The 128,006-nt window shown below is 39.5% G+C and overlaps 5 protein-coding genes and 2 long non-coding RNA genes across 13 annotated transcripts; 4 read left to right on the forward strand and 3 right to left on the reverse strand.

Annotated features, from left to right (window-relative positions):
• Positions 1-2,967: 2,967 nt before the first annotated feature.
• Positions 2,968-6,879, reverse strand: LOC111235830. Its single transcript, XR_002665701.1, has 6 exons — positions 6,721-6,879; positions 5,347-5,364; positions 5,028-5,057; positions 4,581-4,628; positions 4,294-4,350; positions 2,968-3,619 (listed from the first exon to the last, which is right to left on the reverse strand). It is a non-coding gene; the product is annotated as an uncharacterized LOC111235830 (long non-coding RNA).
• LOC111235831 lies at positions 6,213-8,180 on the forward strand. The gene is made up of 3 exons (XR_002665702.1): positions 6,213-6,425; positions 7,856-7,903; positions 8,115-8,180. It is a non-coding gene; the product is annotated as an uncharacterized LOC111235831 (long non-coding RNA).
• A 401-nt stretch (positions 8,181-8,581) lies between these two features.
• On the reverse strand, positions 8,582-15,144 carry dhdds (dehydrodolichyl diphosphate synthase subunit). Of its 5 annotated transcripts, none has more exons than XM_022764305.1 (9): positions 15,066-15,144; positions 14,599-14,679; positions 13,170-13,286; positions 12,924-13,066; positions 11,504-11,620; positions 11,267-11,368; positions 11,053-11,167; positions 10,124-10,231; positions 8,582-9,341 (listed from the first exon to the last, which is right to left on the reverse strand). In XM_022764305.1, exons 2-9 carry the CDS (start codon positions 14,659-14,661, stop codon positions 9,099-9,101), a joined length of 1,008 nt encoding a protein of 335 aa, XP_022620026.1. In that variant the 5' UTR covers positions 14,662-14,679; positions 15,066-15,144; the 3' UTR covers positions 8,582-9,098. The 5 variants fall into 5 exon arrangements, with proteins under 5 accessions (XP_022620026.1, XP_022620027.1, XP_022620029.1 ...); XM_022764306.1 differs by having other exon boundaries at positions 15,054-15,094; XM_022764308.1 differs by lacking the exon at positions 15,066-15,144 and adding an exon at positions 14,944-14,991.
• Positions 15,145-19,086: 3,942 nt separating this feature from the next.
• On the forward strand, positions 19,087-38,308 carry LOC111235734 (protein argonaute-1). The gene is made up of 19 exons (XM_022764250.1): positions 19,087-19,225; positions 22,969-23,155; positions 25,907-26,027; positions 26,651-26,832; positions 27,462-27,598; positions 27,949-28,083; positions 28,380-28,467; positions 29,547-29,694; positions 29,878-29,997; positions 30,138-30,260; positions 30,407-30,540; positions 30,859-31,043; positions 31,428-31,587; positions 32,094-32,184; positions 34,584-34,778; positions 34,912-35,046; positions 35,145-35,246; positions 35,464-35,663; positions 35,954-38,308. Exons 1-19 carry the CDS (start codon positions 19,201-19,203, stop codon positions 36,060-36,062), a joined length of 2,577 nt encoding a protein of 858 aa, XP_022619971.1. The 5' UTR covers positions 19,087-19,200; the 3' UTR covers positions 36,063-38,308.
• A 1,380-nt stretch (positions 38,309-39,688) lies between these two features.
• On the forward strand, positions 39,689-79,184 carry LOC111235733 (protein argonaute-3). Of its 2 annotated transcripts, none has more exons than XM_022764248.1 (19): positions 39,689-40,524; positions 54,345-54,516; positions 54,786-54,906; positions 55,160-55,368; positions 56,286-56,422; positions 60,875-61,009; positions 61,198-61,285; positions 61,680-61,827; positions 62,083-62,202; positions 64,672-64,815; positions 65,755-65,888; positions 67,394-67,578; positions 68,107-68,266; positions 68,523-68,613; positions 68,787-68,981; positions 69,198-69,332; positions 69,918-70,019; positions 70,923-71,122; positions 71,289-79,184. In XM_022764248.1, the coding sequence occupies exons 1-19, from the start codon at positions 40,506-40,508 to the stop codon at positions 71,395-71,397; spliced, it is 2,604 nt and encodes an 867-aa protein (XP_022619969.1). In that variant the 5' UTR covers positions 39,689-40,505; the 3' UTR covers positions 71,398-79,184. The 2 variants fall into 2 exon arrangements, with proteins under 2 accessions (XP_022619969.1, XP_022619970.1); XM_022764249.1 differs by having other exon boundaries at positions 64,672-64,794.
• Positions 79,185-91,119: 11,935 nt separating this feature from the next.
• On the reverse strand, positions 91,120-97,252 carry LOC111235797. 2 transcript variants are annotated; one of them, XM_022764351.1, is made up of 6 exons: positions 96,984-97,252; positions 96,426-96,482; positions 94,540-94,905; positions 93,147-93,386; positions 91,506-91,602; positions 91,120-91,189 (listed from the first exon to the last, which is right to left on the reverse strand). In XM_022764351.1, exons 2-6 carry the CDS (start codon positions 96,475-96,477, stop codon positions 91,129-91,131), a joined length of 816 nt encoding a protein of 271 aa, XP_022620072.1. In that variant the 5' UTR covers positions 96,478-96,482; positions 96,984-97,252; the 3' UTR covers positions 91,120-91,128. The 2 variants fall into 2 exon arrangements, with proteins under 2 accessions (XP_022620072.1, XP_022620071.1); XM_022764350.1 differs by having other exon boundaries at positions 96,426-96,485.
• Positions 97,253-99,302: 2,050 nt separating this feature from the next.
• LOC111235758 lies at positions 99,303-111,435 on the forward strand. The gene is made up of 9 exons (XM_022764285.1): positions 99,303-99,372; positions 99,612-99,669; positions 102,753-103,106; positions 104,230-104,496; positions 105,871-106,158; positions 106,574-106,687; positions 106,877-106,929; positions 107,092-108,987; positions 109,406-111,435. The coding sequence occupies exons 2-9, from the start codon at positions 99,630-99,632 to the stop codon at positions 109,433-109,435; spliced, it is 3,042 nt and encodes a 1,013-aa protein (XP_022620006.1). The 5' UTR covers positions 99,303-99,372; positions 99,612-99,629; the 3' UTR covers positions 109,436-111,435.
• Positions 111,436-128,006: the final 16,571 nt, after the last annotated feature.

Genomic DNA, 128,006 nt, shown 5'->3' on the forward strand with positions numbered 1-128,006 from the left:
GCCAAAAAAACAAGCTTCTACTTGAGAGTATATACTTAAACTCAACACTTAACAAAGGATGTTCCCTAAATCACCTTGGTCAGCCTCCTGCTCGTTTGCTTTTTGTCGTGCAGACATAGTATTGAAAGAAGATTTACTGGGACTCTATAAATGAGAAATCATCACTTATCATCAGAAGCAGAAACAAACAGGTTATGAACCAAATCTGGATTTGAATTTAACAGGAAAACATGTAAACGCCACTGTGACGGACCCCTGTTCCGTCATCAGCTTTCAGGCTGTGTTTTTGTGTTCTCATCCTGATTGTCAATTTGTTTGCAGGTCAATTGTGGGCGGAGTTTCCAACCTGTAGTTGAAGGCACCTGGGCCCGGTGCCGCCCACTACTATAAAGCCCCGGCTTCATTCAACCAGAGCGCTCTCTCTGACCCCATTCATTTCCCCAGCGTTGCTGTCTTTGGTTTTTCGACATCCAACACTTTCACACACACACATTGCCTTTCACTCACACACTCACGTACACTCACCGCAGATTTACTGATACTCACATCCCATCGTCTTTTGCGTTGCTCATGTGTTGATTTTGTCTTTTGTTAAATAAATTTATTCTTGTTTTCATCTCGGTCTGCGTTTCCCTCCTTGTGTGTCACGGCCTTAGAGCCGGGTCGTGACAGCCACAGATAAATGACCTATAGAGGTGGAACACCCTCCATCCTGTTAGCTGGGGTCAGTGGGTTCACATGTTCCTAAGCTGGGAGAGAAAGAATGGCGGTGAAGGATCACACACACACCTCAGAGTAGACACAAGCTTCAGGCAGTTAACTTGTCTTCCATGTCACATGTGGTAAAAAAAGAGAAAGGTGATACCAGGAGAAGGACTTCAGATTCATGATGGCTTATTTCTTTCCGTTTCAGTAACTTTTAAGGAAGATACGCGTGGATACACTGGCTGCACCTTGAAGTGGGATTATGTTTGTCATCTAAATCTGAATCAATGTGACTTTTAAAATTGTGCAGTTTGAGTAAATACACCTGTGTTTCTTTGTGTCACTGGTTTACTTCGGTTTAATATCAGTCTAGTGCATTAAGTCTGAGGTATTCAGCCTTTTTCTTGACTTGTATGGTGTAAGCTAAGTGTGTTGCAGCTCACACTCCTCTCTATGCCACCCCTGACATATTTCTTCTGGTATCACCTTTCTCCGCGGCATTACCACATGTGAAGTAACATAACAGTTAACCGATTTATAATATGTGTTTACTCTATAGTATGTATAGGATATCATACTTTCTCTTCTAGTTCAGGAATGCATATGAGCCCAATGAACCTGAGCATGATGGAGGGTGTTCCTACAGTCACCTTGACGGGTAATTCATCCACACACATACTTGCTTCTTGTTTGGCTCAAATATTCTGATATGTTCTGATGTTGTGATTTTGCTGATCTCTCACCCACAGTCCCAGTAAATCTTATGCAGTCATTGGTCATTATATAAATTTAGAGAAAGAAAGAAATTTAACCAGAAATATATTCAAGTTATTTAGATATTTTTGTTTATTCTCAAGTACTACCACAGTTTCCTGCATTGTACCTCAACATGTAGGTGCCCTTTACTCACCATGTATTGTCTGTTTATTTAAGAAAGAAAGAAAGAAAGAAAAGAAAAGTTACATTTGACCCATATTTGAACACTACTGTCACTACTGAATCCTTACCGGAGATCACAGGAAATTAAACACATCAATTAACTATAAAGAAAAAAGAAAGCATCAGCTTCAAATCAAAATATGACGCGTTTCAAAACAAAACGCGTCATATTTGACCAAGTTTCTCAGGCTGTCCAAGTTAAAGCAGAGGGAGACCCCAGCTGGAATAAACTCAAGTATTTCATCTGTCTGCGGTGATGTGGTACTGCCCTCTAGTGGTGTTATACTGTAAAGACACTGAGGGTTTTCCAAAGGTAGGAACCACTCTCAGCTTAGTGTTGCTTTTTTTTTTTTTTTGAGAATATTTAGTTTTTGTACAAACTTTATATATCCATGTCAATATTCCAGATAAAAATATTGTACTTCTCTGCCACTGCTTCTGTTTTGGCAAAAGATTTTACACTGAAAAGCAGTGATTGGGTAACTGCAAAGGAACTGGCAGGATAAAATGTAGTGGAGCAAAGTACAATACCCCCCCCCTGTGTATACCCTAGTATACCTATAAAGCAGCTTGTAATTAAAATATTCAAGTATCACTTCCTTAGAATGTACTTGAGTACACATACTTCACATAAAATATGATGTACTGATTATTAAACTGCCCAAAATTGAACCAAATGCAATATTAAAATTCTTCTCAATGCATCAGTAATATCAGACTGAAGACCTTTCATCATGGGTACCTTTAAATACATTTATTTTTGTAGTTATCAATCTGGAGATTGCTGGAGTTACTTTGTCGATTAACATTTTACACACAGCAGACGTCTTCGTTTTACTAAGTAATTATTGAGTACTAGATATTATTTTCTTAAGACGAGTGAACAAAAAATTCTATATGCCATAATCTGCAACATTAAGGTGGCATTTTTTAAAGTAATGATCACTTATAACAAGCACTTTCATTTTTAATAGTGTATTTTGCCATCTGTACTTCCTGCAGGTCTTATACTTTATTTGGAGTCTTTTCAAACTGCAGAACTGGTACTTTTACCTGAGTAAGGGAAACTTCTTCCACTCCTAATTTTGTGGTTTTCTTCCACTGCTGTTTTTGTTCCAAGTCAGCCAAAGTTTAGTCATGTACAGTTATGGGGATTCATACAGGAGAGGAGCTGATGTTGTCAAAAATACACATCAGCTGTTTGAAAGACAGGCATATGGGAAAAAAAAAACTAAAATTAATGTGGCCCCTCAAGATAAAACCAATCTGCTTCCCTTTCCCGTCTCTTTAAGGTTTTCATCCCACGACAAAGTCACAGAAAAATGACATTTTGAAAATTTTTATTCAAGAACATTTAGATCAACCATGAAGTCAGAAAAGCTTCCTTTCCCCGAACAGAAACATAACTTAACAGAACTTTATATCAGATGATCAGGTTCACATCATACATGTTTTTGGGATGTATCAAACTTTTGACCTAATAACAGTATTTTTCTGTGGCATTTTCACTGACTACATCTAATGTCGACATACAGTGTTTCAAAACATTTGGTAAGCAAATCTTGTCATTAGTTAAACATTAAAATACAAGGGATAAAAGGTAAAATTCCTATTCTCCCTCAAATTTTAACAATATTCTTTAGCTGCCTTATGTTTAAAATTAGATTTAAAATCCAACTTGTTGGAAAATATCTATTACTCAGCAGTTTAAAATAAAAAAACAGGATTAGACAAACTAAAAATGCCACTTCTACAAGATATGGACGGTATCGTTTTTAAATCGATATAAAATGGATATGAATGTGACGACAAAGTTTTGTTACATCAAGTGCAAGCCCAAAACAAACCTATAAATGACATTTGTAATATAAAACTTGGTAAAAAATACTTATTTAAAACTGTACAATCACCAAGTACACAGAGTGAGCACATCGACCGTTATTCATTTGGCTTCAGTGGCTTCGGCCTTTGGCTCCTAGGGACAGAAAATAAAACTGTGTTACATGCAGTGCTTGTTTTGGCATGACAGTACATTACCCTCAACTGTGACTGCCATGCTGCTATATCCTATGTTTCATCTTATTTAGTGTATTGCAGGGTGCTTGCAAGTTTGATGAAGTCAGAGACAGATCCTTTTAATACCAAATAAAATGGGAGGGGGTAAAAAAAAATGTATTGACACAAGGTAAGTGCACCAAGAAACAACAACTTCTGATGTCTGAAACTTTATTCAAGATGCATAAATGGTAATAGTCCAAATTTGTTTGTGAATTTTCAGACATTTCCAGAACTTGCAGAGAGTCTATTGAGTTTGATTGGCAGTGTGTTTTTGAGTAAGTAATTTTGTATGCTTAAATTAACATTAAGCACCAAGTGCATGTGACAGGTCAGCAGCTGTGTTTTAGTATTGAAGAGTCTGCAAATAAAGAATCAATTCCCTCACACTAATATTAGTATCTTACATTCAGTGTGTTATTTCTGTGTACCCTCAACACTCCTCACATATGAAGAAAAAGCAATAAACAGCTCAATGTTATATTTGACTACTGTTTAAGGGAAACTTGAAACTTATAAAAACATGTTAATAATATTACAGAGTGGTGGATTATGGTAATTTGCCAACATGAATCATGTCCTACAGACACAAACCTCAGCCTTGGTGCTCCCGTTCTCAGCTGGTTTGGCCTTCTTTGCTTTGGGTCCCTTCTGAAAATAACATGACAATTGATTAATAACAAATTACAGCTCCCCTGCTCGTATACAATTATCACATGCTTAAGAAAAATGAACAAAAACAAGTGTACCAAAACATCTAAAACGTTTCTCAAAGGCTTTTGCCCTGAACTTATTGTCCTTTCCAGGGCCATGGATCTGTTTCACATGTGACACAGACAGAGGTGTTCTGCTGAGATCAGTGTTATCAATCAGTTTCATACTTTTGCTGCAGCTTTTTTCTTAGTCTCCACTGGTGCTGCTTTAGGTTTCTGCAAAACAAGAAGAAGGATATTTCAAATTGTATGTAACAATAGATAACACAATAGAAGTGCATGGGTGAAAAAACAATGGCTTGTGACACTAAGCATATTATTAGTTAATAATCCATGCTTTTTACTCTAACCACAAAACACTGATAATAGGGTCTGTTACTTCCTCTTGTACCTTACAAAAAGAAAAATAATTAAAAACTGATTTAATAAATTGATATAAAAATGGAACTTATGTGCAATTCAAATAACACAGGTGATGAGTTTATCAATTTTAATGCTTCCTCTAAGTTATTCCTTGGAGGAAGCTGTTATCTCAAATCAACTATCTTGTGGATGAGAAATAAGAATTGCAATCGTTCATAATTAATTGCTTAAGAGTGTTTCTCAGGAGCTTACCAAGGCAAGCCGTGGCGAACATCTTCTTTGCTATAGAGATATCAGGAAGAAAAACTTTTGTGATAAATGCAGATGTAGTTGCCTTATTTTTAATACATGACTTTAATTAAATACTTAGAGGCCCAAAGTGGCCATTGGACAGCTTGTCCAGTCAAAATGACTTTAAACAGAAACATTACATTTAGGCGGGATTTAACCACAAATCTAGATATACTGAAAAATTCAAATACAATCTGAATTACTTTCTGAAAAAAGAGCATCAATGTAATATGAGTAATATAAACAAATACAAATATAAACAATTTTTTTTTATACAAACCTCAGGGGGCACAATTTGCTGAAAAGACAAGAAACAGAAAAGCAGAATATTACAATTAAAATACCATCTTTATGACAAACTCATAACAACTCAAACATCACAATAATATTAAAAAAAAAAATCACAGGGTGTCTCTCTGCAGACACGATCATGTACCGGCAGAAAAATAAAACACACAAGACCTAAAGACAAATTAAGAAAATTTCCCCACTGCTGCCGATTCTCAAATTCACAAAGAACTTCCCGCGCATATTTGAATTCAAATTTGGGCTGTCCTGTCACCAGTACACCGCCTTGGCGCCCTGACAGCTTCCTTTGTTTTGTATCAGTGCGCGCCGACACACAGCTGTTGGGAAACTGATAAGATTACTACTTCACTAATCTGTACCTACCGCGATACGGTAAATGCAACCCATACGTAAGGCTGCAGAGGTTGCGTAAAAATCAACATTACATTTGAGCTGAGATTTTAATTTACCCGAGTCATATTTATTTGTTAATATCTAATTTTTAAATGTTAAATTTGTATTTTTTAAGAGCACACGACGTTGCTACAGGATCGTGTAACCACTAATTACACGCAAAATTAACATAATCCTGGTGTACCATTATTGGGATATATCATAAATGTTTTTACAACTCTACATTTGTGCATTTACTGATACGCACTGGTGCACATAAACATCAGCGGATTTCGATATTTCAAAGCTATGGTTGATTAAATAAAAACTGGCTAATGAAGTATAAAAACAGCTTTGAATCAACATACACGAACACGCCTGACTTTTCTGATTCAAAACAGTGGAGAAAAAAAAAAAAAAAAAAACTCCCCTCCCCCCGCTCTTTCCTCAAATTTGCAGGTTATGTTTGAACTTATTTTGATCATTTCATTTGTTGACCATTTGTTCATTTCAAATCAACAGTTATGCATTCGTGTTAATGTTTTAGCTATGCATTTGCAGCGTGAATCGAAAGTTTATTGTTGCGTTTTAACCTGTCAAGATTCCCCCCCAAAACGAAGAGGGAAAACACAGACGGTACCAAGAATTTAACACAGCCCAATGACAACGATTGCACTAGTAAGAGCTTTGACGCAGACATGAAATTATCACCGTGTATTTTATAAAACTGTTTTTTTTTAATCTGATTCGAAGATATTTTACATGACTAGCAACAATATAAACTTTTATTTTTTCGACAAATGGGAGGATGCCTGAACAGGTCTCCTGTCAGACCGCCATTGCTGTAACGTTTGTTGGGGATGATGACGTTCCTCTGATGCAGAAATGTCAAACGCTGCCTAACGTTAACCCCAAGTTAACAACACGAGCCTAATGCGCAGAGTTAAAATAAAATAAAAATACGAAATCTTACCTTCGTTTTGCCCATGTTGCTGGCAGGAAATGAACGGAAAGCTCAGAAAAATTTTACGTAAAATTTGGCTTTTCGCGGAGAGATGACACACAACAACCAACCAGTCGCTGTGTAAAATGGCGAATGTATAATGCAAACGAATGTTTTTGTAGTTTATACACTGAAATATAAGAACGAAACCGGTTTGAACCAGTTTTGTATTTCGAAGTCTGTCATTGGATGTAGATATGTCACATGTTTACAGGTACCACCCATTTGTTAAAGAGGCAGGAGGCAGCCTGAAAAATACTTATTAGTGCCGCAGGGAGGCGCTGTATTCAAAGTTTCTCAGGGTATCTGCAGGAAAAGTTTTTAAAAAAGCACTGATTTTAGTTTCTTCAAAAAGTCCCTCAAAGGTATGAGATGAAATTTACAAAGGTCCTAAATATTTTCTCTGGCCTGATATTAGCAGGTATTCTAATTGTAATATTCTGCAAATTCTGCAGTTTGTAAAAGTAAATTAGATTGTATTTCACCTTTTCAGTATATTGATGCTTGAGATTCGTGATTAACTGCTGCCTTTAATGTAATTTTTCAGTTTGACTGGATAATCTGTCCAGCACCCACCTTAGGCCTGTAAATATTTAGTTAAAGTCCTGCATTAAATATAAGGTAACTCCATCTGCAATTATCACAGAAGTTTTTCTTCCTAATATCGCTATAGCAAAGATGTTCCCTATGGCGGGCCTTGATAAGGTCCTGAGAAACACACTTAAGAAATTGATTATGAACGATTACTATTTTGGTTTGTGATTATACTTGGTCCTCCTCCACAAGGCGGTTGTTTCCTGAGAACAGCTTCATCTCCAAGGAATAACTTCAGCCTTTAAAAATGAATAAACTCATCTTATTTGAATTGCACATACATGTTCCATTTTATATCCTGTTATTAAAATCTCATTTTTAATTATTATTTTTTGTGACAAGAAGAGGTAACAAACCCTATTATCAGTGTTTTGCAGTTAGAGTAAAAAGCAGGGATTATTAGCTAATAATATGCTTAGTGTCACAAGCCATTGTTTTTTCACTCGTGCACTTCTATTGTGTTATCTATTGTTACATACAATTTCAAAATTTCCTTCTTCTTGTTTTGCAGAAACCTAATGCGACACCAGTGGAGACTAAGAAAAAAGCTGCAGCAAAAGTATGAAACTGATTGATAACACTAGCTGATCTCAACAGAACACCTCTGTCTGTGTCACATGTGAAACAGATTCATTGCCCTGGAAGGGACATTAAGTTTGACCAAGTTCAAGGCAAAAGCCTTTGAGAAACGTTTTAGATGCTCGGTAAATTAGTCTTAAGCATGTGATAATGTAATCTGTTTGTAATCAATTGTTATGCTTTTTTTGTAGAAGGGAACCAAAGTAATGGTCAAACCTGCCGAGAATGGGAGCAGCAAGGCTGAGGTTGGCTTCTTTAGGAGAGAGAGCGCTTCCTCTGTAATTGCTACACAATATATTTTTTCTTATAATATAAAAATACTCAGTTATAAATAAAAGTCCTGAAATGAAATTGTTATTTAAGTAAAACTACAGAAGTCTTATCAGTATATTACTTTATGTATCAAAAGTAAAAGTATTCAACGCAGGAAAATAGTGGGTGTATATTATTATACGATTATTATTACTGTTGCATCTTGATGTGTACGCAGCATTTTACTGCTGTAGTTGGTTGACGTTTGTTTAATAATGTCTTAAGTATAGGTTAAGATATTAGATACCAGTACACTGACAGATTGATGTAAGAACTGGGGTAACTGTTAATAGACAGTCAACAGTGACGTGTGCTACACAAGTACAAAGGTATGAGTCATACATCATTCAATCATAACTGACATACAGTAATCACTTTATTCTGTTAAGAAAGCTGGTCAAAATTTAGTTACTAGTTCATCAACATCACACTCAAGAGACAACACTTTCTTTGGGCCTCAACAAATATTAAAACAGCAATGGTTTAGATTAATCCGGGTTACTGCTTTGGAAGCATTTCCAAAACAAAGGATCTCTGGGTTTCACTCGTAGAATCAGATCTTCCAAGCAACAGCATGCATCTGACACATAACTCACACAATTATTTAACTATATCTTGACCAGACATTTCCATGTATTAGACTTCTTTTCTTTTCTTTTTTTAAATCTACAATCATAAATATCACAATTATTCTACAGCCCCATAGGGGTAAAATTGCCCTCTCATATCATACAAATAAGCAACAAAATGAAACTGTTCCCAGTTACTGTTCACTCTTCTCTTTTCCACAGAAGCCCTTTTGGGAAGAGGACGAGACAGATTTCATCCCCATTCCACCAACTGCTTTCGTCTTCGGAGTCTTCCTAGGCTAAGACACCTTCAGTGCATAAGTCATTAAAGAAAGAGTCTCTCTTGTGCTTCAGTGCTTCTAGGAAATCATGAACTCGTTCTTCCCGGCAGGCGGTGTGGTGCAGCAGTGCCTCTTGTCTTCTCTGGGCGTCGGCAGGTTTTCCATTCCCATGATGCTGCAGGTGCTCTGCTACACAGGCACGATCTGCCTCTAGCTGCAGTAAGGCCTGGTGATCTCGATGGAGGTCTCTAGCTTTCTAAAATACAATACACATTGAGTTTTAATTAGACCTACATAAGCAGGAATTGTTTTAATTACTGATTAAAGACATGTCCTTTTTATTTTGGTGACATTAACAGATGTATGTTTTTGCAAGTAATAGGCCAGTATTACTTGCAAAAACAGTAAAAGATATTCCTTTGTCTGTGAAAGAAGTGGCTGTGATAAACTGACCCATTCAGGTTTTGATATTTGGCCAACAGAGCTGAAGCCATTAAGACGAGGCAATAAGGTTATCAGTCTTAGCTGTTTTGCAACAAAACATGCAATTCTTTTAAATTTAATTTCTGTGATTTGGCCCCAAATAACTGATGTGCATATAACAATGTTTGGCATTTGTTGAGATTGTCCGAGTTGCTGAATCATTTCTGATGCAATACTTTCATATAGCAAATATCCTTAATTTTGATGAATATGTTGATAACCAGTTATTTTTAAACTTGCCGACAAAGTTTCTCCTGCATTTGGAATATATTCCTTTGCGTTTTGATGTTTCTCACCTGGCTACATTACATCAGTTTGTGAGTGTTTTAAAGTCATATTAGATACACTCAGTTGGCAGTCAATATTAGATACACCTGGCTGAAACTAATGCAATAATACAACAGTCCTGCAGTAAATATATTGTGTTATACGCACACGTGCTTCTATTATTTTGTCCACCCCATTTATATCAATAAAGGTAGGCTAAATATAACTGAAACATTTAATACAATTTAATACAATGAAAAACAAATGGTGTCACAATAAAAGTCTTACCTGAATAGATTTGTGATTTAACTGATACTGGAGAATGGCTTCACACAAGTTCCAGAAAGAGTACTCTGGCCACAGAACGGACTGAAACACTAGACAGGAGTGGGAAGTCTGTGGGATAGAAGATAAAAGTGAATCAATACAAATGTCAGAGGTGAAGCTGCGAAGTGTTTGATAAAGTGTGATTTTGCAGGTCAAATTATTACTTGGTTAATACTGTCTGTCATGGACTCAACCCCTAATTTGGTGGATAATACTTTATAGGCATGAAAGCAGTTATAGCAAAAATGTTATGTGAAAAACAGAGCGCTTTTCTTAGAGAAGTCCGATGATAAACATGTAAAGAATTCAAGAAAAATGACAAAGCCCCAAAAATCCACTGTAAGGCAATCGAGTCTGTTATAGCTGACATGAACATGCTGTTTAAGACTGATGGCTTTATAAGATAACCCTTCAGTAAAAATCAATTTAAATTTTTAAAGTCCTATGGAATGCAATTGCATAATAACACATAATGTCACTCCAACCAGTTTTAGGGGAAAAACAAAAAACACACTTGTATCATGTCTGTATCATGTATCATGACATGCATTCACAGGTCTTGCAGATATTTTTTTGTCGACATCAAAGACACAGTAGTTGCAATGTCCACATAAACTGAAAGCCTTATTCAAAGTTATGGTTGGAGCAGAATAACCTGACATACAAGTCTAACTACCAAGGACTACAGCAACTGTAATTTCAAAAAATTTAATCGTTACTGCTAATTTGCAGTGATCAACAAACACTAAATCAAGCTTGGAAATTCATATCTTCAATCTTACTTTAATGTTGTCAAAGTTTAAGTGAGATCTCTCAGGGGACAAATTAAAAGACAACAACTCTCATCTTCAATTGGTGTCATCTTCCCACACAGTCATTCTCATCCTCACCTGCCAAAGAAGGAAGTCGCTGAGGCGCACCTCTCCAGAGGTGCGGATGAGCAGATCAGGATTGGGAGAGTTATTGCTGTACAGACACTCACTTAGCAGCGCTTCTGAAACATCACTGAGCACCACATAAAACACAAAACAGCTCATTAAAGAAACAGCTCCCCTGATTAAGATATAGACAGTTTAACTCAGTACTGTCTTGCCCATTGTTTACCTCGCTTTGATCAAGCCCTGCTCCACTCCCCAGGCCATTTCCCTGACTGCATTTGTGATTTCATATCTTGACGTGTAGGCGAAACACACATTCAGGAAACATCTGCAAAACAAGCGTTTGTATAATTGAGGTGATTCATAATGTATAATCTGTTTATGTCAGGTGCGTCTTAAAGTGATAACACTGAGTTACTAATGATGAGGGTCATAGAGGGAGACGCTAAATTAATAAACATACTTATTGTGAGCCTTGGTTGTGATCACAGCTTTGGCAATCAGCTGCTGAAGGTCGAGTGGCAGCATGTCTAAGTCACCCAGCACCCGGATACACACACCATGCTTCTCCAGATTGTCCCTAAAGAAGGAGAGAGGAGCATGAAGAACAGGGAGAACAGCATGACTACACAGCTGCTTAAAACGTGTCTGTCTGCATTTCCCATCCAGGATTGCACAAAGTGTTAGTATTCCGTGAGTACAGTTTGACACAGTCTGAAGTCCAGTGTCTTGTGTATGGGTAGTTAGTCACATGTTGGTGTTCAACACAGTAACACTAATCAGCCTCCATCATAAACCATCGTCTTGGTGGCATCAGCCTTGTAAACATTAAAAAAATGGTTGCAAGATATCTTGATCCACATACTGAAAATACCCAGTGCCACAACAATCAAGATCAAAGATATTTCACAACTGCAGAGCCACAACAAATTCTAGACGCGCATTATATTTTGAGTTGATTGTGCTCATCAACTTCAGGGAATTGAGACATTTTCCAAAGAATGACGTGTTTCTTAAGAAAGGAGGAACAAAGTAAACATAAGCAGTGAAGCCAACATGCCACTTGACATCTTGGCCAAGGCAGAAGAAATTAGTCATGAGTAAAATATTCCTCTTTGTCTAAAAACATGAGGGTAGCTCTGGCAATCCAATAGCAGAGCTCTTTCTCTCTCTCTCTCTCTCTCAGCATCTAGTGGCTATTTCTGGAACTGTGGATTAACACACCTCTCTATTGGCTTCAAAATCCAACCATGGCAGATGTCAGTTAGATAAGTGTTTTTTTTCGACATCTATATTTGCACAGTTATAACAAAATCCATGGGTGTAAACTAGACATCATGGCATATTGCATGTGAAAGAGACAGTATCAGTCAAAGTTGCAACAGAAATAATTGATATTGTGCACTCCTATTTATAAAGCAGCCTTTCTTCCCTTTGGCCACCCTGGCATCAGTCCACAGTAACTTACTCTGTGGGCAACACAGTGTTTCTGTGTCGGTGTTGTTGACTAATGTTGTGATAAATTACAAGAAAAAAAAATCCAATGTTTCTTCCCAGAGTCCTGTCGATGTCAACGTTATTGAGTTTAAAACATCAACAGTGAGCTTTGATAGGGCACAAAAACATCTGTGGCCCCATTAGCTGGCAACATTTAACAGGTGGTTTGATTCAATTTGGCAAAGCCTGAAAATGAAATATGCAAGTTTCAGCCCTGCAAAGACACTTACTTTAACTACACAGCAGTGCTCCAGCACTGCATCTGGTTCCTCTAAACTTTACTTTGAGTGTCTTATGATGTGTAAAATGTGACTAAGATGTCCCACAATCAACAGCAAAGTGAAAACCTATTTTAAAATGTTTAGAATCCCGAACTTGAAACTCACCGTTCCTCCAACAGCCTTTCAAATTTCTGCTTGGCCAGCTCCATCAGCCCATCCACTTCATCTTTAGTGCGTTTGAAGTTCTCAATGCTGAAGGCGTACACTGTCACCTCGGGGATGTTGAGATGCTTACACCAACGTAGTGTCTGGTGGGGAAGGGACAATGGATTACACATACATGAACAACCTATTTTATCCCCATACTACATGTTTTTGCAAAGACAAGCTTTAAACCCAGTGCAGCCTCACCTCTGCCAGCTTGTTGAAGCCCTGCATATGCCCTTCCTGCCGCTCCATGTTTTTCTTACGTGCAAAGCGACGGTTGCCATCCATGATGAAGGCCACATGTTTAGGCATGGGTCCAGCCTGGGAGACACAACACAGAGCAGGACAATCAAAGGAGATGTGGGGTGTACTGTTAATATTACAGCGATACAGAGCTGAAAGGATCTGTCAATCAAAAGAGAGGAAATAAAAAAAAACAATTGTGATAATCAATCAATCATTTAGTCATAGGTGATGTAAAATTCTGTCTTCTGTGACAGTAAACTCAAACATTTCACAGTATTCATTAGCAGATGGCATATGAGCAACTTCCATCAGCTGACAAAGATCATGAGATACAGTTTAAAGCATGGAAAAAGTGGTTGCTTTTTCAAAACAAATATCTTGCTAAAAGCATTTTGCACTATTTACTGGCATTTCATAGACTTATGATTAATACAATTAATTAAGAATATTATTTGCAGATTACTTGATAAGAATTGTTAGTTGCAGCCCTACAGTGGTAGCTGATTGCTTCTGGGTGATAGAAACTAGTTATAGTTTCTGTCAGTTCTCATGTATGGAATTTACATTCAAGTCACATAACTAAGCCTCAGTATTTTCAAAAAAGACAGATATATGCAAAAGAGACTTACCGAGTACTAACTTAACATGGTGAACATTTGCGAATGTCACAATTAATCAGTTTATTATTTCTCTATTTCCTAAGTTTATAGAGTAAAAAGTGACAGTATATTAACATTTGAAGAAAAGGTGTTTTTTATATGTTTGCTGCAGGGGTAGTTTTTACTTCTATTCATTTCAAAAATCAATAAAAAATGTAATTTGCCCTAAATAACCTTAGCCTAAATATAAATTGACAAACAACACATAACCCCGTTCTTAATATATTTCTCTTTTACCCATTTGGATGATAACAATTTATGACTGCTGTGCAATAAAAAACTTTTTTTTTTCTCAATTTCCTTTCCAAGTTGCCAGAAAAATGACATCTCCTTGCTCATTTCATAAAAAGTAAAAATAAAAAATAATATGAATATATGTTTTTTGTAAGGAAATATACAATGCAATGTAACACAAATATATACAAATTTAACTGATACTAAAACATAGTTTATTTTGTTCAAGGCATCTTGGCACAACTTGAGAAACAAGTGAAAAATCTTTTTTATTGTGCAATGAAGCTAATGTTTCTTCATCTAGATGGTTTGAAGAGTCTCTGAGGATTCTGCAAATGCCTCCAGAAGTGGGGTAAGTGTTGTTTAATGACCTTGTGGTTTTTTTTTCCAGAAATAAATTATGCTTAGCTGTGTGGCTCAAATGTATTGGCAGCACATGAGAGGCACTAACTGGAGCTAGACAAAGAGGTATAAGAGTACAGATTTAGGCTTACCTTTAGGACATTGGCTGAAATCTTTTCAAGCAGGTTTAATTCACCTTCCCGTATCCACGACATTTTCAGGCTTTAAACGGTCTGAAAATAGGCGATTAATGGTTTTATAAATATTTGTGAACGTTAACCTCATAAGCCAGCCTACTCTTGACGTTAAAAAAAAATCAAGTTACTATTTAAACGACAGAATAATTATTCGAGTGTCTTATAATCGTCTCATTTTAAAAAATATTTCATTTTACATGCAGCCAATGAGGGATTCATCCGTTAACTGACAGCCTGTCTCACAAGACATGCAATGAACTTAACTGCTATGAGGCTTAAAAAGCTCAAACCTAGACTCACATGGTCCAGAAAACACCTACTCTTAATGGCAACTGCTCAGTTCATTCAGACTATTGAAGCACACGCTGTTCTTCTTTCAAATTACTCTCATTTTATCACATTTCACAGACCTTCCAACTCACAGCTTTTACGATGACGACCTCTTCCGCACTGAAGTCAAGTGACGTTCCCACACGATGACGACTTCCTGTCACATGCTAGTAGATTTCAGAGTAAATGGATGGACTGCTTTATTTTTTTTCTCTGAGATGGGCCTTGTCCTGCCCCTAATTGGCTACTGCTCCGTTAGGTTTTGGAATGAAAAGTGATGATTGGGTAGAGTTAGACTAATGTTTCAGAGTAAAAACCAAACAGAGGCAGGGTAGAGGCGGGTCTTCGCCCTCTTCGGGTCTGTAAAAAAGTAATGTGGATGCGTCTGCAGCCATAGGCGGAGCGAGGAGGGTGGCTTATGGGAATCCAACCCCAGATGTTTTCCCAAAAGCCCCGAATCTTATATGAAGTTTATAATAACATTATTTATATTTATATCTTAAACTTGGTGTCATTTCCTCTCAGTCTCTTTAACTGGACAAATCAATGGAGCTCTATTAGTACTGTACTGGGGAAATAGCCATATACAGGTCACCGGACAACTTGTGGAGCATTTAGGCTTTACTCAAAACACTTGATGGAAGCATCAGTAGGAATAGGAGTAGAGATGATGAGGGGAGTCGGAAGTGAGTGAAAAGCTGAAGTTAAGAGAAGAAGAGAGGAGAAAAATATGTGATGAAGAACCAGGAGGAGAGGGGATGAGAACCGTTTGGACCGCAGACTGTTCTCTGAGCCAGGCATGGACTCACTGAGGCCTTCCTGCTTTTTGTCTTCCGTATTTAAAGCAAAGTTGGCACGTTTTGGCCCAATGCCCGTATGCTCGCAGTCCATTAAAGCAGACAGATGCGCGCACCTTTGGTTTTTTCCTGCACGCCCTGTTTCCTGTTCATCCGATTTCCGAAACTGTTCACAGGTGAAAAGTTTCAGTGTTTGTTTGTTCCCCAGTTCACTTTTCTTATGCTGTTATTCAAATTATTCTGGCAAAGACTCGACCAGGTCTGGGCCCAGAGATCCGGCTGAAGTGCGGTCTGCCTGGTTTTCTGAGTCCAACAACCCACAACCAGGCACAAAGCACGCCACACGTGCCAGACGGCCATTACTGTTCTGGCGGTGGGCCTGAACGGCATTTGTTAATTTCTTGCTAGTTTCCTCATACCAGCCCTTCCCTTAGATGAAGGATGGAATCAGATTACATAACATGCTGTTTTATTAAAAGACATATTTACACACAGAGTAAACCAGCATGAAGTCCACACGCAGCAGCAAAAATCAATAAGCTGCAGCTGTAAGTGAAGTTAAACTACAAGTATAAGTCCAACAGCAGCTGTGCACGAAGTTCAAGTAACTAATAAATAAGAATCACAACGTTCATAAACATACAGTTCATTAATTTGAAAGCAATTCTGCCTAAATGAAAGGCTTAAATGTCACATGAGTTACTCCTGGACTCAGGGGCAGTTAAGTCTGTATTATCTGTCCTAAAGCTTTTAATTGAACCCCCCACATTAAGAGCAATTGAGTGCAAATCATGAATTAATACGGCAGAAGAACAGACTCTGGACACATAGACCTGCAAATGTCATTCTAAAAAAGTCAAAGGCTTGTTTTCATCAGTCAGGCTATTGAAGTTATATAGCTGAAATTACTTTGAGCCACTAAATTACCTCACTAAACCCATAATCTACAGTAGCCGTGTAATGTACCCCCTAACAGGTCTCATCCAGATTTTGGATATGAAAATAACAATCAAAGCAACCTTTTTATGGGAAGAAAGAGCAAACAAAAGCGGGAAAGATTTTTACCTTTCTGTTTCATCCAACTAATCAGCTGTATGAGAGACACATACAGTTCAGGCAGTGGCCATCAGATATGTTTGTACATTCAGTTACCTTGTAAAAACTGGTAATTAAGACATGTATCAAAGCTGACACATACTTTCAGTTGGTATTTATTTTGATTAGAACCAGATGTGTTGTCACATTGGTAATTATGATTAAGAGTTGGCTGCTTAAATTACTGTTGCATCAATATTTGAATTTGGAATATTATATAATGTGGCAAGCGAGAGATTCTCAGACTAACATGTCAGATCCTCACCAACACTGACGGACTTTTAAAGGGACACCTGCTGATCACTTCAACAAACTGCAGCCTCAGCAATGATTGAAATATGACTAAAAATAATGATCCCTGTCCCAAAACAGCAGCAGGGCTGCTTCGTGACAGTGGTTGTAACTTGTTCATGTCAAAATGTTTTAACAAGTTGTCAAAAATCTGCCAAAGAGGCTGTGAGAGCAGACGAACTGACCAAACTGAACCAATTATTTGCTGGCATTTTACTTGATATGTGGTCTGGATTTAAATGTAGATTTGTCATCTAAACATTAAATCTGTGAACTCTACTCCAGCATAATGTACAAAAATAGGTGTCAAGATTAGTGATGCTGTTCATGCCAAATTCACTCCCCACCTAAATTCAAAATAGCAACATCAGACAATTTTTGCCTCTTTTTATGTGGCAGTAATGAATATTAGTCATGATTTTTTTTCTTGGGCAACGATCATGTTTTTCTCAAATGATGTACAAATGGCTTGATACAGTAAATTGTGCATGTAGCTGCTGTGAATGGGGAAAAAATTCCCTGGGGGAGCATGTTCCCCTAAATATTGACTTAAGTTGAGGCTAAGCCCCAAATGTTTACATTTTTGCTAGTAAAATGGCAATCTTTGGGTTTTGTACATTTGGTCATACAAAACAAGCAATTTGAAGACGTTAGGAATTGTGAAATTTTTCATTCTTTCTGACATTTTATAGACAACAATCGATCAATAAAGAAAATAATCTGCTGAATAATTAATAATTGAATTTACTATTGCATTTATTTCACAGTATCATTTTCCCCAATGAGAGTTTGTTGAATGTGATTTCACAAATAAGACCATACATGCCCTGATGAGGAGTATGAAGAGAGGTGTGGTCCAAATAACTTCAAATTTACTCTGATTTAGCTGAAGAAAGTTGTGTTAGTTTGCTGTTATGATTACATCCTAGGGGACGAATACTCTGAGTGTTGTCAGTATAACAACAGAAACAGAGGTTTTGCTTCATGTGACCTAATGGGAACATTTAGATGGTGAAAAGAATGGGACCAAGTGTATAACTCTGAGGAATGTCACAGGAGATAAAGGCAGAGGATAAGGATGAGTTGCCAGTACAGACAGGGAAGGATCTGTTGGATAAATATGAGGACTGGTTTATCAGTTATGGTTTATGTATTTATTTGAAGTACTTGAGTATTTTCTTTTCATGCCACTTCTACTCCACTATTCGCGCCACCTCAGCCAACTACAACAGTAAAATGCTGCTTACACACTGATGTATCAGTAATATTAATCTAATGATATAATACAGTATAGCAGAACAGTCACTGGGGCCATTTTTTTGTACTGAGCCTACTGAGGTAAATATCAGGGGTACCTGAGTTTTTTTTTTTGCTTGTTTTTTTTTACAGTCCATTAATACTACTTTAACTTAACTGAAGGATTTAAATACTTTTAACACCACTATGTCATAATCACAGATTCATAACATTGATTCTGCCCTGACACTTACCCCTATTTCACATTTGCATATCTGCAGTGCAGTTCCCCCTTCAACCTCTGGGGTGTGACAGCAAGTTCATCAACAGTTCCTTTGCACTTTTTTAATGGCAAAGAAGAAGTTTCAGATTTTGGGGGGTGAGGGGCTGGCCTTTTTTGTTCCGCTGGAGAATCCTGCTTGAACGGTGAGCAGGAGCACAACAGACCGACAAGAAATCACAACGCCGCGGATAATCGGCTAAATCACGGCGCCGGGAGGGACCACACTGCCCCGCGAAGGAAGAGTGGGTGGATTTAAGACGGTATCGCCCTCCAGCTCTACCGTTACTAGCTCCAGGGTCAACGGGCAGGCAAGCAGCTGGCAGCTATCGTCGTTAGCCTCAACTCCTCTGCGGGTCTGGGGGGTTCTGGTAGGGGCAGGGGGCGGGGGTACACCGAGAAGGGAGAAGACTACACGCCGAGAGGAGGGGGCTGGAAGTCTGAGACGCTTCCAGCCTGAAGGGGCCGGCGGTTTGGCCACAGCACCCCGGACTAGCTAGCTTGTACCCGCGCGGCTAAGTGAATGGGATGGAGCCGGGACCGTCTGGCGCTGGTAGGTTTATTTTTTACTTTAATGGTTTAACGTGGGATCAATCAGGATACCCGAGTTATGGCTGCAGACACAGACTGCAGCTGCAAAAACGAGGCAACCGTAGCCTGGCCTTAGCGTCAGGGGGATGTACAAGGAGGTTTGGTGACAACCCCGTCTGTTGCACCGCAACGTTTAGAGAGGAGAGTGGGAGATGGAGGGGGCTCTCTTGCAGTCTGCATGCACAACACCTTGTAGGAAACGATATTATTTATCCAGATTTATAGCTGTAGACAAGCCTTTTGGAGCGCTGACAATATCCCCAGCCATGCGCGGGGGCAGGGAGGTCGTGGGAATCTCGGTGAGGAGGGACGAGATGAAGCCCGCCTTCAAGAAGCAGCAGCAGCAGCAGCGGCAGCACAGCAGCAGCTGGCTGCACCCCGCACACCACACCAGCCTCCCTTTTCAGTGACAGGTTATGGTTGCTCACACTGTTCAGGTTGGCTAAATAGTGTTTAATATCTGTACCTTACATGCGCACACTAGAGTCACAAGCATAGGCCTAACATCTGCGGAGACAGATGAATTATTTATTTATGTGAAACCAAAAATAATCTTAATTGTGATATGTGCACATCTGCTGTTGGAGTTGACAGAACCTGTTTTTAGACTTGGAAAGACTGAGAAGCATGTGTACTGCATTTGTATGTGGGGTTTTTCTCTGCATGCTTCACTTTAAGATTTACAGCTAGTGCTTATCACTGCCAGTGATTAACTTTTTTTGGCAGTTTTCTTGGATGACACAGAGGTGCGGAATCAACCAATTCAAACACAAACTGACTTTATACCCAGTTCTGAAGTCCACCTACAGAGGAAACTCTTGGACTCTTGCATTCATAAAACAGCTTTGAATCTGTCTTGAACTTTTGGAGGGCAGGGTTTATATATTGAATGCTATGTTTTTGCATACACAGGTAGTGATTTGAACTCTGAATCGTCTATGGATATGTTGTAAGCCTGGTATTGAAATGACATTGTCATCCTCGATACTGAACTTTGAATTCAGTTGAATAGGCTTGTTTTTATTTTTTGAAGATGGGGGAAGGGTACCCGGGGGCCCCTCATCTCAAAGTCTGCTTTTGTATTTGAAGTGCGATGATTCAATGTGCTATTTTCCAACATTGAGCTGATTGCCATGTTTAGTTCATGTTCAACAGCCAATTATTCAGAGAGCCAACTAGTTTTGCCAAAACAATTGATGCATAATTGGCTGTTCCTTCTCATTCATGTACTGTGGTGTCCTGAGATGGGACGGGGTCTCCTAGTAAACTTACGCTTTTGCTCTGTATTTGTAGGATTTAAAGGGTGTTTTCATCCAGCCATCCATTAGCTTATCGCTTATCCTTTGAGGGTTGCCTGGGGGGGCTTGAGGGGTCTTTTCATTGTGATAATTTTTTTTTTCAATTTCAATTTGTTTTTGCATTGAAGCTCAGCATTAGCTACACGGGAGATCTGCTAATGTCAAAACTGAATTATTTACAAGCTACATCGCAACTCAGAATGTAAAAAAAGATGTAATGTCTATTTTGAAAATGTGCTGAACCGTTGTTGTACTGCAAAGCTGACCAAAGGATCCTGAAACAGGCATTCGCCAGTTGGCCGTAAATGAACCAAACTTCAATGCACAAAAAACATTCATGATCCCCCAGATGAAATGTTAAAGTAGTCATTCCCATGTGACATGGGTTTATTATGTGTTATGTCACTGTAAAGACAGTAAATGGTGAGTGTCTTCACGTTATGATGCATCACCGAAACTCTGCCTTTAAGTCTTACCGCCCGGGAAAGACTGCTATTGTCTCGTGATATGTGAGAGTGCTGGCTCCGCTTCTCACCATCTGCCTTCACTGGCACGGGGGTGAAGTGTGTGTCATTGTGTGTGAGTGTGCGACGATTACAACGCACTCTAGACACTCGCATATTCACACACATACATGCTTTCTTGCACATAGAGTATGTGTGGTGAACACATGCCTAGTGTCTGTATTTATTGCGTTTTGTAAGATGTGTTGTGGTGATGTGTGATTCTACACATAGATACAGCATATTTATATGTTTTATAGCTAATGTTACTCTTCCTGCCAGTTTGGCATTTTCTGAAGGCTTAGTGAACATGTGCTTGAGTAGTGTGTTTGACCCAAGGATTTCCATAGCAGCTATTTAAAGCAGGGCTTGTCCAGTTTGGGATACCCAGGCACGTTGGCCTGATGTGGGAACATGCTCAGCACAGGACCAAAGAGGCCAAGGTCTCTTCAGCATGACCACAGTGGCACCCTGCCTCCTCCCATCTCCTCCAACAGCCCTACACACACACACAGGTCCCCTGATATCCATGACAATAATGTGTTGCCGTGGTGTCTCCATGGTGAGGCTGGGAATGTAGAGGGGGGCCCCCTGTGTTTGTGTGTATCAGTGTGTGTTCGCCGTAGCAGGGGCGCTCCCTCTGTCATACACCCGTATTTGTGTGTGTGAGTGTGAGACAGAGGAGCAGGGCAGCTGGGGTCTTTGTTGTTGTGGTGGAGGAGGGCTGTTCTCTAGGGACCCAGAGGTTAAGGCACTGGGGCCCTCTCAGGCAGGAGTCACAGCTAGCCTCACATCTAGCACCCAGTCTAGGACCCCCTCTGTATTAGACCTCCTGACTGGCTCAGACTTGTTTTTAAGACATGATGCTAGTATGAACACTGAAGTCGCTGATCAGACAGAGAGAGAAATCTCATAGGTATATAGAATGTTGAAAAAAATAGTTGAACATGCCATGGTATGTTCCCCGGGCGCTCTGTGATGCCCTGAACATGATTGTTTTTGTCAGATCAGTTCAAATCGCAAGTACAATCGATTTACAACAGAAAAAAAGCAGAAAATCCTGATCCTTGATAATCTATCCTTGATATCCTTGATATTTCAATGATTATTAATTATCAAAATATTTGTTGACCTGTTTGTCAGGCACCACAAAACAGAAGTTTGTGTATTAAAAGAGCGGCAGTTGAATTACCAATATCCTCAAAAATCACATTTAAGCTTCAGACTGACATGAAATAACCAGATGGAACAAAATTGTCTTTTTAAACTTTTAACCACTTTGTGTAGAATTTCCATAAATGAATATCTGTTAATGAATGTAAAGATGCGTTTTTCTAATGTCTTGTTTTTCTTTCCCTTGCCATCATTTCTCCTTCTGTTTTCATCCCCCTCTCTTTCTTGTCCATCCTCATTTGACCTAATCTGGTTGTTCCCCCTCCTTCACTTTATGGCTTGTCAATATTCTCCTCCATCACTCTTTATCTTACTCCCTCTGTATCAAACTTCTCTCTCCCTCTCCCTGCACCCAAATACACAATTTGCTGCTTAACTTTTTCCTTCACATTGTTTTTCTTCTTTCCTATCACTCCCCTCCCTCTTCTTTCCGTTACTACCATTCGCTCTTGTGTCCACCTGTCATGTCCTCGTGGCCCCTGCCTACGCTTCCTTCCTTCCTGGCTTTTGGCCACATTTCTTGTCCTCTTTGCCCTGCCTCCGCTGTTCACAACCACTTCCTTTGCCACCTCCTTACTTAACTGGCCATGCCTGTCCTCCACTTTGACTTGTTCTTTTTCTGTACTTGCTGTTGCTCTGTTCACACCCACTTTCCTCACCGTCATTGCTCCGAACCTCTTCCGCTCTGTTACCTGTCCTTGTCGATGGCTCGCTATCCCCTCTCTGTGCAGTGCCCATGGGGGTCTTCCCCCCACCCCTGCAGCAGGTGTTCCATGCCCCCCGCCGGCCAGGCATGGGTACCGTGGGCAAGCCCATCAAGCTGCTGGCCAACTATTTTGAGGTGGAGATCCCAAAGATGGACGTCTACCACTATGAGGTGGACATTAAGCCCGACAAGTGCCCACGACGAGTCAACAGGTAACGGCACATCCCAGTCATGGTATTTCCTGTATTTTCTGTGATGTCCCGCATTAAACTGAAAGATCAGTACTTGTCAGTTGTCATTTGTCATGAGTGGTTATTAACTTGTGGCAACAAAGCATGCATTTGAAGAAGTCAACAAGAGGCTGAAATGTCTGCTGTGTTTGAAATTGGATAATGAAAGCCCAACAGCCACTTGTAATCACTGTGTTGTCAGTCTTTCACAAGGCAGCCGTACCAGCTGCTTTCAACATGAACAAATCAATTGTAATTCTTTGTAATAGCTATTTATTTATTTTTACAGGTTGATTATCATATTTTATGTGGGGGAAATAATGAAAAGACTGTTGCAGCCAAAGCAAAGCTCTCCAGCACTCAAGCATGCTTTACCTAGACTGGTCTCAGTCATTTATGAAGGAGAACAAATATTGAATAGGGGTGCAGTATCAGTGGATATCCAATCATAAATTGCTCAAATCAGAGGAAAATAACCTGAACCTTGTGACCTGCTTCAGATATTTTAAGCCATTGAAACTTATTTTCCAAGCTTTATATTGTGTTATGTACTGTGCTTATTATGGAATGTTTATCTTCTGTGAAGACCAATGTGAAACCAATGTGAAAGAACTCCGAGTATCTGTGCAGAATAAGGCAAAAATTAAACACCAAGTATGCATGGGTTTCAGATCATATTGAGCAGCAGGAAGCCTTCTCTTCCTGCAGTAGCTGTGCCCAAGTGACAGGACTGGACAGATGGTGGAGTCACAAGTGAATCTGACTTAACTGACCCTTTCATCTCTGCTGGTGTTTACGCTGCGGAGTGTGCCTGAAGAAGCACTTGTTTGTGTGGCCTAATCGTTTGCTGTCTGGTGTAGGTTCAGTCAAAATGGTAGTTTCAAAATCTATATGAAGTCACTGATTTGAGAAGGGTTTTGAAGATGTTATTGGATATCAATAACATCCTGTAAGTGGCTTTCCAATCGATGTCAGGATATGATGCAGGAGCAAGTGAAGCATGTTGCAGTTTACAAAAATTAGGATGGAACAGATTTATTGCAAACGTAATTCAAAGGAATTCTGTTTACTGTGAAAAGGGGATCTTTTTTTTTTTTTTTTAGTTTGTCTAACTATTCAGGTTAACATGAATTGCTATGTTAGTTGCTACATGCTCGTAAGCTTCAGTATTAGCTGTTTTTTCATGAAACTAATAAATAGTTCCATCCATTTTTTTTTTCAGCTGTAACAAATGAAAAACAAAAAAGAGCTGCCATGTTCATGATTTGTCACATTTATTACTATTACTTTAATCCAGGCAATAAACAGTACATAAACATAAATTACGAAATTCAGGAGGGAATTGTGCTGTATGCTGTGCTGACTTTCGACTCTCCGAAGAGTCAATTCCTCTACAAAAAAAAAAGAGACTGTCTTGCCTTTGAGGGAAAAGGGCAAGACGCCACAAAATACATGTTTCATCATGTTTGATTCAGGAGAATTCATCCTTTCATGAAGGAATGATTGTCATTTTGCCTTTTACTCAGTTTTCTCTGCTCTTGATTCCAGATTGAAATTGTAGTGTCATGCTTGTGACTGTGAGGTGGTTTTCAATGAGATATGATTGGCTATCATGTCCCACCATTGCCTTGTGTGTGGTGTTATGTTATCAGGGGCAGGCTAGGAGCTGGAATATGATATATATAGGCTAACTTTGTTTTTGTCAATGTCTTGACACTAACCTAATCCTCAAGTTTAATATCCCAGTGTGCCTTACTAATGGCCTCAGGCTATTGGATAATCCTTCATAATCATTTAAGATGGAGAAAAATAGCATGGAAAAAGGAGAGTATCTGTCCTTTAATCTTGAAAACCTTTATAGACATTTAGCACAAAGTTACATTTGTGAGAATGGCATCTGGATGTTTGAAGCCAGATGTTCATATAAGAACATGGTGTGGCCGTTACTGTTGACCATATCATTTAGACTTGTGCAGCTTTAATCAATTAAATGTGTAATCTGTTTTTGCATGTTTCTTGAAGAGAAATTTATAGCTCATCTCAAGAAGAAACAACTTGACATAATTTATTTCTGTCAACTAAAACAGCCTTGACTCTGTACTTGTGTCCTTGTGTAACCTCCTGTTTTTGATTAAATAAACAATCTTTTGTTGAAATCCTTGAAGATCTCAGCAGTGGTTGTTGAGAGAGTCCTCCAGGAGAGTCCTTGAGCCCTCCTGTCTCCCTCATTATCAAGGTTGTGAACAGCAACAGGAACAAATGAAGCACATCATTATGCTCCTATTTTTAATTAAACTGAGAAAACTTAAAATTCTAAAGAAGAATCAGTGAAAATTGCATGTGCTAGCACCATTTTCTCTAACATTCAGAGAGGGTCTTCAAGCTTCAGTCTCTTCTGGCTTTAATGTTTGAGACAAAGCGTCCAAGAAGGCATGCAGAGGTCAAGCCCTTTGACCTTTCCTTTTTCAGAACGACTCTTCATCCCCCCACACTTATATGAAGGCCAAGGCACTGTGCATTGAAAGGTGGAGGCCCCACGCCCACACCCTCTCTCTTTTTGTCCTTGCCTTCCCCTCCGTGACCATGAGATATTGCACCCACCAGCTGTATCCCGCTCGATCAATATTCCGTCATCTTGCAAACTGCCGCCCCCCCGAACACAATAAGGGCATCTTGATCAGGCGATGGGTTTAATTGACAGAGTGTTATGTTTTTATGTGTCGCTTCCTACAGGGAGGTGGTGGAGTACATGGTGCAACACTTCAAGCCCCAGCTCTTTGGTGACAGGAAACCAGTGTATGATGGCAAGAAGAACATCTACACGGTGCTAGCACTTCCTATTGGGAGTGAGAAGGTAAATGTTTGCAGTGGCTTTGTTTTACACTGTTACACCACACCCTAATCCTCTACTAATTTCTCCTCAGCGTTCAATAAGGTGTATTATTAATTAAAGAGTTTCTCTAGCGGAGGAGGGGTCATTTCAACCACACTGAATAGCATGCACTATTTAGTATTTTTAATTTCCTGTAGAGCCCATATGTCTATCCCCATATAAAAAATTATTACCAACACCTACTGTTTTAAGGAAGCACTCTTACTTACTGGTTAGAGACTAATAGTTTTAAGGTTTAAGTTAAGTAAATCTGTCCAGAAAATATAAGGCTGCAGTCAGTTAGCTTAGCATAAATACTGGAAACGGGGAAACATCTTGCTTGGCTCTGTCCAGAAGAGTCCCTGAGACAGGCTAGCTCTTGCCCTGTTTCTGGTTTTTATGCTAAGCCAAGCTAAGCTAACGGGGTTCCAGGTGTAGCTTCATATTTACAGACTTGAGACTGGTAGTGATTTTCTCATCCAACAGGAAAATGAATCAGTAGCCCCTTTTTATATGGCCAGGTCAAGGCAGGAATGTTGTGTCTTTATTTCGCCTCAGTCTTGTTCTTTACCTCTTCTCTCTGTTTCTGTCCTCTATCACTCCAGGTGGATTTTGAGGTAACCATCCCAGGCGAGGGTAAGGACAGAATCTTCAAGGTGTCCATCCGTTGGCTGGCCAAGGTTTCATGGCGCCTGCTACAGGAGACTCTGGTCAGCGGCCGCCTGCAGGTCCCCCTCGACTCGGTTCAAGCCCTGGACGTGGCCATGCGCCACCTGGCCTCTATGAGGTACACCGCAGGAACCCTTTCTCTCTTAGTTACACCAGCACAGACACCAACACACACACAGAAGGACTCTTACTCAAAAAGAGTTATATGCATGCCTGTCTTAAAAGCAGATTGGAAAATCATGTTTTTGCAGAGTTCATTTTTGCTGACATCTTAACCATGCAGCCAAGCAAGGTTAACTTGATTCTTCCATTCGCTTGCATCAGACCACCATAGCTTCAGGCGTCAGAGTCACTAAACAAAAGATGCTTGTTAGCTGAGACGTGTGTGAAAGTGTCCACTGAACAATGCTGAGCAGTGGAATAATGATAACTGGCTTGAGGACTTGACCTGAAAATGGTCAAAAAGGAAGTCCTCAAGCCACAAAAGTAATTTCAAAGATAATGTTTCCTCTTTTTTGTCCGTTTCTGAAAAAGACTTTTGTGGTTAATAGGGAACTGTTCCTTTGTCCAATATTGACCAATATCAGTGTTTTTGCACGGAGGTTTACTAATGGTTATTATGAACTGACTTATTCTGAAACCCCTTACATGACACATGAGCTCACACTGAAGTTATACTCTGAATTCAGTCAAGTCATTCTGAACGTTCATGATTTTCATTTTCGCAACCACATCTCCTCTGATTAGGTACACTCCAGTGGGCCGTTCATTTTTCTCCCCACCTGAAGGATACTACCACCCACTGGGTGGGGGGAGGGAAGTCTGGTTTGGCTTCCACCAGTCTGTGCGCCCCGCCATGTGGAAGATGATGCTTAACATTGATGGTGAGTCACTGGAGACGAGCTCACCAGAGTGTGTAGTCAGTAGGTGATCTCAGTGTGCTTTTCCTGACATTGCATGACTGGGCCGAAACAATGGGACAGAAATTATGAAAAGTAAAATGTAATCTGGGACCAAAGATGATGTGTGAAGTGAAACATCTGTTTTGATTTATATTTATGATCTCATAAACATAGGCTGCTTTCTATTGGCTGCTTGTAACATTAATTTGGCGCTGATGAATGCCTTACATTTTTAGGTAAATACTGACTAAAGGTTTGGACATCCACGCACCTTATGTTGAGTTCATCCTCTGACTTTTCTGGACCTGTTGCTGCTCTCTGTCTCCCTCTAGTGTCTGCCACGGCCTTCTACAAAGCCCAGCCTGTAATTGAGTTCATGTGTGAGGTTTTGGACATCCGCAACATCGACGAGCAGCCCAAGACTCTCACCGACTCACAAAGGGTCCGCTTCACAAAGGAGATTAAAGGTGGGCTACTGGACAGTGTGAAAGTCGCAGGCTGACATCACATAAAGAAATAATTTTTCACCTGCATGCCCCCATCCAAAGCATATTTGCTTATTTTACACTTGGCAAATGCATTGCAGAACTGTTTCATATAGATTATACATTCAGACACTGTACATTTCTAATTCCCTTTTAACTTTGTGATTCTGGTGCTTTGTTATTTCACAAGAAGCTCTTTTAATTACTTTGCTTCAAGTGATCTTGTCTTTCTGTGTCATTGTGCGTTAATTTGTGTGTAACCCGTTTGTTGCTGGCAGGTTTGAAGGTGGAGGTGACCCACTGTGGCCAAATGAAGAGAAAGTATCGCGTATGCAATGTCACCAGACGTCCTGCCAGCCACCAGACGTAAGCACACAGACACCGTTAAATCAAATTATATTACATTCATTTGACAGACACTTGATATACACAATATATCAACCACATGCATAACTGCTATGTACATTAGATCAAGTATACCTACTGGTTATCCTAATGCTTACATCTACATTATAAGGATAGTAGGAAGGATTATAAGGATACCCCCAAATTATCTGTATATGTTTTCATAGTCTACGTAAATGTATAAATAACTCAGTTCCCCAGAAACCTGCAAACCTGCATGTTATCACCCAATGGTTAATGTGGCAAGTTTGTTAGGAAATGGTTTCCTCATCCAGTAGATATGGAGCAGCATTAGCATTCATTTGCAGTTTTGTTTGTGTCCACCTGATGGGTTCCGTATCTTAAGCCTAAGCTGCTAAATGCTCCACTATTTCCAGTCACGTAATTCTGTCTGTATGCTGTTTGGTTTATCAGAGCTTTTGGCTGAAAACAGCTGCTGGCTGCAGCTGGAAACAGGGTTGATGTGGACAGCGAGAGTGAATCAAAACAGTGAATTTGTGTGGCGGAAAAGCCAAAACATTGATCGATAAAGACACTGAAACGCTCCATAGAGCCAAGGAAAACTGCAGAGCTGGGTGATAATGCTCTGTGGGGTGATCACTTTGAGCTGATCCTCTCACATATATGTTGACATTTGATCCTTGTTAATATCAAAATACTGATTATAGCAGCTTTAATGTGTACGTCAACACCTTTTCATCAGTATTTAATCCAAAATGATTCACGTTTAGAGCTGAAATGATTATTTGGGAAGTTGTTTGACAGATGAGAAGTTTGGACTAAACAGGCAATTTTAATACATTACAGTCTGACAATGTGTGTATATTTCCTTACTTTTTACATTTTGTTAATCAAATGATTAATTATATAATTAAAAATATTTTTTTGACAATGGACTGTTGGGCACAATCTTCAATAAAACCCTTGCTGAACCTGTAAGTCGGGAGTCTGAAGACGTGTCACTCAAAAGCTTTTGTAAACCACTACCAGAACATATGGTCATTCATGTTTCTCATCCTTTTTTTTTTTTTTGTTGCCAGGTTTCCCCTCCAGCTCGAAAGTGGGCAGACAGTAGAATGTACAGTGGCCCAGTACTTCAAGCAGAAGTACAACCTGCAGCTAAAATACCCCCACCTGCCCTGTCTACAGGTGGGCCAGGAGCAGAAGCACACCTACCTGCCCCTGGAGGTGAGAAATGGACCTATGATACAATAACTGCGGTCATCATTTAAACATTTAACCAACCCGAAAGTGATCATCTGTGATTGGGATTATTTGTACAACACCGTGAACGCTGTCTTTTAAAATTATTTTGGGCATTTTAAGGAACTAACGTTTACACCCTAACGAATTTGAATTTACTTGTTCCAGGTGTGTAACATTGTAGCAGGTCAACGATGCATCAAGAAGCTGACAGATAATCAGACCTCCACTATGATCAAAGCCACAGCTCGTTCTGCACCCGACAGACAAGAGGAGATCAGCAGGCTGGTGAGTTGTAGAGAGAACTGGTGGGTGGAGGCCACACAACTAATGTAGAAACACTGTATAGAAAATGTACTTCTCAGTGATTTTATAGCGTGTAAGTAACAAAGGCAGTGAGATATGATGGTGATCTTCTCTCGCCACAGATGAAGAACGCTAATTTCAACCTGGACCCGTACATCCAGGAGTTTGGGATCAAGGTCAAAGATGACATGGCTGAGGTGACGGGCAGAGTGCTCCCGGCCCCTATCCTGCAGTATGGAGGACGGGTAAAAAAAAATGATTAATTTATCAGCTCAAAGAAATCAGCTTTTGAGTTAAAAGAAATTAATTAAAATTGTAGTATGCACCATTTAGTTGTAGATGTGACCTGATTTGGTTTAATCTTTCTCTCCTCTGGTCCTCTCACACACAGAATCGTGCCATTGCTACCCCCAACCAGGGAGTGTGGGACATGAGAGGGAAGCAGTTTTATAATGGCATCGAGATCAAAGTGTGGGCGATTGCCTGCTTTGCCCCCCAGAAACAGTGCAGAGAAGAGGTGCTCAAGTAAGGACTAATGAGTGGGAGCAGTGGGAATTCATTTTTTGAAGCAGGATTAAATATATTCTCGATTAACATGTTTGGATGTCTTACATTTGATTGTAGTAAATCATTAGATCCTCTTTTAATTTAGCTTCTTTCATAGGAAAAACAATGTTCACCCTTAATGCTGTATATTAAGCATCTTGAAGAAAGTAATTTCTGTCCTCACAAAGTACATTTCTTTTTAAAAACACTTCTGAGGACTTTGGGGCGGAGACATAACATCATGGTACATGATCATACCTTGCTAAATTTGCCCCAACTGCTCTGGTTTCCTCTCAGGAACTTCACAGACCAGCTGCGTAAGATCTCTAAGGATGCTGGGATGCCAATTCAGGGCCAGCCATGCTTCTGTAAATACGCCCAGGGAGCGGACAGTGTGGAGCCCATGTTCAGACACCTGAAGAACACCTACTCTGGACTTCAGCTCATCATCGTCATCCTGCCAGGAAAAACTCCTGTCTATGGTATGTTATTGTATGACTTTATTGTTGTTTGTATGTACAGCATGTATGAATGTGTCACCGGCGTGCCACAGTACAGTTGTGATACACATTGTGTTAGTGTATCATCGTAGGTTGTAGCTGTATGCAGCGCTACTGCTTAAGACAAATTTCCCTATGGGACAATAAAGTGTAATGTAGTTATCTCATCTTATTAGATACACACTCTGTCTGTTTTCATTTCACACAGACAAATAATGAAGTAATTAAAAAAGAAAGTGTCTAAAATAGTCATCAAACCACAGAACCATCTAAAAGACATACTGTGCTGTGAAAGCAAACACATCAGGAAGCTGAACTTGACAAAACGCATCTTCATATCCCATTTCTGAACTGTGCCTTTTTTAGCGGAGGTAAAGCGTGTGGGAGACACCCTCTTGGGCATGGCCACACAGTGTGTTCAGGTGAAGAACGTGGTGAAGACGTCACCTCAGACCCTCTCCAACCTCTGCCTCAAGATCAACGTGAAGCTGGGAGGCATCAACAACATCCTGGTGCCCCACCAACGGTGAGCTCTTGAATGAATAGCACCCATTTATGGCAGGAGAACAACAGTGAGGATTTTAATAATACTACTGTTGCATATAAATAGTTGTGTAGCCTATGTGTGACCCAGTGATGCTAGACTGCTGCCAAAGGTCTTTGCTATTCACACCTGGGGTGCAACTTTTCCATATATGTTCCTGTTAAACAAAAGAATTATACCATTCATCATACCATTCACACTGAAAACAAAGTTATTATATTTATAAGTTAGGGATTTTCAGTCAGTGAGAAGTGGCTTAAGTAAATTTTGTACTTTCTTTTGGTTTTGGTCTACACCAAACAGCTACATTTTACAATTTAAGTCAAAGCCCACAAAGTGAAACTGGATGAACTAAATTGACCCATCTCAGCATTTGAGCCTGTGATGATGACATATCCATGTTGATAATATATCCTCAAAAGCAACCCCACACTGTCTTTATGAGCAAGTGTAAATTGCATCTCTTCCTCCTCCATTCGCACTCTCAGGTCAGCAGTGTTTCAGCAGCCGGTTATCTTCCTGGGAGCAGATGTCACGCACCCCCCTGCTGGAGATGGCAAGAAGCCCTCCATCACTGCTGTAAGTCTCAGAAATAACGCCTTCATTAAGCCACACTAGTTGACCTTGGACACGATCTCAGGAAGAGGAAGGGAACAAACTGTGGTGTGTCACACAAACTCAGGCCACTTGTCAAATCTGGGCGTGCATGTTCAGCCCTCGGTCGGGGGCGGCAGTGGGCGGTGAGGTGCTTTTGGCTCTGGTAACAATTGAAAAGAATTTCTCATCACTCCTTCCTACTTAACGACTAAATGATTACTTGAGTAATCAAAAGAAAATGCAGGTCATTTGATAATGGAAATAACTGTTAGTTGCAACAATAGATTGTGTGATCGGCTGTAGAAAGACTAGAAATTTCTATCCATCTATCTATCTATCTATCTATCTATCTATCTATCTATCTATCTATCTATCTATCTATCTATCTATCTATCTATCTATCTATCTATCTATCTGGTTTTGAAGAAATGTTTGAAAGACTGGGTTTTAGTTTGCTGTTTATCACCATCTTTGTCAGTTACTGGATTTGGTCTAAGTGAGCTTTTAAAAATAATGTTATGTTTTAGTACAACTCTAAATTTGGCACCAAGATATTTACAAGAAGATAATACTTTATTTTCTAGTCCAAGAGAAACATTTTTCTTCAGCTTCTATACAGTCAATTTTTTAACAACAACATTTGGCATATGGCTGCCACTTTGTGTAGATAAACCAACAAGTCAAAGTAATGCATTTATATGCTTCATAGAATTCATCAGCATGAATGTCATGCAGGTTCTATCCTCTGCTTCTGTTGGACACAGCAACACCGAATACAGCCGTTCTGCGTCTGCTGTGACACACACAAATAGCTACAACATGATGAAAACCTACAGAACATCTGGTGAATACTTGCCTTTAAGGTCAATGGATGGTTGCCAACAGAGGGATTTGAACCTCAGTCTCTCTTTTTCAATCCACTTCAAAGCCATAAAAACTTTTTTGTATCTATTTTTAAGGATATAGTTTTGTAAAGTGAAGTGAAGTGAAATCATAGTGTAGTGTGGCTTCTCTGATTGCAGCCCAGACGCTAAGATGGGGGGGGCACTCCTTTTTATAGGCAAATCAGAAAACATCAAGGGCATGTAAATAATGCAAATGACCTCAGGATGTCAGAGAAAAACAAACGCACATGGTTGAGGTTGCTTGGTGACAGTGGCACTGGGTGGCCATGACGCACAGCAGCGGTGGTAAGAAAAGAATCCCACAGCCATAAATAATATGTTGGAGACAGAAGAGCTTTAATCTCTAATAATGTTCAGCTCATATATAAATATCATCATATCATAAATATTATCCACTATTAGTTTGACTGTTAACATGAACATACAATAGAAATAAATAGGTGAATACTATTATGTTTTTGGACTGAGAAGCATTCATCACCTTGGGCTCTGGTAACTTGGGATGGGCAGTGGTAATTAATTTTGGCATTTTAATTGAAACCATCATTAGTTGTAGCCCTAATTTACAGCTTTATCAAGTATTGTGTACTCTCAGGCTGTTAATAACACTTACCAAGCAAGTTAGCCTGTAGAACTGTAGAAGTGTTTTTGCTGATCGGAACATTTCAAAACACCAACTTACTCCTTTTCTGAGGCATCAAATTAGAGGTAAATGCCAAAGGGCACTCTACTTTGAAAGTCAAATTCATAAGAAATGTCTGTAGATAATTTGACTTTTGTTTAAACTCGGATACACAGTAAATGAGTCTGAACAAAGAAAAAAGTATCGAACGACTAGTTAGTGAGCTCATCACTGACTCACCGTTCAAAAAGGAAATGACGTCAACCCTCGTCTGCCCTTGACCTCAGCTCAGCTGTGGTTGGCTGCATTGTTGCCTAGAAATCATGACAAACGCTTGAGTCACAGAGAGAGAGAGAGAGAGAGAGAGAGAGAGGGCGGAAAAAGGGCAAAGGAGAGTGGGTTTGCCTTGATCCTCCGGACTGGGGAGGAAACTTGTCGTGCAGTGGAAGGATTTGAGGGAGGAAAAATGAAAGGTTCACGTTGAGCCTCTCACACTTCCCAATCGCAGCCTCTAGGGGATGCCAGCATACAAAAGTACATATTGGGACAAACGACTGGCAACCGTAACAGGACAATGAGACCGTGGCAGCATGAATACTATTAATAGATGTTTTTATATTTTTTCTCTGCAGCATATTTTGTTGTTTCTACTGCTTCTTTTTTTTATTATGTTTTAATTTGTGTGACAGTGGCTAGTTAGTCCACTAACATGATTTTTTTTTTTGTTTCTCCATCATACATTTGACAGATGCCTTTATGCAAACCCCTTTTTTTTTTTTTGCCTATGTGTTACCAGTGTGACTCAAATCAATAACGCTGACAGTGCCACGTTCAACTCTATCCCTCTCTCTCAGGTGGTAGGCAGTATGGATGCTCATCCCAGCAGATACTGTGCCACAGTGCGAGTCCAGAGACCCAGGCAGGAGATCATTGAAGATTTGTCTTACATGGTGCGTGAGCTGCTTATTCAGTTCTACAAGTCGACTCGCTTCAAGCCCACCAGAATCATTTTCTACAGAGATGGCGTTCCTGAGGGACAGTTGCCGCAGGTAAGGGTTTGATATACTAGATGCCATTAGATTTCCCATTATTTTATTTGCATAGTAATGGTAGCAAAGTGCATTTTTCTATAAAATTAACAATATAAGTTTAAGTGCTGATGAAGAATACTCTTGTGTGTAGATTCTCCATTACGAGCTCCTGGCCATCAGAGACGCATGCATCAAGCTGGAGAAAGACTATCAGCCTGGCATCACCTACATTGTGGTGCAGAAACGCCACCACACACGCCTCTTCTGTGCTGACAAGTCTGAAAGAGTGAGATTTTTATTATCTAACACAATTTGTGCTCATTTCAGAAGACATGCCTGTTTTCATATGTTTAATAACCATCACCTTGTGTCTTCTTTTGATAGATTGGGAAGAGTGGGAATATTCCTGCAGGGACTACAGTGGACACCAGCATCACTCATCCCTTTGAGTTTGACTTCTACCTGTGCAGCCATGCAGGCATACAGGTAACAAAATGCTCTTGTGCTCTTCAAATCGAAGCAAATTTATTTATAAATCACGATTAAAAACAGCAAACAGCTGACCAAAGTGCTGTACAACAAACTCTTGGGTAATTAAGTTTTTAAATTCCCTGAATGCCCCAGACTCCAATCCCACATATGGTTGTTTAGTTTTTAGCGCATATTTTTCATCTAATTTTCATTGCCTTCTCTCTGCCTCTAGGGTACCAGCCGGCCGTCTCATTACTACGTCCTTTGGGACGACAATCGTTTCACGGCTGATGAGTTACAGATTCTAACCTACCAGTTGTGCCACACTTACGTGCGTTGTACCCGCTCAGTCTCCATCCCTGCTCCAGCCTACTATGCTCGTCTTGTGGCCTTCCGTGCCCGCTATCATCTGGTGGACAAAGAACATGACAGGTTGGCGTGGTTATTAAAGAAACAACATAGGGTTTATGAAACTTTGACAGCCGGTGACCCCATTTTTGGTTCCCAAAAATTCTTACAACCCACAAAAATTGGAGAGTTTTCATGTTACAATGTGAATATTTAATATTTGATATGCAACACTTTCTGCCTATGAAATGACTCCATGTGGTGTTTGAACCCCAACTTTGAGAGACAGTGCGATTGGTTACTTTATCCCAATAATCACATATGAAGCGTCACTAATCTTTGTTCTCCATCTTCTCTCCCTGTCATGTCTGCAGTGGAGAGGGGAGCCACGTGTCTGGTCAGAGTAACGGTCGGGACCCACAGGCGCTGGCCAAAGCTGTTCAGATTCACCACGACACCCTGAGGACCATGTACTTCGCCTGAGCTACACAAACCATCACCACCATTGACCCCTCCCACCTCATTTCTACCTGAGTGGGCAGACGGCCCACCACCACCACCTCATCCCCATCCCTTATTCCCAATGACTGCCCACTACACATACTCCACAGACCTGCCAGTCAATCACCCAAATCCAAGAAACATAAGGCCCTTCACCTGTAAAACACAGGCAGACTCTACAGCCTCATGCACTCAAAAGGTTATGAATATTATTATTGTCATTTTTGTTGTTTTTACTTTACCAGGACTATTGCTCTTTTTATGTTGGATTTTTAAAACGTGGGTATTATTATGTAATTGTATTGTACGCTACCTTCACACTCCTATGTATGTAAGTATGCAATACGGATGGGAGGAAAATAGGCGATAAAAAGAAAAAAATCCTGAAAACTTTTTTAACTGCCACCACGATGCTGCCTCTTTACCCATCCGAGCGCCGGATGCCAGTGTTCCAAGCCCCTTAGTATGGGGATCCTCCAGAGGGGTGGTACTGGGCACGCACACTTACATGTATCATTTTAACGTTGTCATGAACTACATTCATGTTTTTAATGTTTTTTGAATAATGTTATTTTTTTAAAACAGCCTTGAGGAGTCTGAGGTATGGTACATTAGCACTTAGTGTTAGCATGTAGGTGCCACCAGTCCTGCACATAAGAGTTTGTTAGTACATGTGAGGCTAGCCCTCTGGTCTTTATATTAGCAGAGACAGAAAGAGCAGGTGTAGCATATCGTAGATACAGGAGAGAAATCCTGCCGCACTCTCTGTGCTGGTTAGCCAGTCCCTTAGAGATTTAGCCTATAGAGGCAAGCTTAGCATAACAATAGAGGGACCATTTGCATAGAGTGTATCAAATATACTTGCACCCCATGCACCTAAACCAGCATTATTAACCAGCCAAAAGTGATGCCAACCAATGGAAAAGGGGCACTTAAACAGGAAGATAATCTTTTATTTCTGTATGCATTGCTCTTTTAGGATATATGAGGCACTTTTTTTATTTACTTATTGATTTATTTTACTTCGAAATGGTGAGACTTGTCTGTCCTGAGGCTTGACACACAGACTGCTTTTGAAGTTTTCACACCGACACTCCCATAGCTTTCAGAACAAAGAGGTAACTAAGGCAATAGGCAAGGTCAACACTCCTCTGTAGATTTGAATACAGGCAAATACAAAGTCTGTGATCACTTAAGTGCTGCAAAGCTGAACTCACATTCAGCAATTGACCTTGTTCCATTCATTCTGCACATTCCAACATGTATCGGTGGAGATGACGCCAACGTCCACCCATGCGCTTCTTTCAGTACCTGTACACACCATTCTGCACCTGTCCCACAAAGCTCTTCCCTCTGCAGCCATTTACAACTCATAGCCTGAATAGCAGAAGCACACACAACTCTGCCCTCTCAGTCTCTTTCGAAGCATGTAGAGACTTACCTCTTCAAATGCACTTGTCCCCTTATTTCCTTCTAAACCAAACTGTCACCCTCTCCATTATCACCCTCTATCCTTGCTGTCTATTTTCACTTTTAACCTGCAGCATCCCCTGCCCCAGTCCCCTAGCTTGTGTTAGCCAATCCCCATTGGTGCTCTGTGTGCATGGGCGGCACAGATAGGGGATTGTTACAATGGACAGGGTGGGCTACTATTACTACTACTTAATATGCCCTGCCTTTACATCTAGTCACTTTCTGGATTAATGAAAAAAATGCATGTAATTATTTTAACGACTGGATATTCTGAGCCACCTTATTTTGGTTTTCGTAGAGGTAGGAGCCAAGTGCTCACCACTGCCTGTCAGTCGTTTTGCCTCGATTGTGTAATGGTTATAAAGACTGCTTTTTCCTTTTGTCATTATTATGAATATTGTGACTGGTGTCAGAGTGTATCCTCAAGAGGGCACTGTGGAGATGGTCTCAAAATTCCACCTCAGTTGCCGTTTAAGCGCCTCAAATCTTGTCTGATGGTCAGAGCCCCTTTGAGATGAAAGGGATCAAAAGATAAGAGATCAGATGAGTTTGATTTTTAAATCATGTTTATGAACTTGCATAATCAAAATGCCTTTGTACACCGTTTTACTGATCCTTCATTGTGTCCAAGGTGATTTGTATATATAAATATATAATATTAACCTGTTATGTATTTTGGCTCACCAGTTGCCGGGCCTTTCACAGTTGGGGCCAGTATTCTACCCCTCATTCTGTGCTAAAAAAAAAAAAAAAATCAGTATGGGGGCATTTCCCAGCACCACTGAAACCAGATGCAGTTCTTCACTCACTGAAGCCACAAAGCACCTTGCAAAGGGGGGAGACGAAATGGCAGTCACCCTGGAAATGCATCATGTGGACATCGGAGAGTCCACTCCTCTCCACACAGCCTCACTGTCTGACTAAGCAATATTGAAGCCACTGATCAAGACCAGTCCTTGTCATAGCACTTCCCAGTAGATTTGAATGAAAGGACGAAGCATATTATTTTGGCTCTGTATGTGATAGTATGGGAACTCTGTTGGGGAGGGTTATTTTTTAAAGAAAATAAAATTGTTTTTTATTACTCCTGTTTTTGTTTTTTAATTCCTTATTACTTGAGCTAATTCACTTGTTCACCTTCACCTACGGACCCCCACTACATACTGTATGTCCGTTTCATTATTTCAGGCTCTCCAGCTCCTGCTTCCATCAGAAATCCAGAGCTGAAATGATTAGTTGACTGACAGAAAATTAATGGAGAGCGGTAGCAATAAAGGTAAAGGTAATAAAGGTAGCAATTTTGATAATAGATTAGAATTATTTTAGTCATTTTTTAAAAGCAAAAACACCAAATTTAACTGGTACCAGCTTCTCAAATGTGAATATTTTCTAGTTTTTGTAGGTTTCTCTGAAATTAAACTCAACGTCTTTATGGTTTTTGACTGTTGCTCAGACAAAGAAAAGATAATGGGCATTTTTCTCTATATTCTGACATTTTATAGACTAAACAAATATAAATAATGGTTGGATGTTCTGATTAAAATAATTGGGGTTTGCAACCCTAAAGTACTTCTATGATGGAATAATACTACTTTGCCTAAAGTTTTCTCTGTTAATTAAAATACAGAAAAAATGAAGCAGTTTGATAAAACTTTACAACAAATGAGCTCTGTATAAAATAATGCAAATTAGCTAGACTAGATTTTGACACAGTCCCTCTACAAGACATGGCCGCATGTAGTACAAATTTGTAGCACAAATTAATCATTTGCGATTAATCATTATTTAGACGGGAATGACATGGAGTAAACTTGTTACTTTTGGGGCCCGTTAGGAATGGGGGCCCCTGGGCAGTCTCCCACTTTGCCAAGTATATAGTCCAGCAATTCTTTACTTGGATTTTAGTTTAATCTACACTCTCCAAAACTAATACTGAAGTCAGAACACAAAATAAAAAGGGATTCAGCAAGGTTTACACATTTTACATTACAACAGAGAAGTGCCCTAAACTTCCAGTCTTCAAACAAAACTAGCTATTTACAGATTCTGATGTATTATGGGCTTTTAAAATCCAGAAATGTATTCATAGTATTGTAAACGTAGGGTTACCTTTGGGTGAAGGCGGAGTTGATCGTTCTGACGTCTGGTGACACAGAGCCCACCTCTTCCTGTCGGTGTCAGAAGGCAACTTCACCATATTTAGCTGGCTTGCCGAAGCCCTGCAGAGTTGATCTGTCAACCAGACTGAAAATCTTGACACTTATCGGTGGATACAGCCCGGTGTTGACAGCTTTATTTTGACACTGAGGTACAAACTACAGAAGACGACGTCGTTGGGATACGCTGCTTGAGGAGCGGGGCCGTGTCAGCGGCTCTTTTTAACGCGACAGAAGTAGCCGTCGTCTGTCAGAATTCCAACTATCCGACAGCCGAGCTAGCCAGCTAGCTAATTAGTGTAGCTACCCCGACGCTCGCTGTACCGTAGATACGGATTTATGTGGTTTCTGTTAACCTTCATCTATCGATAGGAATTCATCTGGACTCAGAGAACCCGCTGTGATGATATCCTGACAGCTGCTCTCCCCCGTTCCAACCACTTTCCTAAGCCTGGCTAGCGAGCTAACTTGGCTAACTAGCAGGTTTTCACTGGCACTACGTTGCGTCGAGGAACTAGTAGCTTTCGCCGTGGCAGTGAAATCCGATTGGATACGTTGACAGTGTGCGAACGGCGGTGTGCGGGGACGCCGAAAACCCCCGGCCGGCGAAACGATCGTACCAAAGGGCCCCTTTTGACGGTTCACAGGGAGGGGTGCTAGCAGAGACCAGGGTAGTCGGCCACTCAGTGCTGCAGAGGCGGCGCACAGCCGAAGGAGACACCGGATTGAACGGAGGAAGAGTCCCAAACGTTTGACAACTGTGATCCGGGAAGTGAACCGGGCAGGGACCTCATGAATGGAAATCGGAACTACAGGTAAATTAATCCATAACGTCTCTTCACTAAGTTGTTGACTGTTGTACAGTAAATTTGTTGCTGTGTTAAATGTGTTACTTGCTACTGAAATGAAACACCGGGATGGATGGGTTGTTTCTGTGCTTGACAGCCAAGGGTGAAGTTCGAAGGTGTTAAACTGTAACTAGGGACTTTCTCATCCTCTGCTGTAAATTTGCCCAAACGTGAGTCACAATTGAAATGTTTTCACCGAACGACTCCCAGTCTTACGAGACTGAATTCAACTTATTCTTTGAATAAAAAAAGTAAAACATTTGGCTGCTATTATCAGTTTATAAGTCATTCTTCCGTAGGCGGTTAGTTCTGTCTCACACAGCTTACAACCATGGTGTTTGGTCTTCATTTAACGGGTGCTGAGGTCTATGCCTGGTATTCCCCTTCAGTATCCCGCACTATTAAGCTACTTCATGGTTTTAATGCTCATGTTGCAGAATAAGATGTTCAGTCCAAAACTAGCATGGCTAGTCACCTGAGAACTTGTGACTGAGGTTGAACTCTCTGTCCTTTTGTAGGCCCCCAGGCCGTGGTCACCCACTGACCCCACACTGACCTCAACATATTTAGCAGTAGTAGAGTGTAGGTCTCTTTGAGATTTAGCCTATTTTACTTTGAGCACATAACATTTAGCTAATACTACTTTCTAATTCTGAAATGGTGAGCAGGTAGGCAGCGGTTTTCTTAAGAACATTGACAGGATCTTTGGTTGTTCCTGGAGTCAAGTTAAGCCTGTGAGGTTTAGCTTACATATTCGCTTGAGTGTAAGAACCAGAAAACCTTGTTGTTGAAAATGTTTATTTGCTGCAGTGACCTCATGTAACCTTGCAAATTCCTGTCTAGTCCTGGTGATATTGCCAGCCTAGCCCATGGCTAATTAACATGTTTCTTTCTTGGTCGTAGTGGCAGTTAAACAACTGCCTGTCTTTGTCTCAGCTGTAACAGAAGCTGTCCTCTTATGTGACCATAAGCGAATACCAGGTAGTCTTGATCAGCCAGTGACACATGACACAGCAGTTGGCCCTTAACCCACCCCTCCTTCTCAAGAGGAGATCCATCTCTGCTGCCTACTGTCTCATTAGTATCTCAATCATCTCAATTCTCAGTTGGGACACTTCCCAGTGTTGGTAGCATAAGGGACCTTGAGGTGTTTTCCCAGTAACCGAGCACCTACATTAATGTCAAACAGACTGTAACTGCTATTTGTCAGTGTTGGGGTAGGTGTGCGAGTTAACAGTATACAGTATACTAACTAATGATGAACCAGATTTAGTTAGTATTCTTTGATTAATTTCAACCTATTCTTTGATTTTACTCCTATTACTACAGTATTGTAGTTTGTGCTATTTCTATTTTAACTAATCCACCTTAATTCTCAAGCTCCTCAGCATGGAGTCCATTAAAAAACAGACCTGGGGATTGGACAGGAGTGCTTTGGTGTTTGCTTGCAGCTCACTATTCTACAGCAGTCTGGGAAAAACATCAAATGCAATTTCATGTGGAGTACGCTGCTAGCCAGCCTTACGTTAAGTGTGTTAAGGAGTGCGGTTGATGCTTTCACTTTGGAAGATGTTAATACATTGATACAGTCAGACAGACACACATTTTACCATACAGTTTTGTGGCTTCTCCTTCTAAGTCGCTGTGGTTCTTGATATTGTGTATGTTGGTGTTGGTTCGTAATCTCATATCACAGGCCAACCAGTGACCCCTATGTCTGGATGAATGATTAAAAGGAGGCCCTCCATCAGTCAGCCAGTGGCCCAGAGAGTGGCGTGAGAAAATGCAAATTGAATGCACAGCCTGCTTAGAAACTGACAGTTACTCTTCTCCCCAGTAGTAGTCTAAGCAGCAGCACATGTGGCATGGAAACCATAGCTCTGGAGAGCTTAGCACCAGGGATATAATGAGTGCAAGGCCTTTGAGCCTTAAGCAAATCAAATCCATTTTGATGTGCTAACCCTGTGGTATGCCCACAAACAGTTAGTCATTTGATCTTGATATGATGTTACATTATGGTTGAGTTGCAAAGCAAGAACTGGTCAGAGATTTCAAATTATGGGCTTAGCATTGTTAACATTTCTGGAGGCCTCATAGTTGACCATAATCTTAAAAGGAAAGATAGATATTTTATTACACATCATTCCTAGCTTACATGCAGAATGCAGTTATTGATTTCAGTGGCAGACCATCATTTAAACGGATTATTGTCATTTTAGAAAATATATGTTAATTCACCATCTTGCTGAGAGTTAGATGAGTTAGTTGAGACGAGACGAGTTAGTTTAATAAGCTCCAGCCAGCAGCCGGTTTGCTTATTTAAGCAGAAAGACTGGAAACAGCGAAAAAACAGCCTGCCTGGCTCTGTCCAAAGGTAACAAAACCTGGACATCAGGAACTCTAATGTCCACTAATTAACATTTTTCTTTTTCTTTAATTTTAATGTACAAAAAACCAACAGATAAACCAGTTTTAAAACATCAGGTTGTGGTTTATGGGGATTTATGTAATTAACTATTTCTTGGCAGGGCGTTTTAACTTCTAGCAACCTCAAAGTAGCGATAAACAAGATACCACATGTTAATTAGTGAGGTTTGGAGTAGCTGGGTGGCAGATTTTGTTACCTCAAGAGAGAGCAAGGCTAGCTGTTTCCCCTTTTCTAGTCTTTATTTTAAGCTAAGCTAACCATCTGCTAGCTGTAGCTTCATACTTGCCTTACAGACATGAGAGTGGTATCGATCTTCTCATCTAACTCTCAACCAGAAAGGGAAAAAGCATATTTCCCAAAATGTCAAACAATTCTTTTAATCACTTTGTTGCTCATATTGAGGCCAGCTGAGCAGAATACATGGTCAATCCACGAACATCAACTGTACAAGACCCTAGGTTTTTCTTATTATCACACAAACCTATTACCGTGGAGACGACACCATAAATGTACATGACATATACAGGGATGCAGTTTACTGGAAGACAATGAGATGGCAGATACAGCAGGGGGGGGCTCCCCCACCCTCCACCTGTCACACCACACTTTGTAACCAGGTGGGATTTGAGTTGGCTGGAGATGACTCAGCTTGGTGTGAAAGGCTGTCCTGGTGGAGGTGGGTTTTGCTGTCCATGAATACAACTCTTAAGCAGAATGGTATTATTCATGAAGAACGTCTCTGGGGTATTTTTTTGAGGACATCTGAAATTAGCATACTTTCTTCTTGTTTGTCATGTTGATGTCATAGTCTTGTTCTTCTGCCAGTCTCTCTCTCCATTTCGTACCCCCCTTCTTTCTTTCTCTCACTTCTGTGTTTCCCGCTCTTTTTTTGATTCACAGACAGTTACCACCCCCCCCTTCTTCCCTTCCTTGGTAACTGCTTCTATTTCCCTCTCTGTGCCTCAGTGGGAAACTGCCTTCCCTGTCACTCTCCTTGTATGCTCGTTCTCTGTGGATTTTGTACAGACAGTGGGGTCGGCTTTGAGGGAGGGCTTACTACTTGATTTGCAGTCTCTCCCCATAATACTTAGTTCATTCAAGCAGCCCATTGACAATAGACTACCCCCGTCCACAACCCCAGCCACCCATAAGGCTAACCATTGGCATATTGTTGTAGGTTTCTATGGAAGATGCAGTTTGCCGTTGCTCTTTAGGCTTATTGTGTCACAGAGAGATTTATCTTTGGTTTTATTTGACTAAAGAAAATTAAAAACCCTTTTANCACCCATAAGGCTAACCATTGGCATATTGTTGTAGGTTTCTATGGAAGATGCAGTTTGCCGTTGCTCTTTAGGCTTATTGTGTCACAGAGAGATTTATCTTTGGTTTTATTTGACTAAAGAAAATTAAAAACCCTTTTAAATTTTTTCATGTCTCTTTATTTTTTAATCATATGCTATAATTGGCATTAGGTCTGGCCAGTGTTAGCAATAATATTCTATCAATCAAAATAAGTACTAGGGACCAGAATCTGCCAGGAGCTGCTGAAATGATACTCAGCTCTCAATTTTGAGTATTGACATTTGGTCATATCTTACAATTTTTCTTTTGTAAATTTTGGTTACTTTATCACTTTTCTTTAAACAATTGATTAATGCTGTCAGTTTTTTTCAGTAATATAAGTTAAACAATAAAGGCAGCGTGCTCTCTATTGTGTATATTTTTGAGTATATTCAAAATATAAGCTCGACATGACAGTAGTCAGAAAGAGCTTAGATAATGAAGCTCAGGTTTGTCTTTTTTAACTGTGGAATTCAAAATGGTGCCAGAGTTAGATTCAGGCAGGTGCTGTTAGATGTTCAGTCTCCACTGATGTATCATCATTCCCCATGTTTTTTTTTCTGTTTTCTGAACTATATATACATGTCCCTGTTTAATAGAGAGAAAAAAATGCTGTTTCAGCCCAGCACGGCTGGGCTGCTGTTTCATCCGTGTAGTTTTACCTATTGGAACAAAGTAAATACCAACAAGTACATGCTCCAAACATACTGTGATTTTTCTGTATCATATTGTGAATCCCACGGCCCTGTGTGGAATATATCTTTCTCATGTTCACTGAAAAGTCTTATTCATGTGTCTGTGTCTGTGTAGTAGACTTATGAATAGCTCTGCCAGAGCTCTGACACATGCTGTTGTCAGAGTGTGGAGCTGACAGCAAACTCCTGCAAGTGGGCTGAGTAGACAGAGGGAAAAGTCAAGGGATCGTGCGTGCGTGCGTGTGTGCGTGCATGTGTGCGTGCGTGTGTGCGCAGAGGAGTGTGAGTCGGAGAGAGGGAAAGGCTGAATGTTGTGATGTGTCACAGAGATTAGAAGCCAGAGCAGCCAGACCATGCTTCTTTTCCACCCCCTCCTCCCTCTGCTTTTGCTTTTCCCCTTCCTGAGATCTGTTTTTTGGGGGAGCTGAAAGGGGCTCATTTTAGGGGGAGGATATGGACAGGAAGAGAGGGAATTGGATGGAGAAGTCTGTGTGTTTTGTTGGGGGGCTCACTGCTGGACAGACAGAAATCCGTCTGTTGATCAGTGGCTCAGAGACAGATTTGTGCAAATATTTCTCGTCAGTATTCCCTATATAGGCTGAAATTATGATCTAAAAGATTTTGAGTTGTACTTGTAAAGTGATGTTCACAAATATTTCCAGAGTTTTTTGTTGTAAGTCAATCTTTGTAAACCTGTAAACGAAATCTGTGTGAGAAATTCAAATTAACCAAAATGTTCCCACACTGCTGACTTGGATGTCTTGAGCTAATTAACCAAGCCTAACTTTTAGGTTTGATCAGTTAATCATGATTACACCAAAATAGTCATTTGACACACACAATTGGAAGACAATAATTTGTAGTATTACCAAATATACCGCTTGCCCTAACCTTAAATAGGATAGTGATTTCATTAATTACGTGTTATAGTGTTAACTGTGAAATAAAAAAATTATTTTTTAAGATTCGAAAGAGCTCAACAGGCTGCTATGGTTGTCGGCTGGGGGGAGGGGGCTCCATCTTCTTGTATCACGATACGAGATTGGAGACGTTTGTATTCTGATTTAGTGAAAGAAGAAGTGCTTTTGGGAACAGTGTGTACAGATACAAAGCAGAAAACTGCATGTAAAACTCAGGCTCAACCCAGGTGGGTTGCACAAAACATTCAGTGTTTACCATTATTTTCTACTGCATCATCAAATATAATTAAACCCTCCTGGATCATGGAAGAACACACGCTGTCTCCCATCTGTCATCCATCTTGAAAATGTACTACACCTTTCAGGACCTGCAACAGAGATGAAGGTAACAGAAACACATACTTTCTGATTGGACTCTATGAGTGGACTGTCATTGTCCAGTCAGATTCAGGGTCAAATTGTACTTGTAACTTTAGTGTCACACACAGTGTGGGAACTTTGAGTGCTGAGTATTACATGCAGTTTTGTAACCTCACCACTGATATCATACAAATCTTTTCTACACATATACAAACATGAATTTCAGGTTTACAAAGGTTGATTTAAATGCTTCCCTGCTGATTGTAATTAAAATTTAGACATGGTTTTACTTGTTTGTACTTTGGATACAAAATTATCTCAGGGCATTTTTCATATAGAGCAGGTCTAGACAGTACTCTTCATATGATTTACAGAGAACCAACAGTTCCCACCATGAGCAAGCACTTGACAGTGGCGAGGAAAACCTTCAATTGAGACACGATGAGTGAATGTCACTTTGCCAAAAAAACAAGTGCACTTTACCCGCATTAAGAGCACTACTGGATTATGTGAATAGCATCAAATTATAAGACAGAGAATAAGTTGCTTTCATACTTCTGTGAAGTTCTGTTGCTTGTTTCTTCTCCATTCTGATTGTTGGAGCTTTTGCGTATGCTTATAATAAATAAAATTCAGTGTGTCAGAAAAACTGTGAAGATCAGCAGCCAGGGATGAGGACTGTCCAAAGAAACAGGGACATTGTCTCTGGAAAGACATGCTGATGCTCATTTTAAGTGTTATGAGCATAGCAAGTAATTTGGAAAAACTGGCTTTTTAATGAAGACGCTGACATGACACTTGCAATAATCTTAATCGTAAACTATAATATTGCTTTGGTTCTAATTAATTTATAAGGGCGCATGTAAACTGTCAGAGTAACAGAGCAGCTGTCATGCCCAGGTCAACATAGAAAGTCAACAACCCCTGGCCCCTGTCCACTGTTCCACTCAGGCTGCACCAGCAAGACTGTGAGGACAGAAGGCTCCATTTAACCTGCTCGAGCAGAATCTCCTGGTCAGTTTAACAGAGCTGGTGCTTTGTGTGTGAAAATGTGTGTAGTTTTTCAATTTGATTACACATTGATTTCCATTTAAATCTAATTACATGAACAAGGTTATAAAATAACCCGTGGACAGTGCAGCTTCCTCAGGTTTTACTAAGTTTGTGTCAAATTCAACATGGCAAAGAAATGTAATATTAAAAAAATAAATGAATGGAATCTCACTTATGAAGCATGTACTGACTTTTTGCAGTACATTAATGTGGACCTTTTCAGTTGTAGCATTAAAATGCAGAATTTAACTGCACAACAGCTGCTAGCAAAGACAACAAGGTCAGCAATGCTTGTAATTCGTTATCCACGTTGCATTCACCACTGTTAGTCGTGACCCAATCAGGGAGTGTATGTGGCTGTCTGTGTCATCGTTTCCAAAAGCCTCAGTTTTTGCCTGTTTACACTACAACGCCACCCAGGAGTTTTCACACTAAAACGGGTCCAGCAGTGTCTCCAAAGTCTCCATTTTAGGGGCTGGAAAACTCGAAGAAGTAGTAGTAGCAGTAGACGCCAGGCGTAAACTTAGAAAAAGCCATATGTTTTAAAACTATAATGAATTAGTGTGGCTGTAGCCTGTGTGTAGCCATCTATCACCTAACTGTGTCAATAAGACTGACCATAATGCCATTGATGCCCCCCCCCCCCCAACCACCCGCTTCACTCCATCTCCACTGAAAATATTTCCCTGTCATGTACACGCCTTCACTCTCACTCAGCCTCAGGTTTGTCCTGAGGGTGATGTCAACATTTTTGCATGTTGTTGTGACTGACCAGACCTTCGTCGGCTTGTCAGTATGTGGCTGCCTGCTGGTGTTTATCTGTGGCATCGACTCCCATAGGTGCCAGGTGCAACACTCTTGAGGTTGATGAGGGGACTAGGAGGGAGGAGTCTGACTGTGTGTTATGTGCATCAAACCTTCCTCGCCAGCTATCTGTGTGTGTGTGTGTGTGTGTGTGTGTGTGTGTGTGTGTGTGTGTGTGTGTGTGTGTAGTTTCTGCCTGCTGTGACTGACGCCATTGTGCCTCGCCACTGAGCACTCGCCCTGTTCCCACAGCTCAGGCCTCTCTGGATTAGAAACACAACAGCTGTATTGTGTGTGTATGTGTGCGTTGGTGTGTGGGCCTGTATGTGTGTGGACATGTGCACTCGTTAGCAGCGTGGCGTTTGTGTAGTGGGGGGAAGGGGGGTGGCTGAGGGGGTTAGCAGGGACTGGATGTCAGCCTAGCTTCTCACTATCCAGTTATTCTGGATCCCAGCCCACTATGTACAGTGTGTCTGTGTTGTGTTGCAAAGCAGCGGAGTGGAACGAGTTCACATTGCTGAGATGTTTCTGCAAAAATATTCATTGCTAAGAAACAGATCACATTTTTTGTTGTGTTTATATAATGTTTATTTTATATGCTTATTCCATGCGCACCATTGCATTGTAGCACTGGTGACTCTCTGGCTGGGTGGTATCACTCAGCTTTGTTTATAGTTAATTAACCAATGTCAACCCTTGTGCTCACTACACATTTTCCACTGATGCAAAGAATGCATGTAATACTACTGCCTGCTTAGACGATGGATTTGCATTTTGATCTGTTTGGTCCTGATGTGACAGCTGAAGAATGGACAAATCTTGAAGAAGAGAATGAAACTTGTAACATCAGTGTTACCAGTTACTCATTACTGTTAATGCATGATTTTGCCAGAGCTGACAATAAACTTTAATAAGCTGCCAGACACAAGTTACATTCAGGCACAATGGCACAGAAAACTCATTTCTAACCTTGATTAGTGTGTTGTATATCTGTATGTTGTTCGATTGAGGTTTGGCTAAACTGTAAAAGGTGCCTGCAGCTCTTCACCTAGCCAGTTGACTTCTGTAAAACTGATCTGCCAACAAAAAGTATGTCCAAATGTAGGGTTGCCAGCTAACCACACAAGCGGCGCACAAGATGAACTCAGTGCACAAGCAGAAAACTGAGGCTGTGTGTTCAGCGAAGTTTTGGCAGTGTGTGGAGAATATTGGGCATGATGAAGGACGGCGGAAAAGTGGATTATGTTGCGGGACTCGTAGGAGTAGTTATCATACTGTATTTCTGCCATGAAACCATGTTACTGTTGGAGTACAGTGTAAGTGACATAAATTCAAGCTGACCACAGCGGCTGTTCTCTGAAACAGGAAACTACCGACATTTAAGCGCTATCTCTCAAGCCTGCAGGGTGTAAGCATATTAAGTTATAGATATGGGTTGCCATTTCACTTATATATTGACTGAAGGAATAATAATATTCATGAACTTGGTTTCATTGAAATTAACAGGAAATTATTTTACCTGTGACTGTGCCTCCCTCATATTAATTGATAATTCCAGTTTTTCAGAGGCAGCAAATGGATAGAAATGAATGTTTGATTTGAAGAAAGAACTTTCTCATTGCAGCCTGTTGCTGATAGGATCTTAAAAGGTTGTGTATCTTCAATAAACAACAGCCTTTGTAATGATAAACCAACACTAGACCTATATTATAGAATGAATGATTTGCTTCACACTAAAGAGTAACAGAAAAAAGCTACTCTTGCAATAGGCTCAGGAATTGGGTGGCAATTTCCACACTTATCACAGAGTTTCATTTTCACCAAAATACGCCAATAGTTCATTTTATTCATGGTCAAGAATGGCTTTCCCACCTTTGTCATCTCTTACTATCTGAATGTACAGGCTCAGGAAATGAGAAACATACTTATAGACAGGGGGAGGAATAAATCTTCTCTCCTCTGTTTGTTAAAGCATGTCCTTCCTGTAATTATCTGAAAGTGCACGCACAAACATGCAGTGCGGCATTTTTCATCTCCACAAGGGGAGGTTTCCTTGAACCCTTACACTCACTCGTACAGAGAGTCAATAAGCCTTTGATGTGTCTGTGTAGATTTGTGTTTGAGTTTTCACTTTGTCATAGCTGAGGGCAACATGTCATCTACCAGCAGAAGAGGGCACCGTATCCCTGACAAGTTCTTGATCAGTTTTCTGTGTTTAGTCTTGCAGTAAGTGGATGTTCCTGTAAACTGATGCAAGCATCTTTTTGTGTAAAGGGTTGTACAGCTTCCCACGAGCCCAGAGAGTGGCCGTTTTGACAGTCAATGTCTCAGCCGTCACATAAAAATAACAATATGTCTTGAACATTTAGTTTTTTTGTTCTACCTGCATGTTGATTTGAACAGACACCCCACCCCACCTATCTTGACGGTTAAACCTCCCTCTCTGACCCTCTCGCTCCTGCTTCTTTGGACAGGCACATTTGTTATGTCTGTCTGTGGAGGGAACAGAGACGCGCAGTTTCCAAGAAGTACAGATAGGAAGGAGGTATTTGATGTGTTGCTGAATGATCAGGGTCGGGTTAGCTATTCAGAAAATGCTGCAAAACACATCTGTGTGACATGCCTGTGAGATTGTCAACATCTCAGCATGTTGCCTGCCATGTGCGTGATGTTGATGATCAGATGAGCCCATCTGTGTCGATTTGCGAAGCCAAAGTCCATTTTCTTAAGCTGCTGGTTGAATGGCTTCTATATTCTGGTTTCAAAAAGAAGATCAAACTTCATTAAAGAAAAAAATCCTCCAGTGTAAAGAAGTACTTTTTAAAATTTTTAACCTGTAACATTTCACCAGAGGGAGAGACATTTGTCCTTGGACAGATATGAATAGTATCTTTGTAACCACCATTGCAATGGGAACCTAAATATACCAACTGTCAGGCCTGTCATAATCAGTAGGATTTGCAGGAAGCCAAAAAATGCAGATGCAGGCTTGCCAAATATCACGGTGATGGGGCCATGATGTTTTGATTAGACCCACACAGCTTGTTTTTTTTAATGTCTGTTTGCATCTTGTCAGAATGCCACCAGACTGCGGGTGGTAGGTTAGTTACCTTTTTTTTTTTTTTTTTGAAGGGCTGACCTTGGGGATTGTGCTGTGTCAGGAGTAATTTGCTTGTCTGAGTGTAAAAATTTGCAGCAGTTTGTCAACGTGTATGCATCTCTTTTGAAAAAACGTCATGGAGCTCGTGCTGTGTTGCCAAAATGCCAAATGTCGCAACTCTGTGTAATGTGGGAAGCATAAGCTCATTCTTTCGGTGTGTCTGTGCACAATACCACAGCTACAAATTACTGTATGTCTCTGTGTGTGGGTTTCATACAAAAACACAACCAAGTGGGTGGAATACCAAAACTTATCCCTGGGTTCTGTGTTTTTTTTTTGTTTTTTTTTTTGCTTTAGGTTTTCTTTTTTCTCACTGTAAGACCCGGTCATTGCAGCTGTAATTCCTCCGTCATTTAGTCCAGAAGCAGGATGCTCCACTGTGTGTTTCTTGGTGGCTCTGTGACTCATACTGAGCGGAAGCCAGTACCGAGAGGCAGATGAAAGCTGGAAAACACCAACCCTGCCCACTCTGTAAACCAGCCACTCCCTCATATTCTCCTCCTACTTGCCAAGTTCACCAGAACCACCACATCACCGAAAAAAGTAACGGAAGACCCTCTTGAAGTTTGCATTAGGGACTTCTTGAGTGTGTTCTGTCCTGTCCTGGCTTGAATTAGGACAAGTCCCACTCCATTGTAGACAGCCTTATTTCTGTAGCCTTAATGAAGACTTACCAGAATATCTGTCTTCCTTCTTTTCGTTGCTCTTGTCTGTGTGAAATTGGGCTTACCTCACAAGTTTCACCGAGGGCCCCAAAGGAATTACCATGACAAAAGTTTGTGTGCACATAGTTTTGTGTGAGTGGGACAGCCTCGGTAGGAATTCCAGACTTTCCTCTCTTTTTCATCATTTTATCCCAGCAGGCTATTTCAAACACGAGGCATTCACCCTCCATCAACCCTGTTAGCCTCCACTCCTCAGCCCACCAGAGGAGACACAGAAAAAAAAAAGGGAGCAGGGCAGAAAATGCATACATCCAAAACATCCCCAGTGTAAACAAACAGGGTTGCTCATGTTGTCCGCTGTTACCTCACAGAAGGTTTCTGTTCTGTTTAGGGGAGGGTTTTTTGAACTTCCCCTCAGCAGGGCCCTCAACACCACCATCACCCACACATGTGAGCCTATGAGTCAAATCAGTGATGAATCACACTCGACCATGACTCTCATTTATCAATGACACATTTGGGGCAGTTTTTTTTTTTGGTGGAGACTGGAGAGCACCAGGCCTACGGCTGTGGAGACAGAATGAGACAGTTGAATAAAACAGAGGAAAAAAAAAAGGCCTCTGGGGCTAGAGGAGGGGGGGCATAAAGAAAGCAACACTTGCCAGGCGAATGGATGTGTCTCATTTTGAGGTTTTGTGTAAAGATGGCTGTTACATAACAAAAGCAAAAAGGCACGATAGCATCATGAGTTTAATCCAGACATTGTATTGGCACGTCAGCAGAGCCATTTGTTCTCTCAAGTGTGATGTGGAGGGCAAGCCTCAGCAGACCCAAAAATAGCACTGACATGAGTGTGGCACATTAAGTTGAACAGAACTCACTGTTTCTGGATCAAAGTGACTCATTTCTAAGACATCTCATGTTTCGTTAGTGTGGTGGGTGTGTGTTGTGTGTGGTGTGTGTGTGTGTGTGTGTGTGTGTGTGTGTGTGTGTGTGTGTGTGTGTGTGTGTGTGTGTGTGTGTGTGATACCATATTTTAGAGGAAATGTGAGAACTGGGTAACTATAAGCAGATTGCCAAACACATGTTCTGTTGTAAGCACCGCTACACAATTAACAGTAATTAATATCACACTGTATTGTCTATATACAATGTCTATTGTAGAACAATTCTTGGAGACGATGTGTGAGCAAAGTTTGTTTTTTTTGTTGACTCGTTATTATACATCGACTTTTGCTTTCTGGTCCTCAATCAAATCAGAAAACCCTGTCATGAATAGTGACCAAGATAATTGTCCTCCCAGTGTTAGATGTTGATGAAATGTGACTGGAATGTCATTTTTCAGTCATTTCACGTCAGTCATCTTAGAGGGGCTGATTTTTTTTATTTCCACCACAGTGAAATTAAATGGCTTTAGTGTAAACCCTGTATAACAGTCACATTATTCAGCTGTTGTGTTGTTTTTTTTTTTTTTTTAGCAACAGTGACAATGTTTATGGCATGATTTGAAAGGCAGAACTGTATCTTGCATCATACTTTTCTTTTTATTTCTATCCAGAATGCTTCATTTATCGAACCATGCACTTCCTGTTTCAGATACTGCACATATGGTCAATGAATTGGAGTAGCGCGTGTGTGTATTTTCAGGGTACATCTTGGTCCATGTGTGACGTGCAGTTGTTTGCTTTAGAGTTGGTGCACCATGGAACACTCATGCACGTGTCAGGGTGTTTACAGTCGTGGCTGTGTTTTTTTTCAACATGGGCGTGTATTGTTCATTTTGAAACTGGTTTTATTCCCCTGATACTTTTATAGCATCTCTGTGCTTTTCTCATTCTATCAGATCAAATCTGAAGTGACATATGTTTGTGTCATAAAATGTTTAAAATGTCAAAGTCAGTGTTTATTCCTGGTGTTTCCCCTATACAGCACCTTATCTTGACATTTGGAATTTCACTGTTTATTTTTTTCCACCATCAAGCACCTTGTTACAGTGTCTAACAAACTACTGACAGGGTAGTTTTAAGACAGAGAAATAGTTAATAATAAAATCATTCAGTTTTAACTTTGTATAGCATAGTTAAGTACTTCATAGCAAGGACACCTCAAATTTGGCTATTTAATTGTAACCAAGCTATCTACTCAGGGAGGACATTATAACTTAAAATGTAAATTTAAACTGTTTAAAAAGTAATTTATCAAATATACAAACATGTATGTCTTTGATAAACCAGTATCTGTCAGTAATGTCAGGTCGTTTAATACAACATGACCTTCGCACATCCTCTCCCTGAATTACCTGTATCAGATCCACACTAAGTTTTATTTTCATCTACCCTCTCCTCCTTGTTGTCCTCTCAGGAGCCGTTGGGGCCCAGTCCCTATTCTCCATGCCTCGGCGGCCTGGCTATGGCACCATGGGGAAGCCCATCAAGCTGCTGGCCAACTGCTTCCAGGTGGAGATCCCCAAGATGGATGTCTACCTCTACGAGGTGGATATCAAGCCTGACAAGTGTCCACGGCGAGTCAACAGGTAAGATGGACCTTCTGCTATCTTAAAAACCTCTCTTACACCCTTCTCTGATACAGTATTTACATTCAGAAATAAGTATTTAGCTAATATCTAATATAGAGCAGCTTGCAGTGAGTGAGCTCACGAGGTTGTAGTATCTTGCCAAAGGTGAAATGGCGGTTGATGGATGCCTGAGATAGTATTTGGGTGGGTTTTTATGATACTTACATTAATGATAAGACTTACACATGTAGGTACAGTATAACTGAAAGTCTGTGTGTGTTGTGCAGGGAGGTGGTTGACTCTATGGTGCAGCACTTCAAGGTGACAATCTTTGGGGATCGCAGGCCGGTCTACGATGGAAAGAAGAGCCTGTATACGGCCAACCCACTGCCTGTGGCACCTACTGGGGTGAGCTGGAAAAAAGAAAAGGACTCATACAAGTGCAAACACAATCATACTGCTTCTCCTCAGCGCCACCTGTGCATGCACACCATGTGTGATGTCTACATACACACAAACAGCAACATGGTGGAGTTTAACATGGTCTACACTTGCACACTACATAAAACCTTAATAACCACCACTTGAAACCTCCCTTCATTTAGTGATCTAACAGTCTCTTTGCTGTCCCGCCTTGCCTTTTTCTTTTCCCCCCACACAGGTGGACCTGGATGTCACTCTACCAGGTGAGGGAGGGAAAGATCGTCCCTTCAAGGTTTCCATCAAATTCGTGTCTCTGGTCAGCTGGCACATGCTCCACGAGGTGCTGACTGGCCGCAGCATGCCCGAGCCTCTGGAGCTGGATAAGCCCATCAGCACCAACCCTGTACACGCAGTGGATGTAGTCCTGCGACACCTGCCCTCAATGAAGTGAGCTGCTGATGTTTTTATTCAGCCTTTTTTTTTTTTTTTTCATAAAGACTCAGAAGCCTGTGTTCACTCTTTTAATGTCAGTAATGTTAAAGAGAGATCTTTGAATAGTTGAACATGTCAAAGAACCTTCCTATTTATCCTCACCTGCGTGCTGCGTCTTCAGTCACCAAAACTTAAAGTCAAAAGATGAAAAATCAAACACCTTGTTAAAAATGATCCCTCTGATACTCATAGCAAAATATTTGTTTTGTCGTAGTGGCACAAGTATCAGCACTCTGATCTCAACGGAAATCAAACACTGCTTATATTGACTCTCACGAAGCGCCGTACTTGACCTCATATCATCTTCTACTCGATATCACTTTCCTCAGCCCCAGCAAGAGCACAGTTGAATGTAATATCACCAGCACTTTAATGAAAATCTTTTTCAGAGCATTATTAAAAAGTGGTTTTATCGACACCTTTCATTTAGCTCTGCTCGCAGGTGCCGGGAGCCCAGTATTACATTGGCATCTTGACACATTGTCAATGCAGGATTCACTGAGAAAAATGTAGCCCCTGTACAATTATTAATGTGTCTCCTGGGCAGAGTAATAAGAGGCTGATGGATCCAGGCAGTGTCACCACCCTCTTATTTCACTGATCTAGTTTCAGGCCATATTGAGGAGCAGCTGAATGTGAGACTATATAGCACATATTAACCCAGATTCTTGGTTCAGGATGTGTCAACTAAGCGTACATGTCCTGTCATCTCCCTGCACCCTTTCCTATTTGCCCCATGTTCTCCCCCTTTTCTTTATGTCTTCATTTCATGACTTTGATCGTTTTCACCTCCCTGTTGTCTTTTATCTCTTCACTCTCTTTGCTCTTTTTTTTTTTTTTTTTTTAAATAATTGCTACTTTTCTCCATCAAGGTACACTCCGGTGGGTCGGTCCTTCTTCTCAGCTCCAGAGGGCTATGACCATCCTCTGGGAGGTGGGAGGGAGGTTTGGTTTGGCTTCCATCAGTCTGTGCGGCCCGCTATGTGGAAGATGATGCTTAACATTGATGGTGAGAACCAAATATCATTGTTTGCCTTGCTTTGATTTCGCTGTGATTGTGGTAGCTCATCCGAGGTTCAATATGGCCTCACAGCTTTAACAAGATGAATACAACAGTTGTTTCTATTGCTTACAGTCTGGCACACAATAAGAACTATGTTTGGTAATAACAGGAGTCCATACTTCAAAATATGCAGATCTGTACTAGTTTCACACTATACCAGTTTTCTTTGTGATTCAGAAAAAATAAAAATAAAACTGTCTTCTCCTGTACAGTCATGCAGAAATTGTTTGCTCTGTTCCTATGTCACAGCTGGGGAAATGAGATTTTAATAATTAAACAGATAGATTAGAATGACATGGAGCCTCCATGATACAAGCTATTTTTAGAGGTGCGTGCATGAGCAATTTACTTTCAGTGATGTTACGTTTGGGGAAATTGAATAGCTTTGTTTAACATAAATTTAATGTGACCGTGTCATACTCATGAGAAGGTTATTTCAATGGAACTGAATGAAGTTTGCAGGATGCTATATGAAGCAGCAGATATATTTACTTTTCATTTTGGTCTTTTTTTTTTTTTTTCTTATCAAATCAAACTTGAAACTTTACATTCTTTAGTTTTACTTGGTGATGATGTTTCTTCTCCTCTGGCATCACAGGTTATTTAGTTATCCACCAACAGATTGAATTTTTCACAATGGTGCCAGTTCTGCTGGATGAGAACCAGTTTATCGGATACAAATTGAATGGTTCTAGATCTAGTTTGATAATTGGCTCCAGTCAGTTGTCTCCTTGTCAGCAGAAAAAACTCAGTTTGATGACCTGGAATACTGAGCTAAAATTTCAATCTGTTATTATTTGTGTAAAATATGTTACTGAAAGGGTGGTAGAGAATGTGTTTTGCCATATGCACACTGTAGGAGGGTGTGTGTGTGTGTGTGTGTGTGTGTGTGTGTGTGTGTGTGAGAGATAGAGGAGCTTGGAGGAAGGTAGGCTCTTGGCTGGATGGGAACTGACTGGTTGCTGTGGAGACAGAGGGTAGCTTGTGTGAGTGTGTTGTTGAGCCTGCATGAGTTAGACGGGTGGGTGTTGCTGGGGTCAGGAGGGTAGATGTGTGGAGCATTTCCTTGAGACAGCTTTTGTTTTGCTTCAAGTGCTTGAAGCCTTTCTATTTGAGTGTTTCCCTCTCTACACGCTGATACTCTCTTTGTCTCATTTTCCCGCCCTCTCATCCTTGGAAATCAATTGGTCACCTCAAGTCTCTTGTCTACTCTGCAACAGCAAACTAGAATGGCCGGTGTTTGCAAAGCATTTGTTTTCTGACTCTTCAGCATGGCATCGTGTACTGCAAATGCAACAAACTCTGCTCCCCGCAGTAATTTTCACAGAGATCAAAGGCGCATATACCAAATAATTGTAATTACAGAGAAACAAGTGCTTTCTATTTTACACTTACATGACTGACTCAGAGACACTTCCACACACAGAGAAGTGGAAACACAATGCGTGGGCAGGATAATTAGAAGTGACGCCACTTCCTGTCAGTGTGTACGATGCAGTCATCTGCCTCCTTGTCAGGATGTGCGCTTGCAGTGCTTTCGTCAAACATATTGTCAGAGGAGGGCTTCTTACATCACAGCAGCTGAGCCAGGTTATTTGTTAACAACTTCCTCAACCTCAACACCAGACTCTCTTCATCCTTATATGCCCATTTTTGAGTTTATTTGGATCTTCTTTGTTCTGTCTGCAGTCTCACCTGTCATATTTTAATTTTTTCTGTGCTTCACTCTTTCCATTTATTGAGATAAAGCATTATATCAGAACAGAGGAAACCTTACTACATCTGACAGTGCGAGAATCTCCACAGACCACAGACTTTGCATGGCATGAATTGCACTTTCTGTGTTCAGTCAGTGTTCCCACTACATTTATTTTGCATTGTGGGCTGACTAGACAAACATAATGTGAAAAGCCTTTATAAGAGATTCATAATAGCTACATTGTATTCCATCCCTGTGTTACAGTTCATCTGGTATTCAGATTGCTTTTGTTACTTGAAGGTCGGCATCATTTTGTTGCGTGAGTATTTCAAAGTAGCCGCCAGTTTGAACATATGGACTTATGGAGGAATTTTAAACTGCTGAAAAGTGTTAAAGAACCTTTTTGTGGTTGTAAACAATGATGCCGTGTTTTGTGGGTGGAGCCAAACTGGTGGTAGAAAGTGACAGTTAGCGGCGTCAGGTGTCCATTTACACTATAGGGACATCATTACACTAATAAGAAAACCCTTAGCAATGGCTGCAATGGCTGCTTTTTAAGGTTGAGCTGTTTGTCAGAATGGGAAGGACAGATACAGCAAACATATCAGAGCCCTGCGTGTCGAAAGACATGTCCAAGAGAGAGGTCAAGCCAGCACCCATGAGTCAGATCAATTTCAGCAAGCCGGAGAGAACAGCCAGCCAGCTCAAAGACATTCCTAGGAAAAGTGACGAGCTTCTTGTGAAAGGCTTGAACATGAATTGATTTCAGTATTATGAAGTTCATATTCAGTCATATTTATCATCAGCGAAAAATGTACAGCTAATTGTTTTGCTTTTAAAACACTACAAGGGCATTTATCTGGACATGAAGTGATTGTTGAGGAGAGGTCTTAAATGTGCAGTTTCAAATGAAACATATAAGACATACAGTATAACTAATGATCTAAGGGAGCTGAGAGGCCTTGCACTTACTGCAGCTATTCTCACCAGTTACGGACCTCGGTGACACAAATTCTGCATCTGAATCAGACACAAACAAACCTACCAGTGCCACTTAGATCTGTTTACAACAAACAGCTAAACGGCCTCGCAGCTCATGTTCTAAAGGAGAAGTCTTGAGATGTTTCAGAGACTTAGAAAGAAGCTTACTTCAGATCATTGTGAAACCCTTGAGCTTACCACCAGGGAACAATCAAAACGCAGGGCCTGGCACACGCACAGAGAGAGCAGAATTACAGGCATAAACTTCTACCATTTGTGTACAGCTGGAGAGCCTATAGGCATTGACATTAAAAACATCATGCATTATGATAAGACAGAAGATCTCCGAGCACCAGTTGTACTCTGGGGGAGAGAAATGGAAGTTACAGCAAAAAAATACTAATTCCTTTGCTGGACTCTCTAGTCTTGTTCACCCAGACCACTTACGTCTCTGTGCAGCACCTGATGGGATTGTGGATTGCTATTTATGTTGGGGGAAGGGAACACTAGAGATTAAGTGCACATATAAATACAGAAAGAACCTGACCAGATGTAATGAAGACCCACAGCTGTGCCTTGACAGATGTGCAGCCGAAGAGGAACCACTCCCACTGTTACCAAGTCCAGGTGCAGATTTTTGTGTGTGATGTCCACTTCAGTGACTTTGTAGTCAATTCATCATCAGTTGTATTGTGAGAGATGAAGACTCACTCCTGAGAGCCATGTCCAAGGCTGAACAACTCTTCATCATCTATCTTCTGCCAGAGCTGTTTTGGCATTTCTCCTGAGATTAGCATTTCCTGTTTCCTATGGTTTGGAGCCAGTTTCTTAAAATATTGGAGATGACAGTATCTGTTACATTAAACCTAAAGGCAACGTCCTTATTGTTTACGGCCAAATACAGTTTCAGTAACACAACTAACAGATGGTCTTCCCGGCTCAAAGTTCCTCGTATCACGACTACTGTCTCTCAGTTTTGATAGCAACCATTCAAGAAGGTTACCTGTTTATTTATTTGGAGCTTTCATACACAGACTCTGCCTTGAATAAGTGAACAATGTGAGAACAAAGTCTGGACCCCCTGAATCCATGGAGGTCTCCCCCCGTAAAACATCCTCAGTCATTACATTGTGACACCAGTGATATTGTGTGGTGAAGTTTGTGCTCACTCATAGTGTAAAGCAAATATCACGGATTCAGATTCATTCATCAAATGCTTGTTTATATACTGAGTGATGTTATAACTAAACTGTCTATGAACAATTCGGTTTGTTTACATGCTACTTCTGCTTTCAAGCTAATGTTGCTAACATTGTTCAATGGTGTTTACTGTTATGAAACAGCCTACGAAGAATGTCAGCTTTGTGATTCTTGCTGTTACTAATTTATTGTTACTTACTGCGTTGTTGACTTTTCTCCGCTGTTTTTTCTGCCACCACAATGTGCGCACAATTCCAGTGACGAAACTGTGACGTCTCCAAATTCTTCTAATGGAATCGCCAGAACCGTCTTTGATTTTCCCTCACAGTCTGAGTCTTGTGTAATGCCAAAACAAAGTGCCCAGTAACCTATGTCATGCTACCAAAATATTTAGCTTAGATGTAACTGCAGCCAGTGCTGTAACATTGTTAGATTACAGAATCAAGTTGTTGTTGTCATTGTTTTTTTTGTTTTTTTTGTGTGTGTTAAATGACTCTCGTCTTTGCTTTATCTTGCAGTGTCTGCCACCGCTTTCTACAAGGCCCAGCCTGTCATCCAGTTCATGTGTGAAGTGCTGGACATCCACAACATAGACGAGCAGCCTCGCCCTCTCACAGACTCACACCGGGTCAAATTCACCAAAGAAATCAAAGGTGAAGCCGGGGGGCGGGGGGTCAAGTGTACCTGCATGCGAGATAGATAGTTAAAACAGATAAATAAAAAAATAAAAATGCATCATGTGTGCTGGAAGAGGAACAAGGAAAAGGGAAAGCATATGTCGTATCAAGTCACATAGAAACACACTCTTAATGCTAATCCAACACTTCATGTTATTCACCAGGTTTGAAGGTGGAGGTGACGCACTGTGGAACCATGCGGAGGAAGTACCGCGTCTGCAACGTGACCCGTCGGCCTGCCAGCCATCAAACGTGAGTCAGCCTTCTGGGTGGGAGAGGGAACAGGAGACTCTGGGCGGAGTGTGTGGATAGGTTGGGGGCAGGGAGCACAGACCACAGAGGATGTGATCACCAGTTCACCACCACCAAACAAACCAGATAATGGTTGACTCATCTGACAACCATGCGGTCAAAATTAGTCATTTATTAGTGAAGTATTGTGGCTGTTGATCTTCCTTGCTGATATTCCTTTTAAATCACGATACAGACATCAAAAGGAATGGTCCCTATCTGTGGCAATGTCCCATGTAGTTGTTAGAATGCATTGGGTAATGATATTTAATGATATTTATTTAGTGATTGTGAGCTTTGAAGGTAGGTGACTACAAGACTGGGTATTCACATTGAATATGTTTTCTCTTTGTAGGTTCCCTCTACAGTTGGAAAATGGCCAGACTGTAGAGCGTACTGTAGCCCAGTACTTCAGGGAGAAGTACAACCTGCAGCTTAAGTACCCACATTTGCCCTGTCTACAGGTGGGCCAGGAGCAAAAACACACCTACCTGCCCCTGGAGGTGAGATAAACCACTTCTCAGTTATTTCTCTTTGTTATTAGGTCTTATATTAAACATAACTCCAAACTTGATGAAATCTGCAGTGTACTGGGCAGCTCCCAGGTGTGCCTGTATTTCAATTCTATAAATATTAAGCAGGGCGGCTGAAGAAAAAGCTTTTCCCAGAGAAATCTTTTGCTGGTTAAATAACAACTGAAATTATTAAAAATGCATGTCCCAAGCTTGGTTCAAACTTTTGCCTTTGTTTCCTTGCAGGTGTGTAACATTGTAGCTGGTCAACGATGCATCAAGAAGCTGACAGATAATCAGACCTCCACTATGATCAAAGCCACAGCTCGCTCTGCGCCAGACAGGCAGGAGGAGATCAGCAGGCTGGTGAGTTGTAGAGAGAACTGCTGAATCAAGGTCTCTTCTATCACTGTCACAGACAACATGTATAAATACTCAAATGACATTAAGTGATATTGGTCACACTTTATCTTACAGGTCTGTTATTTGCTAATGATTTCTTGAACGTTTCCTGCAAAGACCTAGTCTCTAATCACAGGAAAGGTAGACACAAAGTTCTGAGATTGTTATTTTAGTTAGTTCAATTAGTTGTGCTAGGTTTATTATTGACTTCCAGATGAATTTCCATGAAAGAATTTGCTCAATTTAAACCAGAGTGATTATTTATCATTCATCCATTTATTATTGGAAACTTTATGATTCATTCATGCTGACCTGCTGTTTTTGGACACATCTCACATTTTGCATGTTTAGCTCACCTGCTGTCCTTTGAATAAAAATCTCAAGGTTATGCTAGCTTCACATTTCTAAATAACTGGAAGTGTAATCAATCTCTATTTTTACCTGTAGTTAGTACCAAATAATATGGTTCTTTCTTGGGAACTTCTTAGGCAATTACTCGGAAATAAATTGGAATTTACAGACCCATGAAATAAAGCATTACTGGTGGTATTTGTTGATTAATAGCCTGTCTTTCAATACTAATAAGTCGCTGATTATTCCTTCAGCATCAACATACTATAAATTTAAATTGAATTTGTAAAACATATTCTTTGTTGTTTTGCTTTTGAATGAAAATGCTTTTGAAAATCCATTAAGTATTATACTTATAAATGGTCATATTAAGTATTTTTTCACAGATGTTAAAATATAGCAAGTTGCAGAAAACAAAAAAAGCAATACCATTTGTGAACCTGCTTTTTCAAGTGAAATTTGCTTATCAAGCAGAGCGTCATTTAATGCTGTGGGTTTCGATTAGGTTTCGATTACATTTGAAGAGTACATCACAATGGTTTTATGAAGGGCTTGTGTTGCTGGGCTTGTCAACAGCTGGTTGCCATGCGGCTCATCATAATATCAAATTGCTTGTTTTGTAATCACCTCATCCAGATTCCCATTTTATATCATTAACAGAGGCATGTCTGTGTGCTTGTCCATCGCATTTGACAATTACAAGGCAGGTCTACGTAGGGTCAACAAAACGGGTCTTAACGACATTAACGTGTGTGAGGCTGCCGCAGTGTCGGCGAGACTGATGGACTGTACACTGACTGTCTCCGCCATCAGATTAGCAATGCACATTTAGTACCTGTTGTTACTGTATTACCACGTCTCCCTATCTCTTCACCCAGGGGTAAAATGACTGGACTTGCTCACAGGAAATCATTGTAGACATCACTGTGGTGGTGTTTTCATTTAGATGCACTGTTGCTTGAAACTGACAAGGCAGTGTGGGTGGAATAGCAGAGGCTGGGAGGCAGCAAAGGATAAAACACGCAGATAAGCTGTGTCTGTCAGAACTACATAATGAATTCTATAATGTATTTGGATATCTAGCCAGCTGGGCTAATCATGTACCCTGTGCTTGCAGTCATGTTGGATTAGGGTGCAGACACCTGACATTCTGTGTCATGTCACCAATTTGTCATTACATTTTTCCTATCCAGCAACATACTAGACAATCGTGAAAACAATAAAAATGGTGACTGCAAAAGAGAATCCGGATAAAAAGAATATATAAAAAGGAAACTAATAACCATACGTAGACCAGAGAGTACAGAAAAACAATGGCTCATTAGGATAATAAGCAAAGGCTGAAAAAACCATGACAGCATAAGAACTTGGCACAGCAGCAAGCATTGTAGAGATCACATTTTCTAATATAATGCTCACTGAACTACTGCTGCACTTTGGCCCCATTCTCAAGAGAAATCAGAGCTGCGTCACCGAATACAAATTTTGTCCTACTCTGCAAAATCTGAGAAATAATTGTTTACACTGGTAATTCACAACAGCTCAATAAAATGTAGCTGTTGTAAAGGAACAGTTGACTTTTGTTGACCTTTATATACTGTGTACTATCTTAGTTTAGCAAGACTGGAAACAGGGAGGAACAGCTAGCCTGCCATGTTTTTACACTTTGTTTTTTGTATGGATTAATCAAATGAGATATATTAATTGGTGTGCCTTAGAGGCGCTTGTAGTAAGATTTTGTTAACTACAGACTGAGCCAAGCTAACTGTTTCCCCTTGTTTCCAGTCTTTGTGCTAAGCAAAGCTAACCAGCTGCTGGCTGTAACCTGATACTAACGAACAGATATGAGAGTGTTCCCATCTAACTCTGGGCAAGAAAGCAATTAAGCTTTTTTCCAATGATGTCGAACTCTTCCTGTAACTAAAACAAACCACAATGAGAGTGATCAGGTAAAGGAGACTCCAGCAGAGCACATGACTCTGTACTAAAACCTTTCAGCACTGCAGTGGTCTTTACTCATGGCTGTTATTAACAATGGTAGCCTGACGCTGTGTCCATTTTTCTCTCCGTGCTTTCTTGCAGGTGCGTAGTGCCAACTACGAGGCAGACCCATTTGTGCAGGAATTCCAGTTCAAGGTGCGCGACGAGATGGCCCACGTGACGGGGCGAGTGCTACCCGCCCCCATGCTGCAGTACGGCGGCAGGGTGAGCACAGAGCACTTTATGGTACCCTTCCTTTAAATCACGCCCATTCTCTCTGTTTGTCTGACACGCTCTCCCCTTCGTCAGCCTTTACTCCACTGTCTCTAAGGGGAACTAACTCACTGGCTTCTGTTTGAACTTCATGGTGTCAGTCTTTTCAGCTTATTTTTTGTGGTTAAGTCTCAATAGTGCAAATTTGGATTCCACCTTAAAAATGAAAATAAAGGCAATTCCTTAATCAGTTTCAAACAGGGCAGGAAAATCTTTATCGATCTGCAACAAGGGTTATTTTGAAAAAAAAATCATATAGGTCATCAATAGCTTCTGAACTAACTTTGCCTAATGTTAATCTTCATCTTTGAACTTAATAAGAGGTGGCTTTAAGAAGTTTCCAAAAGAAGCAGCTTATTGAGACTGAACCACAGTGTTTATTAACATCTGTCTGTTTATCCTCTCTGAGGAGACACGCCTTTATTATTGTACATTTCATGTGTGTATTACACAGAACTATGATGCCATTATGCAGACTACGCTGACCATGACACACATCTTACATACCACAGAGTCCATCACAAGTGCGTTACACTAGCTTCACAATAACATTCAAGGTTCACATCAAAACCACCTGATGATATTTTGTTATTTGTCTTGAAAGTTAAATGTTTCTCTGGTGAGAACTGAGCCTTTTCGCAAATGCATGTGTCTTCGAGTGATTTTTTTTTTTTTTTCCAGAGTGAATTTGTGTTTTAAAAGAAAAAAAAAAAAGTGTTAATATATTCTGGTGTGGATGAAGACTGTGTGTGATTCCGGTGGGTTTTCAGAAAAATAAAAGTGTGTATGTGAGTATGAGCACACTAGTTTGTGCCTACTCAAGTGTGAGGTCTGTACGAACGGTATGAATGTGAATGAATGTTTGCCCACATGATCATGAGAACATGTGGTGAGACTGCGATGTTGTTTCAGAACCGCACTGTAGCGACGCCCAGCCACGGGGTGTGGGACATGAGAGGGAAGCAGTTCCACACCGGGGTGGAGATCAAGATGTGGGCCATTGCCTGCTTCGCCACACAGAGGCAGTGTCGGGAAGAAATCCTAAAGTATGATCATTTGCTTATGTGTTTTTTTTTTCCTGTGATGTTTTCCAGCAGTCCTCTGAGATTCTGTTATCACTGTGCATGCAGTGACGAGTGTATTCGTGACAGTTTAAAGGACATATATCATGTTACTATTCAAACCACTTACCAGTTTTGCCTTTCTCACTGTAGAGATGTTGGAGATGATATTGTATGTGTATTTTTGTCTCCATAACTAATCTGGTTTGTATTGACTATTTCAGTTTCAAATTATAACTAAAAAAGGTAGTATCTATTATCTCAGCAGATTGCAGATGGCTGTGGTGTTTCTGCAGCCAGCATTATGATTTTATTTTGTAAAATATATTTAAAAAATTCATCCTAAAACCTAGCATTGTTATTTTATAAGCAAAAGGAAGATTTTTAACACATACATGGGAAAATGCAATACCTGTACAACAACTCAAGCTGCAATTTCAAGCACTCAGGCAAGATTTCTAAACTGCAGGGGTTATGTGATATGATGTTAATATGGATGTCAACATAGTAAATACTAAACATTATTTAGATTTTTGGCATTTTTGGATGATAAATATGGGTAAATAGTTAAATAGATATATTAAAAAATTGAAAACTTTCATAATTTAACCTGTTGTAGAGTATTTATACTGTTTGCTCATTTTCCAATCCAATTTAATTTATAAAGCACTTTTTAAAAACAACACTGTTGACCAAAGTGCTGTACAATAACAACGAAATACAAAAAAGACATAAACACAAGCAAAAAATCTCACATTAAAAGTACAAAAAAGACATAAAACATGTAAAAACAACAACAGTTAATACAATAAAAAGGAAACATCCCAGACTGTGTCAAAAGCCGAGGAAAAGATGTGCGTTTTAAGAAGAGATTTAAAAACAGGCAGTGGAGGAGGCCTGCCTAACGTGTAAAGGCAATTCCTTCCAGAGTTTGGGAGCTGCGACTGCATATGTCCGATCTCCTCTGAGTTTCAGAGTCTCACCTGGTTTTCGGGGGCCACTAAGAGCAACTGATCAGCAGCCCTGAGAGACCGCGAAGGTACATGCGGTTGAAGCAGGTCAGAGAGATAGGATGGAGCAAGACCATTCAGGGATTTATAGGCGAACAGAAGAATTTGTAAATTGATTCTGAAGCGCACAGGGAGCCAATGGAGCGAGGCTAGAATGGGGGAAATGTTTTCTCGCTTTTGTGCTCCAATTAAAAGGCGAGCAGCAGCATTTTGAATCAACTGCAAACGTGAAAGGGAAGCCTGGCTAACCCCAACATAAAGAGCATTGCTGTAGTCCAAACAAGTTGTAATAAAGGCACGTTTCACCTTTTCAAAGTCCTGCCTTGACAGAACAAACTTAACCTTGAATAACTGCCTCAATTGAAAAGAGCTTTTACAACAGAGCTGATCTGATTTTGCATTTACCAAGCTGGATCACAGAAGGCATGAGCGTCTCCCGCATCATTCTCCTGACTGTTTAACCTTTCCTTCCTCATGTAGGGGTTTCACAGACCAGCTACGTAAAATCTCTAAGGATGCTGGGATGCCCATCCAAGGCCAGCCATGTTTCTGTAAATACGCCCAGGGAGCAGACAGTGTGGAGCCCATGTTCAGACACCTGAAAAACACCTACGCCGGACTACAGCTCATCATCGTCATTCTGCCGGGAAAGACTCCTGTCTACGGTTAGAAAAAGGCTTAAAAATAAATATTATATTAGGGTCCAGAGATATGCTTGTGGTCAAGATTGTGTGGAAACACTAATGCTATTCTGGGACTGAGTGCTGGTGCAGTATTCTCTCCTCCTCAGCTTCCCAAATGTATTGTCAGTGAGTGTGCTGCACACTCTATTAAAAAAGTATTCTTTCCTTTGTATTATATATTTTTAATGTTTTGTATGTTTTTTCTCAGACTGTGAGTCTGAGAAAGTCCCAAATCTCAAAGTGTTTGCATGTATGACTTCTCTGTTGTATCTTTTATACTTAACAATGTTTGAATTTCTTTCACACTTGTGTCTTGTAAAGCTTTGAATTGGATTACTGAGCATGAGGTGAATAGTATTCCACTGCTTTCCCAAATCTCCATTTTGAGGGCTAGATTTTGAAAAGGGACATAATGTGTGTGTACTGCATTTACAAGGATGACATATTTTAAAATTTTAAATATATCTTTTTTTTTTTTTTTTGACGCTCACTTTTTTCAAACACCCATAGCGGAGGTAAAGCGTGTGGGAGACACCCTCTTGGGCATGGCCACACAGTGTGTTCAGGTGAAGAACGTGGTGAAGACGTCACCTCAGACCCTCTCCAACCTCTGCCTCAAGATCAACGTGAAGCTGGGAGGCATCAACAACATCCTGGTGCCTCATCAGCGGTCAGTCATGCTCTCCCTCTCCTCATGAATGGCAATGCCCTCGTAATGCTTGTTAAAAATGGCTTCTAACCATTTAAAAAAAAAAAAAAAAAAAATCAGTTTTGTGTTATTATATAAATATCTGTTACATACAAACAGAATTTGTCCTGGTGATATTTGCACGGATGCCATAGTAATACATAAGCTACCAAGAAAGAAGACACAGTTTATTTTATCAGTATAATTAAAGTCTTTGCTGTCTTTCCTCAATCAATAGACCCTCAGTGTTTCAGCAGCCAGTTATCTTCTTGGGAGCAGATGTCACACATCCACCTGCTGGAGATGGAAAGAAGCCTTCAATTGCAGCAGTGAGTTTTTTTCTTCATTTTCCACCTGACATTTTCTCCTGATTGGCATTTCTATCTGAGTTCTCATCTCTCTTACTCCTTCATGCACTCCTCCACCACCCCCTGCAATCTATCACAGCCACCCCCTCGCTCATGCTACTTGTGGCCCTCTCCTCTCTCTCCCTGTCTTTCAGGTGGTAGGCAGTATGGACGCCCACCCCAGCAGGTACTGTGCCACTGTGCGGGTCCAGAGGCCCAGGCAGGAGGTCATCCAGGACCTGGCGTCCATGGTGCGGGAGTTGCTCATCCAGTTCTACAAGTCAACCCGCTACAAGCCCACCAGGATCATTTTCTACAGGGATGGAGTTTCGGAAGGCCAGTTCAGACAGGTCAGTTCTTACTTTATTTAGGTCTTTCACCAAAAAGATTGGTCGGAGTCAGAAGGAGGAAGCTGGAGGCAAAATTCTCTTTACTCTGTTTTTGAGTCATAATCCATATGTTTTAGATATGTCAGTATGTTTGGGTAATGTTTTTCTCTCTGTAGCTGATGGATACCGGTGAGGATGTGTGTGTGAGGCTGTGAATCTTTTTTTCGGCTTCCTCAGGTGCTGTATTATGAGCTGCTGGCCATTCGTGAGGCCTGTATCAGCCTGGAGAAGGAGTACCAGCCAGGCATCACCTACATTGTTGTGCAAAAACGCCACCATACACGCCTCTTCTGTGCTGACCGCAACGAAAGAGTGAGTCCCCACCACACGCAAACGCACACACTTTTATTATGACACAGCAGCGGTGCACATTAAAGTCAGTACAGTGTGTTATGTTTGAGTCCATATACTTTATTATGCTCTGCCAGCATGTTAAGTACTTGAAATGGGCCTCCTTAATTACCTTGTGTTGTCAATTGGACTATTCACCCTCCTAACCCCTGTAATTACATTCGATTAAAGAATTAGGGCCCAGTGCAAACCGAGAGCTCTGGAGTGGCACTCAAGGCCCCTAGAGTAAGACTGCGCTAGTAACAACCTTATTTTCAGTGCACGCACTCTCATACGGAGCATTATGCTCCCCGGGCCATTAAGCTTTTAATTGGTTGGTTGGGAGCACTTGGTAAACCTTTGCCTGGGTCACTCCATCAACTAGTTGTTTTTTCAACAATTAGAATTTTTACTTCCTGGCCTCATTTTTATGCTTTAAAAGCTTTGTTTTCCCTTGTTCTTTTCCTGCATATTCCAATTTCTCTACTAGTTGTTTTTATTTTGATGGTGCAACAGAAAAACAGGGCATTAGTAGGGACTAACTGACCTTAACTTTGCTTTCGTCAGGTTGGACGTAGTGGAAACATTCCTGCTGGTACTACCGTGGATACGGACATCACACATCCCTACGAATTTGACTTTTACCTCTGCAGTCACGCTGGAATACAGGTCAGACCAACCTCTTGTCTTCTCTACCCAGCCTGCGACCTTTTACAGCAGTGTTTCATCACACTCTCCTCTGCTAAAATCTTAACGTCTGGAGACCGTGTGCTTTTTGCGGATCCGTGCATTTTTTCAAATAGATAGTGAACAGAATTCAGAAATAAAATAGACACAAGAGAAAATAAGTAATATCCCACTAAAGATCCTTAGGAACTGGAGATTTCCCCCTGCCAAAATTGATCTGTGAACCATTTTGATTATTTTCAGGTGTCTTACAAAGACTTTTCTTTTCAAGACAAGTTTTCTAGATCATGGGAAGGTATGATGCAGTTTTATCAAGCTGGTATCGAGAGCACCTTCACCTCCGCAGTGACTGTGTGAAATAGCAACACGTCAATACTGAACAGGGGCAAAGTGTTGCAAACTATAACCAAAATCACATGTCAGAATCCCTTACAGAAATTTGCAACATTAAACAACACAACATTAAACTGTAGAAAAAGGGAGCTGAGCTTCTACAAGGCTCCTCTCACCCTGTCAGCCATCTTTTTTAGCTTCCTTCAGAAAAGTATTACAACTAGAACAGCCAAGTTCTGTAACAGCACATTTCCGCCTGTTTGCATCCTTAACTCCTTTTTCACCAAGGTGCTGTCATTGTTCTCGTCCATAAGACACTGTAATGCGTTATGTGCTCATGTTATTTACACATGAAGGTTTAATTGTTTGACTGTTGTCATTTTATTTTTATACACTTGTCTCAGTGTATTTGCGTGATGTGTTTATTTTTTGTTTTATGTGAGCTCACCAAAGTAGATTGCTATCAATTGTATTAAAATGGAAATGAAGCACTGAATCTTGAATCTGAGTCCAATAATAATATAATTGCATCATTTAATTGTTTTCTTCCAGGGCACCAGTCGACCCTCCCACTACCATGTACTGTGGGACGACAATTGTTTTACCGCTGATGAGTTCCAGCTGCTCACCTACCAGTTGTGCCACACATACGTGCGCTGTACCCGCTCAGTCTCCATCCCTGCGCCAGCCTACTACGCCCACCTGGTGGCTTTCCGCGCCCGCTACCATCTGGTGGACAAAGAACATGACAGGTAAGGAGATCAGAGTGTCAGTGTCTTCTTTTTTAGACTCTGGATGAAAAGGTCCTGAACTACAGCAGCTGTGTCTCGTATTACCGACTGCGCCACGTTTTTCTTGCACACCTGCCATTAATGTTCGTCATCCATCATAACGGCTTCTCTCCTGTCCACCCTGCAGCGCTGAGGGCAGCCATGTGTCTGGTCAGAGTAACGGTCGGGACCCACAGGCGCTGGCCAAAGCTGTTCAGATTCACCACGACACCCTGAGGACCATGTACTTCGCCTGAGCAACACCAACCCTCCCCAATCATTGCCACCCTTAACACACACAAACACATAAACACACACAGACGCAACCATGCACGCCTGGCTTGCCAGTCAAGGAGTCCTCATAGGTGCAAGTCCCGCCCCCCCACACGCCTAGTCAATCCGGACCTGACACTGTGCAGAGGAAAGCAGGGAGGAGGGAGGGGAGGAGGCACCCCCACACTGGACTGAGGATGCAAACGCTGCTTTAAAAACAAACAAGAGAGAAACTCAGCACTATTATGCAATATTAAACCAGCCAACTAGTTTATTTTCACCCTCATCAGGCCCCTTAGTCATTGCCCCTCCTATCTGTTTCCTCCTGTTTGTCTCCTTTACTCGTGGCTTAGTGGGTGTTGTTCTTGTTTGTTTTTTACTTTTCCCCTCCTTTGGCACAGTCTTTCTTTATGATCCACTAATCTGCTCCTTTGCCATCTACAGTACCTCAAGTCAGTTTGAGCAGCAGCACTTTTACATTCTGTCGGTTTTACTGTAGTTTGTTGTCGATTCTCCCCAGTGTTTGAAACGAAGGAGCAGAGAAGGAAGGGTCAGACTCTGGAGTCGGTCAGTGGTGTTTGATTTCCTTTGGAATATAGTTGTTTCATTGGACCAGAGGTCCTCTGAGTTGCCACTTTTATTTTTCTCCTTTCCTCTTGTTTCCTCGTCTCCTCCGTTCTGTCACTTTTCACTAGTGTATGAAATCACCAGTTACATGTATGGAGCAACATGTTCCTTTGAGCACACTGCCACCTGTTGGCAACGAGGTATAAATGCCCCCTTAAAGTCACAACAAGTTGATGTTGTTGTCTTGTAAGGTTTCAGATCAGTTTTGATTTATCTTTAGCAGTCAGCTGTCACATTTAAGCGGGGGCAGTTTATATTGGCTGATATATCAATTGCTCAATTGCAGCCATCTATGAATTTTATTTAAAGTATAACACTGTTATTTGATTCTGGTTGTTTTTTTTCCTTCTACATTATGTGAAATATTTTATGACTAACTTTTTTTTAATCACTTAAACATGTAATCTTATGTTTTTAATCTTAGTAGTTGTCATGCATTCATTTCCCTCAGTGCTTTATCTCACATTTCCCTCTCTTGAGTTTGAGATGGTGGTTAAACAGAGATCACGTCGACGGTTTCCTCTAGTGCAATAATCAGTTGAACGAAGGGAAGAGGATTTTAGGGGACTTGTACAACCCAAAAGAACAGCTACACATTTCATTTGAAAGTAAGGGTCCTCGGTAGGAGAAAAGTTTGCCACTTGCAAGGCACTTTCATGTGTTCCTCCTCTTGCAAGATGATTGATTCAGTATGTTTTATGAGTTTGCCCTTGCTGTTGGGCAACAATGGTGCAACGGCAGTTTTGGTGATTTTTCATGTTTTTACTTGAATTGAAGGATTTTATGCGTCTCTGTGGTTTGAGAAAATTTTATCATCAATGGGCATAATTTCAGAATTCCTGATTATCAGTTTGCTAATGAGGCTGATTTTCTTAATTCCTTAAAATTACTCATTTTGGAGAACAAAGCTTTTCATTTGACAGCAGCAAAGTGGAGTCTAAAGGCCATAAAGAGGTAGTATTCAAGTGCCTGGTGGAAGTTTAAGCGTTAAATGGTCAAAAGCTGCATAACCTATTATAGGGATCCTGTTTCAGTGGGTAAAAGAATCAAAAAGCATATTCCAACCAATGGACAGCATAAGATAGTTTGAAGCAAGGAAGTTTCACCTGATGCCTCTTATTCTTCTCAACAACTGTCTACTGACTTTTCTATACATCTCATTCAAATCATCCTAAGATCAATATATTTATTATGTTTGCCTATACAGCAGTGTTAGCTGTTGGCTTTGCTTCGGAGCAGCATTCAAGCAAAGCAGGCCAAGTTGTCTTGCTTAATACTCACCAGATATGGATCCAGCTGCTACAGTGTGTTTGTACCTAATGGGCAGGGTTCATGGGCACGGAGTCGGCCTCGTAATAAACTAATTCTTTCAATAAACTCTTTCTTTCGGTAGACATCCAAGTCCAGGACTAGGTTTGATTCCTGTCCATGTAACCGGCCCAAAGCTGGGACTGGCTTCAGGGCAGAGCCGAGGAGTCGAGTGGATGACCGTCACTCGCAGCAGAAGTACAACTGCCTGTCGATTTTGAATCGTGTATCTGGATTACAGTCACCACTTAGCTCCTCTGTGCCGCTGATGACCTGAAGCTCGTCGGGGGGGGAGGGGGGTGTTTTTAAAAGTTATCTGCACTAAAAGAAGCATGTGTTTCGGGACTGAACACAGGCGTGGTGCTACTCATTCTGAATTAGAATCTGAAGCTGAACCTCTTTACGAGACTGTATATGAGCAGGTGGGTAGGGTAGAAAACAGTAAACCTCACTCACTGAAGGACAGGAGAAGGTCCCACTGCTACGGTTGGCGCGCGGGGAGCTCAGTTGTTATGGTCAGGGTTGAGAACCTGTAAATGGTACATTGACGGACGTTCCCGAGGACAGTGAGGTATAATGTAGGGTCCTACATCCGCTGTTGCATTTGACTGCCTCTCATAGGCCAGCCTTCCAGTGTGGAAGCCAGTGGGTTTGAGCCTTCATGATATCACTAGTGTCTGAAAGCCTTTTTAAAAAGCCAGATCGAAAGTATATTTGTACATTTTGAATTATGTAATGCACACCACTTATTTTTGCTAACAGAAAAAAATGTAGTCTAATTATTAATCTTAGTAATAAATGTATCATAAGTAATGGTTAAAAAGTTATAATAACAAAGTTTTATTATTGCAATAGACTGTTGACTTGTTCTTGTGTCACTGTATAACGTATAGTGTATGTGTGAACAGTGGTGGGGTTGTTAAAACTAGTGATGTGTGTTTGGACTGTCATACTGTTATTGATAGGGATGTGGACTTAAAACGCCTCTTGCTTTGATGTTTGGAAAAAAAAAGCAGCAAGATGTTGAATGCTTATTTCTCTCCTTTTCTTTCTTTTTTTTTTGGATTCTTTGTATTAAGACATTACATCCTTATTGTGACGACAAACAGTAGAATAGAAGAAGAGACAGTTGATGTATTGAGCATCTGCTCTTGAATGTTCCCTGGTTTACTTCAACTGGTGCTGACGCCTGCTCCTTATCAAGAGGGAGAGTGAAAAAGGAATGGGCAAGTGGTTTTTGAAAGTGTTGTCGATCCATTTCGATGACACGTGATCAAAGAATAACCTAACAAGGGGTAGTAGTTCTCCATTCCTTTGTGTTAAAGCCTCCAGGGGATTTACGTTGGATTGCAACCTCTGTTGCTTCCCTCAGACTCCTCTCCTTACCCGAGCCTCTTCATGCGCTCACAAATACAAAGAGTTGGCCTCCCAGTAAATCTGTGGTGTGACAAAGCCTGTAATCTTATTGTTGCTCTCTTTCCCCTTTGCTCCCAAACATTTACACCCCAGTGCCAGAGGACTACATTCCACGGCCGTACAATCCCATCCGATTCCCCTGGGAGGCGTAAAAAAGATTAGAGCTAAAGGACAATGTAGTGGGATATTGTGGGTTCTGTGATTAATTCAAGTATGTGTGTGTTTGGAAGGAATCAAAGCTGATCAGTGATAGCTTTGTCAGTATTTGGCAGGTTATGTTGGAAGTTGAACAAGTCTGAAGGTTGATGATGAGAATTAGAATCCATTTATAACTCGCTATCTCTGCTGTCTGTAATGGATGTTCAGTTTGTGTATAAACTACACTCTTGAGGGCAGTTGAACACATGTTTACATAGCAGATGTGTTTGCCTCGCTTACAACTGAAATGTCATCAGCTCTGCTTTGCAGATATTAGCTAGTAGAGAAGTGACCTAACACGAGCAAAACCATTTGGGGTCTGTGGAAGTGAACGCTTGAAGGGATACGAAGACATTTATTTATTCGGCCAATTTTTTTCTCAACAGACATCTGTGTCACATAGCAAGGGGAAAGTCTTGTTTGTCCTTCCAGTTCTATTAAAATGAGTTGTGAGATTGGATTGAAATAAAAGGGTACACTCAGCTCACAGCTTGCAGCTAGCTGTGGCCTTTAGCTCTCAATTAGGATCATTAACAATATAGACAAGTCTTTTTATGGAAGCTGGAGAGCAAACATCTTACCCACGAAGTGATAACTGTCTGGTGGAGAAAAATAACAAAATTAAGTTGAAAAGGTCAATGTGTCCTTCTTTAAATGGAAGTAAAGGTGTATTCCATTTTGAGTAATCAATCAATATCCCTGATTTTGGTTGCTCTCTGTTTGCAGTGGAAGGTAGCAATGGAGTGAGAAAAAAAGTCCACAGAAAGTGCCTTTCCTCTTGATGGTGCTGTAAATTGAAAGATGAAAATGTAAAATCAAAGAAATAGAATCTCCTTTTCAAGAACACATTGTGATGCAGGAGTGGCTGCATTTTACACACACTGACTGTACAAGTTTATTCTATAGAGATGGCAATGCAAACTTGTGTATCTAGACATTAAGCCTACATAGAAACAGAATATTATGCCAAGTATATGGTTGTGGTTGAGCTTTCGCTTCCTAGTGCATTTAGTGTCTTGGACCAATGGTGTCGTTGGTACAGTAGAATGTGGGTGGGGTGGGTGAGGGTCATAGCTGACACTAGCGTGGTGTGACACAGCCCAGCCCACGAATGACAAACATAGCACAGCACTTTAGAGACTGCCACTCTCACTTAGACACATAGCCAAGAGGTTTCGATCTCTGTCCCTCCAGTCCCCTTCTTCCTCCTGTTCAGGAGGAGGACGAGAGGATCCAGACCTCAGCGTAAACGAGGAGTCAAAGAGATGTGTGTTACCAAACGAAGCAGTTGGTCATTAAAAGTGTGCCTCATGCTCTCGTGACTTTGTTGTTGGCTCGGTTGAGTCAGCCTGCTCTCGGGTGGCGGTTGTCCCTCTGGAACAGCCACTCGACACTTTGTTACAGTTAGGGCTGGGTGTCAAAACGTGATATCAGTACCTCCCAGATTTTTTGGCATCACCATTTTAAAGCATCCCCAAGTTTAAAAAAAAAAGCAGTCCAGAACTTTTTACAATAGTAGATTTTTGCACTGAGGAATCAAGGTTTTCTTCTTGAAGGGCATTTTTTCTAAGGAAAGCAACATGAGCAGGATCTAAATCTGACTGAAAAGGCAGAAAAAAGGCATGAAAGACAGAAAATATTTTTTTCTGCTGCACAGGGAAGTATGCTTTCATCAAATGTCATTTTACAGCAGGTATAGAGATGAAATCAACAGAACCAGTGTCAGTATTGAAACTCTTCTCACGATGCCCAGCCCTAGTAACAGCCCATGGCATTCTGTCATCTTAGTGCAATGCCCTGCCATGTGTCTTGTCCCTAATGGAGGGAATGTGTGCCCAGTAGTATCCCTGTCTTGAGCCGGTAGGGTGTCGACTGAAAAACCGAGGGTGGTCTGTAGTTCTGTGGGTACCTTTTCAGTCCAGGGGGTGAAATCTTTCTATTACAAGAGATCTCAAAAAACACTGCACCTCACTTACCTTGGTATGCTGCATATGTTATACTACATGAAAGAAAACTGCAAATTGCTTTTATTATGACATATAATGCTTGAGTAATGCCTGATTGCGATATTCTTATACAGTAACTATTTTAGAGTCAAAATAAGTATAACTGTAAAAAATATTCTCTGTTTTGTCTTAACACTTATCCGATTTTGAAAAATTGTTCTTGAGCCGACTTTTATTTTGTTGTCCTATTTAAATGTGTTGTTCTTTAAATATATATATGAAATATATATATGCGGAATATTTTATGGTGTATTTATTGAGAGTGCGTTTAAGCGGCTGGAGTCTCCGCATCATATTGCAACATGGTGGGGGCGGAGCCAGGAGGATGAGGCCTTTAGCCCCTCCCCCTCCATGTTGACGCCTTATTCTCCTAGACACGCAAGCACAACAATATGGAGGGGGGTACGAGGTGGAGGAAAAGCAGGGGGTGGATTTGACTTGTCAAAAATCGTGTGTTGAGTTCTGGTTAATAATCACAAGTCAACTCCCCCTCCTCCTTTTCTTAATATTCTTTACCCTCCACTCTTCTTGGACCACCTGAGAAGGCCCAACGCCAACCCCCACATGTTGCAGCTCATCTCTGATGAAGGGAACCATTTCTGAACCACACTGACTTGAGTGTCGAATAGCTGACTTTTTTTCATCCCAAGCTGCTAACTGGTACGTTAGCCATTTAAATTCCCTGAGCCAGTAAAGGGCAGGTGGGAGAGCGTAAATTTAAAAAAAAAAAAAAAAAAAAAAATGCGGGGGAAGGAAGAAAATATGTTGGAAAGGCAGAATTCTTTTGGATTATGGTGAAAAAATTAGTGTAGGCGTTGCTTCTTTCCTCTGAAATTGTCTCCTGTCAAGTTTTTTTTTTTTTTTTTTTTTTTTTTTTTTTTTTTGTTTTTCTTGTGCCAGAACATTTTACAGCAGGAACAGGTCTCATTCCACAAGAAAAGACATGCCTCAGCCTTAAGTGCGTTCTTACTTAATCGTCAGATTTCTATGTGACTTTGCAATGCCTGTGTTGGGTGGCCTACCAAGAAAACAAGCCGACGTACTTGGTCTGCCCTGATATCCCCGACCGGCATCTTCATCACTTCCCAAGTCTCATGTAAACCACTAATATTGCTACAGAAACTAGTGAACTCTGATGTACGAACGAGTGGAAGCTTTTGACAGTTGCTCTGTCCCATTTGTACTGATGTCAGAACAAAACCAGGTCTGGGTCAAACCGTATTTGCAAACATTTTCTTGGCATTTGTTTTAACCAGATGAGCAGTGCTTACTGCCGCAGGACAATTCAGATATCAACATATAAATCCTGAAGGACATGAAAACATTTGGTAATTTGTCTTTTATACACGTGCTGTTGTAAACTTATTGGTTATTCTATTGTCATTAATTGCAAATCCAAAGAAGAGTATTCTCAGATACAGTTTGACAGGAACCTGGGGGCTCCCCATAGTGCTGGATTACAGAGACCTGTGCCTGTATAATGAACCAAGGATGAATTGTGTTGTGATGAATTGCTGTTCTTCTATTCTTTTTTTTTTTTTTTTTCTTTTTTTTCTGTTGGTCGTCCTTCACCCCATCAGAGGATCAGAGACATGGAGCTTTTGAGTGTTGTCAGTCCTGTTCCAAAGCAAATAGGCCCTTTGCCCATGAAGCCAAATAAATTTTGGTTAATAAATGTTTACTGTAATGTTTACTCCCATGGCTATCAGATTGTTTAACCTGTTTTCATCCCATTAGCATTCCAATAACGACTACGAACCAAATATTGCAAAAGAGATTAGGCTCCTGATGCCGCTTTTCCCTTGTATACACAGAATGGTTTTGAAGACAGATACTTGACAGTGGCCAAGGATTTATTTTTTGTACGCTGATTGTTCAGGGTGTCATCTTTTTTTTTTTTTTTTTTTTAATGTAGCATCACTCTTGTGTCAGTCTTATTTCAAAAGTAAAGATCTTGGGCTCTGATACCTCTGAGTGAGGCACCAGCAAACGGATGTACACGCTGAACAGTGAACCTTCACCACCAGATGATCCATGTCTCAGTCTATGTCAGCCTATGTTGCAACGGCTCTGTTGTACCAACAGCTCAATTCCTTTCAGTTTTAAATGTCTTTCTTTTGTAACTCTCTCTTACAGGATGTTGGCCTTTTAGTGTTGCTTTGCTTCAGTTTGAAGTGTATCTTTGACTAATACTTGCAATAAAATGCTTTGCTTTACCTTGGTTGGTCTTGGTGAGATAATGTTGGGGACAGTTTTTCAGGTAATGAAAATATACTCTGAATATACTCTACTATAGTAGCAGCAGAGACATGTAGGCCGGTCACAATTACAACTAAAATAAAGATATTGATTCATTTTGGCTGAGTTTTGTCAGTGTTTTATGAAATGATGGCAAATGTAATCTGAAACCTGACTGGCTCTTTGTTTTCCTTAAATTTCACATCCAGCTGAATTTACTTTGACTGGAGTTGGTCCATTTTCATCTGGATTTACTTAAATTTCAATTGATTTGTAAGCCCACACTGCAACGGCCCTGCAAGCAATGCTTTGAGCTAAATGCTAACATCTGCATGCTCACAATGATAGTGTGACATGTTGATGTTCAACAGATGTACACTCCCAAAGTCCCAAATTTATACTACACACCAATTCTTTATGGTATGTAATACAAACTCAATCATACGGTGGCCCAGACGGGTCAACACCATGCAAAAGCCACAATAGAAATGCAAAAGCCACAACAAAAATGCAAAAGCCACAACACAAATGTAAAAACCACAACACGAATGCAAAAGCCACAACATGAATACAAAGCAGCAGTGTGTCTACATTGGTTTATACAAATGGCTTCTGCATTCGACCCATCTGGGCAACCGTACAATCATCATGCTGTACAGTTTTGAGATATTAGCTGCTTAATGTGACAGTAAATGATACAGTATGTGAGGAATTGGTTGTCAAACTGCAATTCTGTAACATTATTGCTACTAAAACTTCACAAACATGAAAATGTTTTTCATAAGATAAAGATTTTTTTTTGGATCTGTTTCGCCACCACCCACAATTCATTTTAATTTTGTACATCTGCGAGTAGCTTTTCCTTTTCATTGGTGCATTGAATTGTTTCACCACATACTCAAAGCGCATACGCACACAGCATGCAAAAAGTGAAAGTGGGGGACCACATCCAGGCCAACAACCAGTGAGAGTAATCAGTAAAATGTTCCTCGGCACCTACCAACAACAAACTGACACACTCATCTCATCAGTGCTGATCCCATTAACGAGCGCAAGTGTTTTCAGGTGAGATATCTTCAGTAGAAGTGAGCAGTGAGTCTACCTGAGTCTCCACACACAGCCATGATAACACAGGTGCTTTCACTTATTTTCCCTGATTGCACCTCTTTGACTGTGTCGCTGTGTAAAAATTGTGATATGGACGTGTCTTTTTCTCCCCTGATGCCACATTGCACCTGTGAGCGCATAATAAATTGCACCTGTATTATCCTTGATGGTACATGATTTCACAGAATTCCCAACAAAGCTCAACATAGCATCAACCTGAGCAAAAGGCTTAATCAGCCACAGTAACTGAAAACACCTGTGTGAGGTTTGGAAAAACTACAAAGTTGCCTTGAAATTAATGTAGAATTGTAACATTTAAATAGCTGCTTTAGCCTGCCAAGGCCCACCCATGGGTCATGCAGTATCCCCTTGGCTTTATAAATCTGCAAGCGTGTGACACTGAGGTTACAAGTAGAATTTAGATCCTATTTTTACACCTGAAATCTAAATTCTGCTTGTAACCTCAGTGTCACACGCTTGCAGGAATTTTGAGCACCAAGTTTTACAGTTTTGTGCTTTGTATTTGTTGGAAATCTGACTTCTATCAAGCCCCAGGAAGGCAGGACTCAGCCCCTCAACTTATCAGGCCACACTTGATCCAGGCCTTGCTCAGTCTCTCCCTTTGTTTGTAGCACATGAGTTGAATGTGATATTAACTGAAATAGGTTCCTGAAATTGACTGTGCTTCAGAAGCAATATTTGATTAGGTCCATGATTTTTGATATAGTTATTGTTGCTTCTTTGTTTAGATTAAGTAAATTATTTACATTTGTTATAATTACTGCCATTCCCTTGTTTGATAGTAAAGTGCCTTGATTAGATTTATTACCACTGTTTACTGATTATATTTTCATTTTCTTCAAACCGTTAAAATCACCTATAGCAGTCAACTGCCTTCCTGGATGGAATAAACTGTTGAAAGGCTCTTCATATAAGATTTGGGGCTTTTGGGAAAACATCCGGGGCTGGATCCCTATAAGGTGCCCCCCCCCCCACTCCGCCTATGTTTCAGTGAGGTCTCCATTTAAAATGATTTATTTTGGATTAAAGTTCCCAAAACAAATGGAAGGAGTATCGTCTTATCACTCACACTCTTGTGTCACTATTGGTTTGCTGATTGACTCAAGTGAAAAACTGAATTAAACCTGTTATTTTTTGCAAAACGGTTTGTTTCTTCATTTTCAGAACATCAGAGTTTTGCAGCAAACTGGGGATGAATTAAGCTGCAGCACAATGTAATGAGAGAACAATAAACAGCAAATGATCAGTGCCTGGCAGGAACACTTCTCATCATTAAAAACATGGAGAGATGGATGCTTTGTGAGAAACCAGATGCTCTGCAGGGTGGGACTCAGCACTGATTATGTTCACATATTAACTGTCAGCAACAGCTCAGTCCCCCCTGCGCCCAGCTACACCCAACTGACAAAATGATGGTGTTAATTTCTGTACATCATTTAAATAAGGGAGAGAAACTGTTTAGTCAAGCAGACGTCCCTCTGTGGGCCTAAATGCCACAGTTTTCCCCCGCCTGAGAGTAACACACTGATCGCTCATGATGGTACAGTAGCACTGTGACCAAGCCCACCGTTAGAAGCTAAACCAGCTCTAAATCACATGTGACAGAAAATGCACTGCTGTGTAATTCAAAGCACGTTGTCTTTCTGGCCAATCAGTGAAGTCAAAACAGGTTTTCCACTAAGATTTCTAGTTGCACAAACAAGAAGCAATATCGGGCATTTGACCAGAAGTTATATGGCTGGGTTTGACTCTAACTCCAAATCTAGAGCGAAAATGTGGAAACGCCAGTTACAGTATTTACAGATTCCTTTGGTCACTTGGCAGAAGCACAACAAGCTGCAAACAAAAAACTTGCATACAATCATGAGTGACCCGTGACACATTTCATTTTACAGACTTGAGGTGTACATGCAAACCCAAGCCAAAAATAGGGCATAACACTGCAGGGCTGCAAATTTCACTTATTTATTGCACACAAAAAAATAGTGACATTTCGGGCATCCCAGCTCTTCTTCGTAATTGTTTCACTATACTCGTTATCTAAGCTTTAACAAAATATGAATTTGTCATCAATAAATGTCATTGAGTTACATATCAAGTAAAATGCCAGCAAATATTTGGTTCAGTCGGGTCAGTTTGTCTGCTCTCCCAGCCTCTTTGGCAGATTTTTGACAACTTGTTCAAACATTTTGAACAAGTTACCAACCACTGTCACCAAAGTATGAGGAAAACTAAATAAAATCACAGTCCAGCTGCTGTTTTGGGACAGGAATTGTTATTTTTTCGAGGTCATATTTCAATAATTTCTGAGGCTGCAGTTTGTTGAAGTGATCAGCAGGTGTCCCTTTAAAAGTCCGTCAGTGTTGGTGAGGATCTGTCATGTTAGTCTGAGAATCCCTCCCTTGCCACATTATACAATTTTCCAAAGTAAAATATTGATGCAACAGTAATTTAAGCAGCCAACTCTTAATCATAATTACCAATGTGGCTACATATCTGGTTCTAATTAAAATAAATACCAACTGAAAGTATGTGTCAGCTTTGATACATGTCTTAATTACCAGTTTTTACAAGGTAACTGAATGTACAAACATATCTGATGGCCACTGCCTGAACTGTATGTGTCTCTCATACAGCTGATTAGTTGGATGAAACAGAAAGGTAAAAATCTTTCCCGCTTTTGTTTGCTCTTTCTTCCCATAAAAAGGTTGCTTTGATTGAAAAGATTACTTTTCCATAACGAATATGAAACACAATCTTACACATGGCCTTTGTTGGTGTTCCTTTGCTAATTTGCTCTCCTTTTTTTTCTTTTCCTCTCTTGCTTCTTGCCCTCGTCTCCGCAGGTTTCCTTGATTGGCAAAACCCCATACAAATGTGTATGTTTATGTATATATGTTTATATCGTAGACATGCTATGTAAATATATATCCATCCAAAAGCCTGTCAATATATGTTGATATTAGACAGGGTGGGCTCCAAAAGTCTGAGTAACATAAATACTTAACATAAATGCTCGAAAGAGGTTAGACCATATTAAAATGAAGACATGTTCATATACAAATTTTACTATGGGTATTTCATATATGTTATATAACTTAGGCCTATATCTTCATTCATCCAAGCTGTGAACATATGTGATAGTAATATATCCCCTTATAGGTGACATTTATTATATACAGTATATGTTATATATTACATTTCTGTATGGTGTGTTTTTTGCCAAAAAAATTACTGAAAAATTAGCAATTGTTCACAAAATATCCTTCCTGTGGTGTTTTGTGTAAAATGTCAGTTACGCTGAATAAATGCTGTCACTGTGGACTTTGCAGCAAATAATCTGAAGATCACCTAATTTCCAGGATGTTGCTTCACAGACTAAACAGATTTGAGGTTTAAAATTCAGTAAAGAGGATTCATTGTAAGACTGGCAGTGAGACCACTTTTTCTGGGATCCAGCAGACACAGTGTGATGATTACATAAGCGTTGGATAGCCTTTATTTATTCAGGAAGTCTCACTGGGCTCAAGTTCTCTTTTGCAAGAGATATATTGAGAGCAAATCACAAGATCACAGAAGACAAGTCAGTCACACACAAAAAAATCTCTTCAGACAGGCATGCTCATTAAAATAGTATAACTTTTAAATCCCTCAGAGAAATGAGTGTCTCTGACTTCAGTTTGTTTCATCCTAGTAGTGAAGCGAAGAGTTTCCAAGTTCAGAGTTGGCATAAGTAACCTTTCCAAAGTTCTCCTAACCCATGATCCAGTGTCATGATTGTTCACTTTAAAATAAGGATAACACATATGATATAATATGTGGTTTGTCTTTGTCTTTGTCTTGCCTTTGTCTTCTTTTTACACCCATCATTGGCCTGGATTAGCACCCAGCCCTGCAGTTCCACATCTCACCAGGGGTGGGAGCAGTTCGACAAGAAAAAAGTCTGACCTGGTGAGGAAAGGATATTCACCTACAACATGTACAGGAGTGTTTGTGTGTGTTAAGTTCAATTTATCTTTATTTTAAGTCATCTCTGACTGGATATTCATAACATTTTATATGGAGAAGTGCTAGTTGTCGTTCCTTTTATTCCACTCCTAAAACAAAATGATATACTGTAAATGAGTGTATAAATAAGATGTCTTAAAAATAAAAATATGTCTAATGGTGGAGTGAAGACCGCGTGCTATTAAGTCAATTTTCTTTCAGACCGGTAGAAGGTTTGTCTCGAAACTGTGTGTTAAACCCAAATCCACAAGCGTAGAGAAAAGAAAATTGATTCAAAAATGTTTGTTTGAAAGTTGTAAATGTTAGGAAGATATTCACTCGGCTAATGATTTTCATTTATTTGTAAATTAATTGAATGTATTCACAAATATGTTTTTATTCATGGAATGTGTTTTATATTTGTAAGATATTTTTGTGAGTTTGCAAATGTATTTTTTGTATTTGTGGAAGGTGTTTTATATTTACAGATCACACATTTACTCAGATTGTTTGGTTAACATAAATAATATTGAGACAAATCTACCTCCATACCCATCCTTCTTTCTCTTCATCTGCTGAAGTTTTCACATCTCATTTCCTCATCTCTCCTTCATTCTTTTCATCCCTTTCTCTTTCACTCCTCCCTTTCTACTCTCTTCAAATCCAGACTTCCTCTTCTGTCTCTTCCTCTGTCAACTGTTCTCCACCCCTCTCCTCCTGGTTCTTCATCACATATTTTTCTCCTTTCTTCTTCTCTTAACTCCAGCTTTTCCCTCCTTTCTCACTCCCCTCATCATCTCTTCTCCTATTCCTGCTTCCTCTCCTCGTCCACAGGTTTGTCCCGACCTTTCCCTCATGGCTCGCCCAGCTCGCTGAAAGTGAAACCATCAAGTGTTTTGAGTAAAGCCCAAATGCTCCACAAGTTGTCGGGTGACCTGTATATGGCTACTTCCCCAGTACAGAACTAATAGAGCTCCACTGATTTGCTGGTCCAGTTTGAGAGACTCAGAGGAAATGACACCAGGTTGAAGTTATAAATATAAACTAGAAAATTCTGAATGTGCCTGCTGCTTGGTGCGTGTACTTCACTCCTCACATTTCAATCTGTATAAAGGACTTTCAGTTTCATTCATGTCGAATTTTTTAAGGAGTTCTAAAGGTTCTCCCACTCTAGTAATGATGTCATCTACTCTCGCTCTGAACAATACACACCCATTATAAAGTCTGAAACGGTCTAAAAATGACACAAAACTTAAACTGCAATTTTGTGGAAACCGTAATAGTTGTCATAATTGGGTTAAATTGGTATGATTTAACCCAAAAGAATCTCAAGTCTGTGACCTGTTTAACATTTCAACCAATCAATCTTCATTGATATATGACGCAGCAGTAGAGCTCCATTCTCTATGGGAATTTTTTTGCCTTTTATCGCCATTTACGTCACCATGGTTACTCGAATGGCTTAAAAAAGTCATTGCACACCATTCCCGATTGAGCTGCACACATCGATATATATATTGTCTGGGTGTTCTCAAAGCTGCAGAACTAGTTACGCGCCGAAATTTCGATACGGAAGATGAATAAGACGAATAAGTATGCAGAATAATAATATATGCCTTCAATGCTATTGCATTGCAGGCACATAATAATGTCGCTCCGCCTATGGTCTGCACACCGCTATCTACTCTGTCCCATAGATGACAAATGATATTATCATGGACGTCAACGTGCTAAAAAAGGATCCCCCAGTAGCAGAAGACCATCCCAGCACGAGACTTGGCGTTGGTTGAATAAAGTCAGCAACTATAGCATAGTTTGTGATTGACTGGTGAGATAATTAAAAATGATCTTTATTTAATCTTTATGATGTTTGGGCAAACACTCAACTTTGACAGGGCTTCTTTTATCCATTAAGTTTGGCAACACTGGCACCTGGTTAGCTTATCTTTGCACAAAGAATGCAAACAAGGGGAAACAGGAAGTCTGGCTCAGTCCAAAGGTATTGAAATCCACCTATGCAGCAGCAACTCTAAAGCACACTACTTAATTATATGTCTTTTGTTAAATTAGTACAAAAACCAAAGTGTAAAAATGTAAAAGTCACTGTTTTGTGGTGGGTTATGTGCAAAGACAGGATTTCCTATAGCCTTTATGTTAAGCTAACTATCTCATGGCTCTAGATTCATATTTATCATACAGTGAGAGTGCTATTAATCTACAAATTAAGTTTTTATACAAGAAAACTGCAACAGTAAATACTTTTTGTAGGAAATGTAACACTGACTGGACTTTCTAGTTTTCTAGCTGAATGACTATATGTTGTTAATTTAGTCACAAACATGTTGACACTGACCGTATCGGTCACCTTTACCAAGTCACAGTCGTGCACTTCCATCCACGCCGACCACTTCCCAGCTGTTTATAAATGTAGAGCATATATTCAATAATGATAATAATGATAAACATATTTGCTGTCCTAAATCTTAGCAAGAAATCAAGTAAGCAAATTTCCCCAAATCAAATGTCAACCAGCTCTCAGTCTCTGACTATAAATAGCTACTCAAGTTTTTCCTCTAATCACACCAGTCCACCCATTCTCCTTTTGTTCGCCCTCCACTGGTCTCTTATCTATAACCATGAATACGTATAGTTCTGGCAAGGAAATCCAGCTGTGATAAGAGTAACATGTCTGGAATGCACAGAGAGACATTGAATAATTGGAGGTCAACAGAGGGAAGACTGGCTGCTGATGGTTCTCATGGATGTATCATGGATCAGTGCGCTGCTCTTTACAGCTCCGCAGAGAGAGAGAGAGAGAGAGAGAGAGAGAGAGAGAGAGAGAGTACAATGCACCCCACAAACAAGAATCTGGACCTGAATCAGCTTGTGTGTGTGTGTGTGTGCGTGTGTGCGTGCCCCTGACTGCAGGGATGGTGATAAGATAATATTGAGCTGTCAGGGATCAGCAGACAGTCTTTTCTATTTTATGGACTGTGAGAATTATGATGGACCATTCTAACAGTTTGTCCTTCCTGCCAATTTATTCAGTCACTGTACACTTGTCATCCAGTGTCTGCAATGTATCTGTAATGAATTTGATTATTTACAGATAATTTCAATGAGGATTTTACAACAGAATTAATCATTAAGGGACTGCTCTTTTCATCACATAATTATTTTAAGCCATGGTAGCAGCGTGGCTAATGCCAGTGTGTTGGTCCGTCACTTTGCTCCAGACTGAAATGTCTCAACAATTACTGAATGGATTGCCATGAAATTTGGTACAGACGCTCATGGTGCCTGAAGGAGGAAGCCTAATAATTATGAAGATCCCTAGACTGTTAATGTAGTGCCACCATCAGGTCAAACTTTCAATTTGGCTGACACTCCAAGTGCACTTTAGTCTTTAGTGCTAATTAGAAAATGTTAGCATGCTAACACGCAACAATTGTTGAATACTGAATACTGAACCTGCTAAGCACCAGCATGTTAGCATTGTCATTTTGAATGTTAGCATGTTGATGTTGGCATTTAGCTAAACTCACAGAGTTAACAAGGCGGTAGACGTTTTTTTTTTTTTTTTTTTTTTACAGCAGCGGCTTTGTGGAGTAAATTCTGCGTTACAGAGTCAATTCATGTTTGATATTTTTAATCTTTTCTCTGCAGACTGCTGCTCTGGGCCAAAACCGGCATAGAGTGAAGATAATTCAGCCACTTTTTGGGGAAATACTGACCAAACTTTTGAGAGAATAAACACAGTTTGAATTGTAGACAAAATTACATTTCAGTCAGTTTTCCATTTAGAGATAAGTCTGGCAATTTCTTTTCTTTTTTTCTTCTTTTTTCTTTGCTATTGTGAACAAATACCATAAAAACAATGAATCTGTCTCTCAATACTTTTGGACCTCCCTACCCTGTTTATGGCACTCAGTCCCAAGCCGCATACATCATATTTTGAAGATGGCTAATTGTTTTTTCTAAATAAGCTGGACATTATAATACTTACCTGTATTACCTTACCTTACCTTTGCTGGACCAGCCACAGATGTGTTGCTCTGAGTAATTACAGTATAGCTGGACGATGTATGATGGACTGATACAAAACAGCCTACAATATCAGCTTCATCATAATGAATGATGTCACCCAGTGCAATGGTGTGACTCATTTAAACTGTTGTGGACAGTGGATGTCTATGAAAAATGCAAATAAGCTAAATCAGGCTTTATTTTTTTATGGGGATCAGTTCATTATTGGTTTTGATAGATATATATTCTTTATAATAAATGCCCTGTGTACCCTTAGTAGGAGCACATTTTTCATACTTATCATATGGGGCCAGCTTCAGAGGATGCTCTGCAACTTGCAGGTTCAGCTCCACATGATGAATGTGCCTCTGCTGCGCCTCCATCTCCTCTGTAGCCTGATGGGAAGCGCATGAATGCAAGGGAGCACAGGGTACACTAACAATACAATGAGAGCAGTGCTAATGGGCTGGGGGGGGGGGGGGGGGGGGGGGGGGGGGGGGGGGGGGGGGGGGGGTTGGCAGATATCTGGGTAAAGAAGTTGTTTGAGAAATGTTCTGGCCCCCTTTTACGCTTATACTGTCAAAAATGCTCTCGAGAGGGGTAATCTACACACGGTGATGTATGTTTTATATATTGCCTGCATTTTCAACTTTACAGACTCTGAAGCTGACATACAGCATTTGTTTCATGCAGGGCAGATGCATTTAGAGTGAAGGCACATTACTAACTCTGAGCAACAGTCTGGCTTCAGGGGTGAGTGATCTGTATTCCACTCCCATCACTCTTGTTTTCATTTATTTTCATAATATTTCATCATTGTCTTTTCCACCTCAGGATGTAGCCTAAGGGAGCTATAAACCGCATCCACCATTCTTGTATCAGCATTAAGGTTCGGCAGTATTGGGGACTTTTGTAGCTGCGAATGAAGCAACATTTCTGTGATAGATTTTGAAATATTGGCATTGAAAGCAAAAATGATCTTTGGCTAAATTTCGCAGAGGCACGCCTAAACTTTCATGGCAGATGTTCAGTTGCTTTTTCCTCCCACACCTGATATAACTTGTCCTCCATTTGACCTCTGGGTTTCCGTTTCCTCCAAGTGGCCCAATGTAGCTCTGGATTAATGGGTTCATTTCTTATGCAGTGTGATTGGTTTACTGTGAAAGTTAACATGGCTGGAGCGGATGATAATGTATCGGGTGTTATCTGTCGCACACAATCTGCAGTGTCTGGATGAACACCAAGAACTCTAACAAAACACAACATAATAAAAATTAACAGGAATCCCACAGGATAAATTTATCCTCAAAATTATTACACAATTGAATACACAATGAGTTTGGACCACAGCTTGCTGAAAGAGCAACATATCAAGCTCCATTCAAGCATTCACTGCCAAATCAGCAAAAAAAGAGGAGTTAAGTTTGAGATTCTACTGGAACCCATAAACACATCAAAGACAAGTTTAGGCTGAATTTAATTTGATATCCTCATTCGTTTAACCACTTTCATCTTTTGTCAAGTGAATAAATTTGATTACAAAAGATAGGCTAATATTTAATATGACCTTTTCATAACACTTTTTCTATAACCACTCTAAATCTGCATCAACAATAGAAAATAACGATATAATATTATATTATATAATAGTGTTATTCTGAAAAATCCATATTTGAAGCTAATGAGAGATTTTGAAAGGCTGATAAATGGAACATTTGGAAAGTTTCCAAATGCTGTTGCTGAGCATTATCTACACGGTTGGTACTTTTATATTATATTATAGCAGTTTATTTGTGATCCAAGCTAGCAGTTATTATACCAACTGTTGAAGGCTAATGTGTCATAATTTCAATAATTTAAGTAACTGCTAAATTACTGTTGGGCTAACTGTTATGTATTTTAGTCTTTTTCTCTTTTACTCTTGTGGACTTCATGTGCATGTGTATCAGATTCAACACTGTGTTTTACCTCAAATGGGGGCTTCATGTTGTTCTTTCACCCCTGATAATTTGTTTTCCCCCAGCATGAGGGGCAACATGAGTAATTTGACGGTTATTTTTGTGACTCCAGTGTCCTTGTTACTGCATTAATTCATTTTTACAACAAAGGCTAACTCCTGATTTTGTAATCTCATCTTTTTTTGATTTGTAATCGGTTTGCACGGTGTCAAATTGCTTCCATTTAAGATTTCAGCTGCTGTCTTCACCCTTTATTCTAAGGGTGTTGATCTCGCTGCATAGCTGTGAACCTAAATGCTTAGTGAAGGCAGAAGATTTGTAAAAACTTGTAGTAATAGCAGATGAGAAAAAAGATAACAGAGCTCACAACTCTGTACTCATGAAAAATTTAAGCCAAACTGTCTTCTCAAACTGAAACGGTCTTCTTCAGATTTATTCAAGTGAATTGTTGAATTAGTAATTTTCTGTCACAGTTTGTGTGGGGATTTTATTACGAAAACAATACAGTACATTAAAATACATTGCAAAGTTGATACAAGCTTACAAAATGATCATTGTTTTTACTGTTAAATACACAGTGTCAGGTGCAGCCCAGCAGGAGGCAGTGTACAGACACTACCGGCACTTCAAGATGAATATCCATTTTTAGATATTTTTTATTTGCCAGCAAGCAGTTCACTCTTCACATTGTTCCACTGCAGTGTAAGGTCATACTGCTCACAGGACAGGAAGTCCCTCCCTCATAGTCAAGTCCGTTCACCGTTCTCCTCTCGTAGACCTCTGAATAACAGAAATGAAGCCTTGGACCTTTTTCTTTTTTTTTTTAGATGGAAGAATCCAAAGGTTCGTGCAGTCTCTCTCTTCTGTAATTGTGCCTGTGTTTCCTGAAAAGAAACCAAGAGATAAATTTAGACCAAACAGCACTGACAAACCATACACTGGCTTGAGCTGACTGTGATTGTTGTATTGTCAGCAGACACACCCTGGCCTGTCATACTCCATGTGTGTCATATATCATGTGGGAGGACTCTATAGCTTCTCACTGTTTTCACTTTGTACCCTCATTTTTTTTCTCTCTCCTTTCTAAAGGAGCTACTCCCCTGTGTCTTATTTTCTCTCAGTGTATGGTTTTATGATCAGAGCATAGCCTGAAATGAGATTTGTGACTGTGCCTGCCGCTGTCTATGTGCATTACTGTACCACCACAGCAGAAATGCCAGCACTCCTCCAAACAGCAGCAGGAGGACGAGACACACTATAGCCGCCGTCGTTCCTCTGCCCTCTGTCTCACACGGTGCTGTCAAGTAGGAAAAAGAAGATGATGAGATGAGGGGGAGAAATAAAAAAAATAAAATAAAAACAAGTCATCTGACATGGCTGCTCTTAAAGGCCAGAGAGGTCAACTGCAAAAAGTCTGCACAGTCACTTATACTGAGTGTAAGAGCACAAGCTAACAGGAGGTATCCTGAAATACCCTGAGTGTCTTCGGATCATCACGCCTCTTGGCAGATACGAAGAACTGCATTTGTCTTGCCTGTTTAGCAGCAGGAGCAGTAGAGGTGGTAGTGATTTATTGATCCCACTGTGGAAAATCCTTTATCACTGAAACACCACCAGTGATACAATACACAGAACAAAGTGCAATCAGGACACGGCTCAGGTAGACACAAGCCATGGTATAAAGGAGTCTGATGAGCTGACTTTAAATAAGATGTCAGTAGGCACAGCCACCTTTTCATCCTATCGACTGTTGTCATGATCTCATAATTGAAGTATTTGGCTCCTTTTTATGTCAGTAAATGTAGTGACACAGCAATTTAAAGTACTTTATTAGTACAGGTCTTTTCGCTTGGTACAAATATGGAACTATTGTTTGCAAAATGAACTTAATCTATCAAACTTTAAACTTCTCATGAAGTGTGAATGTAGAATGTCCCCTTTCAAAATATCATATTTATTATTAATGGGTCATTATTACTGATGCATTAAGGTGCATCGAGCATTTGTTAATGTTGCAACTTGGAGAAACTCCTAGAAATGGAGTAGATTCTTACTACTTCACATACAGCTGGGTAGTTAAATCCTTCACCAATCATGCATGTTTGATTTGCATGCATTTTTTTAAGGCTGCTCATATATTTTGTATGTAAAACTGTAATGTGCAAAACTGTCAGATAAATGTGAAATGAAGTAAAAAGTACAATATTTTATTCTGGAATTTCTTGGTTGTGTAGCAGCAGCATAAAATAGAAATTTTTACATAAAGTACAAAGGTGTACCTGATGTTTTTTTTTGGCTACTTGGAGCATCACAACAAGCTGTACGCACAACACTGACATGTTGATATGGTGAACTTGTTTGAAAACAGTTTCCTATTTACACATCCAGCAGACAGGGAGCAACCTTATCATTTATTTGGAGTTCTGTTTCTGGCCACCAAGATTCAGTCTCCACCAGGTAGGTGAAGGGAAATATCAGGCCCTTTAGCTGCTAAATTCTCCACTATGTCCACCACCTAGTGGCTAACTCTGTATGTCTGCTGTTTGGTGATAGCAGGCCAGAGCTTTTCACCTGACTGTGTCTGGAAGCAACACTGATGAATGTTGGGGCCATAAACCAAAACAATGAGCTGAAAGATGCTAAAACGATGTAGAGCTGATGGAAAATACAAAGTCAGGTGGCCATAGTTATTTTTCCATTGTTAATATTAATTTGTGTAGCTTTAAGAAAGGTAAATAATACAGCAAATGCACTTTGCAAATCTCTGCAAAGTGCACACAGGCCATACATTTCCAAGCGCAATGTTAGAGGCACAGACAAACAACAGTGTCAAAATCCCACCTGCAGTGTAGGTGGCAGAACTGTAGCCCAGTTTGTTGCTAACCATACAGGTGAAGTGGCCACATATAGGGGTCATGGTCACTGACAATGTCGCTCCATCTGGTGAGACATTTCCCACAGTCTTGGTGATGGCGGCTCTCTCGTGGAGCCAGTAGAAGCGTGGGTCCGTCCCCCAGGCCTCGCCGCAAACCAGTGAGGAGTGAGACACATTGATGCTGACGGACACTTGGTGCACTGCCTCTGGAAAGGTAGAAGAACAGAGTGTGAAAATGAGAGATAACCATGGAGGTAAAAATGTATTGCTGGATAGAAACAAGGGGAGATATGAAGTGTTCAGCTGTAGGCGTCAATCTATTATAAAATTAGAATAATGGCACATGGCCGTCCAAGAGGGTCTAAGACAGAGAATCATGGGAGATGTTTAATGCTGTCAGGAGAAACTGGCTCAGTTTCACAGACAATAATGGGACCGGAGAGTGAGGCCTAATGTCGGAGAATGGGATGATGGAAAACCCTGAAAGCTGAGAGAGCAGATGTAGAGAAGAGTGGAGCTGATGAATTGATACCGTTAGAGCAGACAGATGAGAGTAAAAGCAAAGAAGCTTTTGACGGAAAACTAGAAAGCTACAGCGAGACCGAAATCATCTAGAAGCACAGAAACAAAGAGAGAGACCCACAAAGCGGTGCCCATAGGCAAATTTAATTTCATTATTAAATGAGACAACCGCCATCAGAAAGAAACAATGCCTGCTGGCGTGAAATTAAAGCACATTCATAATACCATTGGTAATTGTTGGAGTTAACTCTCCAAAGGTCAGCTGAAGATCATTTGAAATATTTCTGCTTTCATATCATTACTCTGAGATGTATGTTTATGAGACTTCTTCTTCTTTTTTTCTTTTTTTTTTAACATAAACTGCTGTTGTAAAAATTAAAACAAGACTATGTAATGCTGCTCCGGAGCAGCTGCTAAATGGACTTTGTGGTTGTTTTTATCAACAAAGAAATTCAGTCTCTATGAGATAGAGAAAACATGCAAATCCTTCAAATGTCGGTCACTTAACACTCCATTTTTAGCTTGAACACACCTTCAGAAAAATCCATTCAGTGTGACGGGGGTGTGGTATACCAGGGAACATGATAGATCTTTTACAGAGTTGTATTTTTCAGCCTACAGGAGAGTAAGGGAAGGAAGTAACTTCTGTAGAATGGGACCAGGATCAGTTGAATACTGATAAAGTATTGACTCAAGTTCTTTAAAATGATTATTCAATTATTGAAATTGATTGATTTTTAACTACCCTATTAATTGAGTAATTGTTTCAGCATCATCTGTAATGTGCACAAGAGACTTCACAGTAAATTCCTTCACATGCCGTGCATCATACTGTACCATATTCCCTGACAATGCAGTGTGCAGGGGTCTTGGCTCCTGTGTGATCCGTCACAGTCACAGTGTACACACCGCCGTCCGCTCTGCTGTATTCATTAATCTGAAGTGTCGTTTCCTGCTGCTCCACGTTCACACGGACCTTTGGCCTCGTGCCAACACACTTGAAGCTGTCGCCAGGGCAGGTAGCCAGTGTCACTCTCGTGGGGGCTATTCCAGTTTCGGGCTCCCGTTCCCAGGTTACTGTGGAGACCTCCTCCAGGGGTCCGTGCTCTATCCGGGCCTTCAGAACCAGAGCGGAGCCGGGGATTACATGCACAGGCTGCTCACTGAGGATGTGCACTGACATACACTGGAGGCCACATGGCACTGAGGGCAGAGAGTGGACCATTTCTGTGTTACTGCATGCTCATCAGTGTCTGGTGCTTAAACTCACCTGCCTCATACAGTATGTTTTCCCATTCTGCTGGCCACGATGACCCAAAGTATTTCATATTCATCAGTTTTGACCTTTTGGGGTTTGCACTATTTGGGCAGAACGGGAAGCTAATAAAACAAACAGTGGCATAATACTTCATCTCCGTACTCAGTATGTGCTTTATGAATATGTATGGCTGCTTTCTGTCAAACAATGTCAAGCGATGATTTATAGTGCACAACAGCCATGCCTAATGTGATATCCATCAAACCACATCAATATCCTAAAATCTGTGTCACAACTGCAGTGGACCTGGTAAGCCTGTGTGCATTTACCTCAAGGAGTATTAATCATGTGTCTTAACTTGATAGGCAAAGGATGGAGGAGATGTAAATAATGCAAATGTGGCCATCAATGCAAACAGCAGTTTACAGCAGTTCTTTTGCATGTGTGTCAGGGTGCTCTCGGAGATTTGAAGGATAGCTTCACAATTTTGCAAATCTATCTTTAAACAGTAGTCAGGTGCCCATGTGTACAGTGAAATCATTTGTTATGACCACTATAAGAACCTTTCCTAATGCACTTTCAGTGAAGTGAGCAGTCCTGGCAAAAGACTTCTTGTCTTCTTGTCAAAAAACAACCCCATAGGTTGTCTGTGCAGGCAGCTTGTTCTAAGCCATAGTTACGCTGATGGGACTTTCACACAGCGATTGCTGTTCATTTCCTGTGTGAAACATATAGTCAACTTGTTTCTTCTAACCATGACTGGTCCACATGCTTTAACGCTTGTTTATTATTGTAACCATGATGACAAAGGTCCTTTAATCTTAATGAAGTTTTTACTTTAACCCAAACTGTGATCTTTCCCTAAACCTAACCAAGTAGTTATGATGCCTCAAGTTAACCAACCTGTTACCACAAACTTATTCTTGTTGCCATGATGACGAAGGCCCCGCTGGTACACATCTATGGGTTGTATCCGTGGGTACGGACAAACGACCTATATGGTTGTTTCGGTTGGATGACTGGTTGGTCTTTACTAAGGCTTCAGCAGTCTGTGTTAGACAAATCAATTGGATATCTTCTAGAGTTACAGCCAAATTCCCTTTAGTATCTCTGCACAAAGTGTTTCCTTGTTGAGCTGCAGTGGAAGGATAGACACAAAGAGGCCATTTGTACTAAAAAGGCTGTAACTTTAGAAGATATCCACTTGATTTGTCTAACTCAGACTGCTGAAGCCCTGCATTACCTTCGGATAAACTCTTGAATGTATTCATGCACAAAATAAGGACTGTGGATTTTGCCCCCCCACCCCTTATATTGAAAGCACAGGAGGAAAGATTACAGCAGGCGAAACCTGCTTTAGCGTTCCATGGGCAACTGACTGTTGTTTTAAGACTGAATTCATATTTTATTTTATTCGTTTTTCACTAAAAATCATTAGGATGGTGCTGACAACAAAAAGTCTTACTTAAGAGAAGCAGCAGGGCAACTCTCCAGCACAGGAAATTCTGTCGATCCATAACACCTGCTGATGTAGATAGAGAACAGAGAGAGGAATTTGTCCATGACCTCAGCAACAGCACACCATTTCCTCTGTACTCATGCAACAGGGGTGCCACCATAGCAAGACTAATAACACCACCTCCAAAGAAAATGCGAAATTAGAGTGAGAGCAACAAACAATTAAAGCAGCATGTACCTCTATTAAAAATGTAATCCAAATGGTTGGGGTATTCTTTTTTTTTGTTCTTAATTTATTTGTGAAGTATCCAAAGAACAACAGTATTGGCACTGCAGACGGCACTAGATTCAGAAGTTGGAACAAAATGAGGACAGGTCTGCTGCCAAAATTAAAATGAACCCCCTCAAGCACAGCTGCTACAACAAAAAACACAGAGAGAGGAAATACTGATAGCAGCGCATGAACACAACCCAACCTGCATGCATTAAATATAACCTGGAATTCACCTCGCTGTTTACCTTGAAGTTATCCACATCAAAACCCACTAGAGTAAGATTCACGTACCTTTCCAAAGGTGAGGCAAACAATACCGTCGAGCCAGAGCTCCTCCGCTCTGTGTTCACTTTCTCAGAGGTTAAGGTGCAATGCAACTCAATCAGCGAGTAGATTTATGGCCCAAAATAAAACAATATCTTCAAAGCAATTGCCATCGAGAAATAATCTAGTTACAGATGAGAGTTCCAGATCTACAGCTGTTACAGCAAACAACATCAAACAGATGTTAAGCTAAAATGTTTGTGGACCTTCTTCTTCTCCCTCTGGCCTTTTGTGTCTGCCTGTCAGGTCCAGTCAGTGAGTCACATATAGGCGTCACCTTATTTTCAAGCAGTTTCCTCCCCCCCTCTCCAACTCCCCCCTCTCTTTCCTGTACAGTAGAGAGTTCTTTCTGCTTTGTGTTTTAAATAAGTGAACTTTCCATTGTAAAATCACCCCTCCTTTCTCCCAACTCCCCCCCTTTCTCTGACCTGTGTCCGAGCACATGCTCCCACAACAATACAACATGTTTGATTTTGGATTTTCACACCACTGTTTTTGCACTGTTAGTAAACAGATATAAAAGAGATAAAATGCAATGGTATTCATTTGAAGGGAAACCAATGACAATGTTGGAACTCAGTCTTATGAAACAGGCTTTGTGCTGCAGATTTCTTATCCAGCATGAACACCATTTGCCCTAAAGACACTATACATTGTCTTGGCTTTGGAATGTAAAGATGAGCTAATATATGAATTACTCTATTCCAATTTTTTTCACGAATTGTTCCTCGCATGCAACTGAGAGACATCTCCAAGCACGTGAAGGGGAATGCCAATGATTTTACTCTCTTTCCCCTGGGAGAGTTTGGTTGGTCTGTGTGAAGTTGGAGAGAAGACCCTTAAATTCAAAGTCTGCTTCATTAACAGTGAATCCGGTGCTGATTTAATGGAGTCATATTGGAATTAAGGTCATGTTGTGACCTTTTCCAGCACATATAAATCAGAATTTAAGCATCAGCTGGTGGCAAGAACAGGGAAGAAAAATCTTCCATCAAACAAGGTGACGTAATAAGATCAAAAGCTCCAGAACAGCTACTAAATAGCCTTGAGATGAGATTGTTTTGTCAGCTGAAGACCTATTTTACTCTACTAGAGCAGTGAAACATAATGACATCAGTTATTTCAGGCTTAGCTCTGCAGTTTTTCACTTTAGGAAATGCATCCTGGGGCTCAGATATAAAAGGTGATTTAAAACTGATTATAAATCCATTTGTATTTGCAGAGGGGTTGTGAATAATCATGGGAATAACAGCTGTGGCTCCCTCCGAGTCTTTTGTCTACAGAAGAGTGCTGTTAGCTGGGATTAGCCAGTGGGTGGCACTAATACATCAGCTGAAAAAAAAATCAACACTTTGCCCTTGTATTGGCCTCTTTTTCTTTTTTTTTTTCATAAATCAACATATGCTTCTGGTTCCATATGCAAAATAATTAGTGTCTGCTTTTGCTTCACATTTATCCATATCATTGCAGTGAACAAATTAAGAAAAGAATTGAAGGCATAATGTTATTACCTCCATACAATTTTATCAGCCACTTCATCAGATCATAGCTTCCGTGTTACACGTGAGGAGTGATAATATAAATGACCATGAATTATGAATGTCCAAAGGGCAACAATAACCATTAAGAGAAAATAAAATTATTATATCCTCTGAAAAGTGATATGGTTTCTGTTATCAGTGTGGCACTATCTCATTCGCTCATCAATATGAATTTCATTAATCTAAAACCCTTTCAACAAAACAGAAACATAAGAAAAATGAGTTTAAACCCATTACATTTATGTATGTATTTATGTAACCAATTACATTACATTCATGAACATGTTTTTGTCATATGTGGACTGTAAAATATCGAATACTGTAAGATTTACTTTTCGTATTTACTCCTTGATTCTTAATGTTATCATTCAATGTATCATATCAACATATCAACGCTATAGTGGACAGGAACAATGCACATCTATTAAAGTACTGTACTTAAATACAATTTTGAGGTCCTTTTACTTGACTTGAGTATTTACATTTTATGCTATTTTAGTTACTTTTCAGTTTTATTTAATTTTTAATTAATTAATTAATTTTAATTTGTTAATTTCGTCATGTTTTTATGTTAAATCTTAATCTGAAAAGTTTAGTGGAGTACAACGTCTACAATATTTCCTTCGTGCGGCACAATTTTACCTTGGAACAGTGCTTGCACATATATGGCTGCGGGCCCTTTAAGAGAACAGGTGTGTCCTTGAAAGGTAACAGTCAAGGAACAGGAAGTAAACGCTTTAATTAGCAAACACAAGCCAATACGCAGCTATTTTTCGGTACAAAAATGAACGTGACTGCAGGGGAAAAATACTTCGGTGAGTCTTAAAAAGATGATTCTCTTATCAGTGCTCAGGAGAAAATATTTGTTTTTTTGTCAGCTATAAACTGAACTGAATGGTGTGTATATATAGCACAGTAATAATAGCAAGGCTCCTGTACAGCCTTTATTGGACAAAGTCTGTTAAAAAAAAAAAAACTACTAAAAACTGCTAAGATTTATCAGACTTCATAGCAAAAGTAATTTTGTATATTAAAGAGTTTAATCTCTCCGCAGACCGGCCTGACTGACGACATGAGACAACCTTTGCTCCTTATCAGCCTGTCACTGGCAGGTAAAACAATTTGCACCGACAGGCTCCTCTTCCGTTCAAACGGTTCAAACAGCTCACAAAAGTCTCTAAAGAGTATCGGTAGAGTCAGTACTGTGGGGGGAAAAAAACAGGGCAGGGAAGAGAAGCTGTGGTATTCCAGACACGTGTTTAAAACAATTGCATTTCAAGTAGAAAGCTCGCCTTAACTGCTCTTAAACCTGCGCGGCTGCATTCCCATCTGTGCACTGCCTACTGAGTGACGTGATGCCTTCACGGACTCCTCCCAGGCTCCTGCATCTGAGCTTTCAGGCTGACCCAGAATGACTGGGAGATTTTTGTTTCTGTTTGTGTATTTTGTTGATAGGGATGGGCGATGCTATCGTTTTAGAATATAATGACAAGCTACATGGCTGTTGTTCATGCATGAACAAAAGGCCTACTGCCAATACAGATACTTGGTTGTTGTTCATGAAAATAAAACTTCAACATGGTTATTATTAAGTCCAACTGAACTGGCATTTAATAACAAATACCATGGCCTATAACCTGACCATTACGATTCGATAAATAAACACAGGGAAGACAATATCCTGAACTTTTACACTTTCAAAACACGTGTAATACAAAAATATAACAAATATTTCATATAGATGCATAAGTTGAGCCTTAATCAAAAAATAAACATGAAAATTATTTGTGAAGATGATCTGAAGGAGGAATCCTGTGATATGGGTGTTGTTGTGCCTCCAAGGCCTGGTCACCAGCACAACATGCAGAATTTAACTAACAAGGCTGGTGGTGAAGATCAAAACCAACAATGTATTGATTTCTCTAACAAGTATTGTCCATGAAGCCAGAGCCTGATGTGGCTTATTCCTCTGTTACAAACATGAGTTTATTTTGAATCAATCCCACATGCCGTAAAAACTCACAAGAACACTTAACAAATGCACTGTGGTTCTCATCTGTTTAGGAAAACTACATAAGAACCTTTTACATAAAAAATCAAAACCATATATATTTTTTGTCTTTAATGAATTACGACTTAAGTAGGAACGAATGGGCTTGGAGGACTGACAAGTGGGAAAATGTTGACAGGCTAACACATCGCTGGTTTTGATCTTTTCATGGCATTTGTGACATTTGTATGTTTGTAGAGATCTTGTATGAGTAGTGTATCTGTTATTGTAGTACCACTTTTTTCCATTCAAAATTTCTTGTTAGGGTTATACTGGTTATACTGGTATGACAGTATTGGATGCATGAAAATGAAAACGATCAAGCAGCAAAGATCTGCTTTTGGTGTTTGTGCTGCTGCAGCAAGATGAGCAAAGAAAATAAGCACTGGGAATGTAAATGATATTTTAATTTGTTCATTAACTAAGGGTTGTTGTTCATGCATGAAAGATAATAATTAAAGTAATAATCAGCAACATTTTCATATAATTAAATATTCATTTAGCGGCTGTCTATTGGCAATTGATATTACACAAAAGTGAAACAACCTACACTGTTCGTAAAAAGCTTTTTTTTCTGTTCTAAACGCCTGCGGTTTGGTAGATGTGTCTCTGACAAGGATCCTTTGGTGCACAAGAAGTTATTTATTTTACATTTCCAGAAACAGCTGTTAGCTTGGAAGAGACGGATTATTAGAATGAACAGTTATACCCATCAGACCCACATTCAGAAACCTGAAGCTCAGCAATGGAAAGTGAAAACTTTTCTGGCTGCCAGTTAATCTCTGTGGTTTATAGTTTTATCATCAGTTAATTTCATTGCACTTATTGTCATGATTTCTGGGCTCCTTGCCATTGTTCATTCAAGGTATCTGCATCTAAATCACTTACACAGTTTTATATTAGCTATAGTAATCAGTTGTAAGATATTCAATTCTTACAGTCATATTTCCTACTTATTTGAATTGCCTTTGTGTTCTGGCCCTGTATAAACAGTCCAACAGGACGTGAAGGCAACTGAAACTGTGCTGCGTCACCCGTGGGTGATCCTCCCTCCTGACTCAATGAGTCTTTATCTTTCTGTCTCTACTGTAAAGGCAACGAGGCCACTGATATTTTCAATCGAGCGCCGAAACACTTGTTGTCTTTAACGCCTCAGTGTGGAAACCAATCCATATAGCTGCTGGCTCTTGTCATTTTATACTTGGCTCTCCTGTGAGAATCGTGTAAAGGCAGTCCAGCGAGACTGATCAAGACCATATTGATTAGAATCACTATAATTCATTGGCCAGAGCGCTCTTGCGTGGTAGCTTTATATGCCAGTAAAAGGGCACTGAAAATTCAGTCTGGGTTTCCCTGCCTTAATCTGTAATACCAACACAAACAAGAGGAAGCACTGGCAGCCAAATACAAAAACAGCAGATTCTTTTTTTTTCCATCCATCCTCACTCACATACAGATTACAAATGGACAAACAGCATACATCAGTTAAATGCCTGAATGTGTAAAATCAATGGTTCCTTATAAGGTTTTTGAAAAATTGCCTATGCACCACTGATTCTTGAGAAGGGAGACGGCAAATATGATTCTGACACGGCTTATGTTAAGTCAGGCTAGCAAAAACACAAAATAGATGTTTAGCTTGGGATCACTTACAATCCAAAAAACATGGTGTGAAATCCGCAAGGAAAAAAAAGTGTGTGTACCTTACTAATGGGTTTTTACCCCTTGAGCCCAGTCTGTGTGTATCTATAGATTTAGTTCTCTGCGGTGGTGAGAGCAGTATTAATACCTTTCTGGGCCTCAAACAATTATTTAAATGGAACCATCTGAGAAGTTTAGAGGGGAAACTGCTAACAACTCTTAGACATCTGAAAGGTGACAAGGGGCCCCAACAAGACATTGTTAATTTGTAACGTCTCATAAGATAGAAATGTTTGAACCAGTGGTTTGATCTTTCATAGTACATTGTGTTGTTTATCATGTGTTTTTAATGTAAAACCTGCAACTGTAGCTGTCAAAATTTCCACCTGAAATGTTGTGGAGTAGAAGTATAAAGTAGCATAAAATGAAAAGAGTCAATTAAAGCTCTTAATTAAGTAGAAAATGTACTTTTCTGCCACTAATTCTCCTTTTTTTTCTGTTTAGTTCTCCTCTCTGTCGACGTGCTGCTAGCTCAGGACCAGGTACAGATCGAGTTCCAGATCGACCCGGTGCTGGTTCAAACTGGTACTGAGATAGTGTTTACAGTGCTGACAGTGCCTCAGATCCTGTCTGTGACATGGGAGTACCAAGGAGGAGTGGCTCTGGGTGTGTGGGCTGGGGGAACAGCAGTGGTTGATACAGTGCCCCAGTTCCAGGGCAGGGTCACCATCACTGCCACCCAGCTCCGAATCGGAAGCGCCCAGCTCCGAGACGCGGGGAACTACACAGTGAATGTGGTACCCATTGCTACCACAGGCCTGACTTCTAACTCCAGATCAATACAGCTGAGGGTGTTTGGTAAGAGATAAACAGTGTGCCCGTCAGTTCATTTTAAGAGAGACGAGGAGGGAAGTAGAAGATGGGAGGGCTGGTGGAGTGAGCGGGAAAGGGAGGTTTTGAGTGAAGCGATAATGTTAAGGAGGACCAGAAGGGAGTAAAGAGAGAGGAGAGGGAGGATTTGGGAAGTAAGAGAATTAGTCTGGGAGGTATAATGAAATTAGTGACCCATAGTAGGCGAGGTAAAATTAATGAAAAAGGAGGAGGGGATGAAGCTAGTGGCTCGGGGCTTTATGCTAATCAAAACTCATTTGATATGCGGCGCTCATGCTCTTAGATGTTTGATATTGTAGCATTTTAGATGTAGCGTTACATCTACATTCAGTACATACAGTACTTGCATTCATTTACAGTCAGTATTGTTATAGAGCTTGAACTTGAGCTCAGTGTCTCTCTTTATTTTCAGTCGTCCACCCACGCCACAGGGATGATGTACTTTCTTTCTCATCCCTGTTACCACAAACAGTAGTTGGTGGGGGGGTCACATCCTCGTAACTCACAACAGCTAGCTCATGACATGGAACAGGTGAACCCTTGAACAAGACTCTCAACCTCCCACTTACTCACACGAACTTACTCTGGAAATGAGAGGCAGCTAAAACTCTAAAATATAAAATGCTACTGCTGAGTCACAGGCAAGTGGAAAGTCTGCAGAAATGCAAGTGATTGGAGCTATTTAGTAGTTGCTTGAATGTTTGTTTGTTTGCTGTTGCTGCTGTGGTTCTCTCTTAGTCACTGCCTCCTCCTCTGTCCATACGCCCTCTCTTCTCCCTCTCCAATTATTTAACTTAGGCTGCCCGCCAAGAGGCATCTCGGCTACCACTCATACCGTCTGCCCCCTTATTCACCATCTGTGCTTCTATCTGAATCCTGTCCCTTCCCAGCTCTCACTTGCTTTGATTACAACAAATTATCCTCCACAGAATAATAAAACTGCCCTCTATTGTCCTGTCACTCCAACTTTTGAAGTGTGTTCTCTTATACTGTCATGCTCTATACCAACAGTAATAATGCCATTAGATACCTCTCCTGGGTAGTTCTGTATTCTGTTAGAGAAATCTTTATTTTTTTATTCTCCCTGTAGTTCCAGTGGCCGGGGTGAGTCTGGCTGTTCCCTCAGTGGCGGTGGAGGGGAGAAATGTGTCTCTTAGTTGTACATGGACTGCTGGGACAGAGACTACAGTCCAGTGGGACAAAGGAGGCACAGCCATCACTGCAGACTCCAGGATCACCATCTCAGGTGGCTCTCTGGTCATCAACCCAGCCAGACGGGATGATGCCGGGGAGTACACATGTATCGTCAGCAACCTTGTCAGCGCCCAAGCTGCCACAGAGAGCCTCACTGTCTTCTGTGAGTTTACACTGATCAAGACAAGTGGCAGCTAATCTGCTGTAGTCACTGCAAATAACAGTAGCTTATCTGCTTATCCATATTGCACTGCGTACAGTGTGCTGAATCACACTCAGATTGCACAGGACATTCTTCCATAAGCTTATTGTGCTGCTTCTGTCTTCATCACATCATTAATTCTAATGTGACAGTCTTACAGTAATATCCCATACTGCAATGACTACCCTCCGCATTCCTGTTCTCTAACATCTAACACATTGCACATTTGCACTTAAGCCAATGTATGGCAACTTAGAGAAAGTGAGAATAGATTGAATCTGAGCTATCACCCTCACGGGGGCTGTTGCAGTACTGCTTTCTGATTAAAAGTCATAAAAATAGAGGTGCAGCTAATGATTATTTTTCTTATTGGTTCATCTCCAGATATTTTCAGTCTATGTACTCTGAGAAAATAGTGTAAAATGCCACTTTCCCAGAAGCTAAACCGACATTTTGAAATGTCATGTTTTGTCTGATCAACAGTTCAATACACAGAGACATTTAATTTACAATAATATGAAACAGAGCCACAAATCTGCACGTTTGAGAAGTTAGACAAAGCTAGTATTTAGCGTTTTTGCTTGATGAATGATTTGTTATACGATTAATTTTAAATTAATTGAATGACAATCATCAATTAATAAATTACACATTGTTTTGTTGACCAGTGTAGCTCTTTTTGAGAAATATGCTTATTTGGTTAAATGGTCTGTTTAATATGAAGCTGGAGCCAGCAGCCTCTTATCTTAGCTTAGCTTAGCTTAGTTTAGCTTAGTTTAGCTTAGCATAAATACTGGAAACAGGGGAAACATCCAGCCTTCCTCCAGCACTTGTAAAGCTCGGAAATGATTATGTAATATTTAAATTTTTGCATCCATCCAAAAACTAAAGGGTAAAAACAAGTTGTGGTTTTACATGGGGTTATGTGCTAGAGTGTTTCTTGAGTGAGCACATTGACTTGTAGTCACATTGAGGTTGCCAGGCAACCAGCGGAGACTCCAGGTACTATAGTCAGTGAATAAGCTTATTTCCCAAATGTCGAACCATTCCTATTAGGAATCTGTTTTACTTTTTATTGCCATATATAGCTTGAAATGAGAGTCTTTTTTAAGGGTAGTATGTAAATTCTAGTCTAACACCAAACTGTGTTGAACAGCAGGATGCAGTAACTCGAAGTGTTTCCTCTTTTACTTTCTTCAGCCTCTGTGCAGGATGTTGAATGCACAATGCCCCTCGTGTATAATGTGTGTGTTTGAGTCAGATTTTCCTTGTTGTACTTGAGCACCAAATGTTTTTGATGGTGATAATGATGTCCTCTGCTCATCACCAAACCAGATGGCCCGGACACCCCTGTACTGACCAAGGAAACGCCAAAAGATTGTGTCGGTGGAGGGGATGTGTTGTTGGGACAGGCGGCGCGCCTCACCTGCAATTCTGACTCGCTGCCCCCTGCCCTCTTCTCATGGCAACGTGATGGGCAGACTGTAGCATCGGGCCAGCCGGGCAGCGGGGTGCTCATCCTTCAGACTTTCTCAACCAATCAGAGCGGCCGGTACATCTGCACGGCCAGAAACAGCATCACTGGAGGCACATCGGAGCAGGGGACAGACTTGGCCATCGTGGGTGAGTTATGGTGGACGCTGACCTCCTTGTGACTGATAATGATGACGGTTGGTTTTGGACTCCGTCCCTGTATCTGTCTTCGCGACAGGAGAGGGACAGAAAGTATCCTGGGAGATTGATCTGGTGGGAATGTGGTCAAAGTCATTCAGTGACTTTCACACACACACACACACACACACACACACACACACACACACACACACACACACACACACACACACACACACACCAACTTTCCTCCCTTTATTTTCATTTCTTTCTCTCCCTCTCTCTCTGCTGTACTTTATCATCTTTTTTTTAGAATCTTCCCTCCTCGCCTCTATCTTTTTTTTTTTCTTTTCCTCTTGTCTGTCTGAGCTCTAGACTCATTATCTTTATTAATTCTGCCCCTTTGACACCATTCTTTCTATTTCAGACACGTGTCTGAACGTAGGGGAAGTGGTGGGGATCGTGATTGGAAGTTTGCTGCTGATCATAATCATTGTGCTCCTCATCCTGCTCATTGTTTTTCTCTTGCGAAGGAGGAGGGGTAAGTCTGTTTTCTCGATCATGGTCATTTTGTTTGTCCACTTTTCATTTAATTGTATATTGTGTTGAGTCAAACACTTTGTAAAAGAATGTTTTAAGGATCTCTATGTCCATTTGTACTTTCCATAATAGCTCAGCCAGCTTTTCTTGCACTTAAGTGTTATTTTGTTTGTTATTTCTATTACTACAGCTCAAAGGGATACTCTGGTTTATCCGAAGACAAACCCAAATCCCCATCTTATAGTAAGCCACTATAGCAGTTTACATATGATTCACCATTGATTTTGTCTTTATCTTGTCCATGTGATGGTACTTGAGGGCTTTTCACAAATTAATACCCCTATTCCATCTTTCTTCTGCTGTCTCTTCTCACCCTACCCTCATTTTTCATTTGCTCCCATTAAGCCTCCAGATCCACAACCTAATGGTGCAAGGGAATTGGGCCAAGGTCCCCACCCCACCCTCTATCACACACACACCCGCCAACCTGACCGCCTATACACCGCCGCGCGTGAAAACCGTGGCAACTCACAGGCACTGCCACTGAACGGCCTGCATATCTCTGACACACACCAACACAATGATCATACCCACACAAATGGAGTCCGACACAATGCTATTCAGAACACCAATTCATACCCACACAATGGCATTGACAACCCGGCTTTCACACACACTGATGCTCAGAATGCAAACACACTCACAAACACACAGCGGCAAAACTCTAACATTCTCATACAGGCAGGCACTGCCCAGGGCGGCACCCAACCTCCGGCGGTCCACGTCAGCCTTAACACACTGCCACAAACTGCCCAGCATAACAACAATGCACATATGCCCACCATTCATGTCAATCTTAACTCATACCCAGCCAACGGCCAACAGACTCAGCAAGACAGCTTATTTCCTCTTAACAACACAGCTAATGTCAACGCTTCACAAACCCAACAAAACCTGCCACATACAGAGCAATCAAGTCCCAGAATGCAAAGTGGGCAATCCTACCCTAGTGACTCCCGAGTGAATGGTCACATAGACGCAGCTCAGCCTGGACTTATACCAACTGGATACACACATTATAACAGTAATAACATTTCCCAGCGAAATGCAGACACACAGACCTACCAGCAGGACACAGGCCATCACAGCCGCTCTGACAGAAACTCAGAAAGACATGATGCCACGCCGCGCTCCGCCCGTCGACAGGTGCCATGGGATCACCTCCGAGGGACACCTTCGTATCCTGGTATGCATCAAAGAGGACAATCATCACCTGAGATCCCCTCTGACACTACAGACTACACTGCCCATCCTCCCATGCCAGAGCTAAGAACGCCAAACAGATCTCAGGCTCCACCTCAGAGCCAAAACACTTTGTGGAGCAGAGCTCCAACCAGACAAGAGGCACCATCAGTGCACAGACAGTCGCAAAGCCGTTCAGCTGATCTTCGAAGCCCAAACACTCGCAATGTAACACAGCTTGAGGCTGCACACAACACACACAGAAGCCCCCGCACACAAAGGGAGAGTGCTCAGCGAGACATCAGAGATCCGCCTCGTAGCCAGACCGCCCCCAGGCAGGAAGCCACACACAGAAATAACCCCCAGGCGCTGCCTCTCATGAGCCAGCAGGCCTCTGTAGGACACTCTACCATGTCACAAAGACCCACAACACAACAGGGACTGACTACACCACAGGGTGCAGATACAAGAGTTTTGGCTGATCCTAATCACCTTCCACAGGCACACATGGCCCACCAACATAGAGCAGCACCGCTCCAAACACCACCACAAGGTCTGGGCATGCAGTCACAGCCTGTCATACATGGTGCCAATCACCCTAGCCAAGGAGGCACAGTTCCAGTCCCATACCATTCTGCCCAGCCTAATTCCAGTAACCTAACCCAGGCCGCACTTAAATCCCACACTGAGAAGGCGCAAGTATTTCAGAATCGGAAACAACAGACCCAGGCTGCCCTGCTTCACCCAGGACTGAAGGCTCAAGCTCCTGCCGCTGGGGCTCAGCATCCACCAATTCCTCCTCCTGTTATACCCCTCGCACAGTTCCAGACCCTCCCCAAGGAGCGCACTCAACACAAATCCCCAACTAGACGTCCTCACCCCGCCAGGCCCCCCGTCAACATACCAGTGGCTCAACGAAACCTACAACAGCGGACCAATGCACATCGCCATCCTGGAAATGGCCATGTGCATGTCGGTGCACACAGGCATGCCCATGCCCACACCCACACCCATGCCCACGGCCACGGGCACCCTGCCCACTTCACCAACCCACGACAGGTGAGTGAGACACAGCATGAGAGTTTGAAACTGCAGCCAACAGGTGCCATATGTTTGCTGATTAAACAGATTTCCAGCACATGGTTCTCTCTCAGATGTACACTTGCAGCTGTCATATCATGTCATGCTTCCTGTTTACTTCCATGTGTGCAGTGTTGTAGGCCCACTTCTACCTGTACTGTCTCCTCAACAGTTTGTGCTTCTGTCTGCAGTAGGCATTGCTTGAAGGATGCTTGACAGCGCCCTTTAACTGGATGTTGCATTTTTATGATTGGCAGTCGTCCCTATGCCATAAAAATGTATTTAGTCTTGAGTGTTTGTGACACTGTGGCAGTTTTTAAAAGTAGCATTGTGTGTCTGAGGCTCTGCTTCTTCTCAGTGACATGTTGGCAATGAAGGGGTTGTTGTGTCTTTCCAGCAACAGGCTCACAGAGGGAGACCAAGATGATGACAGATGTCAGCAGACTACACTCTAGAACCGTCCCACATCCACTGACACAAACAAACAGCTGACAGACATGATCCAATATACCACCAAGCAAGACTGACTGCGTAAGGTTCTGCACTCAGAAAAGCTGTCACGCCATGGTATCTCATTACTAAAGTCATTGTTTTTTGTTTGTTAGAAATGAATGTGTCTTCCATGGGGATGATAAAATGTAACTTTTTTTTAATTCAGTCCTGCTTGACAAATCATCTCTAAGATGAAGGCTTAATCTGCCCTTTTCTAAATATTTACCAGTATGCCAAATGATACATGAAGGATTTTCACAGAAAATGTTCCTCCGTCAACAAAACCTCTCTCCAAACACACACAGACTCAGACCCACATGTATTGTACTGTTTTTGTTTTCTGGAGCGCTGGTCGAGCTTCAAACTTTGCCAAGAGTCTGCACAGAGAAGACAAGTTCAGTGATCCATAGCTCCTGACCAAGCTCACGTCCACTCATGCATTCCTCATGAAAACTAAACAACCCTACCTTGACAAAATGCTCTTGAGGTGCTTGCATGAATATCTGTGTCTTAGGAAGGTCTAATAGTGACAAACAGTAAAGTAAATGAGAAGGGGACCCTGCCTTGACCCTTAGGAGCAGTGACAATTATGAAAGAAGAAATTAGCCGTAGGGGGCTGGTCTTAATCTACGTGGAACTATTTATTTTGCACCCTCTGTTTACAGATGCCTCTTACTTCACTTCTCAATTAAGGAGATTCGCCTCAGTGCCGCTCGGAAGTAATGCTCAGCTAACTATGAAGGGGATACGACGACTGGATGGCGCTTATTAATTAGATGCTTTTATGTGACTTAAATGACTTGGAAAATAATCACACCCGCGTTTGAATGAGGGCTTCACAAAGACCTGAGCTGCCATGCTTTCTGCTGAAAAAGCACAGTGTTGCAATTTACTTTTCTTCACTGGGTCATGGACAGCACATTAAAAATGATTGGACGTCATTCTTACTTTTCGGATTATGTATTAATTGGTTTATAATGTTTGTTTTTTTTTGTACTCAGGGGTGTACTTGTGTAAACTGGTTATTTAGTTTGCACCAAGTGATATCAATGCTATTGTGATGAAATGTGATCAAATTCATCTGTACTTTAAAAAATAAGGCTGGTGATAGTCTATATTTTTCTTATTGTCAATGTCCCATGTCAAGACTAAAACTAACCATGACCCGATTGTACTCACAAGTATTGTGTGTGTAGCCAAACTCATTCTAAAGCTGTAGACAAGAGCTCCACTGTTGTCCAGATACTAATAAAAACAGATTAACCAGCCACACTGTTGTACTGGGAGACATGGTCCATCATTACGGTAAACATGGTCGCAGCAGTTTGTTTGAGTTAATTGCACATATATCATCATGCTGCTGTAACTACTCACTAGAGCACCAAATGTGTATTAATCCCCCGCTGAAAATAGTCCCAGACAAATGCGCTATTTAATGCTGTGTGAGCAACGTTTCCTAAAAGCTACAGTGCCCAGCTGTTTCTGGAAATGAATTAGCCCCTTTTGAAAACAAAACTACATATTTGCAACCTGTTTCTGAAGTTTTCAGTTTTCAGTAGAAACAAATAGACGTTGAGAGACGAATTAGAGCCCAGTTGGTTTTTGTCTTTTCATGGGACTTGTTGAGAATTAAAAAAAGAAAGAAAGAATAATCCGTCTTTTGATATCAAAATACATATTGAACACATCACATCTGGTGGCCCCAACCTTACATCTGGAGCCTGAGATTTATGTTACTGCCTTGAAAAATTGTGCCGTTTTTAAAAAAATTAATGCTTGTAAATAATTTATACAGATGTTGAATATCCATGTGTGATGCTTCAAGCACACTATTATTATTTATCTTTGCTCCTCAGGAAGGGTTTGTACATTGTGCGGGTTTTATGAAATGTTCCAAGATCTTATTTTATCAGTAACAATAAAGGATTTTTGTCATTATGTGTGTTTTGCATATAACCCGGGCAAAGTCTACTGTGAACAAAACCATGGAACATTGGGTTGTTATTTCCATCCACAGTGGAAGTCACTTGCCTAGACTATTCACAGCAGGACTTTATTTTACCTCCACTTTCAAAAATGAACATATTTTTTCAAAACATGAGGATCTTTTCATTTTCAGTAGAAAAAAAAACCTACTCACACATGTTGGCAGTACGTTAGACCACAAAAGCACCTATTTATGCTGGTGTTCCTCTGAATCACAGTGCTGTTTGCAGTCTGGGCATATTTCTGTTCACTCTGTCTATAGTGCTAATTATGCATGGCGCCTCTGTACACCGAGCACTGTTGTTGATTCTCCTCAGATAAATCTGTTCCTTCGGTTTGTTGTGGAGGTGCAGAGCGTGTGTTTGGATCACAGCTCCATCAGTCTCCCAATCCCCTGCTCCCACTTGTACGTCACCTCTGATGAACAGTCCTGTGGCTCACTATTGGAGACACTTCACGGTAGTCTAGCACTGTAATGAGTGGAGATGGAGTGCATTTGAGTACCTGCACTAGAAAAGGTTACAGCATTGCCTACCGGTTCCAGATGAAAGCTGTGATTTATGAAAAGTTTGGAGCAGTTTTACAAATGCACCACTTTGTATACTATACTTTGTCTTTGGAGTGAAGTGTGTTGTTTATGGGCTACACAACTGAAATTACAAGGCACTCTGTAGTCTTGAAACACACAACAGCAAACCTCAAACGCTGATGTGGCCACCTTCCCTGGGCCAATTTGCATGTAAATCTGCTCGTGTTGTTTTAGTATTCTGATTTACCGTGATTTACTGTGACTGCTGCAAGTAATTGTAATTGTTTATGCTTCCCTTTGGAGGCATAAATTAAAGGCAAACATAACTGAAGTGCGGTGTGTGCAAATAGGGCATTTTTTGTGTTGATGAATGCACGTTACGGTGTGTGTCAAACTGCAACAGTGAGCCTCCCTGACTCAAGTGTGGAGGGAGCCAGTGTTGATTTCTCTCCGGAGACTGCAGTAGATTTTCTCAGAAAAACTTAATACCACAAGATGGCCAGTATAATTCTAATCCAGTTCTAATTTAAATTCAGTCTAGCTCAGCAGGCTCACATATTCTCATAGATGTGATGGCATTTTGAAATAACAGAGGAGGTGTCATAAGGCCCAGACAGACTTTAGTCCAATTAACAAATATCTCCAAGTGAGTTAAAGATCATGATGTCGCCTTTTTGGCCACATTTGCTCACTGCAGTGATGCCACATTTTCTCCACCGCCAGGGAAAAGAAAGGGGTCAGGCATAGTAGTCCTATCATCACTAAAATGAACTGGTAAATCCTTTGAGATCCACATGTCCATCCCTGTCAGAGTGTCCTTGAGCAAGACACCGAACCTCTGCCTCTGCGCACTGACCCCCTTTAGTGAAATTGCACATGAATATGAGTCTCAGAGGGATATGAAATGAAACAAATTTATGATTAAACTTTACACACAAGGGAAACTGAAAAAAAAAAAAAAAAAAACTGAACATTTTAGAGTGTGACAGAATGACCCTGAATTTATAGCTTCAGTCTGCGCCACAGCCATCTATCCATTCATAATGTCCTTGAGCTGGACAGTGAATCCCCAACAGTTCACTAACTGTAAATCGCTCTAGATGGGAGTGTCTAAAATGTAAATCATAAGCTAAAACTGCACTGTGGCAGTCAGGGACTCCATCCCTGCTCATCCCACAAGGGGGAGCCATGTGAGAGGACTTCTGAGGTTATCTATTGATCATTTCCCACCATTTCTTCTCCCCACGGCCTTCACCATCTGTGCAACTTTGATGGTGGCTGCAGAAATTAAAAAACAAGCCATAGGCAAAGTTTTTCTTGTCTTTAGTCCAGCACAGAAAAAAAAACTGTACAACCAAATACTGTTGTGTGCAGCGACAAGGAAATCCGCAGTTGTCACAGAATTGTTTATGGATGCTTAAAGGTGAACTGCTGCCTTCAGTGATACACATCAAACACAATGGCTTCAAAGAGTTTTGCGTTTTATCGTAATCTTTTGTTGATTCAATTGAGCATATCATGTTGTGTTTCATATTTTCACCATGCTTTCTCTTTCAAATAAAGGCAGATTCTTTTACAGATATTTCTCTGTAAAATAAATCAGAGACAATTCTGTGGAGTCCTTGTAGAAAGCATTTCCAATAGATCTTAGATGTCATCTGTGGCATTGAAATATAACAGTGAAAAATCTATTTGTCTTTGATACTGTTCTGTAGGTGTGGGTATTCACAGATGTTTCCCATTGTTAAGAAACAGAATTTTTAAATGATTAAGCATTTTAGGTTTTACAGTGAAAGTATTAGACATTATAGCTCTCTAGCATAGTGGGCTGTAGTGGAAAACGGACTTAAAATAAAACTACACATCACACCCACCATAATGGCGCAAAATCTAATTTCTACCAAGTATTTTTCAAGGAAACAGAGGTTCACAGTTTGCAGAAGCTGCCAGATGACAGTTCACAGAAATCCTTTGTTAGATGTTCAAAGAGAGAGCAGATTCTTCGAACTGCGGTGCAGATAGTTCTCGTAATTAAGCCATGTGTTGCAGCAAGAAATCCAATGTCAGCAGAAAAAAAAGAAAGATGATTGTACCAAACAGAGCAGATGCAAGAGTACAGTAGTGAGCTGCAATAATAGAAAGGAATGAAACCCATAACATTAAATGTTTTTTTAGTTTCACACTCTGTTTACTTCACTTCTGTCTTTCTACTCATTTTACTCGTGACACAAACACGTTAGTTTTATGAGTCTTATGAAGGCTTAACGACATGTAACACTTCTCGGAGGAATTAGTGTTGTCACAGTGAACATTCCTCTACAAAAATAACGGATGCTACAGTTCTGTTAGACCTTCACTTTTGCTGAATAGCAGCAACTAAGGCCACAAGTGAAATTTACTGGCTAAAGGTAAATGCTAAAATGTAGTGTAACGGTGGCACAAGTAGAAAATAGTCATAAAGTTAGTGCATTGATTCAATAATGTCAGCAGTATCTGTCACATGCCAGACCAAGAAAGGCTGCAGCAGCAAAAACCCCTGAGTGTCTTGACTTGAAGAAAGAGAGTGTTTAACTGCTGCTGAATTCAACTTCTCATCTGTTGAAAAGTGAGTCTTCTTTCAGAAGTGAAGTGAAACTTCAAGGACAGGAAACTCACATAGTATATTGCTGCTCAGGCTCTACATGAGCAATACATGCCAGTTAAACCACCCACACACCTTAAAGTAGAGAAGATATTCACACATCCCAACATACCAACCAGAGGTGGCCGAGATCAGGTGGCGAATCCAGTAGCGCTGTACAGATCACAGGAGTTTCCATAAAGTGAGTGTGTCTCTCTATGACCTGCCCAACAAGTTGTGCAAATGATTATGGGAGTTTGCTTTATTCATCAGTTCAGCCTAGAGCCCCCCTGCTTTGAACACTGTCATGCTGAGGTACTGTAGGTAGGTCTCTGTATGCACAGTGCACTAAAAGCCTGATTAAACAAGCAGGCGCCTTCCTGTCCTTCATGTCATGCCTGGAGTGAAGACCCACATACCTTTTTATCATAAGCCTGTCAGCAGAGCTTTAAATACCCTGCAGGACAGAGGCTATACTCTACTATTAGCTTGACTTCTATTTGCATGACTTAGACTGGATAGATTTCATTCACTGCTTGACTGGTTTGTGCTTCCAGCCTACTTTCTGAAAAGTGAAAACCAGAGTAAATCAAAAATACTTCTTGGTTGTAATCCATGCTAGATTAAGGGTATATAGAATCTCTATCTCTGTGGGTGTTTATTAAAGCCCAGCCAATACAGAAACATCCATCAGGTTAGCTTATCAAAGAGTTTTGACAAACATACAGTGTATGCACTGGGGGCAGGGTATTGTACACTTGTACTACTATGTGACTGCAAAGCTGTGATCTGCTTCGCTGCCAGCTCACGTGCTGCAGACTAGTGTAAACTATGGACCCTGCTGAACACACCAAGTAATGATGCCACTGTTTTTAAATTACCCCATGTGTTCCTTCTGCACTGTGTACTGTGTGTATTTCCAGCCACCATCCGAGTTAATACAGATATACTGTTATCAGCTGACAGTAATGGTCAGGCTCTTGTTTACATCCCTGCATCCTTGTTAAGTACAATATGTGGCCTCAGTGAGCGAATGTGTGTAATCTGATATGGATGTGTTGCCCTACTTATTTGGGCTCAGCAGCTCAGCCTGACTACTTTTAAATTCTAAATATATCTTTTACACCCACAGTACGATGACAATTTTCTTTTGATTGACAGTTGAGTCAATTGTATTTATCACCGTTTTAGCAACTCATTAAAAAAATCAAAGTTGAGTCAAATTTGCTGCCATTGGTCTAAAAAAAACTTAGTGTTTAGTGCGCCTTAGAGTTTTAATACAAAAAACATAAAATAAATAAAAACACTTTACTTTAGTCCCTTATTTAGAATTTATAAGCTGCGAATGAACACTGTGATTGAAAGGTATGTTGCAGTGAGAATAATGTGCCATGAGAGTTCACTTCATTAATTACATTTATTATAAAAGATGTGGCTGAAGGCTCCTTAAGAAATCTAGTAAGTTAAACAGGTTTTGTAAACTAAACTGAAACTTGAAACTCTGTCATATAGTTGATCCTCATCAATCAGTTTTGCAGATGAAGGTATAGTGTTTCCACAAAGTTAAATGTCTTACAGGTATCTGCTTACAACTACATTATAGTGTGTTATAAACCATTTATTTAGTGTTTAAATGCTGCTTTTAGATGCTAAAAAATGGAAGAGCTAAAAAGGAACAAAAAATAAGTGTTACCAACAAAAAACACACGCAAAAAAGAAAGAAAAAATTAAAATAAAATTTATCAAAGATGATGTAATGTTGATCACAGACGTGAGTACAGGGGCTGACATACAGGTCCTAGTCATTCATTTAGTCACTGCTGTAATTGTAATCATCAGTGTCATTATGAGACATTTGGGAAAGAGGCATCAATAATACCTTGGTCTACTGCTCAAATCAAATATAAAAGGACTGGCCCCAAAATCAAACTAAGTGGTTGTTGAGTCCAGTTTTGGGTGGTATGGGGAGAAATAGGTGACATGCAACAGTGCTGATCACCTGAAAACTAAAGAGATACTTATTGCCTCACACATAAAATTACCTACCAACCCTCTGTTGGTTTTAATTTTCATATGTCAAATTATTAATTGTTTTTTTTTTCAGACTAAGTCATTCGTAAACATCACCTTAGGCTCCGCTAACCTGTGTTGTGCTTTTATTATTTCTGCCATTTAAAACTAAATGATTAATCAGGCAAATTACCTGATAATGAAAACAAACATTGGTTGCCAGCCTTGTGAGTACCAATGTTCCAGCTTTCATCTAATTTTTTTTTACATGACTTTATGGTGCAAAATGTAGCCCTGTGAGTCTTGGAATATCCCTCAAAATGCTACACAAAGCCAGCCAAGGCAGAAGCAAACTAAAAGGCTTCTTAGGGTCACTGTGGCCACCAGGGGGCACTCAAGAGTGCATTTTTTCACGTTTTCATGCCTTACTATACTATGACCATTTTTGGCGTTTTTACGACTTACTATAGTTTGACGATTTTTGGCATTTTTATGCCTTACTATAGTATGATGTTGCTATGCCTTACTATACTATGACGTTTTTATTACATTTTATGCCTTACTATTCTATGACCTTTTTATGATATTTTATGCCTTACTGTACTATCATGTTTTTATTCCTTACTATACGATGATGTTTTTATGACATTTCATGCCTTACTATACTATGACGTTTTTATGACATTTTATGCCTTACTATAGTAATACGTTTTTATGCCTTAATATACTATGACGTTTTTTGACATTTTATGCCTTACTATACTATGACGTTTTTTGACATTTTTATACCTTATTATACTATGACGTTTTTATGAAATTTTATGCCTTACTATACTATGACGTTTATATGCCTTACTATACTATGGCGTTTTTTGACATTTTTATGCCTTGCTATACAATGATGTTTTTATGACATTTTATGCCTTACTATAATATGACCTTTTTATGACATTTTGTGCCTTACTATACTATAATGTTTTTATGCTATACTATACTGTGACATTTTTTTGACAATTCATGCCTTATTATAATATGATGTTTTATGACATTTTTATGCCTTACTATACTATGACATCTTTTTGACATTTTATGCCTTACTATACTATGACATTATTATGACATTTTATGATTCACTATACTATGTTTTTATGCCTTACTATACTAAGACGTTTTTATTACTTTTTATGCCTTACTATACTATGGCGTTTTTTGACATTTTTATGCCTTGCTATACAATGATGTTTTTACGTCATAGTATAGTAAGGCATAAAAAGTAATAAAAACGTCTTAGTATAGTAAGGCATAAAAAGTAATAAAAACGTCTTAGTATAGTAAGGCATAAAAAGTAATAAAAACGTCTTAGTATAGTAAGGCATAAAAAGTAATAAAAACGTCTTAGTATAGTAAGGCATAAAAAGTAATAAAAACGTCTTAGTATAGTAAGGCATAAAAAGTAATAAAAACGTCTTAGTATAGTAAGGCATAAAAAGTAATAAAAACGTCTTAGTATAGTAAGGCATAAAAAGTAATAAAAACGTCTTAGTATAGTAAGGCATAAAAAGTAATAAAAACGTCTTAGTATAGTAAGGCATAAAAAGTAATAAAAACGTCTTAGTATAGTAAGGCATAAAAAGTAATAAAAACGTCTTAGTATAGTAAGGCATAAAAAGTAATAAAAACGTCTTAGTATAGTAAGGCATAAAAAGTAATAAAAACGTCTTAGTATAGTAAGGCATAAAAAGTAATAAAAACGTCTTAGTATAGTAAGGCATAAAAAGTAATAAAAACGTCTGAGTATAGTAAGGCATAAAAACATAGTATAGTGAATCATAAAATGTCATAATAATGTCATAGAATAGTAAGGCATAATAACATCATAGTACAGTGAAGCATTTATGACATTTTATGCCTTACTATACTATAATGTTTTTATGCTATAATATACTGTGACATTTTTTTGACAGTTCATGCCCTATTATAATATGATGTTTTATGACATTTTTATGTCTTACTATACTATGACATTTTTTTGCCATTTTATGCCTTACTATACTATGACGTTTTTTGACGTTTTTATGCCTTGCTATACTATGACATTTTTTTGCCATTTTATGCCTTACTATACTATAATGTTTTTATGCTATAATATACTGTGACATTTTTTTGACAATTCATGCCCTATTATAATATGATGTTTTATGACATTTTTATGTCTTACTATACTATGACATTTTTTTGCCATTTTATGCCTTACTATACTATAATGTTTTTATGCTATAATATACTGTGACATTTTTTTGACAATTCATGCCCTATTATAATATGATGTTTTATGACATTTTTATGTCTTACTATACTATGACATTTTTTTGCCATTTTATGCCTTACTATACTATAATGTTTTTATGCTATAATATACTGTGACATTTTTTTGACAATTCATGCCCTATTATAATATGATGTTTTATGACATTTTTATGTCTTACTATACTATGACATTTTTTTGCCATTTTATGCCTTACTATACTATAATGTTTTTATGCTATAATATACTGTGACATTTTTTTGACAATTCATGCCCTATTATAATATGATGTTTTATGACATTTTTATGTCTTACTATACTATGACATTTTTTTGCCATTTTATGCCTTACTATACTATAATGTTTTTATGCTATAATATACTGTGACATTTTTTTGACAATTCATGCCCTATTATAATATGATGTTTTATGACATTTTTATGTCTTACTATACTATGACATTTTTTTGCCATTTTATGCCTTACTATACTATAATGTTTTTATGCTATAATATACTGTGACATTTTTTTGACAATTCATGCCCTATTATAATATGATGTTTTATGACATTTTTATGTCTTACTATACTATGACATTTTTTTGCCATTTTATGCCTTACTATACTATAATGTTTTTATGCTATAATATACTGTGACATTTTTTTGACAATTCATGCCCTATTATAATATGATGTTTTATGACATTTTTATGTCTTACTATACTATGACATTTTTTTGCCATTTTATGCCTTACTATACTATAATGTTTTTATGCTATAATATACTGTGACATTTTTTTGACAATTCATGCCCTATTATAATATGATGTTTTATGACATTTTTATGTCTTACTATACTATGACATTTTTTTGCCATTTTATGCCTTACTATACTATAATGTTTTTATGCTATAATATACTGTGACATTTTTTTGACAATTCATGCCCTATTATAATATGATGTTTTATGACATTTTTATGTCTTACTATACTATGACATTTTTTTGCCATTTTATGCCTTACTATACTATAATGTTTTTATGCTATAATATACTATGACGTTTTTTGCCATTTTTATGCCATACTATACTATGACGTTTTTATGCCTTATTATACTATGACGTTTTTATGACATTTTATGCTTCATTATACTATGACATTTTATGCCTCACTATACTGAGACGTTTTTATTACTTTTTATGCCTTACTATAATATGACTTTTTTGACATTTAATGCCTTACTATACTATGATTTTTTTATTCCTTTTTATGCCTTACTATACTATGAGGTTTTTTTGACATTCTTATGCCTTACTATACTACAACCGTTTTTGACATTTTTATGCCTTACTATTCTATGACGTTTTTATGACATTTTATGCTTCATTATACAATGACGTTTTTATGTCTTACTATACTATGACGTTTTTTGATGTTTTTATGCCTTATTATACTATGACATTTTTATGACATTTTATGCTTTACTATAGTATGATGTTTTTATGCCTTACTATACTATGACGTTTTTTGACGTTTTTATGCCTTACTATACTGTGACGTTTTTTGAGGTTTTTATTCCTTATTATACTGTGACATTTTTATGACATTTTATGCTTCATTATACTATGACGTTTTTTTGACATTTTATGCCTAACTATACTATGACGTTTTTATGACATTTTATGCCTTACTATACTATGACGTTTTTTTTCACATTTTTATGCCTTGTTATACTGCGACGTTTTCTGACGTTTTTATGCCTTATTATACTATGACATTTTTATGACATTTTATGCCTTACTATACTATGACGTTTTTATGCCTTACTATACTATGATGTTTTTTGACGTTTTTATGCCTTTCTATACTATGACGTTTTTTTTCACATTTTTATGCCTTGTTATACTGCGACGTTTTCTGACGTTTTTATGCCTTATTATACTATGACATTTTTATGACATTTTATGCCTTACTATACTATGACGTTTTTATGCCTTACTATACTATGATGTTTTTTGACGTTTTTATGCCTTTCTATACTATGACGTTTTTTTTCACATTTTTATGCCTTGTTATACTGCGACGTTTTCTGACGTTTTTATGCCTTATTATACTATGACATTTTTATGACATTTTATGCCTTACTATACTATGACGTTTTTATGCCTTACTATACTATGATGTTTTTTGACGTTTTTATGCCTTTCTATACTATGACGTTTTTTTTCACATTTTTATGCCTTGTTATACTGCGACGTTTTCTGACGTTTTTATGCCTTATTATACTATGACATTTTTATGACATTTTATGCCTTACTATACTATGACGTTTTTATGCCTTACTATACTATGATGTTTTTTGACGTTTTTATGCCTTTCTATACTATGACGTTTTTTTTCACATTTTTATGCCTTGTTATACTGCGACGTTTTCTGACGTTTTTATGCCTTATTATACTATGACATTTTTATGACATTTTATGCCTTACTATACTATGACGTTTTTTTTCACATTTTTATGCCTTGTTATACTGCGACGTTTTTTGACGTTTTTATGCCTTACTATACTATGACTTTATTATGCCTTACTATACTATGACTTTATTATGCCTTACTATACTATGACTTTATTATGCCTTACTATACTATGACTTTATTATGCCTTACTATACTATGACTTTATTATGCCTTACTATACTATGACTTTATTATGCCTTACTATACTATGACTTTATTATGCCTTACTATACTATGACTTTATTATGCCTTACTATACTATGACTTTATTATGCCTTACTATACTATGACTTTATTATGCCTTACTATACTATGACTTTATTATGCCTTACTATACTATGACTTTATTATGCCTTACTATACTATGACTTTATTATGCCTTACTATACTATGACTTTATTATGCCTTACTATACTATGACTTTATTATGCCTTACTATACTATGACTTTATTATGCCTTACTATACTATGACTTTATTATGCCTTACTATACTATGACTTTATTATGCCTTACTATACTATGACTTTATTATGCCTTACTATACTATGACTTTATTATGCCTTACTATACTATGACTTTATTATGCCTTACTATACTATGACTTTATTATGCCTTACTATACTATGACTTTATTATGCCTTACTATACTATGACTTTATTATGCCTTACTATACTATGACTTTATTATGCCTTACTATACTATGACTTTATTATGCCTTACTATACTATGACTTTATTATGCCTTACTATACTATGACTTTATTATGCCTTACTATACTATGACTTTATTATGCCTTACTATACTATGACTTTATTATGCCTTACTATACTATGACTTTATTATGCCTTACTATACTATGACTTTATTATGCCTTACTATACTATGACTTTATTATGCCTTACTATACTATGACTTTATTATGCCTTACTATACTATGACTTTATTATGCCTTACTATACTATGACTTTATTATGCCTTACTATACTATGACTTTATTATGCCTTACTATACTATGACTTTATTATGCCTTACTATACTATGACTTTATTATGCCTTACTATACTATGACTTTATTATGCCTTACTATACTATGACTTTATTATGCCTTACTATACTATGACTTTATTATGCCTTACTATACTATGACTTTATTATGCCTTACTATACTATGACTTTATTATGCCTTACTATACTATGACTTTATTATGCCTTACTATACTATGACTTTATTATGCCTTACTATACTATGACTTTATTATGCCTTACTATACTATGACTTTATTATGCCTTACTATACTATGACTTTATTATGCCTTACTATACTATGACTTTATTATGCCTTACTATACTATGACTTTATTATGCCTTACTATACTATGACTTTATTATGCCTTACTATACTATGACTTTATTATGCCTTACTATACTATGACTTTATTATGCCTTACTATACTATGACTTTATTATGCCTTACTATACTATGACTTTATTATGCCTTACTATACTATGACTTTATTATGCCTTACTATACTATGACTTTATTATGCCTTACTATACTATGACTTTATTATGCCTTACTATACTATGACTTTATTATGCCTTACTATACTATGACTTTATTATGCCTTACTATACTATGACTTTATTATGCCTTACTATACTATGACTTTATTATGCCTTACTATACTATGACTTTATTATGCCTTACTATACTATGACTTTATTATGCCTTACTATACTATGACTTTATTATGCCTTACTATACTATGACTTTATTATGCCTTACTATACTATGACTTTATTATGCCTTACTATACTATGACTTTATTATGCCTTACTATACTATGACTTTATTATGCCTTACTATACTATGACTTTATTATGCCTTACTATACTATGACTTTATTATGCCTTACTATACTATGACTTTATTATGCCTTACTATACTATGACTTTATTATGCCTTACTATACTATGATGTTTTTATGACATTTTATGCCTTACTACACTATGACGTCTTTTGAATTTTTATGCCTTACTATACTATCACGATTTTTTGACATTTTATGCCTTACTATACTATGACAATTTTTTGACATTTTATGCCTTACTATACTATGACATTTTTATGACATTTTATGCCTTACTATACTATGACGGTTTTTGATGTTTTTATGCCTTATTATACTATGACGTTTTTATGACATTTTATGCCTCACTATACTATGATGTTTATATGCCTTACTATACTAAGTGATGTTTTTATGCCTTACTATACTATGACGTTTTTCTTGACATTTTATGCCTTACTATACTATGACGTTTTTTGACGTTTTTATGCCTTACTACACTATGACGTTTTTATAACATTTTATGCTTCACTATACTATGACACTTTTATACATTACTATACTATTACGTTTTTTGACGTTTTTATGTCTTATTATACTATGACGTTTTTATGACATTTTATGCCTTACTATACTATGACGATTTTTTGACATTTTATGCCTTACTATACTATGATGTTTTTTTGACATTTTATGGTTTATTATACTATGATGTTTGTATGCCCTATTTTAACATGACGTTTTTTTGACATTTCATGCCTTACTAATACTATGACGTTTTTATGCCTTACTATACTATGACGTTTTTCTTGACATTTTATGCCTAACCATACTATGACGTTTTTATGACATTTTATGCCTTACTATAGTATTATGTTTTCATGCCTTACTATACCATGACGTCTTTATTACATTTTATGCCCTACTTTACTATGAAGACTTTTGGCATTTTTGTGCCTTACTATAGTATAACTTTTTTTGAAATCTTTTGACATTTTTATCCCTAATTATACAATGATGTTGTTATGCCTTACTACACTATTACCATTTTTGGTGTCTTGAAGCCTTACTAAGGTTAGGGTTTTTTCACGTTTTTATGCCTTACCATACTATCACGTTTTTTGACCATTTGAAAAGGGGTGACATGACAGCACAGTGGTTAGAATTGCTGCCTCTCAATCACTAGGTTGGTGGTTCAAATCCTGAGCATGGTGTCTTTCTTTGTGCAGTTTGTATATTGTTCCGCATTCCAGATACATGAATATATGCTACACATATACTATGGACTTATTCTGACGTTTTTATGCCTCACTATACTATGATGTTATTATGCCTGACTATACTCTGCAGATCTTTGGCGTTTTTATGCCTTACTATACTATGACATTTTTTCACTTTTTAAAGCCCTAATATACTATGACCATTGTGGCGTCTGTATGACTCACTATACTATGATGATTTTTGGAATTATGGTGCCTTACTATAGTATGACGTTTTTTGATGTTTTTATGTGATAGTATACATGTTGTTTGTGACTGAGTGACATGCCAGTACAATGGTTAGAACTGCTGCTTCTGATCTGAAGATTGTAGGTTCAAATCCCAGGCATGGTACCTCTCTTTGTGGATTTTATATGTTCTCCTGAATTCCAAGTACATTTACATATACCTTAATATACTATGGACTTATTATAACGTTGCCTTACTAAACTATTATGTTGTTATGCCTTGTCAAACTATGATTTTTTTGACATTTTAATGCCTGACTATGGTATGACATTTTTTCACCTTTTTATGCCGTACTATACTATGACCATTTTTGGCGTTTTTATGACTCACTATACTATGATGATTTTTGGTGCTGTTATGCCTCACTATAGTATGACATTTTTGGACGTTTTTAAATGATACTATAGTTTACCTTTTTGTGATGCAGTAACACGCCAGTACAGTGGTTAGAGCTGCTGCCTCTCAATCTGAAGGTTGTGAGTTCAAATCCCAGTCATGGTACCTTCCTTTGTGAAATTTATATGTTCTCCCGAATTCCAATATGCCTTATTTTACAATGACCATTTTTGGTGTTTTTATGCCTTACTACACTATGACGTTTTTATTACATTTTATGCCTTATTTTACTGTGACCATTTTTGGTGTTTTTATACCTCACTATACTTTAATGTTTTTGATATTTTTATGCCTTACTATACTATGACATTTTTATTACATTTTATGCCTTATTTCACTGTAACCAATTTTGTTTTTTTTTGCCTTTCTATAGTATGACCATTTTTGACGTTTTTATGCCTTACTATACTATGACAATTTTTTTGCTTTTATATGCCTTGCTATACTATGACCATTTTTGGCCTTTTTATGCCTTACTATACTATGACATTTTTTCACTTTTTTAAGCCTTACTATACTCTAACATTTTTGACGTTTTTATGCCTTACTATACTATGACGTTTTTTTAGTTTTTTTTTACGTTTTTATGCCTTGCTATACTATGACGTTTTTATTAAATTTAATGCCTTATTTTACTGTGACCAATTTTGTTTTTTTTTGCCTTACTATAGTATGACCATTTTTGGCATTTTTATGCCTTATTATACTATGAAAATTCTTTTAATTTTTTATGCCTTACTATACTATGATGTTTTTATTACATTTCATGCCTTATTTTACTGTGACCAATTTTGGGGTTTTTTGCCTTACCATACTATGACAATTTTTTTACTTTTTTATGCCTTGCTATACTATACTATGATTTTTTTGCCTTACTATAGTCTGACCAGCTTTGTCGTTTTTGTGCCTCACTAAAGAATGACGATTTTTTTTATGTCTTCTGACATTTCTATGCCTTACTTTGCTATGATGTTGTTACGCCTTACTATACTATGACATTTTTATTACATTTTATGCCTTATTTTACTATGACCATTTTTGGGTTTTTTTGTGCCTTACTATAGTATGACCATTTTTGGTGTTTTTATGCCTCATTATACTATGACATTTTTGACGTTTTTTTGCCTTACTATACTATGACGTTTTTTGAGGTTTTTATGCCTACCATGATGTTGTTATTACATTTTATGCCTTATTTTACTGTGATCATTTTTGGATTTTTTTTGCCTTACTATAGCATGACGTGTTGTGAGGTTTTTTGACTTTGTTGTGCCTTACTATTCTATGACATTTTTATTACATTTTATGCCTTATTTTACTCTGACCATTTTTGGGGTTTTTTTGCCTTACTATAGCATAACCACTTTTGGCGTTTTTATGCCTTACACTACTATGACAATTTTTTAACTTTTTTATGCCTTGCTATACTATGATGTTTTTATTGTATTTTATGCCTTATTTTACTGTGAACATTTTTGGGTTTTATTTGCCTTACTATACTATGACCATTTCTGGTATTTTTATGCCTCATTATACGATGAGATTTTTGATGTTTTTTTGCCTTACTATACTATGACGTTTTTTGAGGTTTTTATGCCTTACTATACTATGACATTTTTATGACATTTTATGCCTTACTATACTATGACGTTTTTTGATGTTTTTATGCCTTATTATACTATGACGTTTTTATGACATTTTATGCCTCACTATACTATGATTTTTTTATGCCTTACTATACTAAGACGTTTTTATGCCTTATTATACTATGACATTTTTATGACATTTTATGCCTTACTATACTATGACGTTTTTTGGCCTTACTATACTAAGACGTTTTTATGCCTTATTATACTATGACATTTTTATGACATTTTATGCCTTACTATACTATGACGTTTTTTGACGTTTTTATGCCTTATTATACTATGACGTTTTTATGACATTTTATGCCTCACTATACTATGATGTTTTTATGCCTTACTATACTAAGACGTTTTTATGCCTTATTATACTATGACATTTTTATGACATTTTATGCTTCACTATACTATGATGTTTTTATGCCTTACTATACTAAGACGTTTTTATGCCTTATTATACTATGATGTTTTTAATGACATTTTATGCCTTACTATACTATGATGTTTTTTGAATTTTTATGCCTCACTATACGATGAGATTTTTGATGTTGTTTTGCCTTACTATACTATGACGTTTTTTGAGGTTTTTATGCCTTACTATACTATGACATTTTTATGACATTTTATGCCTTACTATACTATGACGTTTTTTGAGGTTTTTATGCCTTACTATACTATGACATTTTTATGACATTTTATGCCTTACTATACTATGACGTTTTTTGAGGTTTTCATGCCTTATTATACTATGACGTTTTTATGACATTTTATGCCTCACTATACTATGTTGTTTTTATGCCTTACTATACTAAGACGTTTTTATGCCTTATTATACTATGACATTTTTATGACATTTTATGCCTTACTATACTATGACGTTTTTTGAGGTTTTTATGCCTTACTATACTATGACATTTTTATGACATTTTATGCCTTACTATACTATGACGTTTTTTGAGGTTTTCATGCCTTATTATACTATGACGTTTTTATGACATTTTATGCCTCACTATACTATGATGTTTTTATGCCTTACTATACTAAGACGTTTTTATGCCTTATTATACTATGATGTTTTTAATGACATTTTATGCCTTACTATACTATGACGTTTTTTGAATTTTTATGCCTTACTATACTAT

Source organism: Seriola dumerili, unplaced genomic scaffold (genome assembly GCF_002260705.1).
Source record: "Seriola dumerili isolate Sdu_G_001 unplaced genomic scaffold, Sdu_1.0 BDQW01000533.1, whole genome shotgun sequence".
NCBI classification, from domain to species: domain Eukaryota; kingdom Metazoa; phylum Chordata; class Actinopteri; order Carangiformes; family Carangidae; genus Seriola; species Seriola dumerili.

Excerpts from the sequence above, each read along its gene's own strand:
- LOC111235758 (XM_022764285.1), top strand. The coding sequence starts at position 99,630 with ATGAGACAACCTTTGCTCCTTATCAGCCTGTCACTGGCAG. Across the intron at positions 104,497-105,870 it reads AGAGAGCCTCACTGTCTTCT|ATGGCCCGGACACCCCTGTA; the intron begins GTGAGTTTACAC and ends TCACCAAACCAG. Across the intron at positions 106,159-106,573 it reads GACAGACTTGGCCATCGTGG|ACACGTGTCTGAACGTAGGG; the intron begins GTGAGTTATGGT and ends TTTCTATTTCAG.
- LOC111235733 (XM_022764248.1), top strand. Across the intron at positions 62,203-64,671 it reads AGGAGGAGATCAGCAGGCTG|GTGCGTAGTGCCAACTACGA; the intron begins GTGAGTTGTAGA and ends GCTTTCTTGCAG. Across the intron at positions 68,614-68,786 it reads AGAAGCCTTCAATTGCAGCA|GTGGTAGGCAGTATGGACGC; the intron begins GTGAGTTTTTTT and ends CCTGTCTTTCAG.
- LOC111235797 (XM_022764351.1), bottom strand. The coding sequence starts at position 96,477 with ATGGATCGACAGAATTTCCTGTGCTGGAGAGTTGCCCTGCTGCTTCTC. Across the intron at positions 94,906-96,425 it reads TGCCCTGCTGCTTCTCTTAA|TGCCATGTGGCCTCCAGTGT; the intron begins GTAAGACTTTTT and ends CTCTGCCCTCAG. Across the intron at positions 91,190-91,505 it reads CTGGCATTTCTGCTGTGGTG|GAAACACAGGCACAATTACA; the intron begins GTACAGTAATGC and ends GTTTCTTTTCAG.
- LOC111235734 (XM_022764250.1), top strand. The coding sequence starts at position 19,201 with ATGGAGCCGGGACCGTCTGGCGCTG. Across the intron at positions 28,084-28,379 it reads CTTCACAAAGGAGATTAAAG|GTTTGAAGGTGGAGGTGACC; the intron begins GTGGGCTACTGG and ends TGTTGCTGGCAG. Across the intron at positions 29,695-29,877 it reads ACACCTACCTGCCCCTGGAG|GTGTGTAACATTGTAGCAGG; the intron begins GTGAGAAATGGA and ends TACTTGTTCCAG.
- dhdds (XM_022764305.1), bottom strand. The coding sequence starts at position 14,661 with ATGTCGTGGATACGGGAAGGTGAATTAAACCTGCTTGAAAAGATTTCA. Across the intron at positions 13,067-13,169 it reads GCTTCAACAAGCTGGCAGAG|ACACTACGTTGGTGTAAGCA; the intron begins GTGAGGCTGCAC and ends CTTCCCCACCAG. Across the intron at positions 11,621-12,923 it reads GAAAGGCTGTTGGAGGAACG|GGACAATCTGGAGAAGCATG; the intron begins GTGAGTTTCAAG and ends CTCCTTCTTTAG.